This window comes from Calonectris borealis, chromosome 7, assembly GCF_964195595.1.
Source record: "Calonectris borealis chromosome 7, bCalBor7.hap1.2, whole genome shotgun sequence".
NCBI lineage: Eukaryota > Metazoa > Chordata > Aves > Procellariiformes > Procellariidae > Calonectris > Calonectris borealis.
In genome coordinates, this window is record NC_134318.1 from 10,064,372 (window position 1) to 10,186,267 (window position 121,896).

The window sequence follows — 121,896 nt, forward strand, 5'->3', positions numbered from 1 at the left end:
ACTTGGTTTTTATTTGCTAATATCCGTATAAAACACTAGATTTACTGACAGAAAGTTTCAGAAGGACACCCTGTTTCCCCCAAACCTGAAGGCTATAGAAATTTAAAGTGCTGAGGAAAGAGACTGACATTCCTCTCCTGCACCGTGACACCTTCAGCACTGTCAATAAAGCTCTGCTGATTGTGGGACACTCACTTCCAGCTCGGGCAGATAGCAAGAAGCAGGGCACACCCTCGCTTTGCCGAGTTAACCCTGGGCAGCACCTCAGAAATGACCACGAATACTTTTATCTGAGTAGATCCCCTCCGACTGTCCCACCTTGCAGAAACAAGTTTGCCTCGGGACTTCCGAGGTCACTGTTGCAGATTTTGAAAGAGGACGTGGGAAGCGCAGCAATGTTTTTGTCTGCTAGACCCTGAGAAAGGGTGATTTTGGACTTCCAAAAGTCCAGATGCTGTTTCTGAGAGCTGTGAGGGGAGGAAATGAAGTCAGGGACAGACAGCAGCCCATGTAGGAGTCTCTTGCAAGGGAAAGTGGGACAGGATGGAGAATGGAGAGAAGAGGTACAGCTGAAGCTGCTTCCCATCCTATTCACAGCATGGCCCTTCTGCCTGCGCTTGGTCTGAGGTTTGGTGTTGCAAGGAAAAATTCCAGACGCATTACTCATTTATGTTAGAGTCTGTTGACCTGATACTGTAAGCTGGGAAAACAGACTTGAAACAAAGAGGCCAGACATGAGTGAACAGAATGGTAATGACTTTACAGTAAATCGTGTCGTTTTGAAGAGGTTAATAATATGCTCATATTTTACTGAATGTATTAAAACTCTTAGTTAAATATTGTATGTTACTGGAAGGGAAATAAAATTTTATTTAAGTGGGAGCATTTTAATTTTATCACATTTCCTTTGATTTCCTTGAAGTTTCCAAAATTGATTTTACAGGATTTTCAAAGTGGATAGTGTATTTATAGTTTTGCTAGGTTTGCTGCTGAAAACAAAGAAAGCAAGGCTTCAAGATTAACATGGTTAAGAACCAAGCCTTGCCAAAACTTACACATGTGCAATTGAAAGCCTGCAAGTATTCTCCATGCACTAATTCAAACTACTCACATGAGTAAAGTTAAGAGCTTAATTGCATGCAGGTATTGTTTCCTCAAAATTAAGTAATTTGGTTTCTGAGGCTGTGAAGACCTGGTGTTATGCAGCTCCCATGACCCCTGAAATAAGAAAGCATTGTAAAGACTGCATAAAATGACGTCTTTTGTTAAAATATTACTGAGACAAATGCTCCCCTCCCTGCTCCGATTGATATAATCTGAACGTTACATCATTTCATCTAAAAGAGCTGCAGGTTTATATACTTTTTCTGTGCAGAGCCATATGAAATGAAAACTAATGAGGTTCAAAAGGTTTCTGAACATTTCAAAAAAAGTTTCATTTCAGTTTCCCATCTGGAAACTGCCAGAATTGAGGGGGGAAGGGCTCCTTACTTTCTTCCACAAGATCCTCTTGAGATCTTTTGTTACTGTGAATTCGCCCTCAAGAAACCCACAGAGGGTCTATTCCCAGATGTTTTCCCACCCGCCTTTTGGGACAGACCCCTGGGAGTTTTCCCACCCGCCTTCCCCGCAGTCCCTGCCATCGGCACAGGTTAGTGCGGGGTGTGAATCCCATCTCGTGGATGGACTGAGTTGGAGCAAGAGCTTTTTCAGCTGCCTGCGCTGTGGGCAGGGCTGCATGGAGGCAGCAGCAGGTCCCTGGCTCCACGCTTGGCTGTCGCAGCCTGCCGGTGCCGTTCACCTTCCTTCCTCAGGCCCCAAGGATCATTGCTGTAGATATGCCCCCCCATCCTCCTTGTTATTTGGGTTCATATCCTTTGTAAAACCTCAGGGTTGGACCCCTTGCAGTTGTTTCAACTGGGACTACAGTTATCTCTTTCCAGTGAGGTGATTTTCGTCTGTACATGGTTGCAATTCCGGTTAGAGATGACCTTCTTTCGTGAGCGATATTCTCACCTGCTCTTTAATTCTCCTGCATCCTCTCCTGATGAAAAGCATTTTCTCGGACACCTCGTCAGGCCAATGTCTGTCCCCTGCTTACGGGACAGGAGTTCTCCAATGACAGGCCTCTCCCATTTCAGACTAACTTAATTACTCTATTTAACATCTGCTGGCTCCCTGGAGCAGTTAACTTTTAATATCTCTCCCCACTTTTTGTAAGATGGCTGTTTTTGTGCCACAGCTCTGGCTCCTGGGAGCCTTTTTTCTTCCAGTTGTGACACCCAGGACTCTCAAAGCATTTAAAGGGAGGGTGCTTGTGATCTACTTGTGACAGCTCCCCCCAACTTCAGCCAAGATCCGTTTAGGTGTATGTTTTAAAAGATTATTATTGATTTTGGGGTAGCCAGTTTTGGCCCCCAAACTTCAGCTATCATAAAGTTGTTCTGAATTTTGGAGTTCAGTGGCAGCAGTTCATCCTCCAGGGATCCCAGCATTATCCCAGGCCAGAAAAAGCTGTTTCAAGTCTTGAAGCAAACAAAATGCTTTCCCTTCCCCTTGCAGCCCTTCCTGCTGCATGCGGACTTCCACGCAGATAGAGCACGCCGAGGCTGGAGGAGGCGGGAGGAGGTGGGGAGACGAGCGAGGTGCAGGGGGACCACCAGGGAGACGCAGGGTTTTTCCCAGCCCGCCAGTGGTGGGGGGATGCGTTTTGCCTGCCGCTTTTCTCTGTGCCAAATAGGAAAAAAAAAAAAGGCCATTGTGGAAAAATGCATCTCCTCGCAGGTACTAGTTAACTCATTTAAATGTCACTTAGCAGACATGTAGACACAACCCTGCTGTTTAAAACACTCTATCTGCTCATAATCACTGCAGGGGGAGTAAAGGCAGCTCTAATAAGCCTGTGGGATCAATAATTACTCTTAAGAGTCTGTTTCTGCCTGGTTTTAAACACCAGCAAATACAGAGAGATGCCCAAGTTAAAGAGCTGTAGCTTGGCTGCCCACTTTGCCAGTGCTAGCGCTGTACAGAGCCAGAGCAGCAGCTGCCTCGTGAGATGGGATCACGGTGCATGTGGCAGTGGCTACGGGTAAGGGAAGATACAGACCATTCCAAAATACACCCCCCCTTCCTCCCTGGGGGCAGCAGCAGTACCAGCCAGGCTAGGTGGTTCCAGGCCACACAACCTCTTCCCTGAAGCTGCAAAATTCAGTTTTCTTTGACTTTGCATACCCCCCAGCTCCAGTCAAGAATTGTCCTCTTGAAGTTGGTGTATCCGCGAGAATGTGATGGCTGTGACAGCACTCGCGGGTGGCCAACCTCCTCCTTTCACTCCTGCTCTGTAGAAGTGAGCCTGGCTTATCTGCCCTCTGCAAATGTATGCCCCAGGTGTACTCTGACATCTGCTTTTTTCCCCCTCTCCCATTAAAGTTCACATCTCACTGTTCTGACAAATCTCCAAGTTGTTTAAATCATCTACATTTATGATGTATGGCTCCTGCATTTGATATACCTCTTAGCTCCTTGTCATTCACAGATCGCTGTCAAATTCACATATTCCACCAATAAATAACACGGAATAAATAATGTCGCTGATAAATAGGCTGAATGACATTCACCCCAGTGCCAATGCCGGGAGAGCTGAACTGATACTGCTCGCTGGCCTGCTGCAGCACCCGCTTAATGACTCGCTGCTTCCTGGATGTCAGCTGGGTTTATATTCACCTTTATTGTATTAATAACTAGACAATAGTTCCTTGCTTTCTGCGAGCCACCTCTGTGTCAGATTTTGTTAAAACCTGACAAATGAATGCTTTTCCTCCACAGAAGTCTTCAGTTTTACTATCTGTGCTCAGCAACTGCTAAGCTAAAAAAGAGCAATCATTGAAATAATAGGTCCTAAACACAGAGATGGTATTTGCTACACAAGTAAAAACTGCAAACGAGCTGTAGGTGACTCACTAAAACACTTTGGTGTGATGTGTTTCCAGCGGTTCAGCAGCCAGCAGAGCACCGTAGATGGCTCAATATATGACTGCAAAGGAAAATAAATTAAGTAGCAGGAAAGCCAAGGAGAGGCTTGAAGCACGATGCTGATACAATTACAGCAGAAATGAAACCCAAGCACTCTCTGAAGAGCTGAGTAACATGTATGGTAGAACTGTTAATGTACCTGACACAGTACTTTTAAAAGCAAAATCCTGTTCATTTCCTCCGGTAGGTTTGTTTCATACCAAACAGGACATGTAGTTGGAACACAATATTTAAGGCAATGCAAGATGTGCTGGCGAGCAGCCAGCAGCTGCCTTTCCTCCTGCTGGCCCCAGCGCTGGGGGCGAGGAGCTGGTGGCTGGCCGGGTGCTGTCTCCCATGTAACCCCCTGCAGGCAGGGCTGCCAGGTAGGGCTCCCTGCGGGACGGTGGGGTCCCGAGGAGGCCGTTGGCCTCCACCCTGCTTGAAATCAGCCTGAGCCCACCAGACTGGCGCTGAGGGGCCAGCAAGCTGGGCACTGCACCCCAGCACCGGGGCGGCTGCAAGTCAGGACCATGTGGCGCCTCTGAGTAGTGATTTGGGGAGCAGCTATGCTTCTCCCTTTGTCGGGCAAAAACTCTCTGCAGCTCCTGAGAGAAAGGTTTGCTTTTCTTTTTCTCACCTGGTTTCCTCATGGGTTACCATTCCCTTCCTTTTCTTGCCTATGGCTCCCCTTCGGTCTGGATTGCATTTCGTCCCGGGATGCTGGCTGCCTCCCTGCCCTCTGCAGCAGACCTGGTGGCGGTTTCTTCGCAGTTTGAGTGCTGTGCCACGCCGGGGAGATTTGGGGAGCAGCAGAGCAGAGGGATAGCATGGGCCCTCTGTCACTGCTTTCCTCAAGTGTCACGCATAACAGATCTGGTTTTGCTAGCCACAGTATCACCAGCAGAGCCCTGTCTGTTGATGGGCCGTGGTTTCACAGGCTGGAGTTTTACAATGGAGTCATGTTTGAGCACATAATTGCTTTATCTTGTAGTAACAAATCAGGTTGGAAAATGGAGCCTAAATGATAAAGAACCTAATAAAGAAAAGTGAGAAATCAGATTCCAATACATATTTGGCTTTATTAACTTAAGGAGCAGCAGTATTAAGGCATCTACTCTCACTGCTGATTTTTTTTTTTTCCCAGTGAAAGCTGGAAAGTCAGACCACTGGTACTGTCAAACACAGGTATTACAGTCACTGGGGAGAGATAAGGCAAAAAAAAAAAGCTCAGTTGTGGACTGTTATCTCAGCTGCGGACTGTTTGTATCTGTCCTGAGAAGCAGTGGCTGCAGACAGCAGTGACACAGAAGGAGGTAGCCCTGCCTTCGCGTGAGGCTGTCATGCGTGACAGATATACATCATCAGCAGAGGGAGAACTGGGTAACAGTAGTATTTTCCAGTGAGGTTGTTTCAGAGGAGTACAGATGGTTGTACTGACAAAATATTTTATGGTTATTTTATTCTCAATGCAAACTATCTTCTCTAGAAGTTGCTGCTCTGAAATTTTGTGCTCCAGAATTAATTGCCAAGTACTCCAGAACAAGCCAGAGTAAGGCATGACACTACCTCCCAGTGACCTTCGCTTGCTGGTACCACAGGCAAAAGCGGGGGCTCATGGTAGCAGGGCAGCACCGCTGCTCCCAGTGCCTGAACCCAAGTGCTCAGCCCTGGGCAACACAGCACAAAAGCTCCCCATGGGGTTGCGCAAAAACGTTTGAAGGTAGAGGTTAGACCCACGTGGGGACCCATGAGCACCAGCGACTTTTTTTTCTGCTTTATTTGCTCTAAATAGCATCATTCTGAGGAGGTGTCCACTCCTTCTCTAGGAAATCACATCTTTAGGCATGGAGGTCTTTTTTTTGCAGGGTAGGAAAATATCACGAGCATTCGTTTTAAATCTTCTGGTTTTATTTTTAGGCATAGGGCACTAATGAGACAAAAATGTCTTTCTGATGTATGAAAGCAGTCTTCCTCTTAAATGATTTGCAATGTACTGATATGAAATAATACAATGAAGGAAAACAAACAAAAGCAAATAGGATTTCTAATTGGTCCTACGTACATTTGAATATGAGTGGGAATTAAGTGCTCTGGAATATTTTTAAAGGATGATACTGCTGCTTTCTGATGGTACTTTTATATTTGTCCATAATGACTTGTTTGTCTATTTGGCCTGTGAGTCTAATGGGCCTGTGAGTCAGGCCCCTTGGTAGACCCGCAGCGTTCCTCCTGAAAGTCTGCAGATGAGGAGACTCCCAGGGATTCCCTTGCACCGCATTTTCTCAGAAAACAGGTTCTAACAGGGTAACTTTTTGAAGCAGGAAAACATCTCAGGTTAAAATTAAAGGCTCTCTTTGTGTCCTTGGAGGGGAGGTCCTTCCCCTACTCTTGTTTTTGAGCCCAGTGCCTCCTGTATTACAGCCTCCAGCCCACTCCCTTGTGTCTCCCGGCAAGCCACTCTCTCTCCACTGCCACCGAGGCTGGCTCCAGGGTGCTCCCCACTTGGCCCGGGAGGCATGCCAAGCCCCCCGGGCATTGCAGTCATCTCTGCCCCCTCGCATGCTCCCTCTCCAAACTGAGGGTGCCCTGAGCTCTCAGAGGAGGAATGACTCCTCTTTCCTCCCAGAAGGCTCCATCAGACCCAAAGTGCAACAGCGAAAGCAAAGCAAATCGGCAGCTCCCCTTCCTGCCTCCACGTCAGGCTGGGACACGCTCTACTCATGCAGGCAATGGAGAGCGAACAGACAAACCAGAGCCAGGCCACCAAACTGGTTATGTGGATTACTCCCTCTTTCGCAGAATTACTGTTTGATGCATTTTTAGAGCTGAATTTTTGAGCCTCCCCAAAGAAAGGGCATGGAAAAGCGATGGGAGTGAAGATGACACCGTGGTATTACCGTGGACAGTTGTGTTGGCTTCACAGCGTGTTGCCCATTTGTAGTAAGAGATCGTGGCATTTGTATTGGGGGGTAACTAGAAATTGGTGTCAATCTAGTGTAGAAACTTGAAACTGCTTAGTAATATCCAGCTGCGCAAGGTTGTTTCTTTGCAAGTTTATTTACGTTTGTTTTATAGTCAGAAGCATGAGGAAGTGCACTGCGGAAGGCAGCAAGAGCAGCTCTCAATCTGCTGGTACTGGCTGAAGTGCCTAGACAGCAAAATCGCATTTCTATTTCTTCTCTAAATAATTGAAAGGGGAAAAAACCCTAACATCTTTGTCTCTAAAGACTTTGTTTATACCAAGGAAAGTTTACACAGCTTGTAGAGAATTAGCTTGTAGGAAATGAAACCTCTGTATCTTTTCCATCTTATATACATGGTCACCACCTCTTGGGTTAGGACTTTAGGGTTATCAGCAAGATTTCAGGTCTCAGAAAGAAATGCTTTTAATCTTAGATTGAGAAAAATTAGGAGAAAGAAGAAATGTAAAATCTTGCTTTATAGCCTTTTCAGAGGAGTTCAGCTCAGTTAATATCCCGACCTAAATCTGAGAGATCCTGGGAAGATGCAATAGTTCCAGTTTGCCGTGCTCTTTACGTTATGGGACACATTTATGTTGGTGCCACCAGGTGCAGCTGGGAGTCCATTTTGCGCTGGCCTTGCTGTGGCAGAGGACAAGGCACCAGGAAGAGATGGGTGAGGGCTGCCGTGGGTCTCAGTTGTCAGCGGCCCGGCTGCTGAGCTTGGTACACAGACGCTGTAGGGATGCTTATCTCTGCTGGACAGGAATGGGGAGGCATGACCGATTCGTGGGCACAGGAACCAGGAGAGCTGTCAGAGTTGCAGGAAACAGCATCACAGTGACGGCTCGGGCTCTGACTCCCGCTTCCCACTGGCCGGAGGAGGGTCAGGGAAAAGCCAAACTTTCCAGTCAAAACTGAATGGGAAGCTTACAGTGTTTGGGGTCACTTTAAGAATGTAAAAAAGACAGACTCCTGAATGAACTTTTTATATCCTCTGATCCTCTGCCTCTGCACATCCTGCTCCCGTGGGCAGTGGGAATGACAAAAGCCTGAACTATACTTGTAATATTTTTAGCTCAGGCTGCAGCAATAGGTGCTGGACATCTTATGGGAGAGCATGTTTCCACAGACTTTCAAAAACATTTGTTTTTATCTGTAAGGCTTGGGTAGAAGTCAGCTGCCATCTGAGTCTCTGACATTGGTGTTTGTCCATCAGTTAGCTGAAACAGGTATGCTTGTGCTCGTGAAAAGTACTTGTCATAAATGAACACAGTACCTAAAGAAAAACTGCATCCAAGGGCACTTGAAATCTGTGGCCAGTGAGGATGTTTCAGTGAACGTGAAATCCTTCTCGAGCTGCAGAGGAGGAGTGAATGAATCCAAGGGTTCAGGTTTCAGCAGCAGCCATGCATGGTCGGTTAGAAGTGGTTTTGCACGGCTTTGGGAAGCTGCTGGGCTGCGTGATGCTGCGAGGCCTCGGCGCCCCACACTGCTGGCGTTTGGGACTCTGAGGGTGGCCAGCTCGCCAGTAGTCTCCAGCCCTTCCTCCGTGGTGAAACTGCCTGTTGGTAGAAACCTTCTTCACACCTGGAAGTAAAACCCCAGTTGAGTTCATCTGATAAACAGGAGCAAAAGTGTCATTTCAGTGTTTTCAGTAGATTTCCCTTGCCTTCCCCGGGGAGTTCAAGTGCTCCCTTGCACTCAGCTGGCCTCTGCAGCTCTCGTGGCCTTCCTTGTTTAGCCTGGCACAGCTTGAAGTTTTCCATTGAACCGTCACCAGGCGTTCACGGTAGCATTCACTCTCCCCCCCCACATCCCCAAGTTGTGGATGTCTTTTAAAACCAAAATAAGAGCAACAATAAATAAATAGTGCAATCCAGGACTCCTGTGAGAGAGGAGGATGCTCCCTTAGTAATAATTAAGGGTCAAAACATAAAGGAAAGACCAAACAGGAAATAATGGGGGGGGACGGAACGGGACACAGCGGGGGTTGGATGTGACTGGGGACATCGAACTGGCAGCCGCGTTGCCAGCTGATGGCCTAAAGAGCTGGTGGCCGCTGACCCAGGTTGTAGCGGGTCATGGTACTCGTCGCATGTCGAGTGGTGGGGGCCCTTTTGCCGAAGAGAAGTCCATGTTGTGCTGCCATGCTGACCCAACGGGGCACCCCAAAAGCATGGCCAAGCGGCACAGGCAGGCCCACGTGGAGACTTGCTCTCCTGCGGACTGTGCTGGATGTTTGCCATGGACTCAGTCCAGCACATCTGATGAGTACTAAATTCACTGCATTTTTTTAAAGAGGAAAAGAAATAGATTTATTTTCAAGATGGATCATGATGTCTTCAACTTTTCTTTTTTCCTTTTTTTTTTTTTTAAATAAAGACCAGTGCATGGAGGGAGGGACCTCTACCACACAAAATCAATATCAATTACTACGCTGTAAAAGACTAGGCCGTGGATACACGCTGCAGCAATGACCAAACCAAATCCCCTTTGTGCAGGGAGTACTTAGCTCTTTCATAGCGTTTGTGGATGTAGTGGTAGTTGAGCTATTACAGGAACAATTGATGAGGCTAGCTGACGTCAATACTTGAAAAGAACTTCACCTGTTTTAGAAGCAAAAATAAAAACGGATGTCTGTTAAAAAATATAATTTAAGGTAATCAGAATGCCATATAATAAGAGCTCTGTTGCACATAATTGGTGCTCCTCTCTCATTTAGTATAGCGGTTTGTCTGTATTCAATTTCCTCACATGGTTTGGTTATTGCTTTTGGTTATTACTATCTATATCTAATGACAAGTAAACTTCTGTTCTTTTTTTTTTTTTTTCATCCTTTCAAAATGGCCTTGTGTCATTTTGCATTTAAGGGGAAAATACACACAAAATGTATCTGGCTGGGCAAAGTCCTAGGTAAGTTTTGCATTCTCAAATCACTACTTTATTCAGAACTCAGGCAGGTTGGCTCGCTGGCTTTGGTGAGCAGCTGTGTGTGAGCAGAAGGAAAGACACAGGATTTCACCTCGGAGGTGAAGCTCTTGTACCGCGCCGGCAGTTCAGTGCTTCAGGGTTAGTGGTTTTCTGTCAAGATCAGTTGCAATTCAGCATTTTAGGATGAGTGCCAGAGGCCCCATGCTGGTCTCCTAATCTAATTCGTGTCACTCAGTATTTCCCTGGATCTCCTGAACTATTCCGCTAAACTCAGTACAGTACTCAGAACCTAAAAGTTATCATTTAACATTGCAGCGAAGGATTTAAACTATATAAAAATTCACAGAAGCATGAGTTGAAATAAAGATTTTAAAAGTTTAATGGACAAAGAGCTTCCAAGCCCTAAAGAAAAGTAACTTTTGCCCTCATCCCCATCCATGGCAGAGCTCCCCTTGCTGGCCACCCCGAGGTGGTGGTAAACCTTGCACGGTCGCTGGCGGGTGCCTGGCTGCCCACGTGATGCCCGTCCCCAGCGGTGGGCACCCTCCTTGCTGTCGAGCTGTGCTTCATCCATGAGGACATACAGCTGTTGCTCCAGGTAGCTTAGGAGATGCCCAGCTCAAGGCAAGGGTGTGATGACCCCTGAATGCACCCCTCTACAGCCAGTTCCTCGCATCCGCCTGGAGCTCGGGCGGGAATTTCAGAGACTCCCTGGCTCCTCTTCCCCCTGGCACTGGCCACGGCCCCTCCTGCTTCTCCAGCAAGGCAGGCTGACCTCTCTGTTGCCTTATGGTGTTCGGCAGGAGAGGCTTTCTTTTACAATCTCCCTTCGCCAGAGCGCTCTCCCTCCCAGCCCCTCCGCCCTGGCATTGGCTGCTTGTGTTATCAGAGTTTGCCCCCCAGGTGATCTGTTACTTGGGTCTTTGTCCAGGACACATTAATTTGAAAAAGGGGATCATCAAGTTTAACAGCTTTCCTTTCCTGTGCCAGCTGCTGTAATTTCTCCTGTCACCTCTGGGGATTTTCGCTCAATACTGAGACAAAACGTGCAGAAAGGGCAAGAAAGTCCCTCGTTTAAAATGGGCTCTGTTCAAGGAACGCTCCCCCTCCTCAGGCAACGGCCGAGTACTCTCCTCGGATGTGTAGAAAGGGCCAGCTGAAATGTGTATATCCAAGTACCATATTTTGCTGAATGTTTACTCTTATGAGATTTCTGATGAGATTACTAGATGACCTCTTAAAGCCCTTTCCCACCCAATTATTTATGATTCTGGGTTGCTCTAAGTTCTCATAATGGCTCCTTTATGACTCCTTACATAGTTTACTTGCTATTGAAGTTAAATGAATTGGTTAGTAAATTCCTGGATGCCCCGTTTTATAACTCAGTTGAGTGCTGTATTTTGTGGCTCTGAAATCTTCTGGCACCTCATCTGTTCTCCATGAACTTTCAAAAATCACTGCTCAAGGTATCGCACTTCCCTCTATTAGCTCTGTTAGCAATCTCGGGTGCTTGTCGTTCAGTCCTGTGGGTTTATAAATACTTTCCCAGGAATTCTTTTCATCTTCCCCTTTGATTTACTCACGGTTCAATCAAATCATCAGTAGAATCCAAGCCTCAAAGTTCTCTTCCCCCCACCCCCACTTTGATTACAAAAAGGCAGCAGTAATTGGTGAAGAGACCTCAATTTCCCAACACAGGAGAAATGCCCTTGGTTAAGGCGGTCAGCTGAGACCCAGAAAGACTAACTCCTGAACATTGAACAGCTTTTCTGTTCACGATTGCAAACAACACATTGGTCAGATAGCATACAAATTATCCTTCTATAAAAGAAAGTCGTTGGTGAATTACAAACAAATATTTGATCTGAATATCAAGACCATCGTTGCTTGAAGAGCTGACTGCTCTGACCACATCTCATTTAATCATTTTGCTTCAAAATTCAAGTTCCAGCAGCTCAGCAGCAGATCAGACAGGGTATAACAAAATGGGATTAGACAAGTTAATGTCATAATAGGAAGGATACCAATCAAAAGCCCGTAATACATGTAACGATCCACTGATTTTAAACGTCCTGAATCCCCTTGACGAGAACACTGATAATAACATAAATCTGATCAAATCTTGAGTGAACCGGGCTTAATAAGGAATATGTAGGCAAAAGCTCCCTTGAAAGTGTGAACAATCTTAGGTGATTTGGACAAAACTGTTAAAAAAAAAATAATTATTCAGATTAGTTTTACATGGCTCCCATGTGCCACAGACTAACCTGTAGTTGAGTCTAGATGAACACTAATTCACTATTATATAAAGGTACATTTAAACAGATGAGAAACAGGTTTAGCAGCAATCAAAAAATCAGATTAAAAAAATAAAACCAATAGTTCCTGGTTATCAGGGGCACTTCTGTTATGGGAATCTCATGGCAATAAGCTGCATGGACCAGTCATATTTCTGACTATGTGCTGGTCTCAAAACAGTCTGGCCTGCAGCAGAAACTGTTCAGTTAACTCTGCTTAAAACCCTTCCTGCACGTTTACAGTCAGAAAAACTTCCATGTGATCTAGAGAAGAAAGGTGCTGAGGTCGTGATTCTATGCACATGCATATGTTTACACCCATGAATTAGAGTGGGAACATTAATGTGCAGAAAGCTTAGCATATGTGTTAATCTTTGCAGGACTGACATGCCCAGTCCTGATACAGATCCTTGATGGAGATTGTTTTCCTGCCAAGTGTTTATCCTGAGCTCCAAATGGGCCAGTCCTCCCTCATGGCAGGGTGTGAGCTTCCCCCACAGCAAGATCTGCCTGCAGAGAGATTTCCCGCAGCAGCTCCAAAAATACGTCCTTTGGAGAATACTTTTTCCCACCTTCTGCAAGTTTCAACCCATGTGACATTCAAACTTTTTTCTTATGTCACATCCCTCCTTTATAGGAGAGAACAACGCTGGCTGCTTTTCTCTTTCAGGCTCCTCCAGAGACTTGCTCTTTCTATTTTGGTAGCTTTTCGGTATAGTTGATCTCTGCCTATGGATGTAAGGTGCAGTGGAGTTTAGTGTCATCTGTCTGTACTTGCAGACCTTGAATTTTGCTCTCAAAGTGGCAAGAGTGGAGAAGAAATATAGAAATATATTTTTATAGAAATAAGCAGCACTTATTTAACCAAATATTATTTCAGCTCCTGAACTCCAATAGTTACAAGTGACAAGAACTAGATTATTAGATTTCACCAAATGTAGGCAGTATTTTGATGTGTGGGTGTCTGTTGAAAAATAGACCATGATCTTTAAAGAGCCCATTGTGTGGTATTTCTGAATAGTCCAAATCCACAACATCTTTGAGCTCCACTCCAGTAGATCACAGCTCTGTCTGTGTCCTCCCTGATGTGTCCCTTCTGTTTGAATCGTTTTGTTGCGAGAAATCCTATCTAGTAACAATATTTTGCTGAGATCTTTAGTAAAGCACTTGTCATCCTCCCTCCTCCTTCCTCCCCCACAGTTTCACTTGCTTTCACACTTGCAAATGTCCCTTCTACAGCTGATCGCTTACCTCCTGTTAAATAAAAAATAATGGATCTCTAGCTGGTAGATTTGCCTGAGAGAGATTGCAGGTGCTTAAATATAACCACTGCACCCAAAGACCATACTGAATGAGTGATGCACAACTTCACCAACTGGTGTTTACAGCTGAAATATCTTCTGTGTATGTGAACACAACAAACTTTCCATTGCCTCTGTAAACAATATCCTGTACAACAGAAACCAGGGTCTATCCATATTCATGAACATAACTGAAGATTTTTTTTCAGTTAGCCATTTAAATGGTACTTAGTATAGAAACTGAGTTGAAATCCAGGCACAAGGAAATCAAACAGGGTGGTAATAGAGATTCTTCAATGTACTTAAACCTATGTCATCTGTATTCCTAGAAGTATCACAATTTTCTAAGCTTCCTGAAAGTGTGAAGTGTATCTCTATTTCCCACATACATTCCTCCACAGACATAAGTCATCTGTTAAAATAGGCTCTGTAATAGTCTGAGAAACACCTCCATATCTAGCATGTTTGTTTTGGCATTCGTGCTCCAGGCAGACGCACGGGAGAAGGGCCCGAGGCAGGAGAGGGGTGACAGCTGTCCAAGGGGCCTGTGACATTTGGGGACATGTAAGGAAAATCAAGACATTTGTGAGAAGAAAGTCTGCTCTCCCAATCCTCTCATCTCTTAGAAAGACAAGTGGATCAACAAATCTGGGTGACAGGAATAGATGTATTGTGTGTGTATATGTGCATACACAGGACTTCAGCCCCAGGACCTTTGCTTTGGCACCTCCACAAGCTTCTCTGCCCTCTTGTTAAGCAGCTGAGTAGAACGATTACTTTCACAGTGACCAGAAGCAGGCCCAGGACACACAAAATTGCAGCCCTGGCCCCTGGGGGCCATTTGTCCAAACCAAAGAGACACCCCAGTGCTGGGATAAGGATGTGCAGAGGCAGGTCTCTGAGCACTTTGCTAACAGCTAAAGCCAAACTCCTCCATGGGGCATGGCAGCAAGGAGGGGATGCTGTGGTTTGCCCGGGGAGCACGCTGCCCAAACCCAGGTATGTGGCTCCTGCTTAGCCCGGGATCTTTCCCTTGGGGATGTGGGCAATGGTACAGTTAACAGGTGAATGTCACACGGGGATCAAAGAGGAGGAATTGTCAGTGTTTTTAATTGAGTCATCCTGTGAGTTTTCCACTGAGTGAAACAGCACGTGCCAGATATTCAGTCCTTTATTACTTAGAGGAACTGCCTAGCACATTGGAAACTTCCAAAGATCTCGTCTGACCCCCAGATTGGAGCCTGGTACTATTGCAGTGATTGTAGGTGGACTTGGATTTCCAAGAAATGGATAAGCTGTGAGCTGGAGTCAGGGAGGCACCAGCTATTGCTGCCAGGAATGACTCGCCATGGCTATGCCAGAGGGGCGAGCGGCTGGTGCTGGTGCTGTTACCTCCCAAAGCATCGTGCTGTGAGTGAGGCGGGCAGTAACCAGCTCTGAGCTTGCTCCATCCATCAATTCAGAAAACTTCTAAAAAAAGATCAGTTCTGGTTTGATTCTCTACCTGCACAGACCTAATGAAGCCGTGTATGGAAAGGGCAGTGTTCCTATGTAATTTGCTGGAAAAAAACCCAGGTTAAATAACAGAATGTACTTTGCATGTGTGTGTTCAAAAAATCCCATCCCAGCAATGGCAGTATGGACTGTGAAATAAGATAATAGCTGTGTCTTTCTGTTCCCAGATGTCCTTTAGCTGATTGGCACTTGAGTATGCACGGACAGCAAGGTGCACTCTTTTACCTTTTTCTTTACATTTCATCCAACTGTGCTTTGTAGGAAGATAGTTATCAGCGTCAGTAGGAGTTGGAAGCAGCAGGGAATGGCATAGTTCAGCGTGTTTCTGCTTCAAGAGGGTGCTGTTGAATTACTGCTTAGCAATCCAGAGGCCCACTGCATCACCAATATTTAACATGTTCAATTACTGCAATCTTTGTATTTTATTATAGGATATTATTCATCGGTAATGTACCTGAAATCAGAGGGACAACAAAGAAAGCGGTGAAGAGCTCTGTAGCTCTCGTTTTTCCTAATGAAAGGGATTTTCTGTGCATGACAGATAGTACACCTGATAGAAATTGTAACAAGCAAACAAAATCTAGATCTGTTGCTTGCAGTAAATCTTTGTCAATAGCACATATACACCAAGGCACAGATCTTCTCCATCAAAAGACCTCAGTGTTAAGAAGCATTCCTGCAACAATGTTTATTTTTGCCTTGTGATAGTCCCACACATTAACTTATGTAGACATTCCAGACATGAAATTATCTGAAATTGGAGAAATGTCTGCGCAAAATAAACATTCAGAATGTACAGAAAGAGAAAAAAATTAGGAAGTATTCTTCAGTCTGCAGCAGTCAGCCTTGAAATAACATATCAGGGGTTGGAAAACATACCTCAAGTTAATAGCTTCTCAATTGTAGGCTTCATAGCAGCACAGGCCCTTCTTTTTGAAAGGGCTAAAGAGGATTCAATTCTCCTTGTGCACCCTCTTATGCCTTTGCATAATTGCTGCGACGAGCTGCACTTGTTCATCTATTTTACAAGTGGGCCATATTTGCAGAGTATATTTGTAAGAAGGTGGCAGTGAGACAGAATTTCATTCAGATGTTCTTCCTAACGCAGTTGCACGCCCTGCTTTGCTGTGCTATCCGGCCCTTTTTTTGTGAATGCAGAGACCAAAATTAATCAGGGAAGTGGCCTGCTTTTTTACTTTGCATTCATTTTGGTTATTTTACTCTTCATTCTTTGTCAGCTGTTTTCTTTTTCCTTTTCCTTGTCTTCCCCCTTGCCCTCCTCATACCTGCAGGTGAAAAAGTGCAGGAGGGAGAGCCCGGTGTGCCCAGTGCCCGCAGGCTGGAGCGGGCCCCTACAGGCAGCAGAGCCTCCCCCGTGGCTGCGGTAGGCACCCCGCAGTCCTTGCTGTGCCCCTGCATGATGCCTCTTTCCGTGCCTCTCCCCATGGGGTGGTGCACACAATGTCGGGCACCCACCCTGCCGCTCCGATGTCTACCAGAGTCGGAGCCAGGAGGGTGGGCAATGATATTCCAAGCGTGGGAATGGCTTGCTCCTTCTTCCGCCCCTGTGCCCGGGAGGAGGGTGTGTGAGGAAATGGTGAGTGAAATATTGCAACTCAGAAGTGAGCCCGTGAGCCCCACGCGCAGGCTGCCATGCTGGGCTGAGGGGTACGTTTGAGGCTGCTGAAATGGGTATTTGCAAAATAGGCTCCCGCTTTTTACCTCTCCTAATAATTCATCTATTTCTTTATTCTTGTAGTTTTAGTTAGTAATGATATACATGAGTATAACGCAGTCATGTCAAATGCAAGTGTGCAATTGAGACGGCCATGGATCCAGCCTGTGAGAAGGCTCTCGGTGCCTCCGGAGCAGATGTGCAGGGAGGAAATTGTTGCAGTAGCTTCTGTGAGGTCCTTGGCTTTCCCCTGTCTATGAGCTACCCCACAATGCGCAAAAGCAATCTCCAAAGTGCCCACACGTGAAAATATAAACTCAGTTTGGCAGCTCATGGGATTTGAAATTCACTTGGCCAAGTTTATCCAAGTTTCTTGGTGATTCATGTGGTGCTAGCAGAGAAACAGCAAAGAGGAGTGGGGCTACATCACCTGGTACAAAGCTGGTCTGTTAGCTGGTCTGTTAGCTGGCAGGTAGCCTCCGCAGTGAGCAGCACGGTGTCGTGAGACTCGAGGTATCGCTCCTCCAGGCAGAGATGGCCCTTAGTTTTGTGCTAAATCCTTGGCAACAATTAAGCAAAGAGGTGATGAAATGAAATGCCTTGCACAAGGGTTCATGTGAAACATTTGACCAGTGTTTTTGAAAAAGGGAATCATGTGAATGGGAAGTGTTTGTAAGCCATTGGAGATTTTTTTTATACTGCTTAGCTTGTGGTCTCAGTGTCCTCAGTGCATGTTACTGTGAGTGCTGTGCCACAGTAGCATGTGAGCGCTATTAGAAAGAGAGATGCATCATACATCGTGTTCAAAATTGACTTCTCGTCTTCTGCTAGCTTGGCATGAATACACAGACCTGCTAATTTTACTGTAAATACTGAGATATACCAAAACAACCAACCAAGCCAGCCGTGAATCAGTTTCGAGAGCTTAGATATGAAGCGTTTTATGGCAAGGGCTTCAAATGCTCACATCCAGCTGTCCATCAGCCTGGCTAGAGGGTCACTGAGATGTTCCACATGACTATGAAGAGTACAATATCATAGCATAAATAAAGGCAGTCAAGTAATAATACCTGGATGTCCGAGGAGAGAAAGCCTCTTAAGACTACTTGGGAGCCTTTTTGGTATACTGACCTGTATCCAGGATCCCCAGGGATGTTATATGCTTGCCAAATGTGAGCACAGAATTTCAATACTTTGTGTGCAGCTACCAAGCGGAAGTGCCATCTGGTCAAAAAGCAAATACATGCAATACCTGACAGAGCTGGGAGCCATGGAGAAATATCCCATTTCACTGTTATCTGTGCAAACTGCATTTCAGGCAGGATTTATGCCGAATCATCCAGCGTCAGGAGGGATGAAAGCTGGGCAAATTCAGGCAGGCTCATTTCAGAGGTAGGCACGGTCTCCAGCACACTGTAGTTTGAGAGAAAGTGTACCATTTTTCCATAAGGCAAGAAAATACTTGAATTTCGGGATGGCATTAAGAATTGAGCTGCTTTACTGGTGATCTGAGCATGGCCAGGTAGCTGTTGTCTGAAGGAGCTGCTGGCCTACAGAGCAACGGCCTTTCGTGCCACTGGATGGTAGGACGTGTGTGATGTGGAGTGAAAATCAAAGCCACCTTTTAGTCATCTTTCCTTTAGCCTTTTTTCCTAAGTATTAGGTGTATTATCAGTGCACTACTGATGCATGCAAGGTTTGTGCTGTGTTGGTGGTTTGGAAGTTACCCGTGAATTTATTTCTGCACACACCAGGGCACTGACGCAGCCCATTCACAGAAAAATGCTCAAAGATGAAACTAAGTATTTGTGAAATTCGGGAGGAAAAAGCGCCTTGCACCCCTCCCCCTCCCGCCTTTCATCTATCACTATTTTTAAACCATATAAATGAGTTGTAATGCCAGTCGTTTCAGCAACACAGATGTTTGCAATAAGCATGCAGTTGGGAAGTGTAAAGTAAAGATGAATGTATCATTATTATGCGTAAGTAAACTTTTGTGGCCCATTTGTCAGATCAAGCTGAATTGCGTCCTGTCTTTCCAGATTACAAATGGCTTGCATTAAAGCAACAGCTTTTTAAGAAGGCTGGGAAAATGTCCTACTCCGATTGCTCATTGTAAATACTTTAGCGCAGAAACTTTGCCCAGTCTCTTCTCTCTCGGCTTTGGAAATAAAAGCTTAGGTAAAAGCGCTATTATTTCCAGTCCGAGACCCCGTTCTGTGAGAGGCTGCCAGATCCTTTCCTATCAAGGAGAGGTCCTAGCAGCTATCAACTACTGCATCTATGACAAGATGCTCAAGTGATATATAGGTGCGTTCCTCCATTTGTTTTTAAGTTGCTCTTAAACACATTTTCTTTGGAGCAATGTTTCAGCCAAACAAGACAGGAAGGTAGATTTTTTTTTTTGCCTTTAAACTAGTGAACATTTTTAAAAGTGAGCTATGCTTCAGTGTTTTTTGGCACGCGGAATCCATCTTAATGTGGAGTACATGACAAAAAGTGCCGTGCTTTCTATAAAGATCTTAAGGAGAATGACTGAGCCCCAGTACCACACTGTAAATTAACTATTGTCCTTTGTCAGCATCGAGTGTGCCCCGTCATGTCAAATAACCACAGTTGGCATCCTGTCTGTGAGCATGGCCCCATTCATTCCATCCACCCAGCAGTGAATAATTCATATAGTTTTACCCTGGGCAAAATACACTGACATCAAGAGTCACTAAACTGTAGTCATTCACAGAACAAAATAGTTATTCATGCTTTCAATGTGAACCATTAAATCTTGCCAGTTAAATTTAAGAATGCATTGAATTAATTCATTTAACATCTTCTGAGCTCACAATAAAGTTGTTGCACACTTGCTGTGCTTTGCTTTACTTTCCCCCTTTTTTTCCAAACTGTTTGTACCTGGAAACTGAAATGCTGTGCCAAGCAGGTTTTAGTAAGCCCTGTAAAGGGAGACCTCAGGAAAGAAGATAGTTCCTAAGCCATGATGCAGCGCCCTCAGCTTACAGAGTTTCTTGCATTACACGTCATCAGTTATTAAATGGCAACGTGGTTATTGGTAGCATTTAATGCAGCTAAGCAAGCAATGATTGCTCCTAAACACCTGGACCTGCCTCTCGGGGTGCACCAGGGCAGGGTGCGTTGCCTGCCGAGGCTGGGGGGCTGTGCCTCAGTCTCCCTTCACTCCTCCTGCTCTGCCTTGAGCGGGACCTTGCCTTCCCCCTCTGTGGTGGCCGCTGTGGTTCTCGGTGCTGGGAGAAGAGGTGGGCCTGCACCGGAGACGGAAGGGAGCAGGCAGGCCCTTGTGCTTTCAGTGAGACCCTGCCTGGCACGTTGCTCCTGGGTAATAAAGAGACAATAGCGCTGGTCAGATGGCAGAGAAGCACGTGCAGGCGAGGGGGAGTAGATGAGACAGGAGGGGATTACATGAAGAGTCCTGTTACCATCAGCTCAGGCTTCTTATTGGTTGTTTTCTTGCAAGAAAGAAAATGGCTCTTGTGTGCTGGTGGTGGCTCTTTGTGGTGGTCACCACGTAACCGCAAGTGCGAGGGATGGCGTGAGCCCTCGCAGATGTCTCCTGTGCTGGCGGGCATTCGCAGGGGTCTCTCAGGGCTGTTGCAAAGGCCTGGGGAGGGATTTGTGGGTGTTTTGTCAAAATGCTGTCACTTACAGGGAAAAAAAAAAACCAATCTTCTGTTGGAGGTTTATCGCAAGACGGTAAACAGGGGAAGTGAGTTTTCATCTGCCATGACCAAAAGAGCCGGAGGATGGGTGGTGTTGGTACAGTCCCGCTTAGTCATGTGGCGAGGAGATTGCATTGTTAAATCTCCACACGTGGTGGCTCCATCCTTTCAAAGCCCAGTAACACCAAGAGGTGGAATGGGAGTGGCACCTAATTAGGAGCTGTTAATAATATACTCTTTTGTGAGTGATGGATGTGCTAACAATATTCGCACTGCAGGCTCTCTCTCTCTCCCCTTTCAGCGTAACCACTTTAACCTGTTGCATGCTGGTCATTTCAGGAGTGACAGGCGTCCGTGGCCTAACAAAAGGAGCATCTTCTGGTTGTGAAGGGATTGATGTGTGTTCTTTGGCTCTGTGGCTGACAACCTTTTCTCCCCAGCCTGCAGTAGCCTCTATGCCCACGTGCATCCCCAGGCTATTTCAGCCAGTCTTCAACAGCTATTTTGTTTATACTGCACGAGGTCCCTCACATTTTCTGTTTAATTGCTTAGTTTTCTTCCCAGATGTGTTTAAGTTGCTTTGTTTGGAAAACAGCCATGGAAAGACGCAAGAAAAAAAGTAAGTGTGGTTTTTATCGCACCTTGGCTACAAGGGAAGCTGTAGCCCTGGTGTAGGGATTTATCTGAGGCAGGTTGGATCCCTTGTTGCCACCACCCATCCTGCCCTATGATCACTGTCAAGCCTAAAATTTGGTGTAAAGTCCTGAGCGTCTTCCAAGCTGACAAGTCCTCTTTGGCGACGATTTCCTTATGGTTTGGCGCAAAATAATTAGCTGAAAAGTATTTATCACATCCTCCTGGAAAAATAGATCATATTCCAAAACACCTGCTTCCCTCTTAGAAATCACAGCTTCTGATCTGTGTAACATAACACCGACAAATCCAGGTCGCTGCTTTTATTGTGATTAGGGATGTATGTGCTGCGTTGTTTCAGCCTCTGCTCGAGGCCTGCTCCCTGTGTGCGAGCAAGCGGGGCGGAGAGAGCCAGTGGAGAGTCGGGCTTGGTGCTGGACACTGCACGGCAGGGTCGTGCGGAGTCGGGACACTACTGTCGTAGGCTGCGGTGGCTTCGTTGCCTCAGCACAGTAGAGCAAAATGGTGCAAAATTACCCTGTATCAGCGCTTGATCCCCTGGACAGGTTGTCTCACCTTAGTAGAAGTGTGCTTGTGCCTTGATGTTAACTACAGCCACATTTACTGCAAGAATTTAATTGTGCAGGTCCAGGTTATCTAATGAGCGTGACTAATCCATCGCAGTTTACTTTGGATCGCAGTTCACCCGGAAAAGCTCCTCCAGGGGTTGGAGGGAGCAAGGGGACGTGCGTGCCTGGGTCCGAGCTTCCCCATGTCCCTTCCCGCCTCTCGTCCCCCGCTGCCAGTGCCCGTCCATGGGAGGTGACAGTCCTTCGGTGCCACCTCCCCGACATGATTCAGGCAGAGGAGCTCTCTGGGTGCTTCCCCAGCTCTAGTGGAGACAGCAGCTTCTCGTTGGGCGCTCACCAAATTTTAATATGCACAAGCCTGTTGGCTATCCATAAACCAAATCAGAACAGAAAACAACTCCCTCTCCATCCAGTTGCAAGGGGGGTTATGTGCCTGTGTGGGAAGTTCTGGGGGAAGTGCAGTTTTGTGTGGGTTATCTGAGGGCATGGGCTGTGCGTAGTCGCCTTTTCAGGTACTTTTTTTTAAGGGTGAGGGGTATACGAGGTGTGGATTATTCTTATTAAAAAAAAAAAGGAAATTTCTACTGGGGGGGCTCATTTGCGTTTTAGTAAACTGGTTTTCTGACCCTGTTTCCTTGAAATTGCTGTGGTGTCCCTCCAAAAATACTGCTGGTGGAGAGAAAAGCCCTTGCCCTCTCTCATGGCAGGCTGTGCTTCAGCCTCTGTGAGGCAGAGGCTGAGGGACTGCTGGGGCTGGCAAAGAAAGGGCCACCTGTGGCAGTTGTCTCCACCCAGACAAACCTCTTTGATTTAGTCTCAATTTCTTTATACCTTAATCCTCTGGCAGTTCCAGGACCAAATAATTTATTTCTGATCGTTGGTGATTTTTTTAACCTGGCAGAAGAAGGCACGAAAAGAGTCAGTGAATAAACATTAAAGCTAGACAAATTCAGGCTTAGAAGGCGGCGTGTATTTTTCACAGTGGGCATAGTTAACCATCAGAGCAACTTGTGTAGGGATTCAGTGGATTTTCCATCACTTGAAGGCTTTAAATTGAGCCTGCATGTAATATAATACGCTTTAAGCAGACATTGGAGACTTGATTCAGAGTTGGCGGGGTGAGATTTTTTGGTCTGTTTTGTGCAGCTGGACAGAGCAGATGGTCAGAAAAGCTACGAAAATAACTCCCCCTAAGAGATCTGTGTTTAAATAAGCAAACAAACAAACCCCTTGAAAATGATATCCACACATACAAATGGATGAAAATTACAAGTCCTTAGCAATACTGGGAAAGGAAATGTTTATGTCTGCTGTAACTGACTGCTTTTGGTACTCCAGACACAGGGTAATTTGCAGGAAAGCATGGTAAACTGCTCGTGCTGAGAAAGAAAGGGTTAAGATGTGGCACTTGAGGGGATGACCCCCACACCCTGCAGCCCCATGGTGTTGACAGGAGCAGACCCCGCGTGGTGTATCCCTGCTCCCTGACTTCTGGCATCCCACCCACGCCTGAGTTGAGGTGCTTCGGGTCTCTGAGCACCCAGCGCCTGGAGGGGTGCGGAGCAAGGCTGTCCCAACTAGGGATGCTGAGCTCCTCTCTAAATCCAGCTGCCCAAGCTGGGTCAGTCTGCACAGCCCTCTGAGCGCTTGGATCAGCCCCCTCTCCCCTAACAGCCAACGTCGGAAGGCACCAGCCCTCCCGGAGAATGTCAATGAACAGTTGGAGCTCTTCATTAGAGAGAACCTAATTAGACGTTTATTATTTATGTGATTTTACATTAATGGCCTGGCAACAAGATTTATTTCTCAACTTATTTGTTTCACAATGTGGTTTCTTCAGCAATCAATTGATACTTGGTTAGCTTAATAACTATCTTGTTAAAATTAAATTAAATGCTGCTTTGATTTAACTGTATTAAAATAAATGTTGTCATTGTTAATGAAATGCAAATAACTATTTAAATTGTGGCAGTGCTTCACTGAGTTGCCACCGTTGGGTGGAAGGATGTTGAAGAACGTGCCGGTGAGGCGGGGGATGGCAGGAGGTGCTGAGAGCTGGGACCCTCAGCCAGCACCAGTGAGGTGAACGGGAGCTTCCCTCTGTCTCCAGCAGGTCCTGGTCGATAACTGCAACAGCTTGTGAAAGCAAAGTTTCTCTGTTTAAATAGGAAATCTGTTCTTTGTTTCACTCTCTGATATGCTTACTAGGCTAGAAATGAAAACTGAGTCTGGCCACAAGCATCTAAGAGCAGATGCGGGTCCTCTGTGGCTGAATAGAGGTTTTACAGACAATGAGTTAAAATGAGGGATCCTCAAGCTTTCCCTGCAGTGTGGGACAAAGCCTGACAGAAAGATGGTCCCCGTGCGTATTTGTTTCCTGGCACTGTGGGATCCCACGCGCAGAGGCCTGAGCCCCCCAGCTCGGCAGACACGGATGGAGACAGGGATAGTGAGACGACTCCTCTGCAGGTTCCTGCTGTGCAAACGCCTCTCCCTCCCAGCTCCCCATCATGCCCCATTCCTCTGGCAGGTAGCAAGCACAGACACAGAAAAAGTCTTCAGTGAGTTTGGGCTGGAAATAAGGATTCACAAACAGACAAGCAGCTCATTTGCCATAAACTTCTGCTGCTCCTTAGGTCCAAGGAGGAATCCCTGGTTGCAAGTGGTGGGTTACCAAACACCAGCAAACTCAGCTTCTTCAGCGAATCAGGCAGGGGTAAGGGAAGGCTGTGGATCTCTGCAGATCTTTCCGCCTCTGTAGATGGGAAGAGCAATGTCCATACAAAAGTCAAAATGCGTTACTAAAGCTTTCCGCTGATATGGATGCTTACATGAAATAGTAGAAACAGCAGCTGGAGACATCAGGAAAAAAGTCCTGACGTGTTGCCGAAGCTTTATGCTGAAACTATGCAATCTAAAATGCCTGGCGTGTGGGGTTGATCCAGCTTCCTCTGTAGTCAGCGCTGATACCACTTGTGACTGCAGCAGGAGCTGGGGCAGGGCTGTCTTGTGAGAGAGAGAGAAGGTGAATGCAAAGCTCTACCTCTGTCAGTAGCGTCAGTCATAGGTGCCTGCATTCAGAGGGGTCTGTGTGTTTCCCAAAACAACCTAGAAAATGAAGACATGGTGCTGCACAAGCAATTAGTTTTGTCTTTTTTTTTTTAGCGTGCAGATAAATTGTTCATTTGTATCTTTAGTGGCCTAATTTGTATGCACAAGTCCTTGTTATTGAGTTACAAGTACTGCAAGAACAGTTGTGTGTACAAAGGTGGAGCAATGCCTGCAGAGAAATCCTTGAAATGACTAACTGCAAAAAGGATCAATCACAGGGTGAGTTCCCAGTCCCTCTCTCCAAAAGCATGAGCACATCCAGGTGTTTAACATTCACACAGACTGTTAACCACCAGTGGTGCAGCAAAGAACAAACTCCTAACAGAAACTGTGCTACAGTTTGTAACGTACTTTTTGCCCACGTGCATTACCAGTTATTGACAAAAGTACAAGGAGCACGCGTGCGTGCTATAGGGAGAAGTTATTCCAGATGAAGTACAGTACTGGATCTGCATTTCCTCCACAGTCCAGACACAGGCATTTCATCACATACGTGTGATTTTTTTTTTTTTTTTTGCATTTCCGGATATAATGATGCAACAGATCTAAGCCTGGGTGATACAATAGATAGGATGAGGAATCAGAAAAAAGAAAGGAGTGAAGTTCAGCTCAGTATGAAATGTCCAAAGATTTAAACTTGGTGTGGTTTTTAATAAAGTTAGATGAACAACATATGATTCTTTGTGCTATATTAATGTTCCAGCACTTGATGCTTCACGTGGTTTTCCAGCAGCTTTCATTTATTGAATTTCCTGCTTAGATTTTTAGTGAAAAGCAAGGAAGATTATGAAACATCCCCTTTTTAATTCTAATTTAATTGCATGCAATTAGCTAAATACATCATTTGCTACAACTTCAGTTAATACATTGTTAAATATTATTTTTACAATAGTGTGCCAAATGACATTAATAATATTTGGTGTCATTAGCACTAGATTACAAAAATATTTGCATACTGCTTATTAGGATGTGATATGATGCGTTTCCGCATTGGTTGACTATGTAGGTGACTAAGGATTATGAAATAGTTCTCAACCCATACCCCAGATTTTAAAGCTTCCAGATTTGTTTGTTTATTTTAAAAAAGAATTAAAATCAAGTTCCTGACACTGTTTTTGTGACATGGTTTTCTAGAATAAGCGCATTCAGCCTTATTCCTGGTCAGACTACGCTTTAGTAGTTATACTTAGCCTGCCCCAATTCCCTGAAGTTTGCTTTCTTTATTCTTCTCTATTTCTTAGTCTGCCAAGAATGATGAGGGGAAAATTGATCCTGCCTTGGGGATGAAGGACCGGAGTAAATTACCTCTGTGGGGCCTTTTCAACCCTATTTTTCTTCGATCCTGCATAGTCCAGAGCTGTCATGCATCCAGCCGGCTCGCGGTGGAGTCGAAGCAAACCAGTGTCCACGCTTGGCTGCAGCTTCTGTACTGAGAAAAAGAGAGCAGTGCAGCTCCAGCCATCACTCGGTGTTTTTATAACTGTTGTGCTGGCGAGACAGGGAGATGTAGGGTCATCTTACCCTCGTGGGTCAGATGTCCTCTTGTTACTGCTGCTGCCCTGAGGGATTTAGCACTGGGTTGATCCCCCAGCCTCCGGGCTTCTTGTTCAGCCCTGGGACGCGGGCTGCCTCCCGGCTGGAGGGGGCTGCCGTGGTGCCTGATTGTGCCAAACGCCCTTCGCTGCAGGGCCTGGGACGTGGCATTTGGCAGTAACGCACTGTGCTGCAATTGCAGAAAAACTGGAGGTGTTGCCTGGTGTTGTGCAGCACAGAAAACCAGCGGCAGCTTGTGCCAAGGTGTGCCAGCCAGCAGCGTGCCGGAAACAACAGGATAATGCGAGAGGGACTTGAGGTGCCAGATTTCATCCTGAGTTCAAACTTTGTCTCTCCTAACCCTAGGGACGCTCACTCCAGGGCTTTGCTCTAGCCCAGAAGTGATGACAGGAAGCATTTGCAAACTTGAAATGACATTTGGCTTTCCAGGGCCACCCAGTATTTGGGCTTGCCTTTCCAGGGCTACAAGTATTTCCAGGTGTTTGGGGCAGAGCCATATGTAAAAACATCCTTTTCAAGAGCAATAGTGCTCTGCCACTTGTGCTCTCTGCAGCATGGAAGCAACAACAAACAGGAAACCTTAGGGATGAGGGTCAGACAGAAATACAAGTTCTAGCGACTAATTGGAAACATCAAAGATTAGTTATTAATTTATAAAAATAAAAGTGAAGTGTTACTTTAGTTGTGGTGCAAAGTTCTGGCCTGATGGGCCTAGAGGCTGGAGCTCCTAGGTGCCCTGAGCAGATACCACAGCTGCAGCGAAGCAGTAGTGCTCCCTATTTATGCAATACTCTGACATTTGTGATTTGCTTTGAAAATAAATACAAGTAGCTGCAACTCGAGAAATGCATAAGCTCTGCCCCAGAGCTACCTTTACGCGGCACCTCTGGCAAGGGAGGAGTTTAATCTGGGTTTTCCTGCAGTCCTTGAGCTGGATACCTGTATCTGTACTGGTGTAATCCCAGGCAGGCAGCGAGGCGGCGAAGGCTGTTTGACGGCTGTGGGGTATAATGATGAGCTCACAGAGGAAGAACAATTGCTTTGGCTTTTATTGTGTCCTTCTGGATTTTTGTTCAAAAGTAAAATTCCGGCATGCTGGTGGAGGATTTCTTTATTTCTTTCCTTCTTTCTTTCTCTCTCCTAGTGTCTTGAGACAAAAGTGTTTAACAACAGCCTTTAATAGCATGGCAATAAGTAAGAGCAAAGAGCGAGCAGAGAGAGGTGAAGTGAACATGAACTAGTTTCTGCAGCCTTTGATAGCTCATCTGGTGGGAATAATGAGTAATTTATGTAGCATTCCCCACTTCAGGTTATCGAGTGGCTAGACTGAAGCTGGGAAACACTCCAGGTCCAAATCAGATACAACAAAGAGGATATTTGTAGTCCTTTGTGTATTCCTTTATTGTATTCATTTTTATTAATTTCCTGATACTGAAAGTATTTGGGGTGGGGAAGAGAAGGTTTCACATCCCACACTCTGTCCTTGTGGTAGTCGCTCAGGGTGCCAGGGTCAGCACATCCGTGGCAGGTCTGCGAGGCTGCGCTCTTGGCTTCGGATGAGATCCCCATGCGGGGTACTCTGCCCGGGCCTGCCGCGTAATCCATCATGTCCTGGAGCCCACCGCTGAGAAGAAACTGAAGAAAGAAAGTATTTAGGTTTAGTTTACCAGTAGGAAAGGGTCACTTTGAAGTACCACCAGGTCATTTGCTGGTCTACAAGCACGTCAGTCTGTTTCTTCAGGTCCAACTGACACTCAGCTCGTTCTGGTTTATCCCAAAAACTGGGCTACCAGAGGATGGCTGCCTTCTCAGCAGAAAGCATGGCAAGGGCTAAACTGCAGTCCCTTTCTCTGCAGTCTCAGCCTGTACGGCAGCTCCTCCCCAGCTGTGTCTGGCAAACAGCCTGACTTCGTAACCTGGTGGCCATACATACAGGCCAGTCTCACTCATAGAGTCAGCATCGCTACGGGTGCCTCGTCCTGCCCTCGGGAAGGATGAAGGTCAGAGAAGCGCTTGGGCAGGGGTGTGGCTTCCCCCAGCTGGCCAGGGCATGCTGGAGACAAGTTCTCACTTTGGGGCGCTTCCAGGAAAGGCAATTCAATCTCAGTAAATTCAGAAAGCAGTCTTTTCCTTAAAAAGCCCCAGAAAGATGCTGAGGGAGAGGGTGGTCCAGATGACTGGAGATGCTGACCCCATCAGCCGCTGCCTCTGAGCTGGTCATCCCAGCCCCATCCCTGCTCCAGGCACAGCTCCTCTGACTAATGGAGACACACACGTGGGGCAAGACGATTCTCTGTGGCCCGAACGTGCCAGGGGAGCTGGGGTGTCTTGCTCAGACATCTGAGAGTCCTGCGCCTGCCTGTGTCCTGCCTGCCCTCCTCACCCTCTGGGAGGGTTCGTGTCGCTGGGGCGGGGAGAAGCTGCAGGATGGTTGGCCTCCTGGCACCTTTGACTTCTTCGGAGAGCGCATGAAAAAGGGCTCTGCCGATGGAGAGCAAACAGGGGCTCAGGGGGACTCTGTGCAGCACTTACAGCGACTGCGAGCTTTTGGGTTGGTTTTTTTGGTAACATTTGTAATTACTCCACTAATTGTGAATGTCCTTTTGTGCATTTGCCTAAAGAGAAATGATACACAGTAGACTGGGAAATGACTCCTGTTCTGTAAAACCAAACAAAAAGAACCAACACAATCCAAATAAACCCCTTAGAGGCCTTTTTCTACTGCAACTGTTCTAGTATAAGGGGTTGGGGGGCTTTTTTTAGAGGGGGGAAAAAGGAATTTCAGCTTGTAATATATTTTGCCTGTTTTGCTGCTAATGAAATCACATGCTACCCATAACACTTAGGGGCATATTACTTTATAGAGTGCAAATAACCTTTTTGGGTAACTATTAAACAAATTTAAATGTGTCCTAATTACATTTATTCACAGCAGCTAAGGTATTGGAAGTAATGTTACTTTTCCATTGGAAATCTGTATAGCCAATTTAACATTTCCATTAGTTTCCAAACACGTATGTCCTTGAAAAAGTACACCAACAATTCCTCTGAGTTCAACGCTCTCCAACTGCAATCCTTTTACACCATTGCATCCGTCTTTTGTAGACAACATTACTCCGGTTTTATACCAGTGTGGCTAGAAATACAATTAGGTCTTCTACCTCCAGTCAACATTATTCGGCGTTAATCCTCTTTGGCAGAGGCAGCAGCCAGCTCGCTGCCAGCTGTTGGCAGGTCACTGCAAAGCACTGGAGTTGATGTCAGTTTTAGAAGTTGAAAATGCACATGGTATTTAATGGAGAAGTATTATAAATTTCTTTAAAATAAGTGAGAGCACTTAAAATTTAAGGCAGCTGTTAGGATGGGTCCTCTGTACTCCCATGAGTATTTGGTAGCTGCTAAGGGAGGAAACTGAAAATGAATCATCTATTTTTTCCATTCTCATGCCAATTTACCGTGTTAGCATCTCAGTATATCACTTTGTCTGTAAAATGGACAAATTACTCACCTGGACACTCCCCCACAGAGCAGTGAGGCTTATCTAATATCCCACAATAGTAATGTTGTAATTGTAGCAACCTCCATCAAAAGGGCTGAAAGTGTTCAAAGGAGTAATCGTTATTCTAATTTTATAAGTGGGGAAAATGAAACAGGAAACCATGATGGCCTGTCAGAGGTGGTGAGTGGCAGGAGCTGGGTTTCCCAATGCTCCCTGCTTCTCCCTTGGGGCATCAGGTACAAGCTCAAGGCAAGCAGTAGGGACCCTGCTGTAAGACAGGAGTCTTTGTGTGCACCTTGAAATACTATAGGTCCACACGCAGCGTACAGCTTTAGGATATCGGCTTGCCTGTGTGCAGGGGTAGCTCCTGCAGAGCCTTCTCAGGGGGGGTTGCAGGTGAGATCGACCATATTCTCCTTGCAGGATCAGGGCTGGTTCTGTCATCAGAAGAGGAACATCCATAGTTGTCCCCTCCAGTATTTGATATTAAGAATTTCATAATGCAGTTGCTTACGTACTCTTCCTCGCCTTGTTCTCCTTGCATCAATATAAATCTACATTTTTTCTCCTTTCAAGCAAAAGGGTAGTATTTCTTTCCATCCCACACAAACTAAACCTAGAATACCTGCAGTTAGCTTAAACACCACTGACAAAACCTCTATGTTTTGCAAAAACTCGAAGGCAAGATGATGTAAAGTGACTCATGGTTTATATACGAGTATATGAAAGCCAAACTAGCCTTTGGATAGCTATGGATAATTCTTTCCATCCCATAAAAGACTGGTAGTTCATACTGTTTTTCATATTTTAGTTGCTGGGATTTCACACCGATTATGGTATTTATTTAAAATAACAAGCTATGTGAGTCTGTCCAATTCTGAAGAACCCCATTGCCACTGTTCATTACGAGCTATGATTAGTGACAGGATTACATTGTTAATGTCCACAGGTATTCTGAATATTAGACCTGTCTCTTATGTGTAGTTCTCCTTCTGGTTACCTGGGAGTAGTCTGCTTGTATTCCCTCACCTCAAATCTTTACCAACCAGAAATTATATGCTTGTAAAACAGGCATGCTGTTCTGCTAGAGTGAATCAATGGCTTTGCTCTCCGTGCTCTTCTTGTGTGTTATTAAAAATAGAAGTTTTTCTACATACAGCATGAGTGCTGTTGCTGATTAAAAGTTTGCGTTAGATTTTGAATTGAATCCTCAGCACAAGGGTGAAGGTTAAGTTTGCTGACAGCTTAACTGTGGCTCCAGGGTATGTTTCTTTGAAGCTGGAGGTGAGAGAGGAGGACACAGTGATGGGTCTTGGTATCCGTCTAGAAAAGGACTGGGTGATGGACTAGAGTTTGGCCTCCATTTGATCTCCAGAAGACTGAGTCTTATTTGCTAATACAAGCTAGTGTTGGCTTAGACCACGTTCAGATGCTCAGTGGAATTTTTGGCCAATTTGTGATGTAGATGTACTGTTCCGATTCATCTGTAACATCCCTAGAATATAACTTAATTTTCCCATTAGCCTGTACTTGCATTAAAAAACCTCATATATTTAAACGGGGAGTACAGCCAAAACTTATGGCTCCAGTTTCAAATTCTACAAGGAGAAGCCAGCAATAGCCACGTTTGCTGTGGCTCCTTAAAAATGTAGGACAGCCCATACAACCACACAACAGTCGCAAATGCTTGTTAAACAGCATGGACTTGTGGTCCCAGAGAGTTGGTACGTTAATTCAGATTAGAAATGCTTTGGGGTTTTAGGTGTAAGATGCGTATATCCTAGCATGGACTGCTTACCTTTCTCCTGAACGCAGTCTTCAGAAATTGTACATACCTGCGCAGTGTGGTGTGCGTGGGTGGAAAGGTCTCTCGGTGGAGCCCTGTAATACTGTTTTTGGAGTAGGGTAGCAAGGAGAGCGGCACTCGCCATGCTCGTAGTACAGTACTGAAAGGACAGGTTCAAGCTGTGTCTGTCACCAGAATTTACTTCCATGGGAAACAGAACTGCAGATAACCTAAACAGGATGCTTGCAGAAAATTTTAGTCCCTGTATTACTGTAAGAAGAACAAAACAGCCTGAGTTAAAGTGGAAAGAAGCCCTCATTCTGAGCCCTGTATTAACATGTTTTTAATTTCTTTCTTTTCAAGTTGACCAAAGTGAAACCAATCTGCCTCAAATTTCATAGTCGAGATTTTGTGCCAAGATTATATATAAAGTGGGTCAGCTATTCAGAGCTGGTAATTTATGTGAATATGGGATTTGTACTGATTTGTTGTTATCTAAAATGACTAATGTTTCATAAAAACAAATTGTGGATTGCTCTGAGACTGGCAAATACTGTATTTGTACCAGCGTGTCACACTCTGGGGCTGCTCATGGGCGACTGGTGGCTTCAGCCAGGCAGGCCTGTCCCCCTCCTTGGGCACTGGTGGTCAAGGTGCGGAAAGGTAGGGCGGTCCTTGAAATGCTCCAGGAAAGAGTGGGAGTCATTTCTGGAGTGAAGGAGGAGCTATGCCAGCTGGATTAAAACATTTTTAGGACATGTAATGTTGTTTGGGGAAAAAAAACCTAACCTTTTTAATATATATTTGCAACTGTAAAGCCCCCTGAAGCTTTCTTGGGGCAGGAAACAGCTGATTGTCAGGGTTGTATGCACGTTGAACTGATCAATGTAATAATGATGGGCATAACAGGCACACTGAATTCATCTTTGATACCTCACCTCGGTGAGTTGCCATAGCTTTGGTCATCTTGCACGCCCCCGGCATTGGGCTGGGACCCGAGCAGGAGCCCACCAGGCACGGGACTGTGGGGAACGTTCCCACCCACGTGTGTTCCGTCCTCTCTCCCTCTCCCTTCCTTCACCCCTGCCTTTCCGTCCTGGCAGCAAAGCCCTTTGCCCCGGGGCAGACTGCGGGGCAAAGGCGTCTCCCTGCAGAGGGGACAGGTCCTCTGCAGCCCCTGTTTTCGGGGTACCCTTACTGGCTGGGATGTCTTCAGTAGACTCCGATACGTGGGCTGTGGCAGAGCATCAAGAAGCAGATGGGTGCACACTAAAAGCAAAGGGCCATTTGGCGTGTAGTCATTAGCCATTGCCGAGTGCATTAGTCCTCTTATGTCTTTCAGAAAGTCATCATTTTATAACAGAAAATTGCTATTTTGTTCTAAGTAGACTTAATTTCTATAATAAGAATAAAACCCCTTAATTAGGATTAGGAAGAAGCAGAATATCATGCTTAATAGGAAGGGCAGTAGCTGCTAAGCTCGCAAAAGGGACGGGATGCGGAAGGGGCGCCGGGGCCGGCTGTGGCATGGTGCAGGGTATGGCCCTGCACTAGGGTGGCTGCACGGGCGCCCTGCAGCCAAGGGGTTTGTGGCCGGACAGTTGCTGCCCAGTGCTGCTGAGACGGCGTGGGTGGGGGAGACGCGCACTTGGCCTCTTCTGGCAGCAATGCTTTCATCTTCATGTGCTGAAATCCCTGCGCCTTACCAGGCTGCCCTGCGCCTCAGCCTTCAGCTGCTGTTTCAGAAGATTCTGCTTTTTGCCAGCGGACGGTGGTGGATATTGTGCAGGTTTGACTCTGTCAGAAAAAGAAATGTTTATCATTTATGTTCCATTTGTGTGATTTTGGGATTGGCTCAGCTGCTGGTCCTACTTCTACTGCTAGCATCCTGTTGCAAGTGACCACCGGTAGCATGTCATTTGTTGGCCTCCTCTTCATTCATCATCTTTAGTGAGTTAAATGACACTTTTATATATTTGGTAAAGTCCTCCAATTAACGTGTAACTCAGGCTGAGGTCAGATGGAGTGGGCTGTCTCTGGTAACAGCAGAGCGCCTGTAAGTGGAACACAGGCAGCCCCCGAGGGGGCCGTGAAGGGTGAGGAGAGCGTGAACTGCTCAGGGGCGGTGGGACAGGGACCGAGAACGCTGCACCGATTCATTATCAGCCATCACCACCTAGTGGCAAAAAGGCTCCGTCTGGATTCATCTGCCAACTTACGTGTCTCTTTCAAGGTTTTTTCCCCTAAAAACCAGATTTTCAGACAGGGTTCATATTTGCAAGGTTGATTCCGAACTTACACCAGCTTTTATGACAACGTGAAATTTCCTTCCTTGCAGGGAACCACTTCTGTTTCATGCAAACTGACATCCGAACTGACTCATACGTGTTGCCTCTTAGACACCTTGACTATGTACACGGATAAAATGGAAGTGTTTTAGCTTTTCCCCAGGAGGTGAACAGACCTCCTACACCACCCAGATTCACATGTAATATAACCAAATCCTGAAATCCAAGGAGATGGAGATCCGTGATGTAGGTTTTCATCTACTTAAAACAAAAGGAATAGAAGCCCCTGTCTCTAAAATAAAAAATAATCCGGTTTTTATAAGTCCTTTAACGGTGTACCCTAGAAAACAGGGGGTGGGAATACTGTGCAGGATATGGAAGTGGGACGGGCACCTCCATTTCCTTGTTAACAAAACTACGAAGTTACTGAAGCCTGTCCCTAAAAGAATAGATGGAAATAGAGACTATATTGCTGCCCTGGTCCCTTCTTTAGCACATACTGTGTTAATCTGTTTCGACTGCATCAATTGCGTCTTTCTTTTAATTTTCCCCACCTACGCTTCTGGAAACTTAAACTTCTGCCTGTCCCCTGGCAAATGTTCCTCCTGGTTCACTTGGACCCAGGTTTTTGCCTTCTGCCTGTTGCCCTCAGCTGCCCCCCTTGGAGGGGGGCCTGCAGGTGAAATCCAGACAATGTCTGGGAACAACGTTTTCTTCAGCGAGAGAAAGACTCTGCAGTAAAACTTGTTCTCAACAGTTCAGTGCACTCACTGTGGCAATTAAATTAACTGACAAAGGAGTTACGGCTTCTTCATTATAGTTGTAATTATGCTTTTAATTTCATTATTTGCTAATGGATAAAACCTTTGATGCCCTTAAGAGTACATTGGCAGGGTGTTTGCTGGCAGACCAGGCTCCCTCTGCCCTTTCCCTGAACTGGTTGGCTCGCAGTGTGGCTGAAATACCTCCTCTGCCTCCGGGGGACTGGAGAAGGCCACGATGAGCTTGTCTGTGCTCACAAACTGCCCTTGGAGATGGTCCCTCAGTGTCTTTAAACCCTGTTTTCAAAGCTGCTGTAAGCAATAGAGTTTTTCAACATATCCCGACGCTTCCCATTACCCCAAATCTTTTGTAGGGTTGGTGGGGAGCCGAAGCAGGCTTGGGAAGTGCAAAGCCATGCTGGCAGCCACAGGCATGCCGAGGAGTTGGAGAGTCGAAATGGGTTCAGTTCCTATCAATCCGAATTGCTTCAGCTGCCGTCACCAGACTTTGGGTGATGCCTGATCCATCCCTTGGTACCTCAAGCTAAGCCCCGTGAAGGGCCTCTGCCTGGGGGTGGCCCCGGCGTAGCTTGGCACGAACACCACGGCATACCCTGGTGGCATGCAAAACCGGTGACTTTCACGTGCTCCTCTTAAACAGGTGCTTGCACAAAGCTTCAGAGGGTGGGATAATTAAACCATATCATTTTTAGGAGGTCATCTCTATGCTCTGGACCTCGGGATGGTTGGTAGGCCAAGCAGTCTGACACAGAAACAATTAAAGGTTCACTGGTGGGCTGGTTTCTTAGTGTAAGCCTCATGGATTTGGGGTGATGCTGGTCCGTGATAAAACATTTCAGTTTTTCTGGCTGTTTTTTCTTCCCTGTAAGAAAAAAAATAAAAAATATGTCCCGAGCCTACTGTTTTCTGCAAGGGGGAGAAAAATATGAAAAATTGCTTCAGATGAATATGTTCTGTGATGTTGAAAGTCATATTCAGTAGAAAGTGTATATATAATTCATGGACTAGTATCGTAGTTTTCTTTTGAAAAGTTCGGGTTTGGGTTTATATCCAATAGTGATATATAATCTTAATGAAGAGTAAAATCAGAACAAAACCAACCTTCTTTCGGTCATTTTCTTGACCCCCTCTTAGTGCACGCACCTGAGCTGTAGTTTGCACGTATGTATGCTGTTCAAATGACCAACATTCAGCTTTCCCTCTCTTACAAAAAGCCTCCAACAGTGCTGACTGGCGAGAGATCAGAAATCCCTTCAGGAGTGGAGGTCTGTGACTCCTGCCCAAGCTGTACTTCAGTGAAGGGCAATTACCGTATATATAATATTCTTGGGAAAATACATCAGAAGCGTAGGACGCTCAGCCAAGGTTACCCTCATTCTCCAACTGAGGGGCGATGGGCTGCAGATGTCTTCTCAGAAACACACACCTTTGACCTTTCCCTGTTGGTCCACCGTCTGTTTGCAAACAGGCATGAGAAGCATGAATGGCGACAGGCGGGCTTGCCACCCGGCCGGTGTGAAGCCGGCAGAACAAGTGGGATGCCGTGCCAGGAGCAAAAGCCCGAGCAGCCGTCTGGTCCAGAGAGGTGGCTGCAGTGGAGAACACCAGAGCACCCATTCTGCACACTTGTAAAAGGCAGGGCCTTTTTTATCCCAGCACATCCAGCCTGCGTGCGAGGCTTCGAGTTATCATTCAGGTAGTTGAAGCCGACTGTGCTGTGCTGTAAGGTTGGGATCTCTTATGCTGCGCAGAGCCGTATATTTACACACTGCCTTTTGTCTGTATGGCCCAAATATGCATTTAATCCGAACACAAGACCGTTGCCTAGCCCTCTGCTCCCCGGACTGGCTTAAAAGTACGTGTAGGGGTAGTCATGGCTGGAGTAGACAGGTTGAGCTTTGCCAGGGTGCGGGTAAATGCCAATATTGTGCATGAGTGGTGTAATACGTAATGCTTCGTCTCCTCTGCCCACCTGGTGAGAGCAAGTGAAGCAGCTGTGCCGCGCACAGCTGGATAATCTGCTATCTTACTGCAGGAATTGCCACCGGCACGCCAAAGAAAGCATTTTGCAAGTGTCTTTGATGCGATGCAGTGACCTATTAGCAAGCTGAGGCCCAGGGAAGGTGCTTGCTGCGTGAGAGAAGCTGTTGAAGGTACTGAGTTGGCAGGAAGAAGAGGGAGGGAGCTTGGGAAGCAGACAGAAAAATCAGCAAAGTAATGTAAAGGAAAGCATTGCTGTGGGAACCGGCTGACAGTCACCCAGGGTAGAGTCCAGGCAGAGCTAGTCCAGACTGCTGCCGGTCACCGAACAGAGACGAGAGCGAGCAAGTACCGAACGTGCACAGAAATCCCCCCTGCTGAGAAGCCCCCCTCAGCACAGTTACCCACTGTAAGCCAATAAACTGTGGTTTGAACAAAAACCGTGGGTAGCGTCTGGGGAATTTCTTGGAAGCCCTGGTCCTAAAGTCTATTACTTTTAAATTAGTAATTAGGCTTCAAATATGTGTCTGAAGTGGCATTTAAGGAGTGGATGTGTCAGGCCATATATATTCTGATGTGCTTGTAGGTCAAAGCTTCCAAGAAACAGCAGGCAGTAACACGTCCCCCATCCTTTCATTGCTGCCTTACGCCTAACTCTGGTTTTCCCTCATCTCACACCAGCACACGGTAAATTCTTCTGACCTGTCACATTTATCTTTGAAAGGGACTTCTCAGGCAAGCAGAGGATCTCTCCTCCTCTTCCTCTCTCTCCCTGAGCTCAGAAGAGCCTCCTCCTCTTTTGTAACATTATCATGAACCCAAAATCTGTTATATCTATTTTTTCCACCATTTTATGAAAAATTCGAGCCAACTTTTACCTGCCTGCAGTGTGCGATGCTAGGACAGAGAGAGCGAGGGGGAAAAGGCTTGTCAAGCCAATATGACTGCATTTAACTTACATTGCTTGTTTCTCCCTCTGCTTGGAGAGATGTACAAATGAAAATTCAAGAGACCAGAATAAAAAAAGCGTGGCTAGATAGAGGGTGGCATTAGCAACAAAATGGGAAAGGACATTTTGTTCGTGTCACAACAGGATCTATTTTAAGAGCTTGTTGTATGTTTCATGTCATAAAATCACTTCTGGGATTATTTTTTCTAAAAAAAAAAAAAAAAATGCCCGTGCCCACTGCAGAGAGCACTAAAATAGTCCACTCCAACCACTTAGACAGGATGTATGGAAACAATCAACATTAGTTTGAGGTAAGAACAAATAGAGGCAACTATCTGGTGACGCAGAATAAAGAGAGAGAAGAGCAGGATTTTGCTCAAGTAGATTGAAAGAGCCGGTGGCATTGGAAGGATTATTAGGGATGATAGAAGTGGTAATTTGTTTGACCTAGTAACTGCTCTAATTGGTGGCCATCCCTTTGAATACGAATATCCTGTTGAATATTTCCAGTAACTCTCCTGGAAACAAAACAAATGTGTCCAGATCTCTGGGCGGGAGGAGACGGCTTTTACTGCTGAGGCCGAGTGGGGGGTCAGATGCCATCAAGTGCTTTGAAAACACACTCTCTTCAACTGGCAGGAGCATCTCAAAATGATTGTGGTTTTTCTATGTACAGCTCTAATTAAAGGCCTAGGTTTCAATTAGTTTCTTGTTTTCCTGGCCTATAATATTAGATGTCAGTCAGAACATTCTGTTGTAAGCAGAAAGCTCATCTGTAAGGGCCCAGCCAGTATACATACTGCTCTGAGATGTTCTTCGTTATAGATGAGGTGTGATTTTAAAAATCTATATAGGAACGAGGCATCCAGGTCCTACTGAATTTTACTTTGATGTAAGCATAAAACCCACCTAGATGTCTTCAAAGCATCTTGAAGGGCAAAATGTAACTGTGCTTCAAATTCATTTTCAAAGATAACTGGTCAACTTTGTCAGAACACTTTCAGATTTTAGGTTTAAAAATATTTTTAAATTGACATTTTCCGATTCCAGTGTTATCTCCTCCCAAAGTTCCCTCAAGCTAACACCAGTTACGTCCAGCCTAGTGCATGTACAGATCCTTCTCAAGTGTTCCACCTGTGTCAACGGGACATGAAGTGTAGATGTGCTACACACATCCAGCAGTCAAGTTCTGCTGATGACCAGACATTAACTTTAAAAAGGAGTTAGTAAGTTGTGTAAACATGATTGTGAAGGAGCCTTTTTTCCTGATGAACATTATTCAGGCTCTCAGGTGTCAGACGGACCTCATCTCCTTGTCCAGCCTCCCACAGCACCTCTCCCATGGATTATCATCTCGACAGGAACCTGGTTCCCCCCCAAGGAAAAGCTTCTCTTTCCAAGTATAACCAGGGAGATACCTATTGAAATGATGAGTCAGCGACTGGCAATGTGTGAGGTAGACTTTATCACCTACATTCCCCAGGAGCCCCTCTGCCCTTAACTTCCTTCGCCTGACCCCTCCCTCTACTCCCCCCGCCTCTCCTTTGGGCAGGTTATCTGACCGTGTGGGTTATCTCAGGAATTATTTTCAAGCACTATTACAGTTGGAGAGGGGCAGGTGACATGAAGTGCAAGCTATGTGGGCAAGACGCTGTTAGCTGTCTTTCAGGTTAATTTATAATGCTTTGAAAGATGACAGCCCAACTTGACTGACGTGGTTTTTTATCTGAGGAATAAACAGAAGTCCAAGCCGGGCTGCTGCTTCCTGTCTTTTTCTCTGCTGTTAGGTAGGCTGTTGTAAGAAAGATTGTATTTTCACAGAGTTAAATGACACAGTAACTGAGAAATATATCTTTATTATTAGAATGTTTATATTCTAAAAACTTTTATCTGGGGTTACACTACAGTGCAATCCAATTTCTTTCTAATTAACTAACCTGGCATTTGTTCAGCAAGTAACTGTAACTTAGGATTTGAAAAGTTTAAAAACATGCAACTTCTTTTACTCTCTTTTTCTCTTCTTCCCCCAAAAGGACAACTTACAGTCAAGATTTTGGCGCGCTAAGTAATAAAATAAACATCTCAATTGTGAACTAGTAGTTGCACTTAACTTTGATGACTAACAGAGTAGATAGGCATTTAAAAATAAAAATATTCTTTCAGTGTCAAGTGGATAAAGGAACGAATGAATATATTTTACTTTATTATCTTCCTAAAGTTCACCTTTATTATCTTTAAAAAGGGTCATTTCTTCAGATTTGTAAAAGGATGTGGGAAGCAATAGAAAAAAACTAAAGGATGTTTCTATTTTGTGGCTTGCCTAAGAAAGTTGTCATAACATACGATCTGCCCCAAACCCATGCAACACAATTAACAACTCCTTTTCACCACACACAATGCCTAGCATAAGGCCAAGTGTGGCCTGTGACGTGGTTAAATAAACATTAAAATGTCATTACAACCTAAATACCTGAATTGGTTTTACACTGTGACTTTCTACTGAAACAGTGTTGAGAAGCTTTAAACATATATCTGATTGTTCCATATACACTATTTAAAATAAAAGTGAGGAATAATACTCTCTTTCTTCACTCTGCTACTTTCTGGGAGCTCTGTACACCGACAAATGTATGACATCTGTAGTTACCTGATCCTAGCTGACTGATCGGTCATCTTCTGCTTTAAAAATATTGCAACTCAGGTGCTTATTGCAGCAGTAATCATAGTGATACACTGTCTGTTAATACTCAGTTCTGCTTACAGTCATAGTTATAAAAAATGAAAAACATTTTTCACAAATCTTTGTACACATACTGTAAAAATCACCTTCCACAAGAACAATTTACATCTGTTATGAGCATTTAAAAAATAAATTAAACGGACCTGTCTCACCTATCCTTTCTTTTTCTTGGGAAAACAAATCTCATCAGTAACATCAACAGGATGTTCATATCTGTACACATGGCATAAGGATTCATGTTACCAAAAAACTGTACACACAGAAAATCATCTTGATAAATACTCTGATAAATAAGGATCCCTTTAATTGGCACAAACCAACGTAAACACACGCATTCCTGTCCTGCAATCATCTCTAACTTCCTTGCTCTTGGGCTTTTAGTTGAAATGCAGGGATCTCTCAGCCCTGTAAAGATTTTTCAGAGATAAAAATGTGAAGGGTTTCGGTTACGATCATAGCCTTTTTAGGCCTCTCGCCTAAAACCAAGCACAGGCATTGAACGTGGCGCCATGCAACGTAACACGTTGCTTTAGCCTTTCATTTGCTGCGCCACAGCTGGTAGCAACCTGCTGCTGGCACTTGGTACTGAAATTTCTCCTCTGGCTCAGTGCAGGCCATGCTTGTCAGGGCTGCGGTACCAGCTTCTGGTCTCCTCGCTGAGTGACACCAGAGGCTGGAATGTAAAGCAAAACCATAAAGCTTCTGGAATTTGAAAGCTGTGCTTGAGACACCGGGGCAGCCCAAACTTGTACCAACAGACAACGTGGCTGCTGGCAGGATCGAGCGGTTTAATGTATGTAATAGAATGTGGAAATGTGCCCAACCGGATGTACGGCAGAAAATCCAGGGTAGCAATTACTGCTGTAAACAGCCTTCAAGCAACTCAAGTAGACTTTTTGCATCTAAGTATGCCTGTGCAGGTAACAGTTAATCATTGATCTTATACCTACCTAAGCTGAAAGATTGAGTATTTAGGTGCCGATTAAATGGATTCTTCTGAACTTCAGCAACAGCACAGATGGAAAATAAATTACCAGGCCACATGCTGCCACTAAAATAATTAAACATACAGCCACAGTACTGCCCAGCAAGATAAATGCAGTCATTTAGAATAAGCTCTATAAATAAATAAATAAATAAATAGAAAAACCTCCATGTAAACTGAATAAAATGTCACTTCTCTTATAGCGCCCAAAGAGGGAATGGCATTACTAAGTAATATAAATCTTCCATACTGATATATTTCTATATATTATATCTGATATGTTTTGGCATGGCCAGATGGATAGGAAAAAGTAGGATGATTAACTTCATTCAGTATTTGTTCTGTTGAAGCCAAGCTCCTGCATTACTATACATTGCTAACCATTCCTATAGCGGTTTGGCCTTTTTACCCATCTTGGATTTTGCGCTCATTTTCCTGGCAGAGCAGACTGGTTCACCTTTCTTCTGTGCTCTCCATATTTCTCTTGAGCAATCAACAGGTTCATAGAAGCATTTCACTGGCTGCAAGCTGTTTTTTTCATCCTTTGCTTTTTTCAACAAGATTCTTCCTTTTTGAAGGGAATGAGGCTTTGTGTCAGGGATGTTATACGAAACGTGTTGACTTCCTCGGCTCCTGAAATTAATAATAGTGATTATTAATAACTATTATTCAATCTTGTAAAGTGAAAGGTCCCCAAAATGTCCCAAACCCATACATTTTTGAAGACAGAAATAGCCTTGTTTTACAGGACCAGGGTGAAAGTTAAAAACAGAGTTGCAAGATGAATTACATTTCTCAATACTCGAAAGCATCCCTCACTATAAGAACCCCTACATGTGTTATTGGTGGACTCTTCATACATGTTCATCTACACTTTAATTCGGATAGCATTCTGCTGATTTTGGAGTGCTGAGAGCTCACTGAGGTCTATATTCTCATAACATATGTTCTTGGCAACCTTCTGCAAAGAGCAAACACCCCATGGTCTTTGGAAGACCACACAGCCCCAGTAACAGTAGAAAGTGGGTGCAGGAACTGTAGGAACTTCTTGGTGGGATCTCAGCACTGCCCTGGACTGTGGCTGCTACTAACGGCCAATCGCTCAGGGAACTCCACGCTCTGCCTTTGTGCTGGCCACCCATCTAGGGAAACTTTAGCTTTGCTTTTAGGCTTTGATTTGAGACGGGAGAAGAGGAAAGGGAAATACAGAAATTGGTGGGAAGAAGGGTACGAAAGCTTAAAGGCTTTCATAAGTAAGTACGTAAGTAAGTACGTAAGTAAGTACGTAAGTAAGCTGAATTCTTTGTTCTCTCTGCAATGGTTCAGGCCCAGCAGCATTTGCTGAAATCAGTGAGCTCAGGTGGAGTGACAGCACGGTACCTGGTGCTGCAAAGGCTGAACAACACCCTCTGCTCTGAAATTTTACGTTGAAACTGCAGTTCCACAGTTTAGCTAAGTAAGATCATTACAGGCCCTTTTAACAAAATCTTGGAATGTTTTACAGCAGATACATGTAGTGTAACAGCAGCACTACGAACGTAAGGCACCAGCTCATGCCTGCCCAGCTACTGTGACTGAAGCGAAGAACAGATGTGCTGATGTACAAGTCGATCTCTTAAGGGTTCCCATAGGGCTATTTTCCATAGCTCGTTATTTCTGGAAACCACGTATCTGTAGTATTACTTCTCCTGGGAGTTAAACAATATTGCGTACTTGAAAAAGCCAGTTTTGGAAAAAGCTGTGGTTGTTCAAGGGTGTACAGTGCAAGCCCTCTCCTGCTCTTTAAAAGACCAGAAGAGTGTCACGGAAGCCCCTCTATTTGATGGTGGGAGGCAGTGAGGGCCAGTTGACAGCACAGGAACCAAGGCTTACCTACAGAACAGTTTTACCTGGTTGGCAGCTTTGCCAACCAGACTTTTCTATAGGGAAATTTTTTGGGGAAAATGCTGTGCAGGTCCAACCTGGAGCTTGCAGGTGCTGTGCCATGCTGACCTAGTGCAGGCCTGGGCTCTGACTACTTGTTAGGGGTTAGAAACAATTTGTGTAAATGCACAGGTGTTGGCTACTCCGGTTTATGATCACTTCTTGGGCACTGCTGTTACAATCCATTACTTAGTTGTTGTTAAAAGATGTAGTGCTCTGTTTTTCTCAGACGTTGCTATGGTGAAAAAGTTACACAATTTATTCCCAAAGCACATGCAGGTGTTGTTGCAAGTGATTGCAGGTGATGTTAGTCACTTCTCTGGTGCACTGAATGATGCTATTAAAACCAGCAGAAGGTCAAGGTTAATATGATCAGAGGGGATTGCCTAAAAGAGCTAAACTGTATCTAAATTGAACGAGTTTATGGTAGAGAAGATGGATGTCTGTCCCTAACTCACAGTCAGGATAAGAAGGTATCTAAGACGGATGAAGATGCAGGTCATTGCACATGAAATGCAACGCTGCCAGCTCCAGATGTGGGAAATGTTTTTTCATTGAAAGCGGCAGCTCCTTCATACAAGTGACTGTCAGAGTCTGAACTTCTACTCAAACATATTCCTAATCTGTCACATTATGGAGAAAGACTGAAATGATGTGACTAAATGCACCCCACTGCCACAGGCACTTAAGAACAGTCCTATTCTTGCTGCATTTCACAAACAACAGGTATTTTTCAAGACAAGTCTCATGATTTTGAGAGACCTAATTCTTAGCTTCTTCACAATGGGAGCTGGCATTTAAAGTTGATTTAGGCACAGATGTGCCAGCAAGTCTCAGTGCCTTTGAGAAATGGCTAGTGAGCATCAGCAAAGGTCTGCCATGCCTTCAGTGGGGCACGTCCTGAAAACCGCCAGGAGAAACTGGAGAAAAGGAAGAGGGATTGCAAGTCCAGCCATTGATCCCAAACAACGTAAGCCATCAGCGGCCCCAACCCCCCTGAGATAACACTGAATTTTCTAGATGGGTAGTAACACTTCCCAATTTTTTTTAACTGGTACATATCATTAAAACCTCATTTTATGTACTGAGCTGAGTTAGAGCTCTTAAAACAGGTGGTGTGGTCAGTGCAAATGCTGGATTTATCCACAGAGCAGGCAGAGCAAAATAAAACTTTCCTACCCCTCTAAGCATCCTCTCCTCTATTCTCCCTACTTCGTAGGACAAGTTGGGATATTTTTGATCTGGTAACTCCAAATAAAGGCTACTACTAAATTCTAGTTTTGACAGTGTCTTTTAAAAGGAGAAGTATATCAGTAGTTAAACAGAAACCTCCAAACAATTTCATACATGCCTTTGAACTCCCCCTATTTGTCAGCAATTAATGGGTTTTACCAAACTGCGTTATATTTAGGCCCAAGACTTGTCAGTGGAAGGACTCATCTCACCGAGTCATTGAATTCACTGGTTATATTTTAATTCTATTTTCCTTGATTCCAATCATATTAAGACATCTAGGAGCCTGAGAAGTGTATACACAGTCAACTCAGAGTCTACTTTAGACAATCAAGTTTTTCCAGAATCTCAAATGAGTAGGAAAAAGAAAAACAAACAATAAAAGCTCTGAAAATAAAAAGTAGAAAAAACAAAGCTAAAGCCCCATGCTCTTAATTATTAACGCAAACACTGCTTATCAGCAAAAGGGTACTTGGCCAGTTGCCTGCTAGGACTAAGATATATGTAAAACAAAAATAACCCAAAGAGCAAAAAGCTCCATCCCCCAACCCAGTAGGCTATACGTTGTATTTTTAGTTTATTTTCCAGCCCATCCATCTGTTCATGTGTGTCTCAGTCTTCCAGTAATTCTTGAACCCATTGGTCAAACACAAACAAATCTGGCAGGGACACAGAAATCCCAGACCCATGGTGATGCAACAGGTTTCACGGCAATGGGAAAAAGATCCAAACTCGTGTCCCCACCAGGAAAGGTTGCCCTGAGGAAGGATGCACTGCCTGATCATCTCTTCGCCAAGCAGCATGATGCTCCCAACCAGCCACTGGGACGCATGACCAAGTCGCAAAGACATGAGAAACCAGCCACAATTAGTTCTGCTGCTCCCAGGACAGCTGCTTGAGTAACCTGAGATGTTGTTAGTGCCCATGCTTTGTCGGGGCACTTGTTTGCTTACACGTGATTTTTAAGTCGACAGTGTTACTGTCAGTTAGGAAATGACAACTGTCTCTCTCCTACCTACAGAATGTTAAAGATATTTTCAGCTGAAACTTGGCCTGTGTTTGCTGAAGAGATTCAACGACTGTAGCTTTGCAATAGGCTGTTATAGTCAGCAGGAAGCAGTCATTCATTTAACAGAAAGTTATTCCTTTTTTTTTTTTCTTTACAGAGTATCTGATTTTAGCTTTGATTTAGCAGAAATCTGTTTTTCCTCTATTACATGACATAAATATAGATCATACTCATGTATAGAACCTGATCCAAACCCAACCTGATTCAGTATTTTGGATAAGGTGAAATGCAAAAGCAGAAATGTAAGCCCGTCAAGTTAGTATCTTTAAGTAAGAGAAAAATAAAAAGATATACATACAGGCATCTGGGTTTCTTATTTAATGAAATGTCTGTAAACTGCAAAGAAAATAGAAACAGGTTATTAATATTACATTATCAAGTAATTAAAGTACAGGGATAAAATATACGCAGTCCTCAAAATCATATTTCCTTTCTCACCTGCTGTTAAAACTAGAACATTCATGAAAGAAATGAAAAAAACCCCACCTTTTACAGATTATTACTCCTCCAACTTATTACATCTGTTTTTAAAATTCGTAACGTGTGAGCTGTTAGTGGTCGGATTTTTTTCCCCATTATTTTTATCATAACTATAATCAAAGTAAATTGCTAAAGAGGTGTGGGCTGAACAGAGATCTTTCACATTAGATTAAACACTATGGATACAATGAGAAGTAATTATTGTGTTCAAGGTAATTAATAAGGGACAGTCCCTGAATAAGCTGTATTAAATTAACTTCCTCTCAGAGCCTTTAAGTTTGCAGTGATACATTTCCTTTACACGGAAAGTGGCTAGGAAACTCCAGCTATGAGCCCTTGGCTATGCCTACAGCAGCACTGAAGGGTGGAGGGCAAGAACGTAAGCATTTCTCTCCCTTCCCACCCCAAATCCTGAGACCAGCGAGGGACAACATAGCCTCACTGCCAGCACAACTTCGCATGACTTCATTTTTTACAACAGTTTGGTTCACAGTGTGGAAACATTTTGTCTAGTCCCTCTTTTAGTGGGGGGTCAGGAAAGGAGGTGTTTAATGCCAGCTCAGCCTAAATCAGTCTGGGTACTAAATGGGTTCTTTGTACTGATCTCCCATCAGTGCTACTAGACTGAGCCTTTGAATATCACTTAATGAAGTCACTGAGCCAAGCAAGTCAGATCTGGCATCTGAAAATGATTACGTTCTCGTAAATGTTCCCTCTGTCCCTGGTATTGTCCACACTTTGCAGATGGATTTTTGCCCAGCCTAACTTTGCTTGTCATCTGTCTTGGATGGAGTCTGGAGCCATCTCATGGTGTGCTTTTCTGTAACTACCTCCTGAAGGTCAGGCTGGTCAATATTTGGATGGATGACCTTAGAGGAATGCTGAAGTCATTCAGAAAGCAGGGCAGCTGCCTCAAAAATCAGTGCCTTCCCCAAGGGACACTGCTGAGCCAGGGATCCCAGTAAACACAACAAGAGCAGGGGGAGATGATTTAATGCTGAGGCCCATCTTTACAGTCCCCCTCAGTGTTCTCACAGACACTATTTGAGATGTCCCGCGCTAGATTTCAGCACATCTATTTATTCAGGTCTTGTCTAAAGTTCTTTGTCTTCCAAGTGGCTATGGGAACCTTTGCTTTCCACCACGACATACCTGTTCAGTGCTGTGCATGATCAAATGCCTTTCCTCTCACCTCCCATGATGAGCAGTTACTTAGCAGAGGCAGCATGGGGTATTCATTTAAACTGGAATGTTCTTTGGAAGTCATGTGGATAAAACTTGCCATATAAATGTAATACATTGTAGGGAAAATACCGAGTTTAAGTATTAATAATGAGGGCTTTTAAAGAAATAATGTATTTTAAAAAACAATGTTCAGACAGCTTTGGTTTCTAATCTGCGGGGGACAGGCCTGTGGGAATCCATTCACCATTTCTAAGAGTCCCGTGATAGGTAACTACAGAAAGCAAGCCCATTTGCCAGCAGGCTGACACGTCCTCTGTGGGGATCCACATCTTTCCTGAAAATCTGTATAGACATCTCCAAAAAACTGCCAAGTCACTAAGTGACATAAAGGAAAGTGTTTGTTGCAAAGGTAACAGCAGCAATAGCCAAAGCTGGAAAAAAAAAAAAAATATCTGGCAAATATTTCATTATTCTCTGCTCTCCCTTTACCACCTTTGGCTATTGCTGCTCTTACACTCTCTGCTGCTTTCACTCATGTCAACTGGCAGTTTAAAATATAAATAAAACACGTCTAAAGAAACTTTTTACAAATCCAGATGTCTGGAGTAGCAATTAGCCTGACCCACTGAGCCCACCCGTATTCAAACTCAAGTACTTTTCCTCCAGTGATGGGCGATAACGAAGGGAGGGACTTTGCTGGCTTACCAGGTGCTCGCTGATGTCGGTGTGGTTGCACACCATCTGCTGATTTTGGTAATATTCTAGCTGCCTTTCTGCCAGATCCACGCGCTGCAACAGGTTCTCAATGAAGTGCTGGAGCCTGGCTTTTCCCCGCACTTCTTTTTCTGCTGCTTCTTCCAGGAAGTGGTTGAAAGTAACAACTTCTCTGCAAGACAGAAACATTGCAAAGAGGCCACGTTTAAATAACGGGAAGGGCCCTGATCTCGCTGCTGTCAAAAAATTACTGATGCTTCTTCTGTTTTTCATGGCAATAGCCTATGGTGGCTAATTACTGTCCTTCTATTAAGGAGGTAATTAAGAGATTTCAACCTTTTTGTGGACACTTAGTGAAGATCTGGAACCCTGAATGCTGAATTTAAGTTTATGGGCAGTGGGTTTGGGTTTTTTGTAACATTATTAGGTCTCCTGGAAATAGTCCTTAGTGGTCCGCAAGCTAGAAATGTCATTAAGCATCACCTCTCGAGGTATCTGGAGACAGCTACAGCCACCTTATCTTTTTTTTACTTACTCCTTTGAATATCAGCTCTGAAACACAAAAAGCAGTGGATGAACCCCCAAATTCATCTTCCCAGTTCATCATAATCTTACAATGGTAGTTTAATGTTGCTACTGGGGTGGTTCCTAACTAAAAAGAGATACTGTGGCCATAAAACTTCATTTTGGCTGCAATCCTGCAAGTACGTCAAAGTGCAGTGTTATGATCTGGAGCTAGTGGGAGCATGGGAGATTAACTGATAATCTACAGATTACAGACCAAGGAGCATGTGCGTGGGAAGAGCAAGTTTTAGGTCAGGAGTTTAGAAATGTTTCTCGTCTGGTAACATGATTGGAAGAAACAGATAGCACTGCTGACTGTGAAAGATCCCAGTTCTGTACTGAGACATAGCTCATTTTAAGTGCTCTGCATACTATCAGTTTACTATCAGTAATCAGGCCACTACTTGGACCTCTGATATCAGGAGTTTCTGGGTGGGAGAAGTTTGGTGACAGAGTGAAGCATGTATTACGAAAAATGGCAAATCTGAGCATGTAGGACTTCCCCACTTAATAAATGCCTGGATAAACAGTTCTTGCTCTGCCAATGAAACCATGTTAATTTTTGCTTTGTGCAGAACTGAAGGGGTGGGAGTGGAGGGAACCAGTGCTTGCCGAATGAAAATGGCATAATTGCTTGGTAGAAATAAATCACCTAAGAAAAAAGTGTTTTAAGCAGAAACTAGGAAACAGTTTGTAGCAGTATGAGCCTTTCAAAGCTTAGCTTGTTTTTAACAAAACCAAAGTTTCTCTGCATTTTGTTAACTCGGTATAGTTGTAGATAATTGGTTTAACTCAGTATAGTTGTTTTAACAGTGAGCTGGTTTGTGCTATGAATAGTTAGGCACAAGCGGTCAGCTCTGGAAATTCCCCATCTAGGATTCAGGCTGGGTCTGCCTGCTCTAAACCACAGCAGAATGCAGCAAGAGGCTGTTGCATGGCTGATCCAATGGTAGGAATGAGGTAAAAACAAGCACATATTGTTTGGACGAAGAACATCAATGAATATTAGTTTATATTAACTTACCCACAAAATCTGGCTTAAGAAACTTAACAAACCTTGTTTGCTAAGCTCAGCTAATCCGTTCCATTTCAAGGCTCTGTACAATTTCTGTGATTATTAGCTTGCCCAGCGTGACCTAGTAATAAAAAGCCTGAAGAATGCTTAGGAAGAAGCCAATCTAAACTCATTAAGGACAATTTTAGGGCTTTATTCTCACCGCACTTACAGCATTGTAACTTCTTTGATTTCATGATGCCACTCTGTATTTGTGTTAGCGTAGGAGCAACCCGAAGCCCCTGACACTCCAGCAGGCTCCTCAGGACAGAAGGCTCAAAAGGACAGAAACTCAGCAGGTCGGCTCCAAATCCCTTACCCTTTGGGTAAGGAAGAACTGTGCGTGACCCGCCAGGCCACTGGCCCTCCTGCAGGAAGGCTGGGGCAGAGCGGGGAGCCGCCAGCCCGGGGCACCAGCAGGTTGTTCCGGGGCCGCTGTCGGCTTGTGCATTTTGCTGCAGTGGGAGGCCACAAGCATTGAGGACCTGGCATTTGTTTTTAAAAGAGTGATAGTTTCATGAATGCTACCATTTGTAATTATGTCAGCAAAGGTAATTCAGAAGCATTCATTAATCGCCTGCTCCATGGCATAAATAAATTACCCACAAATTTTCCTTTCCTACAAATATCTCCTTAGTGAGCTGTGCTAAGGAGGGACAGGGGTAAGCAGTGTTTTTTTCTGAAAGACTTTGATCACTATCAGGAGAAGAACAGACACATAGTGTCAATAAATTCCCTAGTATTTTCTTTGCTTTCTAGACTACTTAAGGTAACTTGGCATCCTATGTGCCATTATCTGTAGGAACTGTTATTAGCAGCAGTAGTAGCACTTCCATCATTTTTCTCTGTTTGTTTAGCTGCCTCTAAACAGCCTATGAACCTGCCTTTAATAACTTCTATCTAAAAATCTTCCTTTCAGCTGAAATGGTATCAGCACTCTGTAAATTCCCTTTATAAAGGCAGGAGCCAGAATATACCACCCACCACTAGGTCTTGGTCACACGCTTTGTCCTGGTAAGCAGCACTTCTGTTAGTTCAGCTACTTTCTTTGTTTCCACTTCATTCTCATCTCTCAGAAGAACAACATGAAGCCCCAAGGAATGACTGCTAATAAGTGTCTCTACTTGCTCCAACACCTCTTCCTCAGAGAGCTCGCTCTGTGCCATGGCTATGCCTTGGTTACCTGAAGGGAGTTCCCGGAAGAATTTTTACCCTCCTCCCACCATGAACAATAGGGAAATGGTTCAAAGAACTCGTGTAGCTTCCTGCAGCCGCTGTTTATCTGTTTAATTGTCTTTCTTGTCTCTTGTAGTTTGCCCAGACTTTTTTTTGGCCATACTGATGACCCTCTCCCTTCAATTCTATTTCTGGATAGCTGTGATGATTTTTTGCTTACGTTCTTTATTTTACTTTCAGTTTATTTCTCCAGGCCTCTGCCAATTTTGGGAGGATTATGTGATATGATTTCTATCTTTCACTCTCTCTATCTTCTATTCTTATGCTTGTGGAAAGATGGATGTTCACAGAGGTCAGATGCTGCTCCTCATGAAGTCAGGGGGAAGCTGAGCACGAATATTGTGAGGCCCAGTCAGTAGAGGCATAAACCAGAGCACAGCAGCACGGGCCCGCTGGGCTCTGTGTCTTGACACAACAGCCTTGTCAGCAGTGCTCACCTGAAACAGGAATCATTTGTTAAAGCCTGGCTCAGACCTGAAGCATTGCCCTTTCTAATGAGAGGTCTCCGCTACCCTGTGCAGACTATTCTACATCTGGAGCACTGCTGCTATATTAAGAAAAGGTTATGTAGAGTTAATAACTCCCCTTGAACTCCTCTGCTCTCAGCATCATCTCTTTCCCACTCTGCTCCGCTCCTCCATTTGCTCTCTGCCCGTCAGCCTGCAGTCTCCTGCCCCTTTTTGCTCAGCTGCACCCTGGCACTTGCTGTAAAACCGTAAGCTCTAGATCCTACCGCTAAATTTTCTGAGCAGAGTGATGATGTTCAGTGCAGCTCAGATCTCTGTAAATTTCTGTAATGGATAGCAGAGTTTGCTCATAGTTTACTATACTAATATCTCATCTGTTTGCTCATAGTTTACTATACTAATATTACAGTATGTTGTGTAGCAAAATGTTTTGTTAAAGGGCTGTGACTGGGCAGCAGGGAGAAAGGTGGGTTTCTTGCTTTGCCTTGGGTACTCTTGTCAGACAAAACCTTTCAGGAGGAGGGATCGTTGCTGCTGCCCAGAGAGCAGAGGGCACATCGAACTGCCAGCAGCTTGTGGCGACAGGGTGAGGCAAGCGAGAGGGAAAGACAAAGCAGACAAGGGGGATGCAACCTGGGAGGTGTCCAAGAGGAGCAGGAGGTGCCTCTGCTGCCAGACTGCTGGAGAAGAGCTCTTCCCAGTGCCAGAGATGTCCGGGAGGAATTTATTGCAGTGCAGCAGGCAACTCAAGAGGTGCTCAGCTGAAAAAACAAGTGCAGAGGGAAGGACTCACTGTAGGCAAGAAAGACTGGCTGCCAAAGCTTTTCTTTCAATCTGACTCTGCCAGAGTTAACCTGTTCTAGTTAACCAGACTTCACTAGTTTGGCGTTTTGCATTCCAACTGCAGCCTGACTGCCCTCATCGAAAAACTGCAGATAGCCTGCTTTGAAACTTTTCCTGAAACCTTCTTTATGGAGGCTGTTGTCATGAAACAGCGTAAGCTGTGGTAAATAAAGTTATAAATCATAGACTGACTAGGTGACCTTTATTCTTTTGCATTTACCACTAGATTATACAGTGCTCCTTGCAGGACTAGTGAGCTGCAGTTCTTGTTTACCAGAGCAGTTCCTGGCATGTGGATCCTGCAGATACCCTTAGTATTTGTATGGCTTTCAGCAGTTAAGCATGTGATACATGAGTAGATGCAGAGGTTGGGACAGCTCCAGCTCCTTAACAACTGACAAGAAGGGCTAATGATTTCTTGCACTGCGACCAAGCCCTCCTACAGATGTATAATACTGGTCCTCGGACTATTTACAGCAACTTCGACACCTGCAACTGCACTGTAGGTGGAGACAAGCATGAGGCTCTATGCAGATTCTGCACCCAAGTATCAAATTGCTTTAGAGAATTACACTTGGAATAACTGCCGAAAATCAATAGAAAACCAAACACTTACATTATTTTACCTGAAGATAGGAAAATTCCTACTACAGTAAGTAGTAAAGTGATTTACTTGTGAAAATTTCACAAGTGATTTACTTGTGAAAATATTTAAAATATGTACATTCATTAAGTATTAACGCCACTGACCTCATCCATCATCCCATTGGTGTTATTGCCTGAAAGCTGCTATCTGTTATTCATTAGCTTGTGGTTTCACATTCCTACACCACTATCAGCACATTTGATTTAAGAGGTTCACACCTCCTCCCGTCAGAAAGTTATTGTAAGTGTCTGTTGCACCCATTCGGTGAGCTATGCTCTAGATCTGAGCCCTGAACTTATTGGGGCGACACTGAAGATTCAAATGCTTTATTTCACAGAGCTATTCTGCGGGATAGTCATGCTACCCTTGAACCAGTGCAGCTGGGAGGGGAGTAATCTCTTGAGTGGGAAGATGAAAGGAAACAGGGAAGAGGGAGTGGGACCACCTGAAACTGAGGGTGGAAAAATTATATTTAGTTGTGGTCGTGTTCTACTTAGAGCAAAATCAAAACTGTTTTGTTGTACAACTGAAATTTGTATTTTAAGGAAAGCTGTTGTTTTAAAGCATAAATTGCAGTGATCTCTAAGAGCCAACTCTTAATCCCATTGTCGAGATGCTACTTGCACAGATAGTTCCATTACTTGCAAATTTAAGGTGAAGCCAGTGGCAAGAATAACTACTCCGCACCACAGCTATTCTGAAGTAGTCCTGCAGGTTATGCCAGAGCAGAGGCGTGACCAGACAATGTCAAAAAAAATGCATTAGACTGGTTAAAAAAATTACTGTCAGAGATGCGGCAACGTACTACATTAATGCTCTTACCCTATAATTAGAAGACAAAGTGAAATTGTTTAAGTCACCATTGAAGGTAGCTTCCAGCTGAGGACCATAACTTCAAGTGCTTTCCCTGTTCAGACTTACTGAAAAACCAACTCTACCAATTTCATTTTCTTGCATAACTTCCAGAAAGAAGCCTCTTGGTGTCCTCTACAAGTTCATAGCTAGTTTTAGTTTCAATTGTTTTCTTGATACCTTATTCAACACAGTCGTATTCCCTTTGGGCAGGCTTCTGTGTTATCTTTAAGATCACAGTACTCACTCTGAGTTGCCTTCTCCTTCATCAAACATTGAATAATCCCTTTCGGGGCACATTTTCTAATTAAATCATTTGTTTGCTCAGCAGCTCTGCTGAAAGCTTGACACTGTAGCCATCACTCATTAAACCTGTCCAGGACCCAACTGAGGCAGGTTGGTGAACTGGGATCTGTCTTTGGTAGCTGTGCCTGCTTCTTTAGGACATCCAGTTTATTTTTTTTCCCCAAATAATTAAAAAAAGCTTTGGCCTTTTGACTTTCTAAATATGAGAGTAAGTGACACCAGAGTGACTTCTGTAACACTTTCCTGTGCTTAGAGTAAGACTAGTTCAACTACGTATTAGTATCATTAGTGTGGTACTTCCACCTGTCTTGCCCCTCACCAAAGCTCATCTCTACGAGGGCATAACAGCATGTACGCGGGTACATATTAGCACAGCCATTTTGGTAAGGGAACGGGAATAAAATTTAACTAAAAAGATATCTTTGCTTTATCACTGCCTTTGTTGGACTGCTATAGGTTTTATTTAACACAAACAAAAAAAATTCAACTGACAAGTCTAAAGAAACAACTCTACAAACTCTTTGAATGGGTAGCCCTGTGCCTGCTGGTGGCCTAAACCAGCACTCCTCCCTCTCATCAGAATGAGGGAGTAAACAGTAAAACCTCATAGTGCTGTCATTTGAAATTAGTGCTTTGATTAGCAACGACAACGTAAATCTGAGAAGAATTTACTCCCTACAGAGTTCTTAAGTCTAAAGACTTGCTGCTTGCTTTGGAGAACACATCAGAGAAACCAGCTTCTGACAATGTGGCCACTTGGTGGATCACGGTTTTTATGTATCTATCTCACGTGCTTGGTCCAAGCAGAGGCTCAGGACATACGGGCTTCTGCAGGTAGAACAGAGAAGCAGAAATGAAATTTCATCAAGTTGAAGTGACCTCAGGTCTACTGCCTCTGCTGAGGACTGCCAGAGTCACAGCAGTGCGATGTCTGCCTTTGCTACACTGGGCAGAAAGGAAAGATGCCAGGCCTGGAAGAGCTTCATCTTCTCCTTCCAGAAACCAGGATGTTTAAACAAAGAATTTAGATCTCTCCTCCCTAAGTCTTCTTGGGTCTTCCTAACCAAATTATTCTTGCTAATGCACAGTTTTTCTTTCTCTTAGCTTTCCTATTTGACTTCACAATCGGATCCAAAATCAGAACCGTTATCCAAAGTGCAATTGTACTGTTTTTTCTGTCATCTTTTTGTCTACCCTTCTGAAGAAGAAATTTATTGAATCCCAATTTTTTTTTTCATAGCCAATTTATAGGTCAGGAGTGATGGTTAAACCTGCAAATAGTATTATGGAATCATTTGATCTCCGATACTGATTGTCTATTCATATAAGATACTGACAGAGTAGGTGGATGTGGAAGAATATTGAAGTATGGGACTAGTAAAAACACCTGTAACTTCTTTATCAGAACATTGTTATTTTTCAAGAATTACTTGAAGGGATCCCCATAAAAGTTGTCAGCTTCTCTACAGAGCCTCCAAAGAATACTTTTTATCTAAGACTTGGACTAGAATTTTTTTCCTTTTTCAGATAGTTTGTTGGTTTGGGGTTGGTGGGGTTTTTTTGGTTTGTTTTTTTTCTTCCCCCCCCCATCCTCAGACTGATCTAGAGTAGCCATACCTCAGTCTCTGAGATCTAGAAATGCATATTGATTATAAACCCTTTCTTGTTTTCACAGGCACCCTATTCCATGATCTCTGGTAGTGGGGACAACCATTCAGAGACCAAAGGAAGACTGGTTTCTTTTACTTCTTTAGAAATAGGATGGTAAGAAGGTGTTTCAGGGAAGAAAGTGTTTTCTTTTTCCTCCTACAAAGAGGAAAGAGGAAAAAATTTTCAGCTACAGTGGCTTAATATCAATGCTAGTTTGGGGAAAAGTTACCCATATTCACAAGATTGCTTATGGAAAAAAAAAAAATCCAAAGAAACTGATGAAAGCATTTATTTCTGAAGGTCAGCAAGTATCAAAGCAGTCCCTAAGGGCTGCCTTTGCCTTTCCACAATCTGCAGTAAGAACTCCTGCTTCTGCAATTTCCATTAAGCAGTCTTGTTTGGCTTTCTAATCATCTGGACTTCTTCCAGAAATCAAAGCCAAAGTTGAGATCCTCCTTTTTTGAAGGAGAAAGTCTTTTCAGCACACCAAATAAGTTTTTGAACACACAAAGGAATGAATACGTAGACAGTTCTCAGAATTTACCAAGTCCATGAGAACACCAGACAAGCAACACTGTTGTTCCCAGAGTCACGAACATCACTTCTTCTCCCCTCTACCAGAGCATACCATACAGTGCCTCCCTGCTACTGGCACAAAGCTGTGTCCCAGGCATTTTTAGAGGTTCAAATCTGAAAAGCTGCCCTTAAAAGTACTAGTCCTGCTTTTACAAAGCATTGTTTATACCTATCTTCCTTCTCAATTTGATAGTTATACAATGACCTTTTAATTGGGAAGCTGTACAGTGCATTTTTCTATGGCACTATCCCTTGTTATCCCCCAAGATGGGCAATGCAGGAACCATCTGAACAAGAAAAAAATTACTATTTTCAGTTTTTCTGAGTGAACTCTACCTGTTCTTACACCCTGCCTACCCTCCCAGCTTCCTCAGAGTACTTTCAGAGTGACCTCTAAGAGGCAACGCTATGGGGCTAGGCATAGGCACATGTAAGAACAAACTATGACTCCTCTCTTTTCCCCTCGGTACTCTGAGCTGATATTCTTTCATCCAACCCACTAGCAAGCAGTAGGCTCATTTACCTTTAGAAATTAACACACCACTGCGTAATATCTATTCACTCATTCCTATGGCTGCTTTTGCTTCCAAGTTTTTTTATCTTCTCTACTGAAAGCTGAAGCAAGCTAGCAGTAATCCCGGAAGAGCAATACCCTGAGTACTCAGGTGAAGTCTCTTGTACAACTGCCTCTTTTGGTTAGTATTTCTTACTAGTCAGATAACCTTCAGTCTTCCCTGTAACACCAACTTAGGAGCTACCTCCTCATCTGCTTATGCACTCACCCTTCTCCTTTAGAGATGGCTAGAATTATAACAGCAATCATCTGAGCTGCTGCCCCTTTCCCGAGCCTGGCAAGGTCCTAGTGTGAAGGACACTGTTTCCCCACTTCTCCTCTCATTCTGTGTTCAGTCTTTCCTGGCCTCAGAACCACAGCCTGCCACCGCTGCTAGCGAGCAGTCTGCCAAGGGGGCAAGCAGCCTCTTCCTCGTGCCTTTTCCTAATATAATTAAAAATTGCAACTTTTGCTGCCTTGTTCTTTTCACAGATCAGTGTCCTTTGCCGTCCTCCCTGTATCATACCCGTTCTTTCTACCCAGACAAACCTCTTCCCCCCTTCCTCTTTTTCCATGAGCTCTTTTCTTCTTCTGCAGCACTGCAGAACTCTGGTTTTGCTCCACTGAATGGTTTCTGCTTTTTCCTGACAGTCATGTCTTTCCTGTGGATCTCAAGCCTTGAATTTTAAAAACACATTCTGTGTTTAGTTTGGGGTAAGATTCATACCACTTAACTTTAGGTACCTGAAGTTCAGCATCTAGCCTAAGACGGCTGCTTACCTGAGGTCCCCCTCTAGTCTGCAGAGGGAGGAAGGACCTCCACAGAGCAATCCCTCCCCCTCTAAGATAGCTTTCCAGAATAAGTAGGATGAATCACTCTGTGAAAAGCCCATAAGGGGACCTTGGCTAGATGGGAATACCAAAACTGCTTCAAACTGTAAGTTATCTTCATGGCCTCCTTCCAGCATACTTTCAAATCTGTCTCAGTTCCACTATTATCTTTAGCTTCATCTTGAGTCCTTCAATCTTCTGTTGCACGAGGATCACCCGATATTTCAAAAATCAGAGGTTCTGTTGAATATCCCTTCAAGGAAGATACAAACCCCAGAGGCTCAAATCCCACCACCTTTGCTGTCCCCTCTTCTGGGAAATCTATAGCCTTAAGACAGATGACTGCTACTGATATAGGAACCATCATCATCTTTTCTTTCTAGTCCTTAGACTACAGGAAGGAATGATGAAAGCCCTCTAAACTTCCTACACTGAACTCCTACACCACCTTCCTTATTTCTTCTAAGATCAGCGTCATGGCAACTAGCACTTCTCATCTTCCCTTTGTAAGCTGATGAATTGGTTTAGAAGCACTCCATTACCAGGGCTCTTTATTTGCATTCCTCTGAAATAAGTTGTGTTGCTCCAAAAAGCCTGAAAGGTTTCAGCAAGTGCTAAATAAACTAAGTAGTTCATGTATAAATAATATATCAGCTATCACTACATTTTTAATGGATGCATCACAAACATATTTTTAGATGGCCTAGGTTAGTCAGAACGACTCTGGCATCTGCTTCCCATTCCCATATAAGCGATTCCAGTTTCACAGTTCTGTGTCCACCTAACACACCTACTTGGACGTGGCCTTTTCAGCACCGTCTCCAGTACGGCTTTGCTGCTGCATGGGAGACCATCCCACTCTGCCGGCAGCCTGCTGACCGCGGTGGGATGACTTCAGGGAAAAGGTGCTATTTGGTATTCTTACATACTTCCTCCAGCACTTACCCACCCATCTCTTCTTAAAAAGATAACGGATTAGCGGTGTCAGTGTAAATCAGATTACATGCTGATGATAGCTTCTACTTGTCCCTACCCCCATGAAACCAGGGACACAACACAGGCATTAGAGTGTAAAAGTCAGTCACTGGGGAGTCAAGCATGAAAGCCACTTGCTCGGAGAGCTGTCCCCTGCAAGGCAGGGGACGCGATCACATGGGTTAGAACTCTAGAAGTACAGTGATCAGAAGCTGGTGAGCACCAAGCCCTTTCATAGTCAGTAAGCAACCGAACCATCCCCTCTCTTCTCCCCCAAAGGCTTTCACTCGCACAGGTGCTGGCCAGCCCGCACAAAGCCATCAGCTCTCGCCTCCCCACTTACTCCTCTTTCCGGTGAAGCTCCTCCTCGGACTCGGTGAGGCGCTGCTTCAAGGCTGCGATCATCTCCACTGCCACGTCCACCTGCCTGCTCAGGGCCCGCTCCCGTCGCTGCACCTCCTGCTTCTTCTGGGACAGCTGCACAAAAGCTGCCCGCACCTCCAGCAGCTCCGCCGTCTTCTGGGCCAGCTCTTTGGTAAGCTTGTCGATCCGCTTCTCAATCGTTTTGTCCACGGCCTCTACCATCCTGTTAAACTTTTCTCGGACGTGTGCCTCGAAGGAGGCTTTGGAGTCAGCGGCCGGGAGGCCGGGTTTAGAAACCTGCTCGCTGGGCGAGTCGGCCGGCACGTAGTTTGCAACGTAGGAGACGGGCCGCTCAGCCTCCCCCTCCAGAGGCTGCCCGCGCTTCGTGCCCTCGCAGGACGCATCGCAGAAATTCAGGTAGGACCCTTTTGGCGGCAAGGCGCCGCCGGGGCTCCCCAGGCTGCCGGGCTCCGGCGGGGAGATCAGCTCCGCGTCTTTCAGGGGCGAGAAGAGGCTGCTCTTGGTCAGGAGGCTTCTCTCCTCGTAGCTGTGGCTGTACTCCAGGTGCGCCCGCAGGGAGGAGAGGCTCCGGAACCTGGCCTGGTCGCCGCATCGCGGGCAGCGGAAGGGCAGGCAGACGCTGACGCTCCCGAGGGGCTCCTGCCAGGGGTGCCTGCCTTCATCCCGGGCCGTCTGTTGCATTCCTCGCCGGGCCCTGGGTGGGAGACAAGAGCCCGCGTTCACGCCCGCCCGGGGCCGGGGCGGCCCGGCAGGCCCGCCGGGAAACTTGGGAAACTTTCCCGGTGATGTTTCAGGGGTATCGCGCCATCTCCGCCCGGCGCCCGGGGAGGCACCCGCCCGGCGCGGCCAGCCGCAGGGCGCCGGCGGCGCGACGCGGCTCCGCTCGCCTCGGCCGCCGCCGCGGCCCGGGCCTTGCCGGGGCGGAGCGGGGCCGGGCCCCGGCTGGGCGCGGGCCTCAGCCGGCCGCAAGGTCGCCGCCCCCGCGCCGCCGCACTCACCCGACTTGTTGCTGGTGGCGATGCCGCTGGCGGTGGCGGTGCGGCGGCGGGGGAGCCGTTTTCAGCAGAGCCGTAAATCAGGCCGAGCGCGGCGCCGCCGCCACACGCTCTCGCCGCCCGGCCGCCGCCGCGGGGCGGGGCGGGGCTGGGCCGGGCGGGGCGGGGCGGGGAGCGGCCGGGCGGGCCCGGGGCGTGCTGTGGCCACCGGCTGCGGGTGGGTGCTGGGAGCTGGCGTGGGCAGCGGGAGCAGAATGGAGGCGCAGGCTCAGGCCCAGGCCCAGGCCTAGGCCCGGGTGAGGCCGAACCGGGCTGGGAGCCGGGGCCATTCCCCTCCCCGGGGAGGCGTCTCCTGCCCCCGCTCGCCTCGGGCACCTGGTAGTTGGGATTTGTGGGGTTTTGCGGGGGTCCTGTCAGCGGTCATAAAAAAGCAGTGAGATGTGTGGGGTGTGTTGGGGAGGGGCTGAAGGATAAGGCAATTAAAACTGTTTAAGCAGCAAGACAAGACTGACACGTGCAAATAGGTATAACCTGGCCTTGGCTTTCCGGGAATATAAGTGTGTGTGGTTTTTTGAAACGATACTTAGCAGCCAGAAAGACTTTTTTCTTTTTTTGGTAATTATAACCCTAATTTAGCCTCAGGGTTTAGGGAGGGGAAGTCAGGTGGTAATGGGATTTCTATTTGGAGTATGAGAAGCGGATGTTATTGGTGTTAGAGCATGCTGCCGATGGGTCCCCTCAATAGGGGAATATGCTTCTAAGCTTTTTTTTTTATACCACAGATGTATGTCTATTTTTACAAATTTTTGGAAACACGAGCAAGGCTGATTGTAGAGTAGCAGCCTTTTTGAAGCAATAGTGAAATATTGCTCTTCTAAAATCTAGTGCTTGAGGCCATAGTCGTAATATGCTGCAGTTTTTTTTATTACTGTGGTAGAAAGCACTGCGGTAAAGTTTAATTCTGTACTAATATATCTGTTCCTTGAGTGCAATATACAGGCAGAGTCCTAAACGCTGAGAAAATCCGTGTGCATTGATAGATGCCTTTGATGTGAATAAAAAATTCCCAGTAAATTATTCACCAGGTGGCATATCAAAGGTAGTTACTCAAATTGCATTTCAGAGCTTCAGCTAATCTCTAAAGTGTGTGGGCTACCATCCAGGCTGCAATGTTTTGCACGAGTTAGTTGTCCTCTATTATCTTGTCTAAATGTGGTGATTTTCCCTTTTGTTGTCATCAAGCAGTACCAGAAACCAGGAGGGAACAGTTTTGAACCGTTCAAGTTTTGTTTGCCTCCAAATATGGGGCTCCTGACTATTTCTTTGAAAGAGACCAACATTGGCAGGACCAGATATATGGGCGTGACCCTGCTTTGGTCCCCATTTTCTTTGCTGTTGTCCTCTGTTGTCCATTATCTCTCTCTGTTGTGCCCATTGCCTTCCTACCTTCTCTTCCACATCCTTCCACAGGGGAAGGTACTTGGTGCTGATGCCAAAAGATGCAGGTGAATGCTATGCAAGTGAGGTGAACTTAGCCTGGTGGGTTGCTGCCTGGGGCTCCATCCACATTTAGAAGAGCTGATATCCACCCACCCCCTCCAGCTGAAGTAATGAGCCCTCATGGTCTTTGGAACAGAAAATGTTGATGGCTTTGAAGGAGCCCATTGATCTGCAGCCCAAGCTACGTGGTTTCCGTCAGTTAGATCTGAAATCCAGCAACCATCTAGCCTCAGCAATTCTTCTTTCAAAATTTCTCAGGGTTTACTTGCACTCTGAATATTTGTTTTGCTGGATTGGGATCCAACTCCTCATCTCTTCAGTTATCTACTCCTGATGCTCCCATTTGGATGTGCAGTTCAGTCCTTCTCTCAGCATTCAGAGAGCAAGTCTCCCTTTGATGTATCAGTAAGTGTGCATTTTACAGTGGAGGACGTACATCGACCATTATATGTCTGAGCTTCATCCCCTCTGATTTAAATCTGGAGTGGGTAGAATCTAACACTATCACTTACACAAAGCCCAAATTTACACAGCCATAATGTATGACTAATCTCTGAAATTTTGCCAAGTGCTGGGGAGGCATTATCCAGTTTATTTGTATGCATCTCTCTCCTTCGAGATCTCTTTAAACACTTTGCAATAAGATTTCCAGAAGGATAAGAGTTACTTAAATGAAACCAGCATGTACCAACCTGCCTGGTGCTGCAAGGAAGGTGGAATATTCAGAATATACAGCTTTTTTTCAGGTAGTGATCTGTATCTGCCGTACTGGGTCCCGTAGTTGCTGATTTTGGGTGGAGACCGATTATCTGACCTTTTCCTATTTTGAGGGTTCCTACAAGATTAAAAACTGTATTTCAAAAGTGAAGTAAATTTGGTTTGGCTGATAATTCCACTTTACTGAAGGTGGCTAGAAAAGGGAGTTTCATAAAATCAGTTTGCTTTTTAAGAGTTACCCTAGTTGTTTATCTTGTGATTTTTTTCTCATCCTAGACAAGGAAAATAGGTGAGTCAGTTTTGTTTTTACTTGCAGCCACTTTCCCCTTTAGGCTCCTGATGCTGACATGTTTGTGGGGGCCTTTTTCTTGTGGTGTAGAACTGGATTCGCTACGATCACTTTGGCTGCATTCAGCAGCCTCTGATTTCCCTCGTTTGTTTACTGGTTTGCTTTGAAAAGGGGTGTCAGAAATTTTTGTCTGTCCCCTTCATGCCCGCGCTCCCCACCCAGGTCTTTGTTGTGTGATCTAGCCTGTTTATAGGAGACGTGAATCTGCACAGAGTTTCTGTTGGAGAAGTTTTACTAAACTATATATGGGTATATAAAGATAGATGCACGCAACTGCACATCCGTTACCACTGCATACAGATGGGATTGTGAGTTTGGCTCTGGCAAGTAGCACAGTCCCCCCGTTCCGCTGTAAAAGCTGTGCCCGAAATAGGTATGCCTGTTCAGCTCAGTTAATTTGTATGCTGGGAAGTGCCGTGTTTTTCTTGGTGTTTGAGCGTGAACCACAAATGCAGATGATAATCTGAGTTGCTGAAACTTACCTGCATTTAGTATTTACCATCTCCTCTCTCAGTTTATTAAGAAGAAGTAACAAGCGAGTAGCAAAATTTAAGGAAAGACCTTAGAAACTTGAAAGAAGTATTTCAGTGACTTTTATGGTAGTGGTGCCTTAGACTGGGATTCATATTAGCTTTGCATGCAGATATATTCAGGATACATCAAACATAAAACAAAGTTTATTTTACTGCCAGAGGCACTCGTTCCCACCCAGTAGGAAAGAGACTTTCTGTGGTGCGTTTCTCGCGTACTGATTGAGTAGCATTCTGCTGGTAAAGAGAGCGAACGGGAAGGAAGAGAACGTGAATGTACATACTGGGTTTGTGTGACCTGTGCTGGTTAGTTGTTGCCTTCTCGTCTTTTGGGGGGGCTTCAGTCTGATCACTGAAAGTCAATTTACAGACTTTCGAAACAAAAAAAAAGTCAAGTCTGTGTTTTCAAATGAGTTTTGTTGTCACAGCAACAAGAGAGGCAGCATGCTGTGAGAGTGCTCTTGGTCCTGCAGCAGCTTATGCAGCCCGATTTGCAATCGGCTTCCAGCCTTTCTGCAGACTCTCCAAACTCATTAGTGTTCCCATAGGTAACCCCTGGCTGGAGCTGACTCCAGAAAGTTGTTTAGCTTTCCTCTTCTCTACCCATACTGTTGCATGCTCTTCGGGTGTGTTGATTTGCACCATTTAGCCCATACCTGGTGAGAGTTGTCAGGTGTGAAATGGCTGTTTTCCAAAAGACAGGAGAAGAATGAGGTGGGGAGCAGTGTCAGCAGTGGGTCTGGCCTGCACTTCAGCCATCTTGATTTTTCCTCAAAAAAAAGTTACTTCAGTTAGTTAGGAGGATAAACAGAATATAACTAACACCTCTCAAGAGAGGAAAAGTTGGGGGGATTTGCCTTCCAACCGAGTTACTCTTTACTGTGCTTATTTTGAAGGGGAAGGGGAACACACCAAGTTTCCAACACCTTTTCCTCTAAGTTGTAGTGTGCACGAGAACGAGCTGGGGCTTTTTAACAAAGCCATCTCGCTCCTGCTCCTCATGCTGGTGGCCTTTTGAAATCTTCCGCAGTGTAGCAGCACCTCTGGCCATGGCACTGGGACCTTGAGGTCTGGTGCCTGGGGACAAGTAACAGCAGCTGAACAGGGTGAGGATATCACTGGTGGCAGCGAGGGAGAAACCTAGCATGGCTCTCCAACTGGGAAAGGATGTTTTATATGGCCGCAACAAACTGGCCTGGCGTAAGCCAGCTCTGTGCAGCACGTGAGTTCCCATTCAGGTATTAATCGTGGGATTAGCTACCAAATTTATGCACTGAAAAAAGACAGAACAGAGCAGGCAGGTGTACAGCAATTGCTGTTCCTAGAGCTCTTCCAAAATGAGATGCAATCTGCAGCAGAAAGAGGGTAATTTTTTTTTTTTTTGGAAGAAGCTGCTCCACCCAAAAAAAGAGACTGAAAGACAGCAAAAAACATGTCAGAATATCTTTAAAGAAATATTTCTCCCTACAGCAAAGCCTTTTCCTCATTGGGACTTATTAAAATATAGACATTTTCTCCAAAGGAAAGAACAAAGCACGCCATCAAAGCAGAATTTCAAGCTATTTCATTCTGATAGCGTTCTTTCTGCAATGGACAGCGGATGGTAAGGAACATTGCTTTTAAAAGTTAATACCACATGCCTTCCACGTTTGAGGAATTACGTGTGAAATAAATCACACTGATTTCCCAACTGAAAAAAGTGCCCAAAAAGGCCATAAAAGGACTGAGAATTGCCATCTATAACTAATTAGCGGCTTTGGTGCCTAATCCTATGTGCTGGGGTTTTAAAAGTTTTTAATTTACATAAGCGGAGACATAAAAAGAACAGTGTTAAGCTGTGGTGGCAAGTTCAGTCCTCTGCCATATCCAAGCATGTGGGAGAGCAGTCCCAAGCCCTGCGGGAAGCAGTGGGGCTGTGCTTCCCCTTCCCCTGTTCTGCCGCATCCCTGACATCTGTGCGGGGGGCAGAGGGGACTCTGCTTTTTGCACCAGTATCTTTTGTCAAGGAGGTGAGAGCCAGTTGCCCTTACAGCAAAGGTATTCCCTTCTCCTGGAGTTTGCGCTTGGCTTTGAATAGACGTATCAGCGTTATAGGGAATGCACAGCAAGTGGCCATGTTCAGGGGTGGATCATTTTTCACCCGTTTAAGATCCCTTGTGTGATGGAAAATGATGTTAGGGTGTATTTATCTGCTTGCAAATACCAAATAGGGAATTCTCCTGTTGGGTGGGAATGTTATGCTGATGTTATAGATGTTATACATCTATATCAAAGATGTACCCTTGTTATAAGGAACGTGCTGAGGAAGAGAGAATTGAATTTCTGCAGAAGGGAAAAAGCATGGCAGAACTATGTTTCACTTCTTTTATGGACAAAAGATCCACTAAAGGCCATGTGATAGCAGCTGACATCAGAGTTGTCAGGAATCTGCCTTTAAAGTATAACCGAACTCAACAAAACGTGAAAACAAAGCAGAACAAGCCAACAACCAACACCAAACAAAACCGGCAAAGCCTCCACCTGATCCTACTAGGACAGACACCAAATATCACATAGGAACACAGAAAATAGTTCAGACCTGTGTCTTTAATGCTATCTGAAAGTATATTGATTTTATTGGATGTTTAGGGACAATTTGCTTCTATTCCTTCATGCTCTTTCCTCTTTTCTCCTCTTTTCTGATATTCATACGAACAGTTCATTTTCTAGTTCGCATTACATCTGATAATCTGGGGGATCAGCTATTGCTGTCCTGGGAGACTGACTCGTAGGCTGGAGGTTCCTGCAACTGGGCAGGACACTGAATGGGGGAATTAATGGGGCTTTCAAAGTAACTGGAGAGGGGCTCACTTAAACCAACAGGTTCAACCAACTGATGAAGAGAAGGAGGACGCAATCTACAATAAAGGGATGGACTTAGAAGGAAAGCGCTAGTGAGATGAAAGAGCCTGGTCCTGTCCTGTGTTCTAGCTTTGCTGGCAACGTTCAGTATCCATGTTGCAGTCAAGGAACAGCTCAAACTGGGCGAGAAAAGCAACATGGCTGCACAGCCGTTCTGAAGTCCTTTGCCTCTTCCGCAACAGGTTGCATGTGTCAAGGACAGAAATTTGTTAGACATCGAGGGTGAAATTCACCTCGCCAGCATGAAGGCAGGCCTCGTTGCAGCCCTGCTCTTGTCTAAGTGGTACTTATTGCGGGAGTGCTAGGCGCTAGCTTGCTGCAGAAATGGGCCTTTATTTACATCTGGTATTTTGTGCCAGATGGCCTATGTTAAAACAATGTCTTGTGTAGTGCAAAATGAGGCATGAGTTCATTGTCCTTCAAAGGACAATTTTATTTTTGTTGGTATAATGAATGCTACCCTTTCCAATTGCTAAATCTGCAGTGCTCAGAGCAAGGTGGTGGATCATCTTTAATATTTACCACTTTGAAGGCACTAACTGTGAGCACGTGAGCAGGTTCAGCTAATGGTTTTGTGCACAAAGCAGATGTGCTTTTCAAAAGAAGGCTCTGAAGTCAATGACATGTTCTCATTCACAGGGACTAAACAGTGCAATGAACTAAGGATATATATGCAGGTAGGAAACAAATAGATAACACCACGCTCTAGCTAATTTTAACAGATATGTATCCTTGGAAAAATTAAATACATAAAAGGCGCAGTCCTTGGGAAATATTGTGCTCCTGCCACTGCCACATCTGCAATGAAAACATAGGAACACTTATAATTTGAAAGGTAAGTAACAGCTGATATGTAAAAAGATTCCTGAAAACAGATGTTTTCACATACACGTCTGTCTTCCAGGCAGTAGGTCTTGAAGGCTGTGTGACTAGACACTTCTAGCTCCATATGAGGCTGGAAACTAGAAGAACATATCTTCACCAAAGGAAAAAAAAAGTGTTGTGGCATGGTGCTTTCTGTCTTTTCCTCAAATTTCTTGCCCCCAGATGGCTGTTAACTTTATCTAACTTGCAGCCAAGGATCCTCCCACAGGGAGCAGGAACAGAACCCAAACTGATCCCATCCAAATGGGGCTTGCTCCCATGTCCAGATTGATGAATTCCTATGTTAAACTCAGGTGAGCTTTCCCGGCATGTGAAACTTCCCCTGCAGTTTCTCTCCAAGGCTTACGTGAAAGCTGTTGTGCTACCCAGGATTCGAGTTAGGGCACATCGTCAGCTTCCCGATCTCCATTGAAACATTTTATCCTAAACTCAGGCTATTTGGGTAGATCAGTACATTTAGTTTAGAAATGCCCAGAGGTGAAACCATTAGCAACACGAGAATGATTCGTCCCTTACAAAAATTTGAGCCCTCAGAGACGTAGCTGGAGAAGCCTGTTTGCTATGGATGACTTTCTAGCCAGCTATCGCGGTGACTGCCAGTAAAATTCAGTTGGCGGCACGTAAACCAATATGGTGCCAATTACGTATGAAAGTTATTACCCCTAAAATGGTCAAAGATGTAGTTGTTCTCCACCAACTTAGCAATGCCACATAGTAAGATAATTTAGAAGGAATGCCTAAAAATTTGTGTGACTGGGGTGGTGATGAGAAAAACCTGTTCAGATTAGTAATATGTGTACCGCCTGCATGAAAGCTGCCAACGAAGTTCTGGGTGCTTCAGTGCCTGTTGCTGCCAATCGCCTGTTTAAATCAATTCAGCAAGAGCGTGTACTTGTCTGTGTAGCAGGCAGATGTAACAACACACATATGTGCGTGAGAGAACGTGTCCCTCACCTAAAGCGTGGAGAGAGATGTACGTTTGGGGAGAGACTTTGAGCGACAGAAAGGGCAGCTGAGGAGCGACAACCCACTCGTGCCTTTCAAAGCTCCCTCCTGGGCTGGCGTTTTAAAGATGGAAGCTGATACAGGTCTGGAAGAGACTGTATGACACGGCAGGGGTATTTTTAAAAGAATTAAGACTGTAGTGTGAGTGTCCACACTATGAAATAAGTGAAGTAAAAATGGTCTTCATGTTAAGTAGTGGCTTGCTTTTGCTTGCGTTTTCCCTCACAAAATCTAATGCCTGTATGTGTAAGTAGGATGACTCAGTGTTGCAGAGGATTTTGATGGGTGGGGTCAGGGAAGACATTCCCGAATAGGGAAGGAATAAGAGAAAGCAGAGATTTTAACTTGTTGATTAAAACTGCCTATTGGGGGCCTTAGTGCACAAACGCTGCTTGCACAAACGTATTTGGGAATTGTCTTAAAAAGGTGATCCTCAGATCAGACTGGGATAGCTTCCCCTCTGGGTCTGCGTTAGCTGCTTAAAGAACCTGTTATGAAAAATTTACTTCTTGTTTGTTGAGTTTTCTTTAAACAGCCTGATTACATTTTGATGACACTGTACAAACACACGGTTGGAATCAAGTGCTAGAAATAGCTTCCTAGAACTCAAATTGGTTTTTAAAATAAGCAAGTAAATATGTGCATGTGTGCAAGTCATGCATGCATCCAGGAAGAACTAGTTATTTTTATTATTCCAGATGAAATTGTCTGTAAAAACATGAGGTGCTACTTATTGTTACCATTATTTATAATTTAAAATGGTAACAGTGACATGAAGTGTTGTCTCAGCTCATTTAACAGGCTGTGAAATGGTTAGAAGGATGATAGAAATCTCTGACGAACCAACCTCAGGTAACATGTAGTTACTCATATTGGCTCAATCCCTGCTTTTTCATAATAGTGACTAAAAATGAGTTGTCTTATTAGGCAAAAATACTATCGTTAGCAAGAAATGTTTCCATCTCACATTGAGGAGAACATAGGTATAGCCCAATGTTATCCCCTCCCTGTGGTTTGACTTCAAGGGGAACTGGAGTAACAGGAAAAAATAGCTGGACTGGCTTCCCGCAGCGAAACGGTGGGGAGCTCGCAGAAGATACGCTGCCCGTCGCCTCGGCTGTGGGGCGTTCACAGGGCATAGCGTCCTTTGCAGCAAGTTTCTCTCCCTAGATCTTTCTACCTTAGGAAAAAGATATTTTAGTCCCTCTTACACATGAATGGACAATTTTGATCCAACACTGGAGTGATTCAGCAAAAAATCATCACCTGTATAAAAGATGTAGTCTCTGACACTGGGCTTATTCCCAGGAACAGCCTTACATTCCTGAGTGGGGTCCCAGAATTGGCCGTTCCGTGGCAAATGCTTTTTGTTGCATTATGGCTCTTTTGAGGTTTTGTGGAGGCAAGTTATTTCACAGTGCAGTTGTACTCTGCGGGGGAGAAGGAAGGGCACTGCCTTGCCTCTGGTCACTGCTGGCAGGAGAAAACCACAGCCGAGTTTGGATTTAGGAGGAAGTTTGGTGGAGATGCAGGGACTAGGGATGCTTGGAATGGAAAATTAACTGGCAGTTCTAAAAATTTAAATCCTTTTATCCCTACGGATGTATTTCTTTAATCTAAGCTCTTGAGTGGATGAACGGCTCAATAGGTTTTCAGTATCTATTTCTGTGAGAAACAGGACATAACTGCAAGCCAAGTTTTCCTTAAGGGCCAGAAGCTTAAACCTCCGATAGAAATTTCCAACCACAAATGGTTATTATGTTGCTTTTAAAAAGTATATCGATAGTAATGAGATATTCTTTGGCTTTTACTGTGTTATTTTCATGAAATAACATTTGCCTTAATACTTCTTGTTTTGGTGCTCTCTCTTTCTTGGCCTGATCCGTACGACAAATGCCCGTTTATGCAGCTGGTACCCAACTCAGGGCTTAGAAAAATGCAGAAAAACCATAGCTTTATGACAAGGCAGGAAGAACTACAGAGCTGTAAATGGTTATAGCCCTAAGTGTAACTGGGAAAACTATTGAGACAAACCAATGGTTTACTGATGAGAAACATTTCTTAGGGCAAAGTGAGAGTTCGCAGTAAACTATAGATTCCTATCCATGCCCCTTTGAATATCCTCCCTGATCAAAACAATCCAAAAAGTGTGTGAAATGCAAAGAAACAGTGTTTGAGTCACTAGTCCTACCAGACATGGACTGTTGTGCCTCAGTTATTTAGGACAACAGCCGTCACCTCAAACCGTGCCTTGGTAAGGGCCAGTCGCTATTTACTTCCTTAGCAGTGCTGCAATGCAGGGGGAACTTGAACGCCTGTGCCTGCCCAGAGGGAGGCTTCTGCTGCTCGGCCTCAAGGCCGCATTGCTGGGCCATTTTTCTCTCCCTAGATGCCTACACTCCGGTACTTGGAAAAAATCAGACCAGACTACAAACTCACTTCAGGCAGAGACCATTTGCCAAGTATTGTATTCTGCAGAGATATTCTAAATCATATGCAAAAAAAAAGAGACCATCTGCAAATACTCAGCCTGTATCCACCTTCAGACAAAAAATCTGATGCCGATCCCGAGAGCTAACTGGAGAATCTCTCCTTTTTCCCGGGAGATTGCAATCATCTGCCCTCCCAGCAATAGATGGTAGTCCTCTGGCTATCAAAAGGAAGGTGATTTTCTGTCATTATTTTCTCATGTAGGAGTTTATCTTTAGATTTGTGATATTCTCAGCACACTTACTCCCTGTTTCAAATTCAAAATGACAATCCATTTAAATGACCCAGTGACTTTTCACTTGCCTGTGCAAGATCAATTAGGAAAAATCGTAACAGACCTGACCCTAAAACCGGAACATATAGTGCCTGGTTAGATTCTCCCTTGACGCAAAATGGTGACTGCCAGCAGCTGCCCAGCAAACATTTGGATGCAACTGTCTCAGATGGATGTTTCATACACCAAACGCCACCTGCGGTAAATGCACAAGAAATCAGAGCAGGACTGTACACCCAACAGAGAAATCCTGGTATAGAGGTATGATATGGGAGTGACAGTGTAGAACCTCTAAGGAATCCTTTTCGTACTGAACATCCCTTTAATATAGAGCAGCTGAAAGGACCTCTCTGGGTTTACATAGCAGTATCATTTTTGTATGATCATAATTTCTCTGTGTGTGTAAATGTCCCCCTATTAGCAATGGATCCAAGTAGCCAATTTCACCCAACTGATGTTGCAAGGGATTAAGGATAACTTTGTTACTTCAACTGCTGTGGAGATAGGAAGTCACATAGAAAAGAGAAACCATATAAATTTCTAAACTTAGGGAAAGGCTGCAAAACTCGTGCTTTGTTAGACACTGTATGTCCACTTTAAGTGTTTTCTCAGCGGAGGAAGGCCTCTAGTGAAGCTATCAATCACCTGTGAGGATCCTTGTCCAACAGGATACTTCTGATGGGGTTGATTCTGTACTTATGTGGGGACCGCATGTGAATTGGCTTCAAAACCAATGCCGCTGGTCTCCCAAGCAGAAATAGAGGAATACATGTGACTGGTCTACCTCAGTTAACCACACTTCATAACTTGTCTTGTGCATGAGCAACTTTAAGATGTAGAGGATCATCAAACTGCAGTTTAAAGTCATGCAGTGTTTAATTTGATTTTTAAGGTTTTCAGGTTTGATCTCAGAAATTGTTTTCCAAATTCACACGGGGATGGATTGTTTGTAACTTACTATTTCTGTTATGAAATGTATTTTAAGTGCATTTATCTCATAGATGGTGATTTAAAGAGGCTACAGTAATTTAATCTGGAGGCATTTCAAGATGGGACTGACATCAGGAGTGCTGGGAGGAGCCAGTTTCTGGACTCTTATCTGGAAAAAGGAAAAACAATTCCTTGCACTTTTTCAGGCTTTTACAGTTTCTTTCAGAAATCCTACAGGAATATACAACGATCAACAAAATAGTTCATTGAAGCACCTGATATCAATATTTTGTTGATGGCACTGCACAGAGATGTGGCCCCCCCATTTGGAGCACCAGAGCAGTTGAAGGAGGACCGCAGGTGAGCAAGCTGTCAGGGTAAAATTAATCTGAGAACACCTGAAATAATAAGAGTTTACTCTAAGCTATTCTGGCCTCTGTGTCTAATTATCAGAGAAAGGTAAGGATGATGCATCCTAGCTAATTTAGGCACCTGCCTGTTTTAGGATGTCGTCTTCAGTGACTGACGCTGTGACTACTTTGGAGAAGATACCTACTTCGCACTGCTCAGTTAGGTAAAATGGAGCCTACAAACTTTTCTCTTGCCGTTGCTTTCACCTTGATAGGGTTAGGCTTTAGCTCACTGTCATTGGCCAGATGATTGATTTTCACCTTATCCAATCAAAACTGAAGCAGAAGCGCATGACAGTAAGGTAGTTACCAACATTTAATTTGTTTTATAGGACTACATGTTAACCTTCTGCCCAGCTAAGCAAATGGAAAGACTTCAAATGACCTCAGCATTTGAAATAAAGAAATAAGTTGAAATAAAGAAATGAGTTACCGAGGCTAATAATTTTGCCTTTTAACTTAGCCCTGGCTTCAGTAAGCATTCAGGTAAACACCCTAAATTCCAGAGTCTCTGCTCATTTAACCAATCTATAACGGTCATATGTCATGGTAATCAAAGTCAGTGGCAACCAATGGCAAGTTTGCTTTTCAGTTTAAAATTAAGTAAGTAGAATTCAGTTATGAAAAGCCTTGCAAATGCTTTTCCATGCGTCCAGTACAAATCTTCATATATTTCCATTTAGGATAAATCTGAATAGGAATTGAATAGATTTCTACTGGCACACTCTGATGATATTCAAGGAGTAGGTGTAGCAAGCTGTGGGAACTAAGACATTAAGAAAAATATTGCAGTGCTGTCAAGAGTAGGTGTAGACATTTTGTACCTGCTAAACCAAAATGATGGGCCTAACATTTAAAATAATATGCTGATGTAACACTCGAGCAGAACAGTGATTTAGATAGACAATGATCTTTCCTCTGCTATCCAGTTTCGCTAATACTAGAAGGAAGCCAAATGCTTTGCAATGCAGATAGAGTGGCAAATAAAAGGATGGTGTGAAGGTGTGATTCAGCTGAAAAAAATGTTTCACTTAAGAAACCCTAAAAGGCAGGATATAGATCCCGTATTTAATTCACCCTACCCCCTTCTGGCTTCTCTGCGCTAGCGCAGCAGTGACTGCGCAGGATTTTCTTTGTTTTGTAGGTTGTGCCTTGGGTTTCTTTGCCCTTCAGTGGAGGCTTGTCTGGAGAAGAAAACATGGTTACAATGCTTCCTTTTTTATTGTTGCTGTCTGCTGGGATTACTCTTAAATCACGGAGCAGAATCATTGCTAGCTGAATCCCAAAGCTCTGGATAATATGGCATAAAGCCTTCTTCATTTCAAGTTAGTATGTGTGCTGCAACAGCAGGACAGCGTAGCTGGAGTTAGGCTTGGAGGGTGGAGAGAACATCTCGCCTCGTACACCACCTGCAGAAATGCTGTTTAAAGCCTGTCTCATGTTCCCTTAAGAGAAAAGACTAGAAGTTTGGTGAAATGCTTAATGTTTTAATTAAGCATCTCACCGATCAACTGAATTATGAAGCTTGATTTTATAAAGAAAAAACCGAACGTCTCTAGGAAGTGAAAGCAAAGGAGGACCAAAGCAGAAGCAGGTGCAAGAGCGTGGAAAGCTCGTTTCTAATGTAGTGGAAAACTGGGCATTTGAATCAGCTCAAGAGCAGATATGCACTGAGCTTGAGAAGATACTATTCGTGTTAATTAGGGCTGAGTCCTACACATTTAACTCCCACTGATTTCTTAAGGGTTCCAATTCAAGTCAATGTCAGTAGGAACGTGTAAGGGCTATAGGCACGGGCTCTTTACGCTATTAGTAGTCACATTTTGGGACTTATTAAGACTAGGATTTGCTGAACAGACTGTACTGCAAAACCATGCTAATTAGCATCTAAAATTCTTGGAAAGCTGCCACAGATTCCTAGGAGCTGTCTACACCATCAGCAAAAATGGCTTTAGAAATGCTGATTGCCTGAAACAGGCTGGGGCATAACTTGTCTTTTTGCAGTGGTTTTTATTGCACCCATGCAGCCACCCTGGCTTTTGGCAAAACCCTTTTGGTGCACACCTGAGACAGCTGTTCTCGGTAGTCTCGCAGAGAGCATTTCTGGAAAACTTGAACCAGTGGGTTTGTTCTAGAGTCTAACCTGGAGTGCTGAACTGCTTGGGATGATGCTGCGTGGAAAGTGTTTCAGTGTGTCTGTTTTACATGTTGTATTTTTTGTGGTAGTGCACTATCTTTGTGAGTTGGTGAATGAATTTTGGTAAGGCAATTGGTGAATGAGTTTTGGTAAGGCAGAATTACAGTGATTCTTTCCTTATTTGTTTATCTCTGCGGTAAGGCTATCATTTCTAGCTGCTCCCATAGTTTACACAAAACTCATCAAAGGGTTTCAGCCATTGATATTTGTTGAGACTGGAGCTCCTTCTCGCTGACTTTGGTCAAGCACTGATTCAACAATAATGCAGTTCAGTTAACTTGAGACTTTCACTTGTTTGGTTTCAATTCGAGGAATGGTCTCTCCATGACGTGTTCCTGTTTCTAGTTTTCCTCTGTAGCCCAGAAAATTATTTGGAGATTTTTGAGGCTTAAATCCCATCCCTGACTGATTCAGGAGAGGCCAGACCACACCTTAAGAGATGTGCCTTACTGTGAAGCAAAAGGGCACTCTGATTTGGCATCTTGTGTTCTCCCCGCTTTTAATGGGTCTTTCTTGATGTGTCTGAAATCCTGAACTCTGTAGCAGAGGCAGGAACGTGAGGCTCCTGCTGGGATGCATGAAGCACCAGGATTACATGGAGACTTTCCTTTCAGTCTCCCTCAAATCCACTCTTAGATATCTTGCCTGTCCATATGCAGCTTGTAAGGATCATACCTTGATTAAGCAAAAGCCTTTTGGCTCCCTGATGGGATTTCTCCACTGGACGTAGTGCAGAAAGTCTTCTTCGCGAAAGTTGCAGTAGCTAAAGAACAGGGAGGAGTATCTGAAAACGGGAAAAACTGTGGTGTCTATAAATATATAACCTACAGTAGGGCTTCCCAGTTGTGGGATGCGTCCTGCCAGTGGTACGCAGAAGACTTCAGGATGCTATGAAGGTATTTCATGAATATCTGAATGCCTCCTTACCCTCAGGAACGTGGCCTAAGATGGAGACAGGAACTGCTGAGCAACTGCCGGTGCCATCTCTGCCTCAAGGTGAGACTCGAACACTTCAGAGGGAAGCAGAGCTCCCTGTCCTCTGCCTTCCACCAAGGAATACATACTTTTGGTCCAGAAGTTCATGATTTTCCTTGAAGGCTAGCCCCTGGTTGCATTTGTGCCCCGGTTGTAAATGTCAGGGGGCAAGCAGAGCCGCCAAGCACCTATGTGAAATCCTGATGAAGCAACGAGGCTTTTCAAATTTTCCCTTCTAACTGCATTTTCTTATATTTTAAATAAGCATATGTTAGCCAGGAGACTTCTGTCTTCTGTAGAAAGCTGTTAGCAACACTGTATATCTCACTCGTTCCAGCACATTTTACTTCTTCCAAATGTTGATAACCATGTGCGAAGCAATGAGGATCCATGCTTGTGACCATCACCTGCCGAGGAGGAGTTCAGAGAGGAAAGCCAAGAAATCAGGGACGAGGGATGGATGGGAGACACTATTTTGGCTCATTTATTGCAACTGCTGAAGACAACCAGAGCTGCAAAACTGGCAGCAGAAGAGGGAGATGGCTCCCATTCCTCTCCAGTCAATCCAATGAATAATGAATGCACTTTTATTTTAATATATAATAGTATAATATACTTTTCACAATACATGCTACTAGCACAGCTATTGAAATACCTTCATATTAAAGATGCATAATTAAATGAACTGCAGAAAACCAAGAACATGGTTAAAAATTCATGGCTTGCTTCAGAGCGGTGGTGGCTGCGTACTGAACAGCCGTGAGGGGAGCGGCCCGGAGCCTCTCCTTCCCGCTCGCTTAAAGAATATTAATCAGAAAGAAGAGGCATCGGCCTATTTCAGAAAAGCAAATTAACGAGGAACAAAGAAAGGTATTGTCTCGAACTTTAATGTTCCACACTCGCTATTCTAGCTGAAGAGCACGGCGTTAACGGGACTGTCAATAACAGCTAATAATGCAGTTCTGCGAGTGACCTGCAGCCGCAAGCCCGTGGCGCTAGCCTCGCGGTTACGGCCCCGCCTGCCACGCCTGGAGGAGGAGGCGGGCGGGCCCTGCCCCCGCTCCTGTTGGCCTGGGGTGCTGTGTCGCGCTGCTGTCGCGCTGCTGTCGCGCGTGGGTGGCGGAGGCCCACTGGCGCCGCAAAACGCGGACGTCCCCGCGCAGCCGGCGGGGCGGGCGGTGGGCGGGGCCGCGGCGGCCGTTGCGGGGGGCGGGAGTTTTGAACGGCGGCGCCGTTGAGGAGGATGAGGCGGCGCGTGCCGGGTGCCGGTGGCGGGGAGCCGGTGAGCCGCGGGCGTCCCTCACCCCGTGGGCGGGCGGCTCCGGGGCCGGGGAGGCGAGGCGAGGCGGGGCGGGGCGGGGCGGTGTGGGACGGGGGTGGCGGGGAAGGCGGCGGTCCGCGGCCCGGCCCGGCGTTGCTCCGCGGCGGGGCTCGGCGCAGTTGCCGCCCGTTAACGGCTCAGGCCGACAAGCGCCCGCTCCTGCTGCGAGCAGACGGCGACCCGCAGCTGCTCGGGGGGCGGTATGCCGGGCGCTGCCCCGCTTCGGGCGGCCCTCGGTGGGCGGGAGCCTGCGCTGTCCCCGAGCCCGGCGTGTCCGTACCGGCTGCGGACTGCAGTGGAGCTGGGGAATGGCCCGAGTACGTGGCCGAGCCGGCCCCCGCTGGGGCGGGGTAGCGGTCCGGGTTGGACGCGGTACAGCAGCCCCCGGCGGAGGTGTGCTGGGGACAGGGCGGGCGGTCAGCTGCGCGGGCAAAGGTGGCGGTGTGCTGGTGCGCTGAGCTCCCTGCTCACCCTCTTCGGGGCCGCGATCGTGCAGCTGATCCTTTCTAGCTCTTTAATCTTTTAGCCATTGATTTTCCTGTTAATGAGGTTTTTTTAAACCTCGAATCACTTGAAAACCCGAATTAGTTGAACTCAACCGTGTCTGTAAAGCTATTGCTGTCAGTTGCAACAAATACTCGGTTCCAGTGTCTAGCAAGAAAAGTCCCCGAGCTAGTATCTTGACTTCACGGCCTCTCTTTTAGAAGAATACTTGCTGCCTGACTACTGGCTCATTTTAAATAAATATAGTAGACCTATGGGCTTTAGACTTAAGCCTCTGTGGTAATAAATCGAAAGTGTACCTTGGAATGAGATTCTGAAAGCCTATATTTAAGATATCAATTAAATAAAATAAAATTTTGGTTTGTCCTGCCTTCAGCAGTATCCATTTCATTTTTCTTAGCTGCTGTTGTTGGATTTGTTTGTTTGTTTTGTGACTCCATCACCTATGTAAAATTAGAAATCCTTTAAAATTTCTTACATTATAGGTATATTTGGGTGGGGAATACAAAGACTCTTTCTGAAAGTATTGCTTAGGCAGTTCCTGAGTGTGGGGCTGCAAATCTCAACAGCTGCTAGTAATCTGCTAGTAAGTCTGGGTTGTGCTGCCACTGGTGGGGGAAGGATGGAGACCGCAAGGGAAACAGTGCATTAGTAGACAGCATACGGCAAAATGGTGCTGTGTCATCCCTCTGAGTCCAGATGGTGTGCTCGTATTTTTAGAAGGAACTGGAGGAGGAAAAAAAAAAGGCTGACCAATTTTTTTTGGTAGACATGAAAAACTTCATACATTCCAAATCAGACTGCTAAGTCATTCCTTCAGATGAGATTTGTGTGGTGCAATTATTTAAGCTATAGCCCAACAACCATTTAATGCTAGTCCAGAATTTTTTACGTGAGGCTGGCTGAGATGTAGCATGGACTAAATCCTTTGTGTAGTTCTGAAAGTCGCCATACTGATAAACGTAGATGCCCCAAACTGGGAGAGTTTATTTGCTCGCCATAGTTATGTATCAGGTGACAGACCTGGAGAGGAGCTGCGGTCTGTGCTGCGTCAGTGCAGGGGCCTGTTACCCTGGGAAATGTTAGGGGGAAGTACTATTTCACTCTTCTGAGATGAAATTCAGCTTTGTAACAGCTGATGTATTAGTTTAGGCTCAAAGAATGAGTAATTATTTCTTAGGGGGCCTTGCTTAGCTTTTCATAGCTGTGTAAAATTTGACTCAGAATAAAAGAAGATTGATGAAAGCTATTTGCTTTGCCTTTCCTTCTGGGATGAGAGCTGAGAAAAAGTGTGGATAGAGAAGCAGGTGCTGGGGATGTGGAGGTGTTGGTGCACTGCTTTAGCCTGCACTGGTTGGGGTTGAAAATTTGGATAGCAAATCCATGAGGGAGGAAGCTGGGGTAGTCTATTGGTGCCATACTGGGTCCCAGGCCTTTGTATATGTAGGAAGTACCAGCAGAACTTGCATGGAAAACACCTCTGATGTGAGCTTTGGGAACTATTCACCACCAAACAACCCACTGGTGCCAGAAGGCAGGTGTCATGGTAACCTGCGCGTGTCCCAAACATTTCTCATGGGGTCTCAGATTGAGAGTTCTTAGTTTCTGGAGAGTCCTGTGTACTTTATTAGTGTCCTCCTTCGTGGTGGTGTCTACTCATCATCTGCGTTCTCACCATGTGACTTAATTGTCTTAAATGCTGACCAATTCGGTAGAACATGTATTTGTCCTGCTTTGCTTGATGACACAAGCCTGGGGTCTTTATCATCTTGGGGGGGAACCCATGTCCTTTATTGTCTGAGGAAAATGAGAAACTGTGTGTGTATGTGGGCTTAGCAACTCACTGGCTCTCGATGTAGAGCAGAAGCAGCTTCTGTTTGGCTCTAGGTCCCATTTTAACAAGAATGAAGTTGCTGTCTATAATGGAAGAGGTGGAAAATAGAACAAGAGGCTTATACCGCTGAAGGGATCCGATAGCCTCTGGGGTTTTATAATAGTGTTCGATTACAAACTAGAGGTAGCTGGGAATCAGCTCTGTTTCAGATGCTGTGTAGTAGAGTATTACAACTTGAGCATGTTGCTGTGCTGGTAGAGAGTGTGGCTTATGGACCGGAGCTACTTTTCTGTTAGCGTAACAAAGGGGGGTGGTTTGGAAGGAGAAATGCTCTGTGAGCAGATGGAACAGCAGCTGAAACATGTATCTTTACATTATGGCATCAGGCCTTCAAAAACAATAAAACCCACTCCTGCAGAGTCGGGAGGGAATGGGTGGTGACTATCTAGTGAGCTTCCACCTGCCTCTTGTGACTGCTATAAAGGGTCACTTTCTCATGTCAAAGGAAGCTAATGACAGACTGAGTCCCAAGTAAAGAAGAAAATTGTCCACATTACCTCTCTCATGGGTTCTGGATTTCTCAGGTGCTTGAGTTGTAGGGAAATTGGCTCCTTTTATTTCTATCCTGGTTAGAGGCTTGAGGGAGAGCAGTTGCTGGTACTTTTCTACCAGCTGAAATACTGAACTTGTAAATTCAAATTATTGTACCATGAGTTTCAGTCAATTGCTTATAGATCCATCCCTAAAGCACTTGTTTTGAGTTCAGATGTACTATAAAACTGAAAACTAACAAGATTCTTTTAATTCCAGAGGTAGTTGTGACACTGTTGCTCAGCATTGAAAAAACTTTACTCATCACTGACTTGCAATGTATTTGAAATGCAACCCTGCAATACAGTGACAACACTGTTTTTTATGTGTCAGAAATATTTGGTTTGGCCAGGGATGGCCACATAACAAGGAAATGTGTATCAGAGTCATCAGCTGCATCAGGCGTACCTTTGGGAGATAGCAAACTGTGATCCTTCACCTCAATTATCTGCTGGCTTGATGTGGATTGACCTCTTTGAAGTGGCAAGTGAGGAATAATGGACATTTTTGTCCATTGAAAATGTTTGTTTTTTCTGAAAGTAGGTAGGAAAAAGTTGACTTCCCAGAAGTTTTTATAATACCTTAAAAACCCCCACTCCTTCAAAAAAACAGTCATGCAGAGTTCTAGTGACTTGTCAGGCAAGTCTATCTTATTTCATACTTTTGAATGAGAAGTGTGCATGGTTGTGCCATCAGGAAAGGCATGGTCTTGTGTGGTGTTGAAGCTACCGCAGCTGTCTGACTTTCACTTCATGGCCTGAAACAGTCAAATATTGGGATATTACCCTTTTTTTGCTTCTGGTGCTACCTGAATTTTATATCAACCACAAGTGAAAAAACCACATTTTTTAACCCTTTGCAAGATGGCCAAAGTAGTAATGAGGTTGAACTTCTGATTTAAAATATTTCAGATATTTTCCTGAGTTTAGAATTTATTTTAGTAGGGATCATTGTAAAAAGTGGAATGTTAATTTATAAGCTTTGTTCAGTTAGGCTTTTCAATGACTATATGAGGGGACCATATGTTATTATCCTATGACTAACACATTGAGGCACATAAATTTTTAGTAACTTTCAGATGCTACGGTGAGTTAATGTTACTACCCGCTTTGGAATTTGCATGTATAATAGGTATAGTGAATCTGTTACGTCCTGTGTTTTACTCTCTTGTTCCTGAACAGAGAACCGTCATTTTACATTTAGTAACCATCGTAATGGCTGCATATAATTAAAACCTAGGCTTTTCCATCCCAACTGTGAAATAAGTAGAGCTTGTTAAAAATTCAGGATATTGTTAGTTGGATTTTTCTTTAGTCCTTTGTTTGTTTTTTACATATCTAGGAATGCGACATCCAAGAGAAGATTAACTTTGAAATCCGCATGCGAGAAGGCATCTGTAAGCTACTTGCAGTGAGCACACAAAAAGACCAACTTTTGCAAGCGGTTAAAAACCTGATGGTTTGCAATGCTCGTATACTTGCATACAGGACAGAGCTACAGAACCAAAAAGAAGAGCCGGTCTCGTGCAGAACCGAAGAACGGTGAGTAACAGCTCAAATTCAAATGGAGCATTATGAAGCAGGCTTTTGCATACGTGAATTCTTAGCAGCCTGTCTAGGAAAGTGGATTTAAACCCTTCCTTCTGTCTTCCCCCATACAAACATGCTGCCTTAAAACATTACTTTATAAGACCATTCCAGTATCTTCTTTTTACTTTAAGAAATTAAAGACAAGTAATATTTTTCTCGGTAGATTTTGTTACTGACATTAAACTAGAATTCAGCATCTGAATATCAGGTAACAGACATATTTTGTTGATTACCTTTAGCATACAAAAAGGTACCTAAACAAGTCTGAAGGAACAAAACAAAACTACCCAAGTCAGAATACACCTATTTCTGCTTTTCATTCTTTCTATTGTTATTAAGGTCCCTTTAATGATGGAATCATCGTGGTTAATTGATACCCTCTGCTGGCCACTTTTGTTAACTACAGCAAAGTAATAAATACAACAATAAATATGAAGAGAAATCAGTTTAGTTGAAAATATTCTCATGTTATAACTCTTGAATGAGCTAAAGTATACGTGGTTTATTTGAATAATTATAATTTTTTGCCTAATGGAATATATTTTGGGTGCAACGTTGAGAATTGTGGTGCAGAGACACTATTGCTCTCAGGTTATTACTTTAATGAAATATTATATTGCAATTTAGCATAGAAATTCTTCGAGTACATGCTTAGCTCCAGTTAATTGTATCTATAGGAACAGTCCTGTTACTTTTTGCTTTCAGAAATGTGCTCTTATAGGAGAAATTTATTGAAGGAAAGAATTGCATTTTCTGACTACATCAACTATTACCATGAAAGCTGATTTTGAAAGCTAGCACTTATGATTTGTGGTATTCTGTAATTATTGCGGTTGTATTGCTTTTTTCTATTCAAATGAAGACCTTTATAGTGATTCATTTTTTATTTATGTTTTTAATGATGGAATACTATCAAGTATGTATATATGCTGACGTTCTCAACTCCTGGTCTTCAATGTCGGTGACCGCAGAATGGTGATGGCACATGTCCAGAACAGGGCAGAGATACTTGGAGATATATCTGAACAGCTGTATTGTTTTCCTACAGTCATAGCCAGCTGTATTGTTTACTTGATTTTTGTCTGTCACGCATTGCTTAGAGTTCTGTCTCAAGGGGTTCTTGGAATTGTCAGTGGAGATCATTAGAAGAGATGCATGCTGTAGAGTTATTTCTCTACCATTTAGATTGTGTCTTTGATAGTTGATAGTGCATTTGCAGTTCTTTTTTCAGTATTTGCTCAAGACTGGAATTTGGTTAAAGCTTAATAAGACGATGATAGCTGAGAGAGAAAATTCTAGGGTTTTCAAGTGAATTTTGTCCCTGTTTCTTGTTACGTGGGTCTGTCTCTGGAAGTCAGGATATTGGTAGCAGCTAGAAATTTTCATTTCACTTTATTTGGTTAGGAGTTAGGAGCAGTGGCAGATATAAGGAGAGCACTCTATTGTTACTCATTATCTACAGATTGTTTTAATTCAATTTAAGGTTGACCTTGAGATCTACACTCTGGCTACTTAGCAAACTGCCTGCATGTAAAATCACAATACTAACAATGCAACATTTTGTAATGGGTCTCTGTTAATAGAGGAGGAGGCAATTCTCTAACCAATAATAAAACCGATAAATTAAGTTGCTTATTCATTGATGTGTACAGAACGGGAAAAGTATGATTGATCAAATGTATTTGATTCTGTTGGAGCTAGAAAAGACAAGGAAGATGAATCTACTTGTCTTTTAATACCCAGGTTAAATGAGCTTTGGAGTAAAATCTTCTAGGGAATTAAGAAAATTGATGGTGTACCTTCCCTCCAGATTATCCTCAAGAATCTAATGACTTATATCTTAAACCAGAGATACCAAATTTAGCTTTAAAGAAAAGCGTTTGAAATGAGCTACAATATGAAAACCCTGGCACTTTTTAATGTTTAAAGGGTTGAGTATTAGAAGTCTAAATGCACAGATCTCAAACCTCGTTTTTCTTTTCTTCTTTTTGACAGGTCTTCAGACAATGGGACAAAAGACCGGGTGGCATGCAGAGCAAAGGTTGCTATATCAGGTAAGCGGCTGGGTAGTCACTTAATTAGAGGAGCTAATTGGCTGGACAGTAACTTGAAATGCAAATTATATAAACAAGATAATATTTTTAAAGAGTGTATGTGGTTCAGGGGCATAAATCCTCTTGTGCTTCAAGGGGACTTGTGCTTTTAAGTCACACACGTGCTTTTGAAGATCCTACCTAGTATTTCCATTTTACTTTCAGGGACTTTCACAGTGGGAAATACCTTTTTCTGTTTGTCACTAAACACTGAATACATTTAAAAGCTAAATAAGTGTAAATGTGCTGGTAACTTTTTTTTCTCCCCACAAAGACAAACTTTGATGTGATCATACAGGGTATGTCTTACAAATGGAGGGTTGAATTATAACTCATACACAAATGTTATTTAGTTAATGCAGATTACATTACTACAGCAAAGGTATAGTGGTACGGCTTCAATGCAAACTAGTAACAAGAATATTTAACAGTGATTTCCAGTAGGCTGGTACAGTTTCCTAGCCTGTTCTCAGACTTCAGCACTATGAATTTATCATTTTGTTTGCCTATGCCAATAGTGAATGTTACTACGTTCAGCATTCCTGTAGTTGTTCATTGTGGCTGTTCTGCTAGCTTTGCTAACAGATCTGTTTGTGCTCCCTGACCTTCTTCATTAAAAATAAAATAGTGTAGAAGGGCTCACTACTTAAGCTGTTTAAGTTAATTCTGCATATTTTGACATATCTTTAAGCAAGGTAACTTCTAGTAGAACAAGAGTGATGAGCACATGGTTCAATAACGTTTTCTGCCAGCACAGCTGTTTGCAGAATGTGTATCTGTCTTTCCTCCTTATGGTAGTTGGATGAAAGCATCTGTTTGCCTGTCTGTGCTGTGGTTGCACCTTTCGTCGGATTTATAGAGTTATCTGCAGTGAAGAATTTAGGAATCATATAATACACTTTTGGTATCTTTAGAAAATCAGAACAGTGTAAGGACTCTATTTTTAGTATGAAAAATTTTAGAATATGAAACATTTGGCTAGTTTTTTTTGATGGGACAAGAGAATAGAAGGGTGAAATACACCACTTCCTATTATGTGCCATCTGTTAATGGTTCTGTCCTGTTACTAACATAGTGTTTCTCAAACTGGAGGTTACAATCCTCAGAAGTATGGCATAGATCGAGGTGAAGAAGAGAAAGAGGCATCAACTACCTCATTGTGAACTCAAGTCTGTGAGTGCTGGGATGCTGCCATGCCTCGCCCCTCTTCAGAGACTCATGTCAGGAAGCCGACCCAGGTCCAGTTTACAGCAGGAAAGCCTAAACGTTCTTTTTGGCCTCTGCTGAGAGATTTATGCTTTCTATAAATCATCTGTTATTAACTCTTTATTTTCCATTGTGTGCGCCTGAGAAGCAGCGAACTGGAGTACATGAGAAGTAATGGTGGGGACGGGGCTTGTTCGTGCTTGGCAAGGGCAGGAGCTTCTGGGCAAGATGCATGATTGGGAGATCCTGAGATGACATTAATACATGTCTCCCTGGTTCCTCCTTGCATTGTCCTCTGACCCATTACCCTGTGTCCAGTTAGCATGCCAAATCAGGTCCTGTCTGCTTCCACAGCTGCAGTATGTTCACATCTGTAATGTCCCATTATTTTTCTGTCCCTATCTTTCCCAGTCCTTGTGTAGCACATTGGCCATGCTGCATTTCTTCTCTCTTGTATGCCAGCCTTCAGTGGATTTGCAGCTGGAGTTGCCCTGCATGTTTGGAAGGCACGTGTGCATGTGCACATGCCTGCCTTCTTGAGAATGCAGTTGCGAATACAAGCAGCGTGAATCAGGAGATGCCGTGACTGAATTGTCTGGGAGAGGTTAGAAACAAGGAGTAAGTGGTAGTTATGACTATGTATATAATACGTAGTAATATGACAGGGCACGTAATTTAAGAATTGAAGATATAGAACGGATTTTTTAGGGGAGAGTAATCCATCCACTTATAAATATATTAGCGTATCGTATGGTTAGTACATGCCAGAAGCTTAGACTATTACCAAAAAAAAGTGCGGTCATGTGGCCAACACCAAAAGTTCAGGAACAGCTATGCAGGAGTACTGAGGAATGTACTCCTACAGAAAGCAGCTGTATGTCGGATACTGTGTGGGGAGTGCATTCCTTAATCCACAGATTTTCACACTTCTATTATTTTTACTTATTTATTCCCCACGTGTGTGAATAAATTATGTAATTTATGCTATCTTATCAATCAATTATTTTGTCAGAAGACAATACATTAAATGTTGATCAAAAAGCATAATCATAATCTAAAGTAATTTTATAAAGGAATCATTGGCTTTAAATCTGATTAATTTTAGTGCTTGAATGTATCCAGTTTGAATCTGCATGGATTTACAGCTAATGGTAACTGAAATTAAGGTGTGTGAAAATTGATCTTTGTTTTTGATAAATGGCAGCTCTTTCAATCCAAGAATGAATTGAAAACTGATTTACAAGTATCATGTTAAACTTGTTCAAGCAATTGACTATCTATATCCCGATGATTTTCTAAGGTGTAAATTTTTCAGCTAGCATGCTACTGAAAGTGGCATACAGAAGTAATCTTTAACCTAGTACTCTAATTGTTAATAAGACCTATTGAGCGCATTAAAATTGTCATTTAGAGTTTGCTATGATTAAAGATGAAAAAAGGCTTTTATTGTAACTATTTTCACGTATTTACGTAAATTGAAGACCTTTGTCTTTTAGGAAAGAAACATTCTGTGCTTTGTCTCTGACAGAGATAAATGCGTATCTATATTTTTAAAGTTTGAGAGAGAATTCTATAACTGTTTTAATGAAACTATTTCTGTTTCCTTATTTTAAAAAACTAACTATTTTTAGGAATGCTTACTATGCAAATGCATCTTTAGAAGTGAAAGGCAGTTTCAGAACGTGGTGAAGTATTGATTTTTAGGAAGTTGTGGCAGTCTAAAGCTGTATACTGGCAATTCAGTGTTGAAAATTCATTACTTTTCACGAACACTTAAAAATAGATGAATTTGCAAGTTTCAAAATTGAAATAGCATGTATAAGAAGATGTCCCATAATACCAATCGCCAAGGCAAGCAGCTCTGGTACCGGCACGATCGGCAGCGGAGCGCTCCAGCACGGTGCACAGCGGGGTTTCCTGCACCGGGGAGACCTCAGGGGCAGCCGAGAGAGCCGCGGGAGCCCCCAGCTCATGTGAGAGCAGCTGACGAGACCTGGGCGGGGCCAGGAGCAACGTTGGCCACGCCCGCCCACACGTACAAAAGAATCCCTTAGGGAGCGCTAGCGAGCAGGGCGTGGTGTGGCGGTTTGCGCGTCAGTTTGCGTGGAAGGGCGTGCAGGAAGGGCGCTGAAGCTCTGCTGGCTCGACCAGGGAGCAATGGTTTCCACCCGGCAGGAAGCCATGGCCTCTCTAAGCTCTGCACCCGCCACGACTGACGCAGCTTCCCAGGCAGAGCTCCGGCAGGAACACGCTGCCGCCCAGGTGCCAGGGTGCAGCTGTGCCCTGCTCTTACACCAGCACCGGCCGGCAGCAGTGAGCACGCCTGTGGGAGCTGCGCCCAGGTAGAGGAACTGCTCCGCTTAGTGACAGAGCTCTGGGAGGAGGTGAGCAGGTTGAGGAGTATCGGGGAGCGCCAGAGAGAGAGACTCCTGGAATCGCACCCTACCTTCCCTGAGACAGGCCCCACAGGCAGACAGGACACATGATACGGAGGATTCCCTATCCTCTCTCCGCCTGGCTGAACACAGAGACTTAAGGGACAGGGGGCAATGGCGACAAGTGCCTGCCTGGCGCAGCAGGTTCGTCTCCTCTGTGACTACCCCACCTCCCCAGCGGCCCTTGCATCATAGGTATGAGGTTCTGCAAGTGGAACCGAACAATAACGAGGACGGTGGTTCATCTAGCTTGGAGGTGTCACTGAGGTTAAGTCGGCCTACGCCCTGCGTCAAAACTGCTTCCATAAAGAAAAAAAGACGGGTCATTGTCATAGGAAACTCCCTTCTGAAGGGAACAGGAGGCCCAGTATGCAGCCTGGACCCACATCTTGGGGAAGTCTGCTCCCTCTCTGGGGCCCAGGTTAAAGATGTGAAGAGAAAGCTTCCTACCCTGGTACAACCTTCAGATTACTGTCCATTATTGATTTTTCAGGTAGGCAGCAATGCAGTTACAACAAGAAGTCTGAGGGCGATCGAGAGAGACTTCAGGGCCTTGGAATGACTGGTTAAAGGATCAGGAGCACAAGTAGTGTTCTCCTCTATCCTTCCAGTTGCAGGGAATGATGAGGGAAGAGACAGGAAGAGCCAGCACATCAATACCTGGCTCTGAGCCTGGTGTCACTGGCAGAATTTTGGGTTTTTTGATCATGGGTCGGTCTACATGACACCAAGCTTGTTGGCGACAGATGGGGTACACCTGTCTCAAAGGGGCAAAAGGATCTTCACATGTATGTACTCAGATAACCCAGAAACAGATTCTCTTAGAACGTCTGTCTTGCCATGAGCTTGCTCCTCAGTAGAGGAAAAGTGACTTTGACTTACTTGAAAAAAATTTGTCTCAGATGTTGCAAAGTTAGCGTTTGAGAACCTCACACTGTGCATATGCAACAGATGACTTTACACAAAATTAGCAACAGGGTCCTGCAGAGTCCCTGATGTGGATGGATACCACATCCCACTGGTATGAGATAAACAGTTCTTGGGGGCTTTTCTCTGATGTACACATAATCAATTCTGAAACATAAGTGAAAGTTTTGGCCAAACTATTCTACAGTTTGGCTATTGTTTCTTTGGATGTATATAACTCATTGTGAATCTTAGTTTCTTAGCTTCTTCCCTGATGTCCTGTCTCAAAGGGGCAAAAGGATCTTTGCACAGCAGTTAGCAGGGCTCATTGAAAGAGCTTTAAACTAGATTTGAAGGGGGAAAGGGATAAAACCAGGCTTGCCAGAGATAAGCCTGGGGGTAGCATCCCAATGTTTGAGGGATGGTGTGTTAGCGAGGTCCTTTGGTCTGCCATCTCAGTAAAGGTAGGGGATGAAGATCCATGTGGCAGCAAAGATGCAAGGGTTATGGATGTGTTAGAAACCACGGAAGTGCCTGAGAATGGTCACGTAGGAATTAGGGCTTCTCCCCCCAAAAAAGTGGTGGAATCAATAGCCCAACTGAAGTGCATCTACACCAATGCACGCAGCATGGGCAACAAACAGGAGGAGCTGGAAGCCATTGTGCACCAGGAAAACTGTGATATAGTTGCCATCATGGAAACATGGTGGGATGACTTGCACAACTGGGGTTCTGCAATGGATGGCTATAAACTCTTCAGAAGAGAAAGGCAAGGAAGGAGAGGCAGTGGGGTAGCCCTGTATGTTAGGGAGTGTTTTCATTGTCTAGAGCTTAATGGTGGTGATAGGGTTGAATGTTTATGGGTAAGAATCAGGGGGAAGGCCAACAAGGCAGATATCATGGTGGGAGTCTGTTATAGACCACCCAACCAGGATGAAGAGGCAGAGGAAATATTCTATAAACAGCTGGGAGAAGTCTCACAATTACTAGTCCTTGTTCTTGTGGGGGACTTCAACTTACTAGATGTCTGCTGGAAATACAACACAGCAGAGAGGAAAGAGCCCAGGAGGTTCCTGGCATGTGTGGAAGATAACTTCCTGACACAGCTGGTGAGTGAGCCAACTAGGGAAGGTGCCCCGCTGGACCTGTTGTTTGTGAACAGAGAAGAACTTGTGGGTGATGTGATAGTTGGAGGCTGTCTTGGGCATAGCAGTCATGAAATGATAGAGTTTTCAGTTCTTGGAGAAGTAAGGAGGGGACTTAGCAGAACTGCTATCTTGGACTTCAGAGGGCAGACTTTGGCCTGTTTAGGAGCCTGGTTGACAGAGTCCCTTGGGAGGCAGTCGTGACGGGCAGAGGAGTCCAGGAAGGATGGACATTCTTCAAGAAGGAAATCTTAAAGGCGCAGGAGCAGGCTGTCCCCATAGTGCCAAAAGACAAGCTGGCAGGGAAGAAGACTGGCCTGGCTGAACAGAGAGCTTTGGCTGGAACTCAGGAAAAAAAGGAGAGTTTATGACCTTTGGAAGAAGGGGCAGGCAAGTCAGGAGGACTACAAAGATGTCGTGAGGTTATGCAGCGAGAAAATCAGAAGGGCCAAAGCCCAACTAGAACTTTGGGCTACTGCCGTAAAAGACAATAAAAAATGTTTCTATAAATACATCAGCAACAAAAGGAGGACTAGGGAGAACCTCCATCCCTTATTAGATGTGGGGGGAAACATAGTGACAAAGGCTGAGGTACTTAATGCCTTCTTTGCCTCAGGCTTTAATAGTAAGACCAGTTGTTCTCTGGGTACCCAGCCCCCTGAGCTGGAAGACAGGGACGGGGAGCAGAATTAAGCCCCCACAATCCAAGAGGAAACGGGTAATGACCTGCTACACCACTTAGACACACACAGGTCTATGGGGCCAGATGGGATCTCCCCAAGGGTGCTGAGGGGGCTGGCAGAAGTGCTCACCAAGCCACTTTCAATCCTTTATCAGCAGCCCTGGCTAACCAGGGAGGTCCCAGTTGACTGGGGGTTAGCATATGTGACGCCTATCTACAAGAAGGGCTGGAAGGAGGATCTGGGGAACTACAGGCCTGTCAGTCTGACCTCAGTGCTGGGGAAAGTTATGGAGCAGATCATCTCGGGTGCCATCACACGGCACGTTCGGGACAACCAGGGGATCAGGCCCAGTCAGCATGGGTTTATGAAAGGCAGGTCCTGCTTGACCAACCTGATCTCCTTCTATGACAAGGTGACCCGCTTAGTGGATGAGGGAAAGGCTGTGGATTTTGTCTACCTAGACTTTAGTAAAGCCTTTGACACCAATTCCCACAGCATTCTCCTGGAGAAACTGGCTGCTCATGGCTTGGACATACTCTTCGCTGGGTGAAAAACTGGGTAAAAAACAGACTCCCACCATGATATCTGCCTTGTTGGCCTTCCCTCTGAGTCTTACCTATAAACATTCAATGGCCAGGCCCAAAGAGTTGTGGTGAAAGGGGTTCAATCCAGTTGGCGGCCGGTCACAAGTGGTGTTCCCCAGGGCTCAGTACTGGGGCCAGTTCTGTTTAGTATCTTTATCAATGATCTGGACAAGGGGATCGAGTGCTCCCTCAGTCAGTTTGCAGATGACACCAAGCTGGGCGGGAGTGTTGATCTGCTGGAGGGTAGGAAGGCTCTGCAGAGGGACCTGGACAGGCTGGATCGATGGGCCGAGGCCAATGTATGAGGTTCAACAAGGCCAAGTGCCGGGTCCTGCACTTGGGTCACAACAACCCCAGGCAACGCTACAGGCTGGGGGAAAAGTGGCTGGAAAGCTGCCCAGAGGAAAAGGACCTGGGGGTGCTGGTCGACAGCCGGCTGAACATGAGCCGGCAGTGTGCCCAGGTGGCCAAGAAGGCCAATGGCATCCTGGCCTGTATCACAAATAGTGTGGCCAGCAGGAGTAGGGAAGTGATTGTACTCGGCACTGGTGAGGCCGCACCTCAAATACTGTGTTCAGTTTTGGGCCCCTCACTACAAGAAGGACATGAAGGTGCTGGAGCGTGTCCAGAGAAGGGCAACGAAGCTGGTGAAGGGTCTGGAGAATAAGTCTGATGAGGAGCGGCTGAGGAGCGGTTTAGCCTGGAGAAGAGGAGGCTGAGAGGAGACCTTATTGCGCTCTACAACTACCTGAAAGGAGGTTGTAGCGAGGTCGGTGTTGGTCTCTTCTCCCAAGTAACAAGCGATAGGACGAGAGGAGATGGCCTCAAGTTGCACCAGGGAGATTTAGGTTGGGTATTAGGAAAAATGTCTTCACTGAAAGGGTTGTCAAGCATTGGAACAGGCTGCCCAGGGAAGTGGTTGAGTCACCATCCCTGGAGATATTTGAAAGACGTGTAGATGTGGTGCTTAGGGACATGGTGTAGTGGTGGACTTGGCAGTGCTAGGTTAATGGTTGGACTTGATCATCTTAAAGGTATTTTCCAACTGAAATGATTCTATGATTCTATGATAATCAAAATTAACTTAAATTTAAATTTTTCATTTAGTATAACTTCTGAAACAGAGCGACTATATGCAGTTTCACTTAAATCAACACGAAGATTTGTGGGTAAAACCCTGTAGGAATACGTGACAATCTGTTGCCAAAATACCACTACTGTTTTGCATCTTAGCGTACTATATGTGGATTTTTCCATCAGCCTCATATGAACATCAATGCTGGAGTCAGCAATGCTCCTTTATAACAATATTGAAGATTTTTATCAAAAGACAGTTGAGCTAGTGCTGTTCACTGCTGCCATCATGTGTCACTTAATATATTGCATATGCTTTTAAACAACACTGTGTTGTACTTAAGAAACCAACTTTGGATTTATAAAGCCCCCACTGTATTTGTCTTTTAACAAGGCAGTAGTAAGAAATGTTATGTCTAAACTTGAGTCCTCGAAACTGGAGGAAAATGTCACTCAGTACTGTGTTGGATTGAGTAGATAAATTGGAAAATTTGTTGAAGAAAATACTCTCCTAACATTAAAATGACAGGCGTGACTTAAAATAATGGTTCTGTAATTGCCTCTAATGGTTCTGATGTAGAAGGATATTTTTGAGTTTAAAAAAAAAAGTTTTCTAAACTCTTTTTATTCCAGCTGAGGCAATTCTAACTGGAAATGTGATTACAAGTGATATTTTCTCTGTGATTAGCAAAACAAGACTTAAGTATTTGCAGTAATTTCCATTAAAACAGGAAGTTTTTCTGCTTGCAGTTGGATGAGTGGTTTCCAGCACAAGGCAAGCAGAATTTCAGTTTACATCTGTGCATAATAGGCTCAGAACCTCTGAGTTCTGAGAATACCTCTCAGAACTATGTTACACATCCACTCTGAAATGTTATTTCAGGTACTTTCAAATGAGATTTAAAATATTCTTTATCCTAGCATAATTTATAAAAGAAAATGACACTTAAAATTGAACTAATGGATGAATTTTCTTTTGACATGGATAATAAAATTAGAATAGTTATGCTGTTCATTGGGTAGAGGGTCCTGTTACCTCCAGAACATCAGGAAAAGAAACAAGAAACTTCTTGTAATTTGTTTTGATCACAGATCTACAGTATTGGCTATAACTTAATTTCCCTACTTTTTTTCTTCCGTTTAGATATTCGAATACCGTTAATGTGGAAAGGCTCTGATCACTTCAGCAATAAAGAAAGTATGTAAGATGCTGTGGTAACCAATTGCTTATGCCTGTAAATTTAAACTGGATGGGGAAGTCCATACTCATTTCAACCCCTTCTTTGACCTTTCAGTAGGTCCATATTTTACTCTGTTGCATAGCTGCTCTTAACTTGAAGCTGTTGGTTGTAGCAAGTTGAGTTAGTTCAAAGTTCTGTAGTTCTGTATGTTTAAACCCTAATCTCTAAGAAGTCCTTATGAGGAGAAATTCCAGAGGAAGTAATAGAAAAATGTTGTTATTAAATGGATAGCTGAGAAACTTCTGATTAAACATGTTGTTCTATGTCTTGTCTACACTTGAGAGAGTATATTGGAGGCTGTTTCCAGTGAGAAATTTAAATGAAAGTTGCTGTTGGTGTTGAGTGGATTATTGGATAGTCTTCAAGTACATGCATTTTGCTGTGTGATGGAGATTAACCCTAAATCTATTCCAGCTGTCACCTGGCATTGATTTCACTTTGATTTTCAATAGGGTCAGAGGGGCTAAGCGTGGCAAAATAGTCTAATCCTATATAGTACATTCATAAAATGAGACAGGCTTTGGATCAAATGTTTGGGTTTTTTTGCTTAAAATCAGTTTTATTAAACAAAATTGCATTTTTACTAACATTTCTGAAGTTGCTAGCACAAACTACCTCTGATGATCGGGGAAAAAAAAAGTTGAGCAGAGGTAGGCATTTTTCCCTCTGTGAATGTTTTTCTACCTATACAGCAGCTTTGATAGTTCAATTATCATAAAATCCTATGATATAAAATTTATGATGGAAAGAATTTGAGGGCAATTCCTTAGAGGTCCGAATTACCATTTCTTCTACTTTTGTTTACTGGAAGCGTTTAGTATTGTGATGTATAATATGGCTAATAAAAGATTTCTTTGGCTCTCTCCAGAATCACAGCGCTATGCAGTTTTTTGTTTGTTCAGAATGGGAGCTGAGGTTTTTGATACAGAGGTGGCTATTGTGGATAAAGCAATAACAGATATCTGTTTTGAAAATGTAACCATATTGTGAGTATAATTTATTTCTGTTGAATAAAGTACAAATATTGCTGTTTTCTTTTGAAAGTGGGTATGATTATGAATAAGATTGGCTCAGATCCACTAAGTTTTCCTGTAGGCAAAGGAACCAGTAGAGGTCCTGTTAATTTCAGTGGATTGTGGATCCCCACCTCTGGAAGGTTGGTTTTTATGTACAAAATGATGCTGGTTGTACATGTGCTACTTGAACTGTATTACTTTTAATTTTTGCCATGCTGAAGGATTTTTCTTTATATAAAGAGATAAACAAACATGTACCTCAAGGACAGAATTAAATTAATACTAAAACCTGAAAGCATTATAAAAGCATAGGCATGAATGTTGGACCCAGTGTTTTAAGTATTATCCTGTACAGCAGGCTACGGTCTCTTTTGATGTTCCCCTAAGTCACAGTTCTCTTAAAACCAGACCTTCTTTTCCACACCTCATGTTCTGTTACACCTATATGAGCATGTGCTACAGCCACAGTCCTTATAGTTGAGGAATACTAGACAGGAAATTATTCACTTATCTTTAAAAGTAACCTGGAAAAGAGTAGAAAGGTGTTCTTATGTACTTTTTTGTTGTGTTATAATTTTCAAGAGAGTCCTGAGCGGCACTTAACTTTTTTTTTAATCTCTGCTTTATTTTTTATATTAGCAATTTAGATTCAGTCTCCTGAGGAAGACTGACTGGAAAGCTAGAACTACTGAAAACTTTAAGTCAAGCTCCGAAAAACTGAGTGATTGAGAGAGAGTGGATCTTTAAATCAGGTTTTAAACTGTCTTAAACACCTGTTCAAGTTAAGAGTGGGGCAAAGATTTAAATCTGCTTCTTCAAAGATATGAGACTTGGCCATTATAATTTTCTGTGAAATACTGCAACAAAGGCAGAAAAGGCACTCTAATTTGCCTTGCCTCCCCTGAGATAAAGAAAGACTTTTTATAAAACCCTTTGGGATGTTTCGTTATGGGCATGTGTGTAATGACATGATTTGTACCTGAAAGATGAGGTTAGGCTTCTGGTTTGATGACTAAGCTTGAGAACATGAGAATCGGTAGAACTGAGAACAGAGAAAGCATAGGCTGCGGACAGAAGAACGCAGCAGTAGGTAGTTAAGTTATGAATGGCAAATTTTGTTGGTTGTAAGTGAGATAGGATTTTTTCAGTAATGTGAAGGGGATGGGGTATCTTTAAAACAGTTCAATCTGATTTAGGACCATAGGCACGGATAGGTTTTCAGTCATGTGATTTTTGCATAACAGTAGAGGGCAGATTTAAGTGTGTTTGAACGTCTTGCCTGTGTATTTCCATAACGTGGAGTTTTTTCAGTTTTTAACCTAAATGTTGAATTTGTTATTGTTTGCAATTTTTTATGGTTAATTATGACATCTATTCCATGACTTCAACACTAAGTTACTGCTGTGTACTGTAGTCTTCAATTCTATATTAATGTATGTCTTCGCCTGAATCTGATGGCATTCCTTCCCTTGATTAGAAATATATGTTATTTAATATATATAGTAGCAGCAGCATTCCTTGGCTGCATACTCAGTTTATTAACAAATGGTCTGAAATTTTCTCCTCCTCCCCTTCAGTGATGAAGCAAGACCAGATTTCCAGGTGAAGGTTGAAGTGTATAGTTGCTGTACAGAGGAGTCTTTATATGTAACAAACACTCCTAAGAAACTAGCAAAGAAGCTTAAAACATCCCTCAGCAAAGCTACAGGGAAGAAACTCAAAGCTGCTCTGGAAGAAGACGGCACTGAATCCCTTTTGCCCGCTGACCCAGTCATCCAGTAAGCCATATATATTGATATTCTGGTTTTATCATTTTTAAAATAGAAATAAGCCAAATATATTGTAAATTTTTGGAAAATTGCCAAGAATTTCTGTACTTACCCGAGTGAAAAAAAATTTACATTTTAAATAGGAAATGAGAAAGTAGGTGTGAATTCCAACCATGTCACTCAGCCTTGGGGCCTGGTTCTGATCTTGAAACACATGAGCAGGCTCTATCTTTCTGCTATACAGCTGGCTGGTAAATCCACTGCTATTTGCAAACTCTGTAATATTTTTAGTTTGATCTGAATCAAAGGAAGAAATCAAGCTTGTGTGATCAGTCTGTCTGGGTCCTTCTGCCCATCTACCTCTCCTTCTGCCCTTTCCCATTTACTCCCTCCCCCATATTATTTTTGCACCTAGCCGGTTTTGCTCATTCTTTACAGACAGGTAGACATGTCTAAAATTACAAGGTGTGTGAAATAAAGAAGTGTGGTATACAGACAGGAGAAACCTCTCTTGTACCTTCTCCCCTAATGAAGCTGACCGAGCTGTTTGTTATGCCTGAGGTGCATGCTGTGCACATGGGGGCCATTCCGCTTGCTGGCTTTCCAGTAAAAGTGTGGACTGTCAAAGGCACTTTACAGTTGCAAGCTGCTTAACAGGAGTTTTCTTAATTGACTTTAGCACAGGACATTTTAAAATGACTTAATGTTTTTCAGTGTTCATAGAAATAAGTGCTGTTCCCAGTAATTTACCTGTTTCCTTTTAAAAATGATCTTAAGTCTTTCATGCATTTTTTAATGAAGTTAACTGCCTACTAATATTTCCCAGCTACTTTAATTTCACTAGGATTTAAGCAGGCCAGGTACCTAAGTTGTGAATACTAATAATACTGATTATTTTTTTTTTTTTTTTTTTTAGAAAGCAATTTTTCCAAGGAATTACTTTTTTTTTTTTTTTTTGGTGACTGAATAGTAAAGAATCAATGCCTAATTCTTGCCAGGTATTGAGTGTAGTCTTAGTCTAGCTTCATATATCTATTTGCCTGGATTTTAAAAGGGAACGTTCAAGCATATTCTATCTTTGTCAAACTGATATTACTGTATACTGATATTACTGTTTCAATCAAAAAAACACATCCAAGAGATCTTACCCACAGAGCAAAGCAAATTTTATCACTAACTTTCCAGTGTGTTCCCCCTAATGACAATGTACCTTTCAATCTGCATCATCTCAGGTGGCTGTGCTTTCCCCAAGCTCCAGTTGGGCGATGACACGCTATCATTAGATATAGTTTGCTTCAGATATAACCACTGGCTTATTTGCTGACCGTACTCACTTGAATATAGATTGCCTGTCTTTTAAGGAAGAAGCGTTGGTAGACAATCTAAACAGCTGCCTCCTCCCTTGGGTTTTGCTTTTGGTTTCTCAATTGTAATTGTATTTTGCTTTCCTTCATCTTGAAGTTTGTTGTTTCTACTATAAATAATCATCTCACAGTGACTGTTACTTTCTTAACAGTTAAATGAACAATAATGTGTGTAATGATGGCATTGCTAGGTGACTAAAAAGGATTCTTGGAAAGAAATGGACTATTATAGGCAGAAAATAAGTTGTCAATATTTTTTTATAGGCTCCCCTTAGGATTTATAGTAGTAAGACCTTGGTATGTAGCCCTTATAGAGGGGAAGAGATTGCAAGATTACAAGAGATCTTTCAAGTATTCCCAGAGAATTTTACCAGTCCAGCAGGTGAAATTATACCTGTAGAGAACTTTCTGTATTATATGAACATCTCTTCTCTGTAGATTTCATTTGTACAGGCCTTTTTCTTTTCAGAGCACACGTGGGATGAAGTTCTCCGTTTTCCAAAAACTCTGTGATCCCTCTGTGTCGAACTTCTTGGCTTAGAATCTCCCTGGTTAGTGAGGAAACTGTCGGCCTTGTAACTTCTTGCAAAAGCTTAGTGACAAAGTGCTTTGAAAGGTTGCTTTAGGTTGGTTAACTTCAGTTATACTTACATTCTCTCTACTCTTAATTATCTCTCTTTTCACTTCTATACAGTCTTCTGCGTGCTTAATTTTTCTATTCTAGCTTAAATTTGTTTTTTTTTTTTTACATTTGTCGTAGAATGAAAATGTTTAGTGCAATTATACTATAGAATTCCAGAGTAACTAGTTTGCTCCCTGAAGTGCATGTTTATTCACTTGCAGAACTGGCCTACAGATGGACTTGTTATTGCCTTTTATGTATTGTCCTCCACTGGGCTGGAGGCACAGCTTCGGTGTCCTATGTTTGAATTGGCAAATTCATAGTGATATTTTGCTAGAAGTACATAGTCTAATCTAATGGCCTCATTTTTACGGTTGGATTCTTTTTAGTACCTGAAGGTTATATTTGTTTTTACCTTCTGTTATTTAAGATCTGATTGAAAGGTGAGCATATTAGATTTTTTTTTTTTTTTTTTTTTGACTCTCAAATCCTCCACTCTGGAGAGTGAACTAAGATTGGGATTTCTAACATTGGGATTAATATTCAGGAACAGATTCTGGAATCTGAGATATGTTCATTAATATGCATTGATAGAAAGGGTGATAGGTGCACCTTCCCACGCCAATGTCTGTGTGGCAACTTTGGTGCCTCCGTCTCTTGATCAGTAAACAGATTTAACAACGAGCCTTTGCCACAGGCATGTTGTGGAGATAAGCGGATTTTTTTTTAAATAAAGTTATTACATTGAAAAATACTATAGATATGCAAAGTACTGAATGAGATGCAGCAGGCAGATTATTCTTTGTTTTACAAAGAAACTGCCATTTAAGGCAGTTAGCTAATTCTGTGAAATGTAGAGGCAAAAAGTAGTCAACAATCCTGATTAGCCAGTTATTTGTAGATAAAACTTTTCTAAATTATATTGCAGCTGGCTGAAAGGAATGACTGTTATATTTTAGAACGAAAATGTTACTGTGAAGCATATTTTAAAAGTGAAGTAGCTATTTTTTTTGGCAAGGTTGTTGTGGTAATTAGTCATGCTTTAGAAAAAAAGTAACTAAAATCAGCACAGTTGTTTTATCTGTGAGAAGAAACTGAACCTTTTGGTACAATTTAAATAGAATGGTAACGTATTGCTCAACTGCATGGCAAAACATAATCAGTGGACAATCTTTTGTTAGGGAACAGTCTAGTAGGGAATATATACAAATGCTGATGAGTTTTTGTTCAGATTGCCCTCTTGAAATGTTTCACAGCAGTGGTTCTTCACCCAGAATGTTATATCGTATTTAATTTTTTCTTTATTCCCTTGAGGTGGATATGTAACAGACCTCCCTGCTAACAAACTTGCTACTTTTGCTCCTCTCTTTCATTAGGGTTAGGGCTAGGTAGGCATCTGCCTTGTTCCTCTGCAGAGCCAAAGATTTTAAAACTGTATGTTCCCATTGTGCTATTAGGAAAAACAAGATTTGAAAAATATTATGATAGAAAACTATTTTTTAGTGATGTTAGTTCAGTAGTGTCTTCTCACCTTTTACACCACTAAGCTATCTTATGCTGTACTGAAGATATTTTAAGGATCTTATGCTAGATCCTGTTAGGGAGAGTAGTTAGTGATTTTGAGGGGTTTGTTTTCTTGTGAACTTTGTTTAAACTGCCGTTAGCCAGGTGGAATTCTTACTGCATTGCTGGACTGTAAATCTGTTACTCGGTCCGAAGAGTATTCAGGGGAAAAGGTTAAACATGTACCAAATTTATACTAGTTTATTCCAAGAATTGCATTCCACATGCACTGTGCTGAATTGTAAATGTGATTTTTTTTTCCCTAGGCAAAATCCAAACCAAAGATATAACATTCTGAAACCTGTAAGCACAATAAGTGAGAGAGTCCTTTATGCCACAAAACTGACTATAGGATTTCTGCACAGATTTCTGCATGCGAAGAATCAAGCTATTAGATACTATTAAAAAATACATATATAAACAACTGTTTTATCAAGTGTAGTCTACACAGGCAAAGCAAAAGAGCAGAGCAACATGGAGGAGCAGCATAAAGCCTTTTAATTTTTAACCTGTATTTTCAGATAAACTTTATGTCATCATAGTTGTTCTATTAACTATAGCAATTTTTTAACCTATTACCAAATCTATTTGGTTTAGGCCTAGGAATAAAAGCTGTAAAACTTTAAAAGTTACTCGGTGTCTGACTAGAGGAGAGAGATGCTTTTAGCATCCTCAGGGTGCAGAGAGGTTGGAAAGCACAGCCTTTATGCCTGGGTTTGGCAGTTGCTGGCTCATCAGTAAGCTTGAGCCCAGCTTGTAGGCAGTGGCCACACGAGAAGTCTCCTGGCTGGCAGGTCCAGGAGAGGTGGCTATGGAAAGAGCCACCTGATGGGGCCTCGTGGTGTTGGCCTGGACAGCAGGGCGTAGAAGGTTGTGGGGTGGGAGGGAACTGGAGGTACTGCAATGGGTGGAGGCAGGAGGTAAGGATATAGGAAGCGGATGAAGAGACTGTGGGACAGTGTTGGTTTACAAGGAAAACCAGAGATACGGGAATTCTGTGGGAGGAGGTTGGGGGTGGCAATCTGGTCACTGGCAGGTGCTGCCTTGCACCTTGGTGTTCCCTTGTACTCAAATGTGTTGTCTCAGGCATGTTTAGACTCCCCTTAATTACTGCCTGAGCAACGTAAAGCAGAAATGTCTTAAACGTGCCTTTTCTTTCACATTTAGGGGAGCAAAGTACAGTTTGCTAGCGTATACCACTTTGGGGCTGGAGAGTGCTGAGGACAATTTCAGGACCCACAACCTTACCATTACAGGAAATGGTAAGTACATATGGTACCAATTTAAGGAAATAAAAAACCAGTAACATTTTGCATTTCTCTCTCTTGTAAACTAAAGAGCTTAAAGAGATTATTTTTCTTGATACTTAATATAGAACAACTTTAATAAAATATTTAACGGCTCTAAAACAGACATCTGTACACAGCTGAATAAACTATAAGTTGAGTAAAATTTCAAGTCCAGATGAAAATTTAACTCTTTTGGGAGTTTCTTCTGTCATTTGCATCTTGGTCTTATGTGAATTGTAGCTATATACACAGTATTTCCCCTTCCTCACAACCAAGGAAGGGTATCAGAATGAAGAACAGCTTTTTCCTCTGTAGTCAGATGGAAAGTAGAAAACTAGCTTCAGTTCAGCTAGGTTGTTTCAGGCCCAGATTTAATACAGGACGTAAGCACGTGTGCTTGCAACTTGCATTGGTTGCTGTACTTCAGCTCTGGGACAGCACAAGTTGGCAGCAGTCAACCTAGATGCTAACACAGGGACTATGATTATGCTGCAACTGAAGGCACTGTTTTAAGTAGCAAGAGTACAGTTTTTGATACTTCATCCATTATTTTCTGAAAGGATAACCCCTCCCATAAGCCACTCTCTAACTGTTAACTTAAGACATGGGACTTTCACTGTATTTCACTGTAGCTTCTGGGAACTTTATCTTTTACTTAGATAAACTTGACCTCAAAGAGAATTTCATTCTTTACACTTCATTAATTCTGAATAACTATAGATTTGAGGCTTTATGGGGCATTTGTTTGCTGAAGGGTTGGGTGAATAGTTCTGAGTATCTTTGATATTTGTAAGCCTTTCTTTATTAGTACTTTATACTCTTCCTTCTTCAAATTCCTTTTTCTGTCATTAATTTACATAGCTTAGTCTGGTGAGAAATGACATACCTGGATATTTTGGTTCATTACAAGCATTTCTAAAACATGACCAAAGAGAGAGTCATGTCAATGGAACGTTGTATTACCTGCTTCTAATTACAGAAGAGAGAGCCTATTACACAGCAGAGCTGAGCGAGGAGGGATGTTGCAATTCATTGGAAACTCCTTGGAATCCTAAAAGCTCTTCTAGTGCTGAAGACAGAAGTAGATACAAATTCTAATCCTTAATAAAACAATCTGAAGCAAAGTGCTCATGTGTAAATGTAGCTGTGCGCCACGATGGGATGAGCTCGGGGATCCTGCTTAGATGAGATGGCCAGTGTACTTATCTTTTAAAATGTTTCTAGCTGTGAAATGAGATTTAGAGCTATATTTTACGTAAGAACAACTTGTTCTTGCAGAACAATATCTCCATTTTTACTTGAAATTCTTTTGGAAATTCTTTTTTGGTTTTTTTCTTTTTTTTTTTTTTTGTTAATTAAAAAAACTTACTGAAGACTAAAAATCAGTTTTAGTCTAATCTTACAGGATAAGATCTCTTTCTTTAAATATAAAAAATGCTTATTTACATTCATGATCTTAATGTAAAAATGGATGTAGAAAACTAAACTATATATTTAGGGCAAATGTTTGGAACTAAGTGTTTGTCTTTTTTTTACCTGGTTTTTTCCCTCAGAGGAATCCTCTTTTTGGCTCCCCCTGTATGGAAACATGTGTTGCCGTTTAGTTGCTCAGCCTTCCTGCATGGCTAGGGATATGATGGCAGGATTTCTTAATCAGCAGGTAAGAAGACCTTGCTTGTGTTTACATCCTCTTCTGTTAATAGTTGTCACTAAGAGTCAGTTGTTAAAACATTTGCTTTTTCCTGAAGTGGTTTCTTGAGAACTGTTATTTTTCACCTGTGCTACCTAGAGCAAGGGGGAAAATTCTGTCTCACAGCTGCATTTCCAAACAGTGGCTAAGTGTCAAGAAATACATGTTTCCTTGGCATGCTTATCAATAAAATTAATTAGGCTGTTACATAAAGATCAAGTATAGTTGTTGTTTCAGGATTGGTTTAGGCTGGTACTCGTCGGCAGCAGTCCTAATAATCCTGTGGCTCTCACCCTTGTACACACCTCTCATTGTGCTAGCACAAGAGTTCATATCACAGCATGGTGAATCTGACTGGTGAACCGAGCCATATTTAAACTCATCCCTTCAAAAATGATTCATGTGAACTCAGTTTACTTCTCTATTTTGGTTCATTGCACAACTAGGCAAATGAGGAGGTGATAGCGGAGGGCCAGAGGGACTGGGTCATTTGTCAGGCGTGCTGAATTACAGGCTTTAAACTGGTTGTGAAACTATAATGCATTTATGAAAGCTGTTCAGAAAATTCGTTTGAGAAAGTGGAAATTCTAGACAAATGTCTTTGCTTGACATTTGTTGAATGTACTGTGTATTTCCAAAGTGAGATACTCTTTATTTCTCTTATTGTGTAATTACTGTAGTAATAAAGGTGGTTTCTTTCTTACAGTGGACACCAGTTCGAGATTTCATTCTGTCTGTGCCAACCAGCAGATTCTGTATTGTGTGTGTCACAAGACAATAAATCTGCAAAAACTGTAAAACACCGGAAGACATTTAAAGTATTGCTAACATTTGAAAAATCAGTGACTCTGAAATGTTCTGCAACAGAAAGCCTTTGTTTTAGGAAAGAATTCAGTGTGGCTAAGATTTGATCACACAGGGCTGATCTGTGTATACCTTGTAATATGCTCTTAATTTGCAGTTTGTTTGGCAATTTCTGACTATTTCTTCCCTTTAGCAAATGATAGGAAGTCTAACTAGCTGGAGGAGGCTGTACTGCGTACTAAGAGGTGGCAAGCTCTTTTGTTACTACTCTCCAGAAGAAATTGAGGCTAAACTGGAGCCAGCGTTGACAGTTACCATCAACAAGGTAAAATTGGTTGTATGGGTTTTTGTTGCTTTGGGTTTTTTGGGGGAGATTGTTTTTGTTTTAAGACATACCTACAGCTCTAAGCTGCTGGTATGCAGAATGCTTTATAGGTAGCATGTGGGTGGGATATGCTTCAGTGAAATCTGCAGTTGCTGAATTTTTTAGCAAGGACATTACATTTCTTAGCTGTGGATGTAAGTTCCTTCTATTGCATTAGATGAGTTAACATTGAGGTAGAAAGGAGGATATTTTTCTTTAGGAAAAGTGATAACTTGTTATATGACAGTTCCATAAGACAGCCCGTAGAAATGTATTGCTTACAGTCTTTTAGCAATGCTCTGGTAGACTTTTGTCCTCAGCAAGGTGAAATTTTAACAAAAGCTTTTTTGTTGTTGTGTGCTATTTGGCCACAGTCTTAATTAGAAGGAGAGCTGGAAAATTGTTCAAAATATTTTAGTGCCTTAAAATAAGCTGCTTTTCTTAATACTGGTTTTGTACAGTGCACAATAACTTTGGAAGTTCTGGTCTCTAGGATGACATTATTGCTGCTTTTCATACCCTGATCGGAAAGGCTGGGTTTAAAACTTAAAATTAAAACGTTACTCACTATTTGGCTAAAGAAACATTAAGCATTTAATTTGAAGTAAGTATTTAAGTGTTCAATTTAGGGATGTTATTGGAAGGATCTTCTAGAATTGTGAGCATTAGAGTGAAGAGATGCTTTCAAAAACTGTTTTTAGTGCAGTCATCAAGAATTAATATCACGTAAGGATGAGCAGAAGAATTTAGTGTTATTTGCAATTGACCTAGCTAGATTCATCTTACATAAGTAAATAGACACACTTGGAAACTGTGTTAAGCACAGGTTGATCTGGATTCTGCTGCTGTACCACTTGAACGCTTGATGCCAACACAAATTCCGAAAGAAGCATTCCTCCCGTCCAGTTGCTTGTTCTGGCTGCTGTGCTGCTTTATACCAGGGCAGGCGTTAGGGCAGCTGACTGATGAATTGGACAAGGGAACTGATGTGGGTTAAAATTAGCTCATTTTGGGGGAAGGAGGAGGGTTGGCTTCAGCTGTGGTTCCCTTTAATAAATTCTCTTATCCAGTTCACTACATGGCTACGCAAATGCTTGTGTGGTACAAGGAAGGGGCTAGGCTATGATTGGGAATGCGTAGGGATATAGAGTAATAAAGAACTGCTTCTTACAACAGCAGTATCAGCTTTTGGAGGCTTTAAAGTTTCTGGAAAACATGACTGCGTTCTCACCTAGAGTGAGACTGGTATGTAAACCAAACATTTAAACTAGAGGTAACAATGTGACCTGTTTGTGTTAGGACTTCTTTTTTAATGTGCTAAGATTTAAATTGATTCCTTAATTAAAAACACCTTTCTGCTAGTGCCATATCTTTTAACAAAGCCATTTTTTCTTCCAATTGTTCAGGCATTTACATTAAATAAATGTTTAGACCGTGATATATATTTAAGCAGTTTTACTTGCTTACCTCTTCAGTCATTTTTAATTGCACTGGTCAGTCTTTGCCATAATTCTGCTTTCCAGCTGTTCACAATATCAGTTAAGAAATGGTAAACTTTAGTAAATTATAGAATGACTAAATCTATATTCTAAAATATGACATTAATATTTTTGAAAATTATCTATCAGGCTACCTCAAATCTTTCCTTGGAGGTCTCTGATTGGGTCTGTATCCTAGTTTTGCTATTCCTTTTAAAATAACCATACTAAAATATTTTGCTCCTCCAAGTTACCAATACACTTAGAACGTAAAATCCAGTTTAATAAGCCTTTGCTGGGAGACTGTCTGTACGTTTGCAGAGTATCCTTAAAGCTAACATAAAGAAGGTACATAAATCATGTGTCTTATACCATTTTACAAAAATGTCAGACTGCTGGAGAATATGACTGAATCCTTCTTCATTTTAAATTAAAACCAGAAAAAAATTGCAATTTAAAACATATTTGGATACTTTACTACTTAAACAGTTTATCTTGAAAATAACTTAATGCCTGCAGATATTTTTTGATTCCTTTGTTATGAATTTTCTCTTACAGATTAAATGAAATCAAACTAATCATATGGGCTTGTCTGCTACATGTTGTTATAGAAACAGCAATTTCAAAATGAAAGTTGAGATTGAACATCAACTCTAGACGTTCTAACTAAAATCTCTTCTGGTTGCATATGTGGCATTTTCATTTGTAATGTGAAGCTGATCCTTTACATGTAATTGAAAGATACTTTCTGAAAAGTAATGAAATCATCTGGATTTATGAGAAACTCTCTGGAAAATATTCACACTGATAGCCTTATTTCCCTTCCCTTTGAATCGAGGCTTGAAGAAGCCGTTAAGACCAGCAAGGTCATTACTTCAACTTCAGATGACTTCACTGCTACTGCTGTTGAGCAAGAATGGTTCTGCAGTTCCTATTATGCAAGTGCTACTATTATTGTTCCAGCTAAATGTGATTATAACGTATTATATTGCACAACTAAGTAGGCAAAGAGAAATCATATTTTCTGTAGCAAAGAAAATTTGCTGGAATCCAATTTGAACAAGAAATATTCCTTATGGGCCAGTTCCTGAATTTTTTTCAAGTTTTCTTTAGTTTGAAATGAATAATAAAGGCCTTGCCTACACCTGGTAGCTTAGCCAATTGGCGCATGTGCCAGCAGTTCACGTTAGTTGCTCAGTATTTGGAATACATATGCTATTGTGTCCTGGTCATAAATTATAAAACTTTATTCTGTGCCACGTGTGCCTGAAGGTTGAGGAATTCTGGGACGTCGCTTTGAATTAATGTAGGCCTGTGATTTCCTTCCTGGCATATTTTGCCAGTGCAATCTTTGATCTGGTGCCACGCAGTGCAGCAGGCCCAGAGCTATCTCTGCGTTCATGCTAATCGTTGAGGTGAACAGGATGAGGAACAACGAGTGTTTGCAACCATGGGCTTAGAGTTCATAGATCGGTTGCTAAACAATGTAGCAGGAGTGAAAGGACAAAATCCAGCTGGCATTTCTGCAGACTGTTACCTTGAATGACAGTTCTTGTTGGAACATCTGTTCTGGGCTAGGTCAGGTAGAGAAACTAGTTGGAAAATGTAGTGATGGCTGCAGCAGCATAACTTCAGGGGAACCATACAGTATTTCTAGGGAACCAGGGAGTTCACCCTTGGACTGGAGCAGAAGGATATCAATATGAGTTCTTGACAATGTGAACATTTAGGGAGCCAGCAATATGAGCAATATTCTCTGCATCAGGGAACTCCAGCAGTGGTGAAATGAGAGCAGCCCTGAAAATATCTATGTTCTCTGTAGTAAGGTCTTTGTCCCACTGGGACAAGCCTTCATACATGGGAAACTATTTTGGAAAAGCACAGACTAGTTAAATGCCTCCAAATATCTGGTATCTCATGTCATGTTGTGCAGTTTAGTCCTGCAATTGCTTGAAAGAGATTGTGGATGCAGGCTGGAGAAGCAGATATAATACCCAGATCCCACATGGTGGACCTTATAACACACATGCTCAAATTGAGTGGTTTAGAAAGTACGCTTTATGGCTCCCTGATGCTCCACAGAATGCTGGCTGGTCATATAATGCCATCTCCTTCTCCTGGTTTTCAGCTGCTGCATTGCATTGAAGATATCTAAAATGGCATAGAAATCCTAATATTGCTCTTCCATACTATACTTGCACATTATACTTACCATCCAGTGGCCACATGGATGTTATGTTAATACAAGTTCACAAAACAATGAACATGAAAGGAGAAAATATTCGTAGCTGTTCTGGTGAATTCGGTCTTGTGCATTAATGTGATTGAAAGCCATAATTTTAAATTTAACCATATTTCCCTGCTTGCCTAAAACAAACCTCGAGGAAATTGTTAACATTACAGCAGAAACCTACACATGAGATTATATTTTGTTTCCAGTGTCGTATTGTTATTTCTTGGTTTATTTTTTGGTACTAAAAACTTGAGGGACATTTGTTATATGTGATTTGGTTTGTTTAATCTTAAAATAGGTACACACAACTAGATCTTAGGCTATTCAATATTTTTCTCAAGAACTGTAATTTGTTTTGATGTCTTAAAATGGTCTTTATAACCAGTGCTTATCAGTGTGGCTTAAGCAGGAAAGTATTGCACCTCAGCAATGAAAAAGTTCTCTCTCTCTTTCTTTTTTCTTTTTTTTTTTTTTTCTTTTTTCTTTTTAGCTTAAAAGATGAGCTTTCCAGAGAGGTATTATCAGGAAAAGAGATTTTTTGATTTGAGGAGAAAAGTATAGAGGAAGGTTTGTATTTACGTTACATTAGGAAAAATCTATCATTTTCCCTTTTAGTCTTTCCTCACCTTAAAAAAGAAAAATCTTTTGCATCTAGAACATAAGTCTGGCTTCAGCATCCCCAGAAAGGGTCATTTGTGTTCAAGATTCAACTCAGTTTTTCCTATTCCGATCCACTGATTGTTCTGGTCTTTACAATAGCTGTAGCAGAGTTGGTTCAGTTCAGTCTATCAGACTGCGAAAGGTTGAGCATTATTATAACATGGTACCTTAAGACAATTTTTTGTTGTTGTTTTGTGGGGGTTTTTTTGGTTTTTGATTGGGTTTTTTGGGTTTGTTTTGGTTTTTTTTTTTTTTTTTGTTAAGTGGAACTGGGCATGTAGCGTAATTCACCCAAGCTTGGTAAATTCATCGGCCCATTATTGTAATGGCATCTTGTATCACTCCTTAAATATTCAAGCATCAGATATAGATTGTTGCTTGAGGATTTATCTCCTTTGAATAATACCATAGTTGTGGGATAAAACCTGCAGCAAACATCATTAAATAAACTTGTGTGTATGGTATGCTTGAAGTTCTTACCTGTCAAATGTTAATCAATTTGATTTAATTTTTTTGCTGGTATCTATGGTTACCTGAGTTAATGGGATATAGAGCGCTTATGGATGAATTACTTCATCTCCTATTTTTAGACAGAAGAATTTAAATGAGCATATCCATCAGATATGCTACAAGCAGCTGTTGGTATTTCAAATGGTTACTTCAGTAATGCATTTAAAATCTGGGGAATGTTCCGTAGAATATTTTTTGTTTTTCTGAGTATCAGAACTAGGCTTATCCCCATGGGATCCCATGTGTAAACTTAATTTCTGTAAGTGTATATTTGACATCTTTAGCAGATGTTTGACATTTGGTTGAATTGTATAAAAGGAACATGGTTGGTCTGTCCCCACTGTATTTTGAGGAATGCCCTGAGCCCACCTTTGTGGTCAGATTCGCTGTCCATCCAGAGAGGAGACGTTCTAACACAACTCTGGCTGTGGTTGTTGGCTTCCTTCAAACCCTGGGGCATTCCCCATGCCAGGGGACACCTTTGTGCGGCAGGAGGGCGCTGCATGGTCTTAATGTGCGTTAGGCAGCCTCGGGTCCTGCCAGGCTCCGGGGCCAGCCAGCTGTAGGGTGCCGGCTGCTTCCCTGGTGCCAAAAGCCATCATCCCGCTAGGATTTGGGATTATGCTGCTCTCCTGGATATGCCAAAAATCCTTTTAAGAGCAGTGTTGTAATAGGCCGTTGCTTGTTCAGTCAGGTTGAATTGTATATGCAAAGATATTTCTGGGGTTTCTGCTTTTACTTTTGTAAATTAAGTAATGTTAATTATTTTAATTTGTTCATCATGTTGTGATGAGCAGCAATGTTGACTAGTTGTGTTCTGGAAATTTTTTCAGTTGTGTTTTATCAGACTTTAACTAAAATCTTTCAGTATTTTACACATGAAAAAAATTTTTTCACTCAGTTAGGGGTAAGTGCTTTTTTTACTGTAGCAATGCCATAACAAAGAAACTAGATACTATGAAAATACCTCTGGATCTAGTCTAGATGATAAAAATCAGTTGAACTACGTCCCCGAACAGAAGGGGGAACCTTGGCTGTAACAGTACTGCTGCGTAACCTGAGAGCCTTTCTAACATTAGCTGAAGAAATTTGATAGACTTTGATATAGTTCTCATATATTTTTTAAATTGTTTCTATGTAGCTCTCCCTAATTAAGGCAAAACTAAAATGTCTATTTTGAAATGACAAATAGGATTTTTTTATATTAGAGCAAAATGTTTTTTTCATGCTGGAAGTTTGTTCTAGCAGAACTGTATGAGTAACTGCTACAAATGCTCCTTTAAATGTGGACTAGATAAGTTTCTTTTTAAATTTCCTGTCACTGTAGTATTAGCCCTGAATGTCCTGATTCACTAAGATGAACATAAAATAGATACAAATTTAGAATACATTGCATAAACAATGGCCCACAGAAGTACAGTAGGAGACCTAAATAGTAGCTGTAACAATGTGGTTGTCCAGCTGAAGAGTTCAGAGAAAAGGAGCTGCTTGCTGTTATTTTAGATTATTCACTAAACTACTGTGGAGAAGGATGAGTTGTGTGAGATGAGCTGGTAAAGGCAGAGAGAGGGAAAACATAGAACGTACATTCTATAATTCAGAACTAAATTGCAGTACTTCTGCTCCATTCCCTTATTTTTCATATTTTATGCCATTTTAATAGTTTTATGAGAAAATATTTGTATAAGCAGTTCTTGACATTAGTTCCTTTTTTTTTTTTAATTGGAAATTAATCTGCATTAGATAAAAAAGCCAAATGATACCTCCCTTGCACTGTCATTGGCCATAAGGTGATGCCACTGTGGAGCTGAAGCAATAACTCATTACTACAGTTTGTCGTTCCTAGGAAACTAGAATTCGAGCTGTGGATAAGGACTCCAAGAGAAGAACTAATAACTTCTCTGTTATCAACCCCGTGTCTGGAGAGGCTGTGATGCAACTTTTTGCTACTGACAGTAGGGAAGAACTTCATAAGTGGATGGAGGCTTTCTGGCAGCACTTTTACGATCTGAGTAAGTAAGCAGGCAGTGCTGGCAGCGTGCCTTCCAAGTGGGGTGTTACTTAACATCAAAGGGATCTTTGAACAATTTGAATTGGAATTGCCTCATAAGCCTTTGTTTGCAACGATGAGAAGAAAAATGTCCTTTGGGATAATACTGGGTGGTGGTCTAAGCCGTTGGAAGGCAAATATTTGACTAAACCAAAGTCCACGTGTTCAGTCTGAGTTTTTGCAGGAAACCAGAAGCAGAATATGTCCATCAGTCCTGAAAGAACCTGATCTCTTTTAGCAGTGTTCTAGATAACTTTTTTAAGAACTGCTAAATTCTCACCATCTCTTCCTCCACTGTAGCAGGAAGAGTCCACCTTTGCCTGGGCATTCTACCAGTGGTGTGTTGGTTTTGTGAGGTTCTGCAAGTATGAAACCTTTGGGCGTGGAAGCCTTAGTGGGAAGTGGTGAGGTTGCTGGATTCATTTGGGGCCTTAACTAGGCTGCAGATTCAGCCAGCCCTTGCAAGTAGGCACATGTATGTGGGATTTCCTTGCTCAGCAATATTATGGATGAATTAAATTGCAATTTGTTGCAATAGGGTAATTCTGTTGGTAATTCTAAGGTTTTGGTACCCCTTGTCACACGGGAATATGCTCACCTAGCCACGCTCCAATCCAGTCTTGCAAATACACGCTGCTTACTTGAACCTTGTAAAAGCTGTACCTGAGGCTTTGTAACAGAGGATATAAATGAAATGATAAATTGATGTCCTGATCCTTTGGCTAACCTCTGGAACGATACTGTTCTTACATGAGAGAAGAAACTAATTTATTGGTGTAAAACAGTGAAACGGTATTGAAGTAGTATACTGTGTTGCTTGTTTAACCTCAAATATTTATTATAAGAACTATATAGATTAATTTGTCTTTGTCTTTTTCCTCTGCTTTAGTAGTTTGACTCACAGGTTTATTAAGAGTAGAGAGCAACTGTCAGTTATTATGCTGTCATTGACAAGGTATAGTTGGTTCCTGATAGTCATTTTTATCAGAAAACAGAACCAGGTCAATTAATGAAATATTAGTCTTTAGTCAGAGGCCACACCAATAAAATCAGTGAATTGAGGTTGTAGAAACTCGATATTGTAGTTCGTATTTCTAGTCCTTTCTAGCTCTGATTCACAATGAGAAAAGGCTCTATCAATTAAAGAAACACACCAACCAAAAACTAGGGCATCCTCTTTAAATTAGCCATAGACTGGGGTAAGAGAACTACTTCTTATTCATTATAGATAGAATACCCATGGATTTTTTGAGACATTTTCCTTAGGTTCAGAAAAAATGGGTCACTTGGCATTTAAATGCCTTTTTTCTTCCCTGGTTCTAAAATTCTCTTAAAATTAATGTGCTCAGAAAACTTGGAATGATTGGTATGAACAAAGTAATTTTACTGTGTCTTGTTTTCCTTAAGGTCAAAATCTATTAATAGGAAAAGAGGTTTCCTTGTCTGCTAACGGATAAAAGGCAAGTTATCCTCTATTAAAGACAGAATGTTCCTTTACTATAACATTGTAACATAGTTGTATAACATCCAGCTTGCAGTATATTGGAGGTTGTCCGCTGTAACTTCATGAAGCTTCCCTAACCTTAATTTTTTTTTTTTTTAGTTTTTTTTTTATGATGAATTTATACTGTGTTTGGGGATTTGAAGGCAAATTATGATATTTGACCTTCATAGTATAACAATACTGCTGGGATGCTTAAATTAAGGGTAGTAGCTTATGACCTTAGTGCTGAGAGAATGAGTACAGAGTTGAAAATACAAATGCATCCTGAGCATTCCTACTAAACAAAAGTAAATGCTTACTGTTTAGCATTGCTTTGGAGATAGTTTCCTGACACAACATAATAACTTCAATTTTTTTTCAAGCTGAAGTGTTTAAGTTCCAGTCATTGTTCTCTTTTCTCTCTCAGGCCAGTGGAAACATTGTTGTGAAGAACTTATGAAAATTGAGATTATGTCACCACGGAAACCACCTTTGTTCTTGACAAAAGAAGCAACCTCCGTCTACCATGATATGAGTAAGTGGGATTTGTCTTTTCAAGTTGCAGGGTAACAGAAACAACATTGTCTGTATTCAGATGGCTTCTGGTGTTGATGTTGAAACGCTGAGTTTTTCAAGGACAATTCAGACAATGAAAGAGCAACATAATTGCATACCAAGGCGTTCATATTAAATCCGAATTTGTAATAGCACAAATAATGAATACATTTTTTACCTTGAGCCAAAAAATCTGCAATCTGAACTGTAACTAGGGAGCCTTGAACACATTCAAAAAAGCTGTCACTAGAAATAAACACTCATCGTAAGAGTAGTATAAAGCTCAGGAAATGTAAAGGTAAAATAGTCCAGTCTGCAAATCAGTAATGTCTTTAACTAGCTGCATGAAATAAATCTGCTGTTCTTAAAGCTATTGAAAGGCTTACCTAACATAACTTACCTAATTGTTTAGTCTTTGGTAATGATGTTGAAAAATATGCTTGGAAAATCTAGCTAGCATGTATCTGAGACTTGTATTTTTACAGAGCAAAATGGTATGCAGCAGGATTATTTTAATAGTTTCATTACAGAAATAATATTTACAGACTAGAAAAAGTAGGTCACTTTGTTTTAATGGATCCGATGCAGTATTGGCTGAGAAACACCGTACAACTATAAAAGCCTGACTGCTTGCTGCTTGAGATTGGAACTGTGAAGATGCTCAAAATGCCATGTGGGTCATTGAGTTACTGTGCATCAGAGCACTGAACAGTCAAGAGAGTCCTATCTAAGCTATGAATGCAGAGTAGAAAGGCAGTAAATCAACTATATAGAAGTCTTACGAAGGTAATACGGTAGCATAATTCTACTGATACTCAGGTACATCAGTGAGGAGCAGAACACAAACTCTGTTTCACTCTTAATATACCATTTTTTTTCTTGCTTGTTTATAGTATTCATACGTAAAACCCTGTGTTTAAAAATGTGTTGAAAATCATTAACATGTGGCCTGCAATAGAAAAGATATTGCTGCTGTTTGAGGCTAGTATTACTGCAGTATACATAGAAAACTCAATATGAGGGATAAGAAATGAGACAAGACTGTCTTAAAGCACATAAAGAAAAATGATATATGTAAAGATGTCCCATTTTCTGCAGGCTGGAAGCACAAGAATATTTAGTCATAGACTTTTTCATGGGCCTTCTGTGAAACAAAATTTTCAAAGCACTAGACAACAAAATATGTTTAATATCTAATACATATAGGTTTCCTAGTAGTACATTATTTTTTCTACTTTTACTTGGAAAGAAATATCAATGCCTACCCTGTTGCCTCAATGCCAGCTGTCACGGAAACAGTTCCCTCCTGTCATCTTAGTTGTCTCTCTGAAAGCATATGTAATCTTTTCCATTTCATCCATTAATACTCTTAATAGTAGTCCAGACTTCATGAGACATTGTTAATACGGTTTTGTATTCTGAATAGTAATAATGAAATAGGTAGCAGTAAAATCATTGGTAGCATTTTAATCCGAGTTAATTGCTGTCCCTCAAAATTACAGGCATTGATTCTCCAGTGAAAGATGAGGGCTTAGCTGATATCATACAAAGAAAAATTGAAGAGAGTGATGGCGAGTTCCTGCTTGGCCAGCAAAAAGAGTCTGCATCTTCCCTATGGGCTTCACTCTTTGATGGATCTCATGAGATGGTGGTTCAGAAAAATTTGCATCTGGGCTCAAAAAGAGATACTACAAGTCCTAATGATAGCAGAGGAAAGAAAAGAAGAGCTCCACCTCCACCTTCCGATAAGTCACCATATAGTGCAAAAGCACAGGTGAACACAGAGCACTTGGGCAAGGAAAACTGGGGGAAGTCTGACCGTGCATCTGCTAGTCGTTCTTCCTTTGACTCAAAGTTATCTACGAAAATGCAGCAGTTGCAGACACCCATTGCTGCTCCTCGCAAAACTGGTCCTTGTAGAAAAAGCAGTTTAGCTGGCCATGGGAATCCCATTTCATTGGTTAACAAGACCGAGTCTGAAACCAAACTGGTACCAACCCCTAGACAGAAATGCATCACAGAAATGCTAGACCCTAGATCATGGCTGCAGCCATGATTAGCTTAGAAGAGTCCCTGGAATTTTAAGTTTCTCAGCCTTCTACTATAACTCTTAAGTAAAAATAGATTTTAGCATGTAGCTTATAAGTATTGAGGCTAAAGTTTCTTTTCTTTTATGCAGGGCATTACTACTAGCTGCAGTGTCAGCTGTACTCATTATCGCTAATATCTAAATAATTGCACTAGTAACAGGGGGAGTTATCTCTATCTTAAATAACTCTGAAAAGAGTGGTGCAGTACTTTCCCCTTGAAAAATGGTCAGTGTTCAGGGTAACTCGGCGTCCCTGCAGCAGGGATGTTACCGTTGCCTTCGACCCGTCCCTCAGCTTAGCCCATCTGCAGCTCCTCAGAGTAGTTCAAGTGGGAATTTCACACACATTTACACAGATCTTGCAAAGGTGATTTTCTTGGGCTCTATGCTTGGCTTCACCTAAAATATTCTTATCTCTCCCTCACTGTTTGGGAACCATAGCTTATAAGATAATGTACTGTGAAAAGTTGTTGTGCTCTTCTGAACGGCTGTGTAACTCTGTATGAGTTTCTGAAGCAGTTCTATCAATTTAGTGTGGGATCTCCTAAGTTCTTGCTGGTTCATGCACTGTCCGAATGGACCAGGATTATTTGTATATGAGCAAGAATGTGATCCATCATTGCTGCTTATTTCAGACTAACACAAACATTTAAAAGCAGTACTGCATATAAACATCTATTCAGGATTTCATTTTTACGGATGTTTTTTCTGACGAATGGGGCTCTGTAGCATAGCTTCTTCCTTTGTGGAGCCTCTCAGCTGTTCCCGGTAGGTAGCTGGTTTGTAAACACGACAGTGTTACTGGTAAACAAACAGGGTTTTTTCACCACTCGTTCTTTCTGAAATAGCAGAGAATAAGTACTTCAGGTGAAAATATTGAACTTTGATATTCTTCCATCAGACTGTTCACCGTTTTTGTAAGAAGCATGGGTTATTAGGGTTCCTGTGGCACCTGCAAAACGTCTATTGCATATGGAAAAGATTCTCTTCTCCTGGATCCACAGCTTAAATATCCAACCCTTTCCTTGGTTGATGCATTTATCTCAGATGCTGGAACTTATCCAAGAGCAAAGGTCTGCTTGCAGATCTCCCTCTAGAGCCTTGGTATTCAGACCTGTGTTGAAAGAGTCATATCAGCAACTGTGTACATACAGTTCATTAATTTTTTTTTTTTTTTCTAAAGTGCGGATGGCTTTGGGAGCTTTACCATTTCTCCAGAAGATATTGTGTGCATGGTTGGTTTGTTTGTTTTATCTATTTTTTGTCTTCTGCTAAGCTCTTGGCTGCACAGCTGTAAAGGTATCTGCTGAATTCCCTCCGTAGTTCATTGGCTTTTTGGATGGGGCTTGAGAGGCAGGTTTCATTTACAAATCCTTTCGCAGGATTAGAGCCCTTCATTTCTAGAATGTCCTTGTTCATTCTTCGTTTAATCACATTCCATTTTCCCTCTGAAACAACCATAATCATTCTTACAATAAATCATGCTGTTACTTAAGTGGATGGTTTGTGAATGGTTTATAAATAGGAACAGAAAAACTGAAGAATAACTACATGATTATGTAAATCAGACACAGTCGACTAAGTGGACTGTGCAACTCTGAACAAGAAATAGGAAAAATAAACAGGGGGAAAAAAAAAGCATATTTTCCAAAATCCAGCTGCAGTTTATTTAGCTTTAAATCTAGCCTTAAATGTTACTGTGCTCTGGAAAGAAAGAATACCTTTTTCTTGGTAACCCCTTTCCATTTAGTTGTTATATTCCAAAATAAATCTCATAAATATATAAGGCAAGAAGGCACCATAATGAGGATTTATTTTTAAATTCAACAGGCCATTGAATTTCAACGAGCAGTTTCTCTATTAAATTCAGTGGCTTTGTTTTGAACTGAACATACATATTTTAGGAAGGCATTTAATATTAATTTAAAGTCTTCAAGTGATGAGAATTCACTCATACCTCCTGTTGCAATAGTTAATTACCCCAAGTACATTTTTCACTTGATTTTCTATTTGCATTTCTAGCTCCACCTCAAGTTATTTTGGTCTTTTTATGCATTTGATTGCTTATATTGATCTCTGTAGTATCAGCTTTTCTAATTGCTTGTGTGTAGTTATAAATCATGATTATGTCCCTTTTAACCTTTTCTCTGATGAGATGTACTGAATTCCTTAACTTTCTTACGGCAATGAATGTTATCCAAGACTAGTTAATCTTCATGTTCTTCTCTGTACTTCTCATGTGTTGAAATATTTTTGAGTGTGACATCTGAATTAGATGCCACATGTCAGTAGTGATCCATGGGGTCTGTATAGAGACATAACATGATCCTCTTACTCTGATTAATATCTCCCTCCTCTCTTTCCTCAAAAATTGTATTATCCTTTTTTTGTGGAAGCATTGCCTTGGATGCTGACTTTTATGGCTCAAGTCCTCTTCAGAGTCTTTTTCAAGAATGCGGTACATCATCCTCTTATTATCCTACCTTATTTTTTCTTAGAAATATACACTGTATTTTACCAGCATTAAAATACTGCTCATGAAGTGATCCAGATTGCTCTGTATAAGTGACCTGTCCTCATTCTTTACTACTCTAGCAGTCTGCATGTCCTTTGCAAATTTATTGCAAGTGATTTTTACAGTTTCTTCCAGATCATTGATTTTTAAAATTGAATGCAAGGCAAGGTTTGTAGAGAGAGGTGATAAGTTTTTATTACATCAGTGACATGGGTAGGGGGGTGGGGAAAAGCAAACAGACACGCCATTGAGTTCATGTCCCTTTTTTCCCAGAGCCTTTAAAAAATTGAATAAGATGGAAAACAACTATACTTCTTGCTGATTCCCTATTAATACTGCATTTTGAAATTAGTTTTCCGTCTTCAACATAACGTTCTATATTGATTTGATCTAGTACTGATATTTTAAAGAAAATGATGTGTTCATCTGGTTTTCAGTAGGTGACTTAGGGTTCTTATGGGTAACACCTCAGTGCAGGTGTCTTTGCAAGCCGAGCTTACTATATCAAAGAGTAAAATGCAACCTGTTGTTCAAGACCTATTCTCCACAAAGCTGTGTTGATGGACATTTTATATCTATCCTTAAATTAGACTCATATGAGCCAGTTGACTATATTGCCCTGATCACCTCTAAACAAACTAGGCCATTAATTACCCTGATCATCCTGCTTCAGAACAACCGTGTTGTTCTTACGGTCTTGTGAAACATCATGGCAGCGTTGAGACTTGTTTAACTAATTGCACATTTAGGGTCCTACAGCTGGAAAGGCTTCTGCTACTGAATGTAGTTTCTGTTATTTTAAACAACCACTTTATAATCCCTATTACGAAGCATCAGTTGACTTCAGGTTTCACTATTTATTGTTATTGACCTAGTCTTTTTTTCTTTCCCCTTCTGTATTGCATTTATTATTGCCTTCGCATCTTCTGTTAAGCAAGTTGGTTTAACTGATGAAAACTGCAGGCCACCAGCAAACGTTGATCTTAGCTATACAGTAAAGTCAGTTGTCGGAAATACATTTGTACTCAGCTTTTGTCTATGTAAGAGAACATAAATATTAGTAATAAAAACAGAGCACAATTTCAGGAGTATGATTAGAAGATACATCTGAGGAAAATTGACATTTTTTGGCTTTTCCATATAGTGACAAATTGTAATACTTCATTACTGATACTGGTCCCTTATCATTGCATAGGCTTGTTCAGAAATTAGAACTCTTCCTTTGTTTTTTTTCCTCAAGTTTTCCTGACTATAATGAGGATGAATATTCAAAACAGGAATTAATACCAATAAATTGCTTGTACCAAGCACTCTAATAGGAGGAAGCCAGCTACGTCGCAGTGTGGTACAGTGATGTTTTAGGCTTTGCACTGATTCACTTCCCAGGCTGTGTGGTCTTAAGGACGTGGCCAAGGCAGTCGCTGAAGCCCGACTGTTGGTAGTGCGTGGGGCTGGGGGGCTGTTAGCTTTTGTCCTTCAAAGTGGAGGTGCAGGGGAGTCTAGGGGCAGAGAGGTAGAAGGCAGCCTGTTCCTTACGGGACATGGTGGAAACCATTTAACTGCTGCTTCTGGGCACTAAAAGAGAATGTACCCATTAAGCCATCTAATCAGTTGCATTCCATCATGAGGGTGCTTTAATTGCATGACTCAAAATATCAGAAATCAAAAACCAAAAGTCATTTGATTAGCATCTATAAACAATGCCGAAATAGGAAATAGTTCACAAAGGCACAAGTGACATCAGCCAGCCTCCCGCTGGGACAAGGCTTGGAAGACAGCAGGAAGCCTGTGGCTTCTCCCAGGCCTTGCATCCCATTGCCCCATGTTCACATTTGTGCAGGCAAGTCGGTGTGCTGCTGCCTGGCAGTGGAGTCCATGGAAAACCAGTATTTGTTCAGAGACACTGCACCCAGAATGAACGGCTCAAACTACCCAGTGTAGCACGGTGAAGACGTTAGTGGCATCTGCTACTGCTGAACTGCATGTGATCAGGTACTTTTCTGAGGAATATGTCAGGTCCACTCTGAAAATCGTACCTGCTTGTTCGCTGCTGGAATGAATTAATTGCTGCTTAAAAGCAGAATTAAGTAGTGGGATTGCCGTCTTGAAGTCGGACGGAGGCAATAGTCAACCTGAACTCTTCTTTTAGGAAGTACAACTTGAAAGAAATTGCTAGTCCAAACTTGAATATAAATTTCACAGAACATGAACAACTTTTGCAATATTGCCTGAACAAAGACTTAATTTAGTAACTTTTATATTATACCTAATGTCTTTAGCTGTTCATTTGGTCTTGGAATGGTAGACGGTACCTTTTGCGATTTTAAAGACATCAGCTTAAAATGTTTACATTTTTACTAGTATTGTGATTTTATTTTTTTCTATGGTAATTATATTAATAGTTATTTTACAGTTGTTTGTACATATTTGGAATACTGTCCTAGTATTCAGAGTTGATTTGTAATTAATGTAGATGCCTTAATAGAAAAATGCAGATTTGGACACTAACGTATTTTGAAATGTTAGAACAGAAATCTTCTTTTTTTGCTGCTAACATATTGTATTTCTGTTAAAATATGCGAGTGAAATTAAAAGCATTTCTAGAGTAAAAGGGTTTTGGTGTAATTTTCTTCACTCTAGAATTATATTAAGCTTTACTCCAGTTTATAAACCATGGGTGACGGCTGCTGTAAAATCAGAGAACTTATGGGTAGCTACTTTTCTACTGGGCCTGCTGACTGTATCCCGCTAGGCTCGTACTGACAATAGCAAACAGTATTGGCCTCAGTTTTCTAAACTGGAAGAAGGGAGAAAAAAACATTTGGCAGCTAGCATTGATTGCTCAACTAGTTGTCCAGTGTATCCAGTAGATCTCTGTGTGAATATGTAAAGTTAGAAATGTTACCTGAGATTCACCTTGTTTCCACGAATGTGCCTAAACGTTTTTTTTAGGTGCTATCTTGCTTCTCTCATAGTCTTGCAAGAAAACGTGTCCTGAAGTAGATTTACATCATTCCGTCTGCTTTGTAAGGTCAATTCATAAATGAGCCACTGACACTACCAATACCATCCATTCATTTTTTTCTTTCACAGGCAGTCGTGTTCTGAAGGGCAACTCCTGTTCGCCTCACCGGCTAGAGCTCGGTGTAGCGCTGCTAAAGCTAACTGTGCCACTCAAGTAAGGTGTTCTTTTGGCCCAGTTATCGTAAAAGAACTGTAATAAACGTAGAGGGAATTGTTAGACATTTTAATTTTAGAATATTTGACTGATTTAAGAGTCCATGAAACAAACAAAGTGTGATTGATAATTGCAAGGCAAGCCAATGCAGCTGAGTGATTTAATGAAAATCATGCTGCAGCTACAGTTGCTGCAGTTTGCTTTAAGGGATCATAGTAAAGTAAGATATGATGATCTCTTCATATAACCATTAGCAAATGGTTACACTGTAATCTTTCCATGTATGTATTATATATTCACAGAAAAATCTGTTTGCGAGACATCAAAATAAATTGCTTTTTGTGGGGAGAAAACAATCTTTCAAGACTTCTATATCAAGATAGCTTTCTAAATGTTCTTTACGTACGTCCCCAGAGGGAGGAAAATTATAGTAACTAGTGAAGTGTCTTTTATTCTGTTAAGGCTTTTCTTCACGTTTCTATAAACTTCTTCCAAAATAGTTACAAAAGAATATGATTTATAATATACATTGTCTCACCTGAGGGTTTTTTTTTCAAATATTGTCCAGTGTCACCGGTGTCAGAAAGGCGATACTGGAATACCTGCAGAAGGAAGTTGTGGAGTTGTGTTTCATACACAGAGAGCTTCTTCCTAGCCCTTAGTAATTACAGGCTCTTTTATATGCAGATGTAGAAAGCCTTTTATCCTGTCAAAGTTTCACTGCATGTCTGTGTCTGGACATGAATTCATAGTGGCAGTTAAAAGCAAAAAATTGTATTTTTTAATTTACTTAAATTTTGGCATTCACTGCTGCCTCGTAGAACTTGCAGTTTGATGATATGCCACAAGAGTTTTCTTTCCAAACTTTAAAATTTGTATATTTTCTTTTGCGAAGAGGGAAAGAGTCAGCAACCGTCCATCACCTTCCTTTTTTTGTCATTGGCTGTAAAGGTGGTACCAAAATACAAATATATTTGCTTAAGTTTTTTCACCCTGAAGGCAAACGGTCCCAGTCTTTTCCATCTTTCTTTGGATTATCGTTTCCATTTTCTAATTAGTGTCTATTTCAAAGTCCCACATGTATTTTGACGATATCTCTCTTGAGCTGGGTGCCCAGAGCAGAACACACACTTCTAGCTCAGGGGTACTCTTGATTTACAAGAACATAATATGTTCATTAGTATTATCACCATTTTAGCTGCTCATTCTGCAGTAGCGAAAAACAAACAAAAATGTTTCCATCGCTCTATGGCCAGAATGGTCTGTGCTTAAATAAAGACGCACCTTAGGAAAGAAAAGAAGATCCTGGCACTGTTATGGTGAGCTTAATTTACAAATTTCTCGATAGCAGGAAAAATGTTACAGGTGCGTAGCTGGCACAAGTAAGCTGCTTTGTCCACACAACATTTGCTTTTCAGATGGCAGCAGCTGCTTTACTTCTTTTGGTTTTGAGTGGTCATTACTCTTCAGTCCCTCATGTCTTTACGCAAGGGTTGAGAGCTTTTAAAATAAACTGAGAGCAATTTAACTGACCTTCTCATGACGCGGATGTATCAGCTGGAGTCACAACTGTCGAAGTACTGAGCTGCCAGATTCTTAGCCCGGGTATTTGGCTTGTAGGAAAACTGAGGGCCTATGGCAACTTTGCCTTTCTTTCTCCTGAATCCAGTCTTCCTGACTGAACGCAGGCAGCAAGGCTGCTCTTCTCACCAATGTCGCTTTATCCCATGGCATGGGCTATTTGAAATGACGTGGGGCAGACTGGCTCTTCAAACGTGGAAGAAACTTTGCTCAAAGTTAGGAGAGTCTCACTTAAATTTTATTGTGTAAATGGAAAGCTTTTTATTAAGGACAAATGCTAATAATGGTATTCCACACACAGCTCCAGGTCAAATTGGATTTATTATTCCATGCCTTTAATATATCAGAATTTTTTATTATTTTAATAAGAGTTCATTTGTGTGTCTAATAATACATCGCATTTTACTCATGACTTCATTAGAAAGTTTCTTAAACATTTGTTTGATCATTATCCTTCAGTAAAGAATGGTCTGCTGTCTTGGGACTAACTTGGGTTTATCCCAGCTCATGCAATAGCCAGTTAAGCCTAGAGACCGATGCACACTTTTCCATTTATCCATTTAAAATAATTGTATAATTCCTTGGCAAGTAAAGTTAGTGATTTCCAAGCATGAATGCATAACCCGTTATTTACATTTTTCATAAGGATAAACCAGAACGTATCAGTCTTCTGCTACGCTACAGCTCACTAGAGTGATAAATACAAACTTCAGCAACAACTTGTTTACTTGCCTTTTTCTACATGTGTCCTTCGGCAGGGCAAATTTTGTCAACCGTACCTGCAAAAAAAAGGAAAGGATAGAGCCAATTATTTAGTTAGACTCCATCTGTCTCTTATTGAAGCATTAAAGAGAGCCAAGGGGTTACTACAGAAACAATTATTTGAATCAGGGTAC

The 121,896-nt window shown here is 42.8% G+C and overlaps 2 protein-coding genes across 3 annotated transcripts; one reads left to right on the forward strand and one right to left on the reverse strand.

The window, feature by feature from the left end:
* Nucleotides 1-39,397: 39,397 nt before the first annotated feature.
* On the reverse strand, nt 39,398-59,967 carry ZNF365 (zinc finger protein 365). 2 transcript variants are annotated; one of them, XM_075154269.1, is made up of 5 exons: nt 59,822-59,967; nt 58,783-59,517; nt 47,878-48,058; nt 45,806-45,843; nt 39,398-41,915 (listed from the first exon to the last, which is right to left on the reverse strand). In XM_075154269.1, exons 2-5 carry the CDS (start codon nt 59,502-59,504, stop codon nt 41,669-41,671), a joined length of 1,188 nt encoding a protein of 395 aa, XP_075010370.1. In that variant the 5' UTR covers nt 59,505-59,517; nt 59,822-59,967; the 3' UTR covers nt 39,398-41,668. The 2 variants fall into 2 exon arrangements, with proteins under 2 accessions (XP_075010370.1, XP_075010371.1); XM_075154270.1 differs by lacking the exon at nt 59,822-59,967 and having other exon boundaries at nt 58,783-59,670.
* A 16,250-nt stretch (nt 59,968-76,217) lies between these two features.
* RTKN2 (rhotekin 2) lies at nt 76,218-115,506 on the forward strand. The gene is made up of 12 exons (XM_075154268.1): nt 76,218-76,263; nt 80,573-80,772; nt 82,816-82,874; nt 92,091-92,144; nt 93,056-93,173; nt 94,781-94,981; nt 99,689-99,783; nt 101,364-101,470; nt 102,498-102,629; nt 109,396-109,561; nt 111,510-111,617; nt 113,140-115,506. Exons 1-12 carry the CDS (start codon nt 76,225-76,227, stop codon nt 113,691-113,693), a joined length of 1,833 nt encoding a protein of 610 aa, XP_075010369.1. The 5' UTR covers nt 76,218-76,224; the 3' UTR covers nt 113,694-115,506.
* Nucleotides 115,507-121,896: the final 6,390 nt, after the last annotated feature.

Bases quoted from the DNA above. Each gene is read 5' to 3' on its own strand.
- RTKN2 (XM_075154268.1), top strand. From the start codon at position 76,225: ATGAGGCGGCGCGTGCCGGGTGCCGGTGGCGGGGAGCCG. The intron at 94,982-99,688 runs GTAAGCCATATA...TTTCACATTTAG, and splicing joins CCCGCTGACCCAGTCATCCA to GGGAGCAAAGTACAGTTTGC. The intron at 99,784-101,363 runs GTAAGTACATAT...TTTTTCCCTCAG, and splicing joins CCTTACCATTACAGGAAATG to AGGAATCCTCTTTTTGGCTC.
- ZNF365 (XM_075154269.1), bottom strand. From the start codon at position 59,504: ATGCAACAGACGGCCCGGGATGAAGGCAGGCACCCCTGGCAGGAGCCC. The intron at 45,844-47,877 runs GTAAGCCAGCAA...TTTTCTTTGCAG, and splicing joins CCGACATCAGCGAGCACCTG to TTTACAGACATTTCATTAAA. The intron at 41,916-45,805 runs GTATGTATATCT...TATTAATTTCAG, and splicing joins AATAAGAAACCCAGATGCCT to GAGCCGAGGAAGTCAACACG.